Raw genomic sequence first — 116,447 nt, 5'->3', positions numbered from 1 at the left:
CTGAAGTAGATGGGTGAGAAAAACATTGGAAGGCTGGAGTCCTCAGCTGAGCCAAGGTTTATTAGGTGTGAGTAAAAAAACATGTTTCGACACCGAATGTGTCAGAGATGGGCGTGGCTTATCAGTAAGCACTGCAGAGACAAGCAATTCAGTGATGCTGATTGGCCAAAGATTCTCCAGTTGTCTAGCAACAAAATGTGATCAACTGTTTAGTGTCATGACGTGCGGGTGTGGTGCGCGGAGGTGACGATCCAATTGCAGGGGAAGAAGCAGGCAGGCAGGAACGAGGATTTAATAAGGAAACCGCTGGTCAATGAAACAATGAACCGACGAGACACACATAACTGAGAGGGTTTAAACACACGAGGAGCTGGGACCATGGGTGATCGGGAGATGAGAGGCAGGTGGGAGCAATTAACATGGACACATGACTGAACAGAATGGGGAGACAGGACAGGGCGTGACATCTGGCAGAAGTACTGGGGTGCTTTTTCCAGCACCCCTGTACTGACAATAGTGAGTTTGTTGGATGAAATGTAATGTTTAATGAAAGACAGCTGGTGAAAATTATGTGTAATAATTCAGATTGCATGAAATACACACACACACAGACACATCAATTTCCCTCTGGGATTAATAAAGTATTTTTGAATTTGAATGTGAATAGCCAGCACCAAGGGAGCAAGGCTCAACCGCATGGAGGCAGATATAAAGACGAGCATCAGCACCAACCACACAGAAACGACCACATTAAGGCAAAGAACCCCAACTTTGACACCACATGCACAAGTGAACTTCGAGAAGAGGAAATGTATGAAAAACAGTTTTACTCAGTTACGATTAGTGAAGTGTGTCTGCACAGTGTTGAAACCAAACAGCCCAGGGAAGAAGCATACACAGTGCTAAATGTAAAGCCACCGGGTTTGCTTGATAATGGACACACACTCTGTCTAAGGATTGACACGGGAGCATCAGGCAACACCCTTCCACTGCGCACATTCAAACAAATGAACGGGAACAGCTGCCAGGCTATGAACAGGCTACAAGAGAGCAACACAAAACTGCTTACAGTGGCCATATAATTCAATGCTTTGGAAAAATAGACATCCCATGTCAGTGGAAGGATTCAGAGTGGATCAGAGCCATATTTTATGTTGTGGATGCACCTGGACCAGCGATTGTAGGACTGCCTACATGTGAATTGCTGAAGCTTGTCACAGTGAATGTGGACTCAATAAGCAGCCAAAACGACTCTGAGAAGCCAAAGATGAGAAGCCAAAGAGATTTAATTCACCAATACAAATATCCACAATAAAGGATCTGAAGCAAACATACCCTGACCAGTTTGACAAAATTGGTAGTTTCAGTGGAACCGCCAGACTCATACTGAAAGAAGATGCTGAACCGTTCCAAGACCCACCACGTGAATGCAGCATCCACATTAAAGACAAGCTTCAAAAGGAACTGAATGATCTCGTGGAGCAGGGTGTGTTACGCAAAGTGGAAGGACCCACGGATTGGTGCTCCAGCTTAGCGTAGAGCACAAAAAAGGACGGTACACTCCGGGTGTGCCTAGACCCCCAAAAGCTCAACAACAGCCTGAAAAGATGCCCACACAAGATTCCAACAGTAGAGGAACTCAACCCAAATTTTGCTAATGCTACAATATTCAGCAAACTGGATGCTAAGGCAGGATATTGGTCAGTCCACCTGGACCCAGAATCACAACTCCTAACCACGTTTTGCACCTCATTTGGTAGGTACTGCTGGACACGCCTACCTTTTGGATTAAGTGTGTCTCAAGATATCTTTCAGGCCAGGATGGACCAAATCCTCGAGAGGCTGGAGGGTGCAGTCAGCATAGCTGATGATATCGCTGTCTGTGGGAAGTCAGAGGAATAACACGACAAGAACCTGATCAAACTGATGGAACGTGCTGCAAAGACAGGGTTTGTGTTCAACAGTGGTAAATGCACCATAAAAGAAACTCAGATCTCATTCTTTGGAAATCAGTACACAGCTAACGGCATCAGACCAGATCCAGCAAAAACCCGGGACATTCAAGAAATGCCAAATCCAAAGATCCAAAGAACAAAGATGAGCTACACAGATTTATAGGGATGCTGACGTACCTGTCGCCCTACATTTCCAAGTTTACCGACAAAGTGCACACACTGAGGTGTCTTCTAAGAAAAGATGCAATATGGTGTTGGGACCACAACTACCTACCCAAAATGCTTTGATGAGCTAAAGGCTATGATCACAGAGAATGCATGTCTAAAATACGACGATCCCAAAGTGACCCTGACACTGGAAGTAGATGCATCACTGAAAGGCTTAGGCGTGGCCCTAGTGCAAAACAACCAGCCTATAGCTTTTGGATCCAAAACACTCACAGAAACGCAATCGAGATACAGCAACATTGAACGAGAGATGCTAGCCATTGTGTATGGCATACAGCGTTATCACACCTATTTATATGGGAAGTCATTTGTAGTGATAACGGCTCACAAGCCGCTTGTTACTATATGCAGAAAACCTCTACATGCTGTGCCACCCAGACTACAATGCATGCTAGTGCAAATACAGGGGTACGACTTTGAGATTATGTATAGGCCGGGACCACAGATGATCCTAGCAGATACAGTCAGCAGGATGCCAAACCCCGAAAACAGGAAGGAAATAGAGCTAGATGAACGCATAGATGGAATAGCCCTAGAAAAAGAAGATCCTGAGATGCACACTGTGGTACTTATAAACTTCTCACCAGAAAAACTGAGCATCCTACGTGAGGAAACCAACAAAGACCTCAAATTAAATGCTCTAATGGATGCTGTGGCGCCGAGGCACTTGTCAGAATGACCCTCATGCGCTCCGGAGGAAAAGTATTACTCAGGAGGCCGTTGTCCAGTGCAGACCCAAGTGTATTTTATTTACATTGTACAAAATTAAAATCTAGGCAGCACAAATCCATGCCTGCCGCTCCATCCATCACTCAACCCTCAACTCCAACAAACACAGAGCTGCATTTATAACAGGTGTGCCTAATTGGATTAATCCTAAAACTCAGACACAGGTAAATACAAAAATACAATCTTTCAATACTCTTAAATTATACTTAAATCATCATCTCTAAGATCTCATTAAATAATTACAATAGAAAAATAGAAACATCCTTAATCAATCCTAAAAACATTCAGTGAAACTAATCTGCATTCCTGGAGCAATTTCACAGGTCACCCCTCCGATTCCTACTGAATGGAATGCTCCGGAACCTTCTTTAGGTGCTCCAGCTCCCGGGGACTCTTAGCTGGAACACTTCCAGAAGCACAAGGGAAACAGGTGAGTACAAACATTCAATCATTTATTTACCACTTTAAATCCTCTATATTCATACCAACTCTTCTTACAGGTCCAAACGCTTCACCCCTTTCAAATAAACATTAAAACAATCATTGAGCCTGGTTTCATTTATCCTTCAATCATAGAAAAAACCTGTGTAATGGACTTGCTACATTACAGATGCGATCTACCAGGGTTGGCCAGAGAAAATGACCGATCTGCCCAAAGATCTGCGTGCCTTCTGGCCTTTCAGAGATGAACTTGCACTGGAGGCAGGAGTAATATTCAAAGACAGACAGATTATTATTCCAGACTCTATGACCAAGAACATCCTGGAACAGCTACATGCAAGTCACCAAGGGATAGAGAAAACACGCAAACTTGCAAGAGAGAGAGTGTCTACTGGATGAGAATCAATGAGGACATAGAGAAAACATGCAGATCCTGTAGAGTATGTGCAGAACACCAAGATGCACCTCCAAAAGAACCTCTGCACCCACACAAAGTACCAACAAAGGTGGCATCACTAGCATCAGATATGTTTGAAGTAAATGGCCGCCAGTTTTTACTGACTGTGGACCGATATTCCAAATTCCCTGTGCTTGATGAAATACACACAGCATCTAGTAGAGCTATCGCACAAAAAATGGAAACATACATGTGAATGTTAGGGAGTCCTGATGAGATCCTGACAGACAACGGTCCACAGTACACAGGACAGCCATTTCAGGCCTTTACAAAAAGCTGGGGAAAAAAGCCCATCACAAGTTCACCACACTACGCGAAAAGTAATGGATTTGCGGAGAGACATGTGAGGCACATTAAATCCACAGTGAAGAAGGTACTAGAATCCGGTGGAAACCTACAGATTGCATTATTGCAGATTAGAGCGACAACTGCCATCACCTGCAGAGCTACTCTTCGGAAGACCTGTCACCACCTTGCTGCCAAGTCGATCTGAGCCTGAGAAGGAGGAACACGGGTTGCAACCGGAACAAAGATTCACAAACATGAAAGAACAGCATGACAAAACCAGCGGCAGGGAACTTCCACCACTCCATCCTGGACAACACGTGACTGTACTACACCCAGAAAGGAAAACATGGTACCCAGCGACCATTGTAAAGAAGTGTAGCGAGCCAAGGAGTTACATAGTACAAACTCCAAATGGAAATCAGGTCAGACGCTGCAGGAGGCATCTGCGGGAGCTGTTCAGACCACACCAAGGGACTGACATGGAGATAACACCACAGAGACCAACCCAGGGGAGCGACAGCATTTGGCCGTATCAGTTAAACACAAAACTGGCCAAGTACCAGACACCATTCCCCAACTTGAAGAAGAAAAAAACCTCGAAGCAGACAAAAGTATGTTACAAACACGCACCAGATGTGGCAGAGTCATAAGCAGACCAGCCCACTATAATGACTTTGTTTGAAATGCTCTAGCCAGCTAATCTTGTTCATCACTAGGAGATGTTTTCCAATCTCAGTTTCAGCAGATTGTATCTACTTATTTCTTTCACTCTATTATACAGACAATTCAAATAAAATGTGAATATATATTTCTTTGCTGATGGGGGGCATGTTGTGATAGGGTCTATTTTACAATAGGAAGCGCACAGTGCGGAGTGATACATAAGGAGAGGGGTTGCTGGGCAACATCTGTCGCTGTGGTATGTGTGTTGCTGGCTGAATAAGTAAACGTTGAAAACTCCAACCACAAGTGTCCTTATTTAAAATACCAAATAACACTTCAGGACAGTGGCGGTGCCGGAGGGCGCTATATGACAAATGACCCGCACTTGTATAGCACCTCTCAGAGTAAGGACTCCAAAGCGCTTTACACTACAGTGTATCATTCATCCATTCACACACACATTCACACACTGATGGTGATGAGCTACGATGTAGCCACAGCTGCCCTGGGACGCACTGACAGAGGCGAGGCTGCCGAGCACAGGCGCCACCGGTCCCTCCGACCACCACCAGCAGGCAAGGTGGGTTAAGTGTCTTGCCCAAGGACACAACAGCAGAATTCTCTGTCCAGAGCCGGGATCGAACCTGCAACCTTCCGATTACTGGACAACCCGCTCAACCTGTTGAGCTACTGCTACCCCTGGATTAGTCATTGCACCCCCAAGTAAATATTACAATTGAATTTTAATTTAACGTGTGGATGTGATAATATTTAACATACAAAACAAAAATAATCAGTAAATTATCATATAGATAGTAAAAACTTAAACCAAAACAGGAAATTGATGTTAACCTTTGACCTCAAGTTCCCACCTGCGAACGAGTGAAAGGTAGAGCTAGTGGTAAAATGGATCGGTTTTAGTTGCCCACATTTCCACGGGTTCAGTCAGAATCGAATGAATCTTTGGAAGTGATCTCAGACCCACAAAAACCTACAAATCTGGATGAAGAGTCAACCCTCAACCGCCGCAGCAGTCCAGGGTTTTGCCGCTGGAAACGCTAACGCTAACGTTAGCTAACCTTGCAACACTATAGACGGTTTTCTGTGTGGCTGTATGCGTTTATGATTTCATGGAAAAGTCAGCGATTGTTCATATGTTTATGATGTATATTAATGATTGTTTCAGGTGTTGTTGAGGTGTTGTGCACGCATGTGTATCTGCTAGTGTTGAAGGTGTTTTAGAGAACAATAGGTACGCATGACCACTTCCTTCATAGCAACCTCAATAAAAAGACTGGCTCCTTCATAGCACCTGCAGAAAAACATTTCTGGCACCGCCACTGCTTCAGGAAAAACATATGAAAATACTTTAATGCGCACGTGTACACGGTCCTGATAAAATCGTTAAAATGTTTCTGTCAGGAAACTGAAACAATGTGGAAGAAACCAAAACACAACGCTAACCACAAGCTTTCAGTTTGAAAGGTTACAACAAAAAGATAAGTTCATCTGACGCACCCACAGCATTCACCATTCACCCAAAATGACTGAAAATGAAACGTTTGAGGTCTGCAGTTTGAGGGTTTGTCTAAACCAGTGCTACCTAACCCCGGCTGACCTGCAGGTTCTCCATGTTGCCCTTTCAAACACCAGTGTTTCCCTGCTGCCACACACCTCAAACCGACAAACGAGTGATTAACAGGCATCTGCAGCTCTTGATGTCCTCCTGAGGAGCCAGTGGAAGTCAGGTGACATGGAAAACATGCAGGACAGTGTGTCCTGAGGACCAGGGTTGGGGAACAGTTTGAGTGCTTGAAGAATCAAAATGTGATAAAAGAGGTTTTTTTTTCTGTAATCGTCATCATTTTAGATGGGATGCACAAACTTCTTGGACAGCAATGAAAAAAGTCATCTTGTTTCCCTTCTGTTGCAAAATAACAAATTCAGTCACATCAAAACAATCCAGCAATTATTCTGATCCAGCTTTTACTTTTAAGACATTTATTTAAGCGTTTTAATAACTTTATTTTTTTTAATTACATCTATTCCCTTCCCTGACAAGTATGTAGAGAAAAGTTTTTCTTCTTCGTTCGTCTCTGAGAGCTCCAGCAGAGGCAGGAAATAGCTGTTTGTAATAACTGATACAGTAAGCTGTTATAGCCGATAGAATCAGGAAAAATAAACAGAATTTCCAAGAGACTTGGAAAATTTCTATTATTTGAAGTGTGACATCATGCACCCTGGCTACTTGGCCAAGGGGACGTCCTCTTGGCTGACTGGTTAGCATGTGCGATCTTCACCGGGAGTCTGAGGATCAAATCCTGCCCAGGCCCTTGTTTCTCCATCTTGCCACAGAAGGAAGAACATATTTATCTTGTGAATTTTAGATTACGTAAAATCACGCAATCTTTATTTCTTTATCATGATTTCTTCATGCTTCCTGCAGTTTTTCTTGACTTTCTGTAGGGAGCATCATCCGTGGCTCAGTCAGTGATTCATTACATCCGGGGTAGGCAATCCCTATGGCTGCATGTTTTAGCTCCAACACACCTAGCTGAAGGGTTAACTCACCTGTTAACTATGTTATCAATCTCTGCAGAAGCCTGTTATTCAACTACTGACTAAAATCAGGTGTGTTGGAGCAGGGAAAAAACTAAAACATGCTGGATAGCGGCACTCAAGGAACCGCGTTGCCTACCCCTGCATTATACAGATACAGCAAAAGAAAATGCTTTTTCCTTTGTGATGTTACACCATGTGACTTTCAGGACTCCTAATCAGGACTTAATGGAAACAACGTTGACAGCCGATCAGAATTCTGGAATAAGTCGAGAGAATCCACTCGTTCCATATTTTAAGGGAGTTTTCTTTACGATGGGAAAATGTTTTATTCTGTTTCTTTAAGTTTCCCAAGACGAATGATAAATGTTTTTTTATGATAAATCTGTTAATACTCTTAGCTAAATTCTTTATTCACAAATGTAAGTTTACCAACAAAACACCATATTTCTGTCATTTTTTTAAGGATGTGGAATTGTACATAAAATCAATATCAGAATCCACCAACAAAAAGGCTCTCAAAACAATATATATATGTGAATTTTTGCGTGTATTCTTATAATTGTTACTTTTTGCTTTTACCCCTGGCTTTGTGTGTTCATATTATGTTGTTTTGTATACTTCATTCGTTTCTATGTTGTATACTCATTGTTTGTTAAATAAAGTCTATTAAAAAAAATAAATAAAAAGAATCCACTCGTATTAATACAGCTGACGGCCCAGGGCGTACCCAGATCCTGACGGCTGGACTGCAAACTCAAAAATTGTTACAATACTGATAAAATACAGAAAGCTGGGTTCAGTTTCAGCTATAAAACGTGTTAAAAACAGAAGTGAACATTTCTTATTTGATGGTTGCATGTGATCATGTTTTCTGGTCGGCTGTGGTCTTCCTGCAGACTGGTGTCAGCATTACTGCAGCAGAAAACTCCTCTCTACTCGGCTCAGAGCAGCTTAACCTGGGTAAGTTGTTGTTTCATAAAGATTCTTGAACATTTTTCATTAAGAGAAAAAATGTCATCGCAACTAATAGGTAGTAGGGTTTGCAGTTTTTTCTGCACAGGCTGAAAATCATCATGCACAATGAAAGCTGAAGCAGTTACACAAGTTTGGTTGTGCTTGTGGTGTTAGTGGCCTCAGGACTCAGACTTTAGATTCCACTGTGGGTCAACAAAACCAGTCCGGGCCAGAATGACGGCTCCTGTTGTGAATAGACAGGCCTTGTGGACATGAAGGCTGCTCAAAGGTATATATATGCACAAAACAGTCAGTCATTCTCTGGCAAGCAAAAGATCAGTAAAAGTTTATGAAAAGATTTTTAAGAACTAATCAAAATAGCCTTAAAGGGATACTAGGCTGTTTTGATTCATTTTAGCACCCCCTAGTGTCCGTGACGTGAAAGCACATGCGAAACTTTTCTCTTCACTGTGTGTTTGTCTTTTTAACACCTTCATCTAACAGCTGAAATGTCTCCTCAGCCTTCGTTAGCGTCTACAGGAGGGATTCATCACTAAAGCAAACAAATCAGCTGTGTTCATGATCTAAAACATGCAGGAAATGTGCTGGAAGCAGACTGAAACTCCACCATCCAACTGCCCCCCACCAGCAGGGACCAGACCCACGGATGTAGTTTTAGATGGGGGGGGGGGGGGGGGGGGGGGGGGGGGGGGGACGACATGTCCCCCTGACTTTTTTCAAAGTCAATTTTTGTCCCCTGCACTTTTTACCGTTCAAAAACAACATTACACTATATTAAATAGACACTGGTCGAGCACCGGGACCAAGCGGAAAACAACCACTTGCATTGAAGCCCTTTCCCCATTAGTACCGCCCATTGGCTCATCTATTGGCTCTGCTGATACTTGCTAACTTGTGATTGGCTGTTCCTACCTCCTGTGTACTTGACAGTTCTGCATTCCTGACATTGCATAAAAGAGCCTCTAAGTTGTAGTTTTATGCTGTAGTTGTATACTTACTGGGAAGAGTAAGGGTGGGGTCTGATCCTTTCACATAGTGTGTTTTTGATGGAGACGCCTTCAGCTCTACATTAGCTGGACCATCTGAGGGAAAGAAAGCAGCAAATTAAAATATCATTTGGACCCACATGGAAGAATCAACTGTTGTGAGCGTACTTTACTCTAATATTTCCACCATATTACATTAAAATACCAGAGTAAAATACATTTTGGTTCTCAAATAGTATGTCCCAGGTCTCCTACCCTACTGCACTCTCTCTTATGCTCGCACTTACTCTGCATTTTAGATATTTTCCCAGCAACCCCTTTGCAAGATGCTTTTATGACCATTAGCCCATGCATTCACTATAATAACTACCTCACCAGCTACAGGCCAATGTCCACATTACTTGAAGAATACTGTTGTTAATCCCGTGCTGCTAAAGTCCAACCTAGACACTTCACTCCTAAACAATCACAGACCTATTAACATTTCTCAAGAAACTTCTGGAGAATCTGTGGCAAAACAAGTAAAATCTGCTTTAGACAAGCATTTATTATCAAACAGCTTTAGTTTAGTCTTCGTGGAGACGGCTCTTTTACATTCTGACTTGAAAGTTACTTAAAGAGCAAGTCACTCCCAAATGAACTTGTCTTTTTCTGATAAACTATATAAATGTGTGTCTAATCATGCTTTGCACTTTAGTGCATTTTGGTTAAAATTTTTATTTTCTGCCTAAAACTGTCAGCGTTGTGCCGTTGTCAGGTAAAAACTCTGCACTGCATTTGAATTTAAATCTGCCATCGCTATTGGCTAAGAGGTACCCTAGAACGTTAGCTGGTACCATATGATGTCACAATGTTGTTGTGAGCCTGCGTGCGTGTATTTGTTAGCGGCTCCGCCCTCTCGGTCTGCTAGGCAACAGCATTTGTTGCATTTTTCAAACAGGAAGTGGGAGTTGAGTAAGAATCTGGTAGGGGGTGACTTGCTCTTTAAAAAGATGTGTCGTGACATGCAAACCAACTTGCTGCTGTTTCTGTGGAAATCATGTACACGGTTACAGGAAACAGAAAAAAAGTGACAACAAGCAGAGCGGCATTTGCAGCTGGAAGGTGCTATGAGACATGAAAAGTTCAGAGCAACATGCATCACACTGTTAACACCAAAACCCACAGCACGTCTCCCTGGTACCTGCCTGATGTACTATAAACGAAAGAATTTGGTTTACAGGATGGAGCAGAAAGTGCTTTGGTAAACAAGGCAACTGATATTATTCTCCATTTGTTGCCAAAGTTTCCCTTTTTGTTTTCATTTAAATTTACGTGAATCAGAAAAAGTTTAGAAAAAGTCCTATACCAACATTTACTTCCCAATTTTACAGTTTCAGTGCACGTTTATGTGACTGACGTCACACGATGATGGTAGTTTCAGTGTTTGTCATCCAAACAGAGCTCAGCTTGCTGCGCGTGACCTTCGGTTTGTGGAGTTGTAAAATGAAACTCAGGATGTTGTCGTGTCCGAGACCTCAACAACAAAAGGCTTCGGGTCTTAAAAGATTCAAACGCGAGACCACAAATCTCATCACGGTTAGCTTTATGCTCTCAGGCTCAGGTTCAAACATGTCATCACAGGTTGGACGCTTTTAATTTGAAGGTTTATGTGTGGCTACATTCATTTCTGGATCCATTTTTAAAGATTTGTGACTTAAGTTTTCGCTTTCCTTCCCAGATGAGCTTCGATTTGTTCACGCTGTGATTCTGCTGACTAATAATCACCTGAACATGACGTCGGTCTGGTAACCAGCAGGTGAAATCATCAGACCTAACCACTAAAGTGAAGTCACAAAAAAAAAGGAAGCTTAATCAAATGACTGGACTTTTTTTTGGGCCTTTCTCTGAAGCCACATGTCTGGCCATTATCAGGCGGGTGTTGCCTTGTGAGGAATGTGAGGACAGAAAAAAAAAAGATTTTCTTATTCAGCATGTGTACTTTTGACCCGTCTAACCGATTCTGTCTCCTTTCTGGTGTCTGCCAACTCCCCGGTGGATCCCTCCTATAAAACCCACCAGTTTCAAAAGCTCCATTGTGACACGGCTGCAGCTTGTTTTTGGTTTCTCTCTCTCACCTGGCATATACATGAGTGTGTGCATTCTCCTGTGTCACCGTACACACCCCGGTGTTGCAACACTGAACGCAAAAAGACCCCAGGAAGTGCCCGGAGAAAAGTTCCTCCACATCTAACGCTCGTGTTTGAGCACGGAGCAGTTCCTCCCACGCATTCTTGGAAATCCCACTTTCTGTAATTGGTTTTCAGAGAGGAAACAGAGGGAATCCAGTAAAAGTTCTTGTGAAATACTTTATTACAAGTTAATTGTCATCGTCTGTCCTTATGTTGTGAAAGGTTAAACAAGAATTAAACTAATGCAAGCAAGAAAACAGCTTATATCAGAAATGTATGACACGATAGCTTTAAAACAACTGGTAAGTATTTAAAACAATAGAAAAACAGTTTAATTTCATAAAAAATAAGCAACACAACACAAAAAATATCAAGTTCTGTGTACTTCACGTGCTTCTAGAGAATCTGAGTCACATCGGTTGTCTTCATCCTACACGTCTTTTCTGAACGCCGTGAAGCCGGGTCCAGACTGGAGACCTCGGCGGCGCAACATCGCTGCTTCAACTACAATCCATGATAATCTATGGGGTTGATCCGAAATGGCCGCAGCGCGGCACATTTCAGCTGCTAAAGATAGGATTAGGTTCTAGTTTTGCTGCAGCGACGCCATTTCTTATCCGTGTGGATTACGTCAACACACGTGACCTAACAGCTTAAAGGGGCATTATGGAAGTTTGACAGCCAAAACATGTGTAGAAATAATAAATGTCTTCTTCATACATTCTCCTGCAATGCCCTGGTCCTGTAGAATGAGCCCTGGCATTTTTACTGTGATTGCCTGTTTTTCTGTAAAATCACAGAAAAAGAGAGCTGCTCGGGTCGAGCAGGCTGCTTCATGCGGGTTCACGCTCAGGCATAGCCCGTAGCATTTGCTATCCGTAGCTTTAGCAGCAGAGAGAGAGGCAGTGCCACTTTGTCGCTGTTCCTAACGCCTAGTGATGAAGCTAGCTACATTTCTGAGGACCCTTAGCTACTTTCTGTAGAACTTTCTTCTAGATATTTCCTGCAAATTAGCAACAAAATAGCCATTTTCTCTCCGAACCGTTCTTTCAGCTGTCATCAAGGATATAAATGTTACAGATACAAAGAACGTCACTGGTGCTTTAGCTCACCTAGTAAGACGTCGGACTCCTGTGCTGAAGACCTGGGTTTGATTCTGGATGTGAACATAGTTCATTTAGAGTTTCTTTTTTACATTAATGGTATATTTTTTACAGTAAAATGCCCAAATTTTTATTTGAGACTCGCCGAACGGCATTGAATTCACAGATAAAAAAGATGTGGGTTCAACTTTCATTTTGGAACAATTTTTCAAGCAAGGGAAGGGAATGATCTGAGCATGCAGGAGGACTGACCCATCATAAACCTTTGTCGGCTGTGCTGAAGAGAAAGGTACAGAACCAAATTATTTAATTAATTAGCTGCACGTTCTCCTGTCCTCTGTCCTCCGGGCCACACACACACACACACACACACACACACACACACACACACACACACACACACACACACACACACACAGAAGGGACTGCCTCAGTTGTTATTTTCGTTAAGGAGTGTGCACGTACAGCATGCGCGCCTCGTGCACGAGCCTGCTATTGAAGCTGCCGTTAAGCTTTTGGCCTGAGGGGGCGATCATGAACATAAAATTTAGAAACTCCGTAAAGTCCCTTTAATTCCACCCAGCATCCTTCAAGGAGTGCAGCGGTGTTTTTCACGGCTTCAGTCCTGGCAGTGGAGAGGGACAACATCATACAGAACATCAAACAAGATCTCCGTCTTCTTTTTGGTTCAATGGTGGATGACACAAACAAACCCTGACCTTTGAAGTCCCGTGAGATTTTGTGATCTCACAAGTCTGGCGAGGACGACGGCGGAAGAGCGGCCGAGACTCCGCCGGTGTGGACCGCCGCACCGTGATGCACGCGAGTAAACCGTTCTGCTGCCGATCCACACCTCCAGCGTGGACCCGGCGTAAGTCCACTAAAGCTCCCCCCAGGGTTAAGTCACCGCGTCAGTACATCTAAGCTGCCTCCTGCCGTTGCTGAAGCATCTCCAGCTGCTTCTGTCGCTCCTCTGAATGTTCCTCGTCGTTCTGGCTCACGCCCAGCTCCCACAGAGAGTTCATGCGTTGAGGCGAACTGCACCTGAGCACGCTCAACACACTTTTTCTGAAGTTTGGGCGAAAAAGAAAATACAACAGAGGCCTGAGGCAGGCGTGAACACTGCCCATGGCTGAGGTGACCGTAAGCGCTGTTTTCAGAGAAGCCTCTGGATCAATGGGGACTTTCTTAAGAAAATGCGATGATCCATAATAGATGGTGTCCAGAATGAGGGTGATGTTGTACGGTATCCAGCAGACCAGGAAAACCGTCACCAGAGCCAAGATGGCGGACGTTTTGTTCTGACGGCGTTGTAGAAAAGTGTGGGTGCACCAGATGATCAGGATGAGCAGAGGCACCAAAAATCCAATTAGGAGGTGGATGAGACGTAAAGCGAGCAGCTTGTCAAATCCAACCCCAGAGTGCTCGTGGACGTAGATGGACATCTCTTTAGAGGAGTTGGAAGGAAACAAACACCAGTCGAGAACTGCTAAAATAGCAGAGAGGAGCCACGTCAAAGAGTAGCATGTCACTGAAAAACCGGCCCCGTGCTGGGAAAACCAATCAGAACGGACTTTGACCAGTAGGTTCTCCAAACAGATGCAAACCAGCAGAAACATCCCGACATAGAAGTTGATCTGGAAGAAAAAAGCAAAGAAGATCCAGCCATTTTAGATTTTTGTGTCAATTCATTCCGATCCCACAAATACCAAACGTCTCAGAGCAACGTTAAAGAGCAAGTCACCCCCTACCAGATTCTTACTCAACTCCCACTTCCTGTTTGAAAAATGCAACAAATACTGTTGCCTACCAGACCGAGAGGGCGGAGCTGCCAACAAATACACACACACACAGGCTCACAACGACATTGTGACATCATATGGAAGAAGAAGATATCATTTCTATAGCGTCTCTCAAGATAAAAATCACGAGGCGCTTCACAAAAACAAAAATGTAAAGATATAAAAAAGAATTTGGAAAATGGTTAAAAATATATTTAAAATGAGCAAAATGTTAAGAAAGAGAGAGAGAGTGAGTAGGAACGAGGGAAATCAGTGGATCCTGAGGAAGGTTCACTTTCGGAAAATAAAGTTGATTTGGGGGTGACTTGCTCTTTAAAGAAGAGATCAAAGTAAACAGGAAGTCATTTACAGCCAAACGCTTCTGCTGAGAAAGCTCCACTTTTCACTTTCATTTTGATTTCAACACACTCACATTCCAAACTGCTCTGCATATCTTGAAGAGGGTCACGGAGCAGTGGACACATTTCTGATTAGCTCGTATGGTCCAGATGATCAGCGTCACCAGCAGCAGGATGTCCACGACCCCCAGCTGCAGCACGAAGGTGTCCGACGGGCGCCAGAATCGCCTCCTCCTAATCAGAACCAGCAGCAGGAGACCGTTCCCCAGCAGACCGACAATCACCACCACAGAGTAGACGAGAGGGATCCACACCGCCTCGCTTGGTGTTTCTTCTCTTAGATCCACAGTCTCATAGTCTGTATAATCATAGTAGTCAGACTCATTCAGCAATCCACCTCCGATCACGTTCATGTCCCGCTGGAGCAGATGCACAAAAACAGAGAAATCAAAAAGTGTTTGGAGATACTGTAACCCAAAAGCCTTTATACACACACGCTCCTCCCCTGGGAGTCCAACAGCCTCTGTGATGGTGACATCATGACAGTAAAATCTCTCCTTTTGGGAACTCCAGCTGCTTTTTAAAACAAGTTCAGTGAACTCACATGATGCTTTGTCAGTAAGGTGATGCAAGAGTGGAGAGGGCAAAAAGAAAAGCAAATTCCCCCTTAGTCATGCTCACAAATACCTTTTCAAGTAAGGTTCGTGTATAAAAAGGTAATCCGTTACTATAATAAATAGTAAAACAGCAGAGAAGGCGTACAGACGAAGGTGGCTGACTTTTGCTCATTTGCATTAAAGTATGTGCATCAGGAAGCTGAAAGATCAACAAAAATAATCAACACAGACCTTTTTAATAGTCTGAGACCCATTATAGCTCACCGGTTTCCTGTAAAGGCTCCCAGACGCTGAATCTTCCATCTTCGCTTGTGAACAGAAAGTAACACAACTCGGCTCTTCAGTCAGGAGATGAAACGATCACCGTCATCGTGCTGGCTTGACTTCTGACAGCTGTCAGCGCTCGTCACGTCACGTCACGGCCTAACACCGTAGCGCGCGCTATCTCGGTGCTGCCGCTTAGAGTTTAACAAGTAAGGTCGTTTCGAACACGGCTGGCGGCTTTGTTAAGAGGGTGACGCTACATAAAAACACATCGATGGTAATAAAAATGTTTCTGGACGGTAAACTAGCGCGCGCTCACCGGCAGAAAGTTCCACGTCTCGAACGAAATGCAACCGTCGCGACAGGGACTGAATCACGTAGAGTTTTACAGCTTTCTCGGTTTGTTGTTATTGACAAGAGAATTTTACGCGAAGCGAACGTGCCTTTTGTTGCCAAATGTGTTATTTACAACGAAATGTGGTCATTTCCGTTTTTAGGTTTTCAAAATAAACCTCTTTGTTGAAATGATAGGGGGGAAATAGGCTTTTATCGTTGTGTACAGTTTTAAAATATTAATTTGTGACTACAAATTCTAAAATAAAATACAATATTTTTAATGAAATCGATCAATCTTATTGACTGAAGCTAATATTTTCAAGTACAAGACTTTTGTTTTGAAGATAGGTGTTTTCGATCTGTTTTACGTGAACGTAAACTTGACGCACAGACGGCTGCGTAGCAGAGACAGGTAAAATAGTTTCATCGTTACTGAAGCTTGACCGAGGGGTGAAGTTTCCCGGGTCATAAAAGGGCCAGGGCCAGCCCTGACACGACCCCAGCCGCCCTGAATCTGACCCAGTCACCCACCCCAGAGGAGCGGTGAGATGCGTTCAGCGCTCAGGGAGAAGCGTCCAGGGTTCAGCCAGCCCTTCTGATGCCTGCTGGATTAAATCACTCATCTTCAGTGGCTGGACATCTACACCCCATTCAGCAGCCACGGTGAAATACGATTTGAACACATTTCCAAACTTAAGGGAGTCAAAAATATCTACTTTTAAATGCCATGACAGTAACTCTACTACAGAAGTTAGTTTTAGAGGTCGTTTGGTTTATTTTGAGGTTTTGTGTTTTAAATCAGTTTCAGGTTTTTAAAATAACAAACATTATTTATTGGTTTCATGTGAGCATTCTGTTGCATCCATGCTGGCTGTATTTATGTGAAACACTTTATCTCACAGACCGCCTTGCTGCACAAACCGCTGCTGTCCACCAGAGGGAGACATTTCATTTTAAAATGAAAACCGAGGCCAACGTTTTGAAGACATTTTGTTTTATTAATCGAATTTAAAGCCTTCGAGTTTCATTGGAAGCATTTTCCCCAGACAGCCAGTTTGAAAGACACACCTCCCAGTATAATTTCTAATGATTGAAGTAGTTAGCTTAAAATCAATCAATCAATCAATCAATCAATCAATCAATCAATCAATCAATCAATCAATCAATCAATCAATCAATCAATCACATTGTATTTATAAAGTGCTTTCCAAGCAAAGTGCTACTCAAAGTGCTTTACAAAATGACCCCAAATTCCCATAGCAGTTTAAAAACATTAACACACACACACACACACACACACACACACACACACACACACACACACACACTCCCCCCCCCCCCCCCCTCTCTCTCAGTAAACATTTATATTCGGCGGAGTCCAGACGAGCCAAGTAATGTAAGGCAAGGAAACGCCATCAGAGGAGCCATCTGAACACATTTGTTATTTCTATAGACATCAAACGTTTTGAAAATAAAAATATAAATTAGCTTTCATTTTTTACTTGCATGATACTAGAAAATGAATTGGGAAATAAAACATTTTATATTTAAAATGAATAACCGAGCTTTTGGGTTGTATTTTTTCTCCTAAAAGCGGTTAGAAAACTATGTTGCCCTCTAGTGGACAATCTAGGTACTGCACGCAGAACGTTCTCATTTTCTTTTGCCAAATAAAACAATATAAAAATATTTTCCAGTTTATTATATATATATATATATATATATATATATATATATATATATATATATAAATATGGGAGGGGCCAAAGGGGTCGGGTGCAGTGTGTGACGGGTGGTAGTCGAGGGCGGGGACCTTGGCGGTCTGATCCTCGGCTACAGAAGCTGGCTCTTGGCACATGGAATGTCACCTCTCTGGAGGGAAGGAGCCTGAGTTGGTGTGTGAGGTTGAGAGGTTCCGACTAGATGTAGTCGGACTCACCTCAATGCATGGCTCTGGCTCTGGAACCAGTTTCCTTGAGAGGGGTTGGACTTTCTACCACTCTGGAGTTGCTCCCACTGAGAGGCACCGAGCAGGGGTGGGCATACTAGTTGCCCCCCCATCTTGGTGCCTGTACGTTGGGGTTTACCCCAGTGGATGAGAGGGTAGCCTCCCTCCGCCTACGTGTTGGGGGACGGGTTCTGACTGTGGTCTGTGCTTATGCACCAAACTACAGTTCAGACTACCCACCCTTTTTGGAGACCTTGGAGGGGGTGCTGGAGAGCGCTCCTTCCGGTGACTCCCTCGTTCTGCTGGGGGACTTTAACGCTCACGTGGGCAACCACAGTGAGACCTGGAGAGGTGTGGTTGGGAGGAACGGCCCACAGGATCTGAATTCGTGTGATGTTTTATTATTGGACTTCTGTGCCAGTCATGGATTGTCCATAATGAACACCATGTTCAGACATAAAGGTGTCCATATGTGCTCTTGGCACCAGGATACCTTAGGCCGCAGCTCGATAATCGACTTTGATGTTGTTTCATCTGACCTGCGGCCGCATGTCTTGGACACTCAGGTGAAGAGAGGGCGGAGCTGTCAACTGACCACTACCTGGTGGTGAGTTGGCTCAGATGGTGGGGGAGGATGCTGGTCAGACCAGGCAGAGCCAAACGTATCACAAGGGTCTGCTGGGAACGTCTGGCAGAGTCTCCTGTCAGAAGGAGCCGAGTGTGAAGCAGCTGGGATGAGAATCAGCTCCTCTGAAATCTGGGACCATGGTCTTGATTCAGAAAAGGGTAGAATGCCTTCTCCGGGTCAGGGATGAGGTCCTGCCCCAAGTGGAGGAGTTTAAGTATCTCGGGGTCTTGTTCACGAGTGAGGGAAAACTGGAGCGTGAGATCGATAGGCGGATTGGTGCTGCATCTGCAGTGATGCGGGCGTTGTACCGATCTGTCGTGGTGAAGAGAGAGCTGAGTCAGAAGGCGAAGCTCTCGATTTACCGGTCGATCTACGTTCCTACCCTCACCTATGGTCACGAGCTTTGGGTAGTGACCGAAAGAACGAGATCGCGGATACAAGCGGCCGAAATGAGTTTTCTCCGAAGAGTGGCTGGGCTCTCCCTTAGAGATAGGGTGAGAAGCTCGGTAGCTCGGCCATTCGGGAGGGGCTCGAAGTAGACCAGCTGCTCCTCCACATCGAGAGGAGCCAGTTGAGGTGGCTCGGGCATCTGGTCAGGATGCCTCCTGGACGCCTCCCTGGTGAGGTTTTCCGGGCACGTCCTACCGGGAGGAGACCTAAAGGTAGACCCAGGACACGGTGGAGGGACTATGTCTCTCACCTGGCCAGGGAACACCTTGGGATTCCCCCGGAGGAGCTGGCCCAAGTGGCTGGGGAGAGGGAAGTCTGGGCCTCTCGCCTTAGGCCACTGCGACTCGACTCCGGATAAGCGGACGAAAATGGATGGATGGACTTTCAATTCAAGAATTTCCTTTTAGTCACTGCCCCCCCCCCCCCCCCCAGATTTTATCGTGCGCATGCCTTAATAAGAAATAGAAAGTAAAATGAGTTCTATCAAGTGGCAGATCTCCTGAAGTGTTGAAACAGTAGTAGTAATAGTATGGTGATAGCACATATAGCAGATCTACACTACTAAGTACTCACTAATCTGTAGGTGATGCCATCAAAATGTCTAGAATAAAAAAAGACTTGAAGGAAAATGTGCCAGTGCTTTGTTGTTATTATTAAATATACTCTTTTCTATTGAAATTGTCTGACCAAAAGCACAAAGCACAGCCAGACTTAAAGAAGATGTTTAGTTAATACAAATCTATCAAGTCTGTACTTTTTAACCAGTTTTTGTCCCGTTGGTATCTGATGTTGCGCTGGAACAGAGTGAGAGGAACCACATCACACATCCTGCTCATGCACAACATTCTGTGTTGTTGGGATCTGTGTGTTAAACTCAAGTTCTCCAGAATAAGGAAAATGGGTTCGGTGTGAATCTGATGCAGAACAGACGTTAATGCTTTTTATACAAATTGTTTATTGTGAAACACGTTTTTACATCAAAACGAGGATAGCATTTTTTTTATATCATTTTAATTTTTACACAGCAGTATTTGATTTCAACAGAGTTAACAGAAAATGACTGTCTGGTATAAAAAATGGGTAAGTGAGCCACGAGGCGTACGTTTTAATACACACATCTGTTAAAAGAAACTTTCATTACTTTCTGATGGCAATAGAGACAACGAGCCGAGCCCAGAGTTGGTCTTTAAACTGCTGAACAGGCTTTTAAGCAGGTATGAAGAAATCGAGACGTTTTGCAAGATTGGACCAATGGAGAAATAAAATGTCTTCGTGAAATACTTTAGTTTCACACTCCACCCCCATCGCATGATTGTGCAACGCACAAAGCAATACCAAATAAGCTGCACTGAATAAAAGCACCTTTGCAGGACGTGCACGCACGCACGCACGCACGCAACTCAGAGAACATTTGTCCTTTCTTCTCCAAAGATGTGTAATTAGAAAACTTGCTCTCGCACACAAAACCACGTGTTCTTTCTAAGCTCTACCCAGGTGTCACACCATGACCGAGTACGAGGTGATTTCACTTTCAGAGCTGCACGATGTTAGTTTCTTTGGCTTCTTCTCCTTCCAGTCGTTCATTCTGAGGAGGCCTCTCCTCCCCGGAGCTTCCGTAAACATCTTCAGCAGTTCCTTCCTGAACCTCACCCCAACAAAGCCGTACAGCAGAGGGTTCAGGGCGCAGTGCGACAGCCCCACGCTTTCAGTGATCAAGGTCCCCAAGTCCAGCACACGGCCAAACTGGCAACCTCCTGCCACCACACCCAGCTTCTCCAGACTGTCCGCCAGCCGGAAGCAGTTATACGGCGCCCAGCAGATGACAAACACAGACACCAAGGAGATGATGAGGCGGAGAGACTTGCGCTTTTGGCGACGGGAGGCGTTGCACAGAGACTTGAAGATATGGATGTAGCAGTAGAGCATGATCAGCAGAGGCACACCAAACCCTAAAATCAGACTGATGAGCTGCAGCCCCACCTGCCACTGATCGGGGTTCCTAACGAACCACGTCTGGCACAAGCTCATCTTCTGGCCCTCACCAGTTCCGACCTCAGAGACCTGTTTGAAAGCAATGTCCACGCCGCTCAGGCCGAGGCACACCACCCAGATGACGGCGCATGCGACCTGAGCGTGGCAGGTGTTGCGTTTCCAGCCGGAGCCGACGGCGTGGACGATGGCCAGGTAACGGTCAAAGCTGATGCAGGCCAGGAAGAGGATGCCGCTGTAGCGGTTCAGGGAGAAGAGGGCACCGGAGATCTTGCAAAGGGCCGTGCCAAACACCCACTCGTGAGTCCACTGCACGGCAAAGAGGGGGAGGGTGAAGGCCAGCAGGAGGTCTGATACGGCCAGGTGAAGGAGGAAGGTGTCCGTCAGGGAGAAGGCACAGATTCCACCCCTCTGAGAGATTTTGTAGCGCGTGATCACACACAATACCAGCACGTTGCCCAGGACAGCCAAGATGAAAATCAGGCTGTACACAACAGGGGGGTACATCTTTGCAAAGCTGTAGACGTCATCCTGCAGACACGGGCGTGCAACGACACCCGCCACAGAAGCAGAGCTCTCTTCGTACGTCTGACAGGAGACACAAACACAGACAATTCACAAAACCGATTGTTTCTGCACATCATTTAAAGTGCTCCTTAATTTTAAGTGTGGAGAAATAACGTTTTGCAGGATCCACTTACCCAGTAGTCTTCCGTTGGCGTGGCTGATTCCATTTCTGCTAAACGAAAAACAAGGAGGCAGAACCACCGAAACTCTCCAGGAGAGAAGAAAGCCGAGAGACACACCTACTGAACGTTGTTGTTCACACACGTCCAGATGATGAAGGATCAGAAAGAAGAAGTTAGAATTTAGGGAACCGAATCTTTGCACACTTTAGACAGATGTGCAAAAAAAAAAAAAACCTATGGGATTGGTGACTGTGTGAAGGAAATTTTGACGTGTATTTTTTATCAGTCTGCCGCCAGAAAGAAACTTCTGCAGAATACGCTGAGAGCCGTGCCGTGCATGGAAGAATACTCTCCTATCAAGATGTTGCACCAAAAATCTGTTTCTGTCACGTTTATTCAACGATTCACTAAACCAAAGGTGGAAATCCAACCAGAGACGAGAATATTGTTCCTAGAGAAATGAAAGTGCTTACTGGGCATAAATTCCCCGTCCACTTAGTTTTTCACGTTCAGCACGTTTTTAACGTCCGTCAGTAAAATCAGCCGACTTCATCTTATTTGTTTTTAAAAGCTTTTTAAAAAGGGATGAAAGTGAAACTTTAAAACATAAGACTTACCCTCTGCGACCTTGCAAAGAAGACAGGATGTAGATAAATGAGCTGCTGATGCGGGACAAACTCAGCTCAACAGTTCATTAGAAAGGCTAGAGGCGAGCACAACAGGAAGTGAAGTGTGGGGTTAAAGAAATGTGCCACGAAGGGTAAATATGAACACACAGGGACAAACCTGACGAAGTAATCATTTATACAGTTTTACAGATATTCTCAAAAAACAAAAAATGTCTGTTAAAGACAAGAATTCAGGCTAAAATCTTTAGTTTCACCGTGAATTCAGCAAATTCAGCAAATTCAGCACTGGAGCTGGTTTTGCGTTTGAATGAAAAATGTAAATAAAACAGGAGCTAAACTTTCATTTCAGCTGGAGGCAAAAAGGGGTTGAAGAGCACGCTGGTGCACGCAGGCTTAGTTCAGGAGCATTTACCAGAAGGTTTAGAGAACAAGTTCAGGAATGAGTCACCAACCAGACCACAGACGGTGACTGATGGACAAAAAAAATCTAACACATTTATTTCTGTTTAAGCATGTGATCTTTTAAAATAACGAATCCTCTGAATATCTGAGGAACTGACGACTCTCGTGGTCATGTTTGTCCGGATTTTAGACACGGGCTGGAAGGGTCTTCTGGTAGCGAGTTGTGTAACACCTAAAATGTGGTTTTCTTCCTTGAGAAGTATTTTTCATAAAAACAGGAAACTCGTCGTCGTCTTCCTCCGCTTATCCGGGTCCGGGTCGCCGGGGGCAGCATCCCAACTAGGGAGCTCCAGACCGTCCTCTCCCCGGCCACCTCCACCAGCTCCTCCGGCAGGACCCCAAGGCGTTCCCGGACCAGATTGGAGATGTAACCTCTCCAACGTGTCCTGGGTCGACCCGGGGGCCTCCTGCCGGCAGGACATGCCCGAAACACCTCCCCAGGGAGGCGTCCAGGAGGCATCCTGATCAGATGCCCAAACTACCTCAACGGACTCCTTTCAATCTGGAAGAGCAGCGGTTCTACTCCGAGTCCCTCCCGAATGTCCGAGCTCCTCACCCTATCTCTAAGGCTGAGCCCGGCCACCCTACGGAGGAAACTCATTTCGGCCGCTTGTATCCGCGATCTCGTTCTTTCGGTCATTACCCAAAGCTCATGACCATAGGTGAGGATTGGGACGTAGATGGACCGGTAAATCGAGAGCCTGGCTTTCTGGCTCAGCTCCCTCTTCACCACGACAGATCGGCTCAGCGTCCGCATCACTGCAGATGCCGAACCAATCCGCCTGTCGATCTCCCGATCCCTCCTACCCTCACTCGTGAACAAGACCCCGAGATACTTAAACTCCTCCACTTGAGGTAGGACCTCTTTCCCGACCTGGAGTTGGCAAGCCACCCTTTCCCGGTCGAGAACTGTGGTCTCAGATTTGGAGGTGCTGATCCATGTGTGTGACGTCTTCTGACATTGACCCACTCTAGTTTATTATCCCTTCTTACCATGAAGGACGAAAACCGAGATCAGCGTAAAAAACGGTGTAGTGCACTCAAGCGCGTCCTTTCATTTTTTCCATCTATGAAGGAATGCAGCTTGCACCTTTCCTCCTCGAGTTTTAGATTAAGATCACAGGACGTTGATTTGTGATGGAGTTACGCTCGATCTCATGCAACATTGTTGTTTTGTGTGACTTGTTTCAGCACTTAAATTTGGGTTGGGAATGACGCTCAGCCACATCACATTTTAGCTTAATCACTTTAAATTTGATGATGTTTTAATTATGGTGCTTTTATTCTTAAAGAGCAAGTCACCCCCTACCAGATTCTTACTCAACTCCCATTTTCTGTTTGAAAAATGCAACAAATGCTGTTGCCTAGCAGCTCGAGAGGGCGGAGCCACTAACAAATACACACACACAGGCTCACAATGACATTGTGACATCATATGGTACCAGCTAACGCTCTAGGGTACCTCTTAGCCAGTAGCAATGGCAGATTTAAATTCAAATGCAGTGCAGAGTTTTTACCCGACAACAACACAACGCTGACAGTTTTAGGCAGAAAATTTAAATTTTAACTAAAATGCACTAAAGTGCAAAACTATTGACTACACGTGTCTGCAGCACGATTAGACACATATTAATATAGTTTATCAGAAAAAAAAGTAGATTTGAGGGTGACTTGCTCTTTAAAGGTGCGTTATATAAGAATGACGTATTGAAATCCTGTGGTCAAATGTAGGTACTGCAGCCCATTTTCAAAACACACCACTCACTTTCTCACTCCTGTTCCTGGAGTTTCATGGCTGCTGCCAGTTACAAATCCGTGCCATGAGATTCTAGATGATGAGCAAAGACGCATCTCTCACATTAAGTTGATCAGTAGATGAATACTTTTCAGCATAATATCGAGGTTTGGTGATTGAAAAAGTAGCTTGTGATGTGTTTTAGTTACAATTTTTTCCAATTCACCATTAGCATTCTTAGCTCAATGTTAGCCTCTAGCCTTCTCCACTCGATATTAGAGTGAAACAAGAAGATATGGATTATTAGGGGATTAAGAAATAACTTCTGGGTCACTCCTGTTATTGGCTTAGGATCTTTACAAAACACCGCCTGGTGTTGCTGGTTGGTGTTCAATTAAAATGCCAGCGCTCCAGCGCTGACGCTACAACCTCGAGGGCTCACAGATTGTAAACAAAGACTACATCCCTCTTTGGCCACATTTAAAGAAGAAAAACTGAAAACCCTCCAGCCGGCTGAGAAGGAAATCTGCTTTAATGTAACCTTCCTTTACACACGATTGAGACATTAGACTATTTTATGGTTATTTCAATGTAGAATTCCTACATATTGTACCTTTAATGTCAGTCATCTATGGTAACCATCTGGATTAACTCTGAAAGTTAGTCAGTTATAAATGCACACCCACTACTGACTTATTTTGTTATTGTGGAAACACACACACACACACACACACACACACACACACACACACACACACACACACACACACACACACACACACACACACACACAGCAAAAATGTTATATATGAATCACTGATTTGATTAAAAAGAAGAAAGAAAACAAAAACAAATCAGAGGAAAACAATTAACAGTTGAGTAAAAGACATGCTGCTGGTCTTTGGTGGATGTGTGTATCAAAGAAAACTCATTTGTGTTGCAATATGAAATCTCTGATTTATGCTTGAGTAATCACAGGTAAATATTTGAAGACATTAGACTGGGTCCTACAGATGTTAACTCTAACTCATGGAGTTTAGAAAGCATTCATAGAGATGTAGATGAAATTGTTGGCAGCCTTTTTGTAATGACTAAAGAAGACAACAACAACAACAACATTAAAACAAAACCTGGAGACTGAAATAACCAGATTTTTTTCTCATGATCAAACTGCTCCAGCTGTCTGAAGTCTAATGTTTCAGCTTCTTTTGAATTCAATTCAATTCAATTCAATTCAAAATTACTTTATTAATCCCAGAGGGAAATTGATTGCTGTAGTAGCTCAGAATAATAATAATAATAATAATAATCAAGTCATCAAAGAGTTATTGTATATTACAACGGCTGTTGGCAGGAAGGATCTCCAGTAGCGGTCGGTGTTGCAGCCAAACTGAAGAAGCCTCTGACTGAAGACACTCTTCCTTTGTCGGACAGTCTAATGAAGACAATACTCAGGGTTGTCCAACATTTTCTTGATTCTCTGGAGAATCCTTCTTTGCATTATCTCCTCCATTGGTTCCACAGTCGTCCCCAGAACAGAACCAGCCTTTTTTATTAGGCTGTTGAGCCTTTTCAGGTCCCTGCTTCTGATGCTACTACCCCAACAGACGATGGCTGAAGAGATTACACTCTCAACAACAGACTTGTAGAAGATCTGCAGCATCTTGCTACACACATTGAAGGACCTAAGCGTCCTCAAGAAGTGCAGTCTGCTGTGTCCCTTCTTGTAAACGGCTTCGCTGTTCTTTCTCCAGTCTAGTCTGTTTTCCAGGTGAATTCCAAGGTATTTGTATTCCTCAACCACCTCCACTTCTTCTCCCATGATGGAAACAGTGTTTGACTCCACCCTGTTTCTTCTGAAGTCTAAAATCATCTCCTTTGTTTTGTTCACATTCAAGGTCAGATGATTGTTTCCACACCATGCCACAAAGCGCTCCACCAGCTCTGTACTCAGCTTCCTGTCCATCTCTGATACACCCGACAACTGCAGAGTCATCTGAGTATTTCTGTAGATGACAGGTCTCTGGTTTGTACTGGAAGGCTGAGGTGTACAGGGTGAAAAAGAATGGTGAGAGTACAGTCCCCTGTGGTGCTCCAATGTTACTGAACTCTTGTTTCCAGATGTTCACCGGTTCACCACAGTCCGGTCTTTGGTTCTGATCCATTTTTCGATGTTTTTATCTGTGTGCACTAAAACTTATGGTGTCTACAGGGCCTTAAAATCAGTACACTGATTTAAATTAAATCGATTTAGATTGGATTGAGACACTTTAAAGGTATAAAAAAAAGTAAACTCGAGTAATGTATGTACATACATATATATATATACATATATATATACACATATATATATGTATATATATATATATATATATATATATATATATATATATACATATATATATATATATACATCCATACATACATATATGTATATATATATATATATATATATATATATGTATATATATATATATATATATATATATATATATATATACATATATATATATATATATACATCCATACATACATATATGTATATATATATATATATATATATATATATATATATATATATATATATATATATATATATATATATATATCCCATATATACCCATGTCTTTTCAGGGACTTTAAGTTCTGCCTGCATAATATAATACAATATTCACGCCCTCATGTAAAGAGATGGATTGTTGCAAAACCCTTTTTACGCGTCAGTGATTGAGCATCGGCTCATTTTTATCACGCTTCTTTTTAACGCACCCACCTGGGTGTGTACACACAGCACTCCTTAGCAAAGTGGCTAAAATATAAATATGCACTATAGTCCTGCTTTGTTCTGAAGTTACTCACTGCTGATAAAGACCGTCTTGTGCTAGGTGCATCCTCTCGACAGGCGCAATACGCCCCAAAACTAAATACATTTTCTTTACGTGATGTTTGCACTTGGCTCAAGGGTCAAATAGGTTACTATGAAAACTGGGCTTTGGCCTCTTGATGTAGTCACCCTAGGTATAAGAGCTGTGGGTATGCCTTTTTCCTTCAGAACTGAGTTAGACCAGGATCATCCCCAGCATCACCAGAAGGTAAACCACGTATTTACTTTTTTCTTTTGTCATGCTGGTGCCCTCTCGCTGAATAAAGTATTTTTTTTTTGTTTTAATGATGTGCACAAACTCTAATGAGGCATTCATTCCAGATGGAGTTTAGTGTTAAACAGAAAGAAAAAGCTAACTTCTGTTTGCAGCCATGGAGTTCCATTCAAACGTGGTCAGTTCGCAGCCCGTCACCGTAACACAGTTCAGCGTGTCCCCCGGACTGTCGGACTGGAGCACAAACGTATGCGACTGCTGCGACGACTGTGGCATTTGTACGTGTTTTATTTCGTTTTAACCGACAACAAAAGGGATTTTGTTTAACCCAAACATCTCACTCCTACAGGTCTTTGTGCAACATTTATTCCTTGTATCCTGGGCTGTAAGGTGGCTCAAGACAACGGAGACAGCTGCTGTATACCTTTCCTCCCAGGCGCCATGATCGCTTTGAGGACAAGCATTCGAGGCAAATACAATATTGAAGTAAGTGAGCTAAAATCTTTTTTGAACCAAAACAAACTATCTCTAAATGTGATGTAATTTTATTACCAGGGGTGCCCCAGAAAAGTCATAGGGGTGGCAATGGGGCTAGATAAAACTTTGGGGTGGCACACCAAATTGATTCTCGTGGTAAATCTGGGAAAGTTTAGCCTGTAGTGATGCAATAAATGCTCCTTTATTCATTTTTATAAAAAAAAACCCAACATTAATTCATTCACTGCCAATGACGACTAAAGTTGTCATTTGCATATTTTTACTGTGTGGGCATTGGAATGAGCCCCCGCACCGTGAGAACAAACATCTCAGCTCGAAAGCCGATCTTCATCCGCCTGCGTCACACGTCACGTGATCAGGAAGCAGAACATCTATGTGTTAGGAGATCGTTTTGGGCCGCTGCTGTAAAAAAAGTGCGGCGCGAACCGGAAAAGTGTCTGCCGATCACAATTCAACAACGGATTATGAAAGAACGGATAACGCTCGAAACGCCAAATTCTTCCTGATGTAAGAGGTGAGGCTCCTCTTTGTTTGGTTGTTTTGGCGTTGACATCATCCTAGCGTGCAACGTTCTGTGACTCTTAAAAAAACGGTTAGAAACGCTGGCAGCGAAGGGCTTTACCCATCAGGAAACGGCTGGCAGCGAATGAGTTAATATGACTTCTTGAAAAACACTGGTCTTCCCTGGGTATGGATAGAGGGATGGTCAGCAATTTTCCAGGGGTGGTCATGGCACCCCGTGGCCACCCCTTGGGGGCTCCACTGTTTATTACTGAAACTAATAAGTAAAGATATGTTCTATCTTGTGTTGAAGATGGTTTAGTGTGTTTTTCTGTTTTCTTGCAGGGATCAGTGTGTGACGACTGGGTTATCATGGCCTGCCTGCCTTTATGTGGACTGTGTCAGTTGGCTCGAGAGCAAAAGATGAGAAAATAGTTAAACAGCAAGTCACCCCCCTACCCGAGTCTTACTCCACTACCACTTCCTGTTTGAAAAATGCAACAAATGATGTTGAGCTGCTAACAAATACACACAAACACAGGCTCACAATGACACTGTGACGTCATAATGTACCAGCTAACATCACAGTGTACCTTATAGCCAATAGCGATGGCAGATTTAAATTTCAAATGTAGTGCAGAGTTTTTACCTGAACACTGACAGTTTTAGGCAGAATATTTAAATATTAACTAAGATGCATTAAAGTGCCAAATTATTGTGTACACATGAGTTCAACACGATTAGACACTTTAGTTTATTAGCAGAAAAAAGTGGATTTGGGGATGACTTGCTCTTTAACAAAAAATAAATAAAACATTCATGTTCTGTGGTCTGAGTTTGACATTTACTGGAATGACTTTGTTTAGGCAAACAAAGCTGTGGGGACATTTGGTTATTACCTGGGCGGAACTGAACTTACTTGTCTTTGTGAAATCTAAACAAACTAACCTGACCAATGAGGTTTTATTGTTTTTATTGTTAATTTAACTTTCCTCAACTTTGACAAATATCCACATCAAATAAAGTGTTAAAATAAATTAGGAGGAACTGATTTGTACAATACTGAAAATAATTCCCAAAATAAATGTTCTTTTTTTTGACAGAACGAAAATTTAAATCTTTATTTAGCGATGTTGGAAAAATATAAGGAAAACTGCCAAGTATATGCAGAACAAATGAACAATGTTTAAACGTGCATAAAGCACATTTTCTATTCTATATGTGTCCAATACTGTATTTGTACTTTTCCTTTAAAAACAGTTTTAAATAAAACAAAAGATGTGGAATATTGTTGGGTTATTTTTTTAAAGCCACTTACTGCAACTCACCCAAGAATGAAAACAGTGGGTTGGACCCATCTTCCTCTATCAATCACAACCACAAAGGTTAGACACGAGAAGACACGAAGAGCCAAGGGCTGCCCTTTTGAGCAGGTCAAGAGAATAATGTTAGAGTTGGTTTAAGTTTACAAAAGGAGAAAAGGATTGCTTAAAGCTGCTGTTATTGTTCATCTCGTTTGTGAGTCACATGACAAAATTGTTCAAATAAAAGGGCGGGGCATGAGGTGGCTGCACAGACATCACATAGATGCCCCACGGACTGGCGTTGTCTACCAGAGCTGATGTAGCAGCGGGCCACCATCTTGGATGGGTCTCCATTCGCCCCCAGTACATTTATTTCTACAAAGGAATGTGCTAACTCAACTAAAAACACATTCTATTGTCAGACATATGGTATAGCTAAACTATAATATCATAAAATGCATTTAAATATGAAATCCCAACAGTTAGGCTATAAAAGTCAACTGCAACGTCACCTGACCTTGTGACTGTGGATCACTGCCACACCTAAATACTTGACAGATCTGCTGATCTTGTACTTATAATTGGAATGAGACACATTCATGAGGTATTGAAGTGAATTTATTTGTATATTGATTAGCAGATGGCCCTGTTAAGTGGAAAGTAAGGTATTTATTGATCTGAAGAACTGAACAAGGAATTGGCTGTGGAACAAACATTTGTATTTGTATTGTGGGCGTGTACTTACCTTTCCTGTGGATCTGGCATGTGGATCTTTCATAGGTTCCAGTGGGATATACCAAGAGGAGGATTGGAAGATTGATTGGTTTATTTTAATATGGTGGGAAGTATTGATGTATGTTAAGCACTGCTTATTTATAGAGATGAATGTGGAGTGTAATCAGAATCTGGCGTCCTTGAGCCTGTAAGGCTTTAACGAAAACTCCCCCCTCAGAAGATATGTGGAATGTGCCGTCGCTAAGGCAACTCAACTCTGTGTCCTTTCCCAGCCTGGGCGGGACTGCGGGAAGGCCGCTGAAGCGTCCAGGGTCACTGCAACCCTCCAACCCTCAATGCCCCCCCCCCCCCCCCCCCTATCCACACTGAGGTGACATGCACTGTTTCATCGTGGCTGCAGGAACTGAAGTTGGGATAGTCCCAACCCACCACCCCACCTAGTGGACACTTATGTTGTGTTGTCTGAAGTCTGTAGCATATCTCTGTCTGAGGTGTTTTTGTGCAGAGCAAAGCTGCCCTCCTGGTGGGAGGGTAACTTTAAAGTGCCTTTTTTCCCTCCACCTGAACCAATCCTCATGTAACCCCTTTTATCTCTATTAAGGTAGCACGACTCAGGGTTGCGAATGACCACAGTCACCAATTCTTGTCATATGTCTTGCCCATGTATGTCTGATCTCTTAATTGTGTGTACTGAAACTCTAATTTCCCTCTGGGATTAATAAAGTATCTTTGATTTGATTGAAATATTTTAAAGTAACCATGAATGTATATATTTATTAGCTTTTTTTATTTAGTGTTGAGGTTTTAGGTGATGGTTTAATCCAATTAGGGAGATGAATAAAAGCTGTTTTCACTGTGAAAAAGAGAGGTGTGTGGGATGTAGAAATCTGTGCAGCAAAAATAAGAAAAGAACACCATTTTCCTGTCCTCTGGTTTGTGATGTTACTCTGCTAAACGGATTGCTTCCAAGGACTGGTCGGCCAAGCTAACAGACCTGTTTTCAGCCATAGGCTGCACAAAAAAACGGGCAGCTGCTCACCCTGCGTTGACTCCAGTTGGGTTTGGAGAGTGAGGAGACCCATCCAATATGGTGGCAATGCTGTTACACTCTGCCAATGGGGCATCCACGCATATATGCGGATACAAAAAAATTACAAAAGAGGAGACATGTTTTTTTTAACAATGTTCCAGTTTCTCAATTAAATGCCAACTCATGTGTGGAGATCCCATAAGGTTTATCCTGTTTGGTTTAGACTCTCGTCTTTTATTTTTATTTTTTTAAATTGACAGCATTTTCAACAGTTTTAAAACTTTGCTCACTTCTCCAAGGAGGCAGATTTTATAGTAATCTAGTAAAGAGGTCTCCGTCGAAAGATTTTCAAGTCTTTCTGGATGTCTTTCATAGTTTTTCTTCAGATTTTATCTGCTTTTCTTACATTGTCTTCTGTTCAGTTGCTTGTATCTAATCATGGCAGCATGTTGTGCATTTTCAGCAAAAAAAAAAAGAGGAAAGTGGACATGTGACAAAGAAAACTAGTGTCTGTAAAATATAAATACACGATCATCTATAGTTCCCCTCAGGACTAACGCTGTTGCTAAAGTCTGACAAACCGACATCTTTTTAAATTCTTTGCTAAGTTTTCCAGTTACTGCAGGTGTCGACCCAACTGAGTCTTCTCAGTCTGAATGAGTCCGAGTTGAAACATTCTCCTGAAGGTAAGTATTTAAATATTAACATATTTGAGATGTAACCGTTCGGCTGAGATAAACAGGCTTTTTTAAGAGGAAGTGTGAGACATTTCCTTCAATTTGATTAGAAAACTGTTCTATCCTCAGATATTTGCACCAAGTTCATCTGATCTACAACCTGAGGCGTTATCAGAGGCTAAACTGAACCTCCATACTGAACATCCACAACCAAACTGATGAAAGGTGACTAAAGTCTGTTTTCCCGGACTTCAACAACAAAATGGAGTTTGCAACCCGTCAGATGTGGCTGCTGACGTTTGTTCTGGCTGGGGTTAACCTCATCAGCGGATACAGCTTTCAGTACTGTGTTGCAGATCCCTCCTCGAACTGGACAGGTTTCAGATGCTGCGAGAACCGAATAGTCAAAAACTTGTCTGTGACACTGACAAGTGACCTGCCGAAATCTGCCATCAGCCTCCTAGTCAATTTCAGAAACATGTCATGGATGTTAAACAACAGCTTGGCTCATCTACCAAACCTGCAAAACCTCAGATTAGATGAAAATAAACTGTCACGGATTGATCCTTTGGCTTTCCAGAATTTGCATCAGCTTAAGTCTCTGAATTTGTCCCGTAACAACTTATCGAAGCTCAGTCCTCTTGTGTTTGAGAACCTACATAACCTGACCTTCCTCTCCCTGTCGTACAACAAGCTAAAAGAGTTCCCTGACGGTATTTTCTCCGGCGTTCCCAATCTAAGCGCTTTACATCTGAGGGAAAACTCTCTGAAAGGTTTCTCAGACATTGTGAAATCCGTAGCTCATCTAAAGAATCTGACGACGCTGGACCTTTGCTCCAACCAGCTGACTTCTCTCAGCCACTCTAATGCGTCTCTGCCCCGATCCCTCAACGTGTTGTATCTGTGCAACAATAATCTGCGTACTTTAGGGTGCAAGTCATCCTTTTTCAAGTTTATCGAGGTCCTTGATTTGTCAAACAACAATTTGCTTCCTACGGAAGCTTTTCAGGGACTGAATTTGAGCCACGTAAATAGTCTGCGTTTGAACTCAACACGCGTCAAAATAGTGGAGTTTTTAAATGCAAGCAACATCTATGCAGGTCACGTTGACTTTTCTGGTACTCGTCTAAACAAAAACAGTCGCATCACGCAGCTGTGCGAAAAGCTACAAAGAAAACTAAATACGATCAAAAAATTTCTGTTGTCTTATAACGGAATCAAGACGGTAAGACATCTTAATCTGTCCCACTGTCCTGAAATGACCGGAGTTCTGGATTTATCCCACAACGACCTGAAAACCATAAAAGACCTGAGCTTTCTCGGTAATCAAACACACATTACTACGTTCATTGCTGAGCACAACCACCTGTCCTCTCTTCCAGACTCTAAGAAGGACGCTGTTCAATTCGAAAGTTTGGAAGAGCTCAGCTATCGTTACAATCGCATCCTCTCAGTCGACCGCGGTGCGTTCCAACAGATGCCAAATCTTAAAAGCCTGAAACTCAACATCAATAATTTAGCTTTCCTTCATCAACAAGCTCTTAAAGGTCTCAGACAACTTCAGACCCTCCGACTGGACAACAACCTTCTGACCGATCTATTTAATGTGACATTTGAAGATAACGTCAGCCTGCAAGTCCTGAATCTGCGCAACAATCGCATTTCTGTTATATTTAATGGAACTTTTTTTAACCTCAGGAACTTAACTACATTGGACCTTGGGGGCAATAAGATCAGCTATTTTCAGCCCTCTGGCTTTGACGGGCTCACACGCCTGTCTAACCTCTACCTGGATCTAAACAACCTCAAAAAGATCGACTTATCACACCAAGTGTTCAAACATACGCTCACGGTGCTGGATTTAAGCTCCAACAACATTCGCTTCTTAAAAGATGAAACCATTTCACCATTTGCGAATCTCAGCCGGCTCAGAGATCTGAAACTTTCCGGGCAGAGGAATTATGGCCTCACTATTTTACCTCGCACGTTATTCCGAGGCCTCCGCTCGCTGGAGTCTTTGTATCTCACCGACAACCAAATCTCTCATCTTTTTCCTGATGCCTTTGATGATCTGACAGCCTTGCGCTTCATGACCCTGGATAACTGCTGCGTCGGGGTGACCCAGTTACAACCAGGAGTCTTCAAAAATCTAAGAAACTTGACCAGATTAGTTCTAGAAAATATGGGAATCCAGAACATTTCCAAGGGGGTGTTTGGGAATCTCACCCAGCTGCGTGTACTTCAGCTCAATCATAATGTGATGCAGAACATTCCCACTGATGCGTTGGAGAGTTTACCTAGCCTCCAGTACCTGGACATTCGGGACATCCCTCTAAGCTGCACCTGCAGGAACAGCCTTCTGCAGGATTACACTGTCAACAACCCGGACGTTCAGGTTGTTCATCTCTACGCGCTGAAATGCCAACAGAATAAAATGATCCATTTTTACAACTTTGACACCAAAGTGTGTTATATCGATCTGGGAAAGTACTTGTTCTTAAGCACTGCTGCCGCCATCTTCCTGTTTACTGTCACTCCTTTATTTTACGTCAAACTCTACTGGAAAATCAAATACAGCTACTACGTCTTCCGATCCTGGTTCGGAGAGCGCTGGAATAGGCTCAGAGAAAATGAGGAAAACTGCAAATACGACGCGTTTATCTCCTACAACTTTTCCGATGAAGAGTGGGTGATGCGTCAGTTGCTGCCCAACCTGGAGGGAAATGGCTCCGGATTGAAACTCTGCCTGCATCACCGGGACTTCGAGTTGGGCCGCAACATCGTAGACAACATTGTCGCGGCGGTGTACAGCAGCCGCAAAACCGTCTGTGTGGTGAGCCGGAGCTTCCTACAGAGTGAGTGGTGCTCTCTGGAAATTCAGCTCGCCAGTTACCGACTCTTTGATGAGCACAGAGACGTTCTTCTGCTCGTGTTTCTGGAGCCCGTCTCTGAGAGGCAGCTGTCGTCCTATCACCGCATGAGGAAGGTGATGCTGAAAAAGACGTACCTGCAGTGGCCCGGCTCAGACGGCACGAGTCCCCCGCAGGCCCAGGAGCTGTTCTGGAATCAGCTACGCAGGGCGATTAAAGCAGGGAGCAAAGTGGAAACGGAAGACAACAGAAGTGAGGACTTTGCTCCAGTAAGCAAAAACGTGAACATTTAGAAATAAACTGTTATTTGTAACCTTAAAAAAATACGGTTTCTGTTTGTTGTTTTGTGATACTTTTATTTTGAAATCCTTAGTTTTAATCACATGTTTTAAGACACTTTAACACAATTCATAAGTGTGCTTTTTAAAAAAACTTAGTATGCAGAATAAGAATGAAATCATTTTCTAACTAGCACCACTTCAACTAAAACTCCTGCTTTACAGATTCCGTTTTAATTCTAACATGTGAGTCTAATGTGGAGTTCTGCAGAATAAACATCCTTTAAAGATGCAAACAGCGCATAATTGGGTGTTTTTTTCCTTCATCTCAAATGAAACAACAAAGTGAAGGCTTTCTTTTGTTTTTCACCGATGTTCCTACTAAAACAAAACAGGACCTGGCACAGGAACATCAAGTCTTGAAGGACAAAATCAGGAAAAGAAAAGGTGTTCATAGGCCTCGTGTTAGTACAGCCGCATGGGAGGGAAGGACCAGTGCTCCGGGCTTGGTAAAACAGAGGGGGCAGGTGCTGGACTCAGCTCAAGCATGTGGGATGGGGGGTAACGCATCATGTAAGATGCTGGGTGAGTTGAAAGTCGGTCAAACGGCTGAGGGTGGTGCTGAATTTGGTTGGAGAAGGAGTGAGGAAATGAGAACTGGCGAGGCTCAAATGGGTCTTCTTCCTGCGGGGATTGTATGAGATCTTCAGGATGTCTGTCTTGTTGAAGAAAAAATGGCTGATTGTTGGTACGATGCTGCTGCTGTCTGCAGCTTATGTCTGTAGCATCCTGGGTCATAAAGCTGCTTGAAAATGATTCAAATGGAGCCGATTGTTCTTCTTCAGGCCCGAACTCTTCCCAGGACTTCCAGAAGGATTTATCTTCTTGAAATAAGTTGGAAGAACTCACAAAAACGTCATTTGCTGTAGTCCAAGATGGCTCACAGTTCAAGTTGAAGGGATGAGAGGAGCAAGGTCTGATGATTTTATCCAAGAAATTAAGTGATGTGTCCTCTGGGTTTGACTCCTCGGCAGTCTTTAACACAAGAAACCACATTTTTAACACAGGGGAATTATTATTTATCTGTCAGAGAAATAAAATGTTTGATTAAGGTTTAAATTAATTTCAGGGAAAAGGCTAAAAATGGGAAATCCATGAAAACAAGAGACACCAAAAGAGGAAGAAACTGGAAGAAGACGCTGAATTAGCCCTTTATTATTTAAAACTGGTGAGTAATAATTAGTTTCATGGCTCCTTAATCATGGCAGCATATTTATTACTGAAGGAAAGTGGAATTCAAATAGTCCTAATGGCTAATATATACCGGTATTTATATTTTTAACCAGATGAGAAAATGCCATGCACTAACGTACCTGCTGCATATGTAGCTGTGGACTGGCGTCCCAGCTAAAAGGTCCACTTCCTGTTCTTTCCTCTAAAAGATAAAAGTCAACAGAAATGAAAGAAAATGTTTGTTAAATAAAATATCATAAAGACACACCATTTAGTTGTATATCTGCTTATAACTGCATTAGAAACCAGTATGAAAAATATTTTACCAAAATATAAATAATATGTTTTAGCACATTTTAACACAATAATAAATTATTTTCCATTGAGAATGTTTTTTTTTGTTTTTATTCAGAAAAACATATAAAACTTGATCTGATCAAGAGAACGAAGGCCTTGCATTTGCAGCTGTAATTGGACCAATCAGATAACAGGAAAGACAAAAGTCTCTCTCTTTGCTTAACGCTAGGACGTTTTTAAAAGTTGGGCTTTGTTTAGCCTATAATGGCTTCGTAAGAAACACAAGATAGTGGGGATGTGCAATAAATCAAATATGTGATTTAATTTAAACTTTAGCTCTGAATCCCTAAAGCACTGGAATCGGCACAAAACAAGTAACACCATTTAGTTAAATTTCTGCTTGCAAGTGTGCTCTTTTTGTCAAGTTTTTGTATGATGTGGACTTCCTAAAGTCACATGCAATGGTGCTTTAAAATGTTAATACAAGATGGCAGAATGATGGCAAAACACAAGGGTAGAGTCAAAAGTCCTTATGTTTAAGTATGATGGTTGTGGCACACAGAGCTATTTTAGTCAAATACTTCTATTTCCAAGCATCACTGCTCTGAATATTCCTTCCCAACACCAATTAATACTTTTAAAGACACAGTTCTCTCATTTTTTAATATATTTCCAGTGGTCTCTAGTATACATGAATGACTTGCGAGTCCTTATCTGTGGAATAGAAGGCTCTGACGCTCCTGTTTCAGGAAGTAGAAGTTAGCTGGAAGGAAGGGGGCAGACCCTACCACTGACTCAGTTTGCTTTGCAACGTTGATATTTTATGTACCCAAATAACAAAAGCCTGAAGGAGTTCTGCTGTGTGGTGGAGTTAGGGCTGGGTGATATATAGATATTTGTAAAATATCGGTATAATTTTAAACAAGATACAAGATGACTTTCTATCTTTATATAGATGTAACTGGTCAAACTGCAATGCTAGCAATTAGCCGCTATGCAAGCAACATGTTGCTCCGTCTCTAAGCGTATTACATGTATTCTCACAAGTTAGCTCAATCTGAGAGCCTCTGGGTAAATGTGCTGCTCTAAACTTTGCATTTGTCCTGGTTTTTAATTATTTGGGGACAACGGACTTTTCCATCCTGCCTGTGTGGAGCCGAAGAGACGAGCCAAACCCCTCCCTCCCCTGTGTAATCGGGAAACATCTACAGATAGCCGGAGTGGCCAAATTACCTCAAACGTATTGTATGGATTTGAATAGTAAACTATAGGGTTAACGTTTGATTTTGAAGAGCTCAACGGGTGAGAAATGTTGTTCCGTTTTTTTTTCCCGCTGTGGTTTGCTATGCTAGTAAATAATCCGTTAAGAGCGATTCTGTTGAAAAAGTTAAGTTTGTAAGGCGTGAGTTACGGCGACAGTAGCCCGAAAATAATCCTCATAAAAGGGCAACCAGAGACTCTGAGTCATTACAGTATAATCGCTGATATGAGCCAATACTGTTAGATTCCAGCCATGTTTGCCTTGATAACTAATAACTCCACGGTGCATGACCCATGTGACCTTCAGTAGATGCAATTACATCATCATACATTTAGCTTAACATGATAGATGTTTTTTCTCTGGACAAGAAATATACAATATGGGCCACCTCTATATTAACTTTACATTAATTATAAATATATAATTAAACAGTGCCTGTGGGACATTTGAAACACCTCTAGCTCTCAACTGTGTGTGTGTGTGTGTGTGTGTGTGTGTGTGTGTGTGTGAGAGTTTTGGTCCATGTCGCCCAGCCCTAGGTGGAGTTGCTAATGCTAATAGTTAGCTTCTACTAGCACAGATGTGCTCTGCTCTCTCCTGGTCGCTAAATCAACAACCGCCTTCCCTGTTGTGAGCCAATATTTGTGAGTCCATGAATGCTAATTTCCACTGTGACGTAAATTTATGTGGCTTTTTCTGACTCGAGGGGTTTTCTGCCTATTTTCTACTCGCAGCTAATGCAGGAAATAGGGCTAGAATACTATTTTCATGTTTAACCTGAATGTGAAACTCAGAATGAAAGATCATATTTCAGAAAATAGAAGTGAAAAATGGTTTCTCAGTGAACTTGTTCTTCAAATATTCTAATCAAGCAGCCAAATATGGTGTAATATTCACATTAAAAGGTATCTGACTGAATATTTAAGAGTTAAATATCACACAAAGTTTTATTTCACAAATATTCTGTGATTCTGTTACACAACTTTGGTGGTAAAATCCATCCATTTTCATCCACTTATCCGGAGTCGGGTTGCGGGAGCAGTAGCCCAAGTCGAGAAGCCCAGACTTCCCTCTCCCCGGCCACTTGGGCCAGCTCCTCCGGGGGAATCCCAAGGTGTTCCCTAGTCCCTCCAAAGTGTCCTGGGTCTACCTTTAGGCCTCCTCCCGGTCGGACGTGCCCGGAAAACCTCACCAGGGAGGCGTCCAGGAGGCATCCTGACCAAATGCCTGAGTCACCTCAAGTGGCTCCTCTCGATGTGGAGGAGCAGCGGGTCTACTCCAAGACCCTCCCGGATGACTGAGCTTCTCACCTTATCTCTAAGGGAAAGCCCAGCCACTCTGAGGAGAAAACTCATTTCGGCCGCTTGTATCAGCGATCTTGTTCTTTCGGTCACTACCCAAAGCTCAGGACCATAGGTGTGGGTAGGAACGTAGATCGACCGGTAAATCGAGAGCTTCGCCTTCTGACTCAGCTCTCTCTTCACCACAACAGACCGGTACAACGCCTGCATCACTGCAGATGCAGCACCAATCCGCCTATCGATCTCACTCTCCAGTTTTCCCTCACTCGTGAACAAGACCCCGAGATACTTAAACTCCTCCACTTGGAGCAGGACCTCATCCCTGACCCGGAGAAGGCATTCTACCCTTTTCTGAATCAAGACAATGGTCTCAGATTTAGAGGAGCTGATTCTCATCCCAGCTGCTTCACACTCGGATGCAAACCGCTCCAGCGAAAGCTGAAGATCACGTTCTGATGAAGCCAACAGGACCACTTCATCTGCAAAAAGCAGAGACCTGATCCTCAGGCCACCAAAACGGATGCCCTCCACACCTTGGCTGCGCCTAGAAATCCTGTCCATAAAGGTTATGAACAGAATCGGTGACAAAGGGCAGCCTTGGCGGAGTCCAACTCTCACTGGGAACGAGCCCGACTTACTGCCAGAAATGCGGACCAAGCTCTGACACCGGTCATACAGGGACAGCCTGTATCAGAGGGCCTGGTACCCCATACTCCCCGAGTACCCCCCACAGGGCCCCCCAAGGGACGCGGTCAAACGCCTTCTCCAAATCCACAAAACATGTCTAGACTGGTTGGGCAAATTCCCACGCACCCTCCAGGATCCCCCTAAGGGTATAGAGATGGTCCAGTGTTCCACGGCCAGGATGAAAACCACATTGCTCCTCCTGAATCTGAGGTTCAACAATCCGACGGACCCTCCTCTCCAGAAACCCTGAATAGACCTTACCAGGAAGGCTCAGGAGTGTGATCCCCCTGTAGTTGGAACACACCCTGCGGTCCCCCTTTTTAAATAAAGGGACCACCACCCCGGTCTGCCAGGCCAGTGGGACTGCCCCCGATGTCCACGCGATATTGCAGAGCCGCATCAGCCAACACAGCCCCACAACATCCAGATCCTTAAGGAACTCCGGGCGCCCCCGGAGCCTTGCCACAGAGGAGCTTTTTAACCACCTCAGTGACCTCAGCACCAGAGATTTGAGAGGCCAACCCAAAGTCCCCAGACTCTGCTTCCTCACTGGAAGACGTGTCGGTGGGATTGAGGAGGTCTTCAAAGTATTCTGCCCACCGATCTACAACGTCCTGAGTAGAGGTCAGCAGCACACCGTCCCCACTATAGATAGTGTTGGTAGTGCACTGCTTTCTCCCCATGAGGCGCCGGATGGTGGACCAGAATCTCCTCAAAGCCGTACAGAAGTTTTGCTCCATGGTCTCACCAAACTCCTCCCACGCCCGGGTTTTTGCCACGGCGACCACCCGAGCCGCGTTCCGCTTGGACTGCCAGTACCCGTCAGCTGCCTCTGGAGTCCCACAGGCCAAGAAGACCTGATAGGACTCTTTCTTCAGCTTGACAGCATCCCTAACCGCCGGTGTCCACCAGCGGGTTCGGGGGTTGCCACCACGACAGGCACCGACAATCCTGTGGTAAAAATCTAAACGAAAACACTTCTATACCTAAAAAATAAAACATTCAATCCTTTAAACAACAATTACCTAAAATAAATCTTATTTACCTGTAGGCAGACGTTCGTCTTGTTTCATCACAGGGTCCAAAGCAGTCTGTGAGGGATTGGTATCACATTTCTGAATCTCCAGGAGGTTTGCCTGAAGCCTGGGTCCATGCCGGCTCAGGAGGGCTTTCTGCAACTCGCTCCTCCTTTTTGACAACAGATCGTGTCTCTCGTCTCTAAAAAGACACAGAGACCCACACAAACGTGCCGCCACTGCAGTGACGAGCTTGTCTACATATTTAGGATCGTGCTCTTTGGGCTTTGTGTCAGCACTCCCAGAAGTGGGCGAGCTGGAGGGGAGAGGTGGGCTTGATTTGAGACCATCTGCTTGATTCTGGTGGCTCTTTTTCTCACGAGGCTCCTCAACATCAGAAAGCACACGTCTAGTTACGCTATTGTTTGATGTCTTCACGTGTTCTCCGTCAGCCGGAGGACTGACACACGTTTTTCTCCTCTTCGTTTTTGTTTCTGCACTTGCAGGGCAGAGTTTAGACGAGCTGATGCTTTTACAACTTCCGGATGAAACAGCTTGCTGCTGCAGTCTTTGTCCTGGGGTGATGTCTGACTGCTGGGGGTTTCTGTCTTCTGTTTCTTGGGGATTATCTCGAGTATTTGCCTCAGATTCGGCTTTTTCGCGAGCTGCCACGGCGTCACCGGAGAGCAGAACTGGGATGTGAGAAGCTGAGGAGTTGTTGCTCTCTTCTGTCACCTGTTCTTCCTTTTTCTCATGTTTGCTTCGCTCGCTTAGTAAGCGTTCAATATCAATGGACTTCACTTCGTGGTTGAACAGGCGGTGGGGCCCGGTCAGGCGACTCTCTGTGATGACACTGGGCTCCTGTGCAGCAGGAACAACACTTGAAATTGTTGTACTTCTCCTGGAAGTCTGATGAACTCCATTGTGACAGAAATTCTGTAAAAATGCATTTTCTTTCCAGCTTTTGCAGTGGCAGTGATGATGAGATTTGGTCCTTGAGGTCTCTTTCCAGTCGCCTCTCATCTGGCTCCGCTCCTTGCGAGTCTTTAAACGTTTCACTTTCAGCTGCTCATTGGCGTTTTTACAGTGGTTGAAATATTTAGCCGGCGCCACCAGTGTGGTCACGGAGCAACACCTTTTATCGGTGGGTTTTGGCTGCTTGCTGAAAATACAGAATGTCTTCTCAGATGAGGCCTTGCCACATACATGGCTCATGCTGGCGTGGGTTCTGTAGAAAGATAACAGCAAACCCGTGAATACAGATATGGAGTTATTTATAACCTCTAAAGGACATTGCTTTAACCAGGGAAACCTTCAGATGATTAAATCATAAAGAAGAGGCAATAAGACGCTCAACTAACAGTTTTCTACCGCACATTGTTTCGGTAAACAAGCGACGTTTAAGTTGGCAGCAGTTTTGTGCAAATGCACAAAACCTTCTGTTTTAAAGCTGTCATAATACCTACCAAAACACTCAGATACCAACACATAAACCACATGACGACACATTCAGAATAACAGCCCTGTGCATTTATGCAGAGGTGTTTTCACAGGAAACGTAGCGTTGACTGAAGAGGGCTCAGATGTGGTGCTAATCCTTCTGTTTCTAGACGGTTTTTATAACAGATTTCCCAACAGAATCATTTCAAAAGGTTTATAGAAAAATATCGTTTCAGGTAGAGTATAGAACACTAAATTAACAGATTTTAAGATAAATCTGATTGTTTTTAGAAGAAGAAGAAACAATATTTTATACAGCGCCTCTCAAGATAAAAATCACAAGGTGCTTCACAAGAGCAAAAATAAAAAAAAACTAGATTAAATAAAAAAAACAGATACTGTGAGAAACAGAATAATGTTTTCATAAGCATCAGAGAAACTGTAGCAATAGCAGTAGATTTAGCTCTGCAGGTCGGTCAAGCCACGCTCCATTGTAGCCTCAGCAGGTCGACCATTGAACTGAACAAGTTCATCACAGCGCTCTGTTTTTGTGGATGGTAAAGGGACTGTTTTTATTTAGTGCCTTCAAGGGTTCTGCAAATCCCTCAAGGCACTTTACAGCTGACAAAGTCGTTCACTCATTCATACGCTGGTGATGTGTCCTGGGCATACTGACCGAGGCCAGGCTGTTAGGACGGTCGCTTGTTCTGTCCCTCCTCCTTACCCCGTCTTTGCCTGCTCTGGGTCCTGTCAGTCTACCTGGAGCATCTCTGATTTTCTCACTGGATTTTTCTTGTTTTTCAACCACGGATCTGGTCAGCTGGACTCTAAATGCAAGTGATCAAATTTTCTCTAACTAAAGAATAGTGAAGGGTAGTGATGCACCGATATGACATCTTTGGGCCGATACCGATATCTGATATTAAGATCACTGTTATGGCCGATAACCGATATACTGACATTAATGCTTCTAACATCAGCAGATTTTGTATAGAATGAAAATTATTAAAGCTGAATTGACGTTATTATGTACACACAACACACACATTTACACTTCTGAGATGATTACAATCACAATCACATGACTAAACAATTACACATCACCCCCCTCACCCTCTGAAACAAATGGAGACAAGATGGAAAAAATATCGGTTGTTAATATCGGCCCGATTTTATTTATCGGACCAATACCGTCCATCCATCCATTTCCTGAACCCGCTTGTCCACGCCATCGACATTAATAAGAGTACTGGGAGAGAACCCAAGCATGCATAGGGAGTACATGCCAACTCCATGCAGAAAAAGCCCAGGCTGGGATTCAGACCTTCTTACTGCAAGGCAATGGTGCAAACAACTGTACCACTGTGCAACCTGGAACAAGAAATTCCAATTATGGATGTGCAGCCAACACATTTGATGAAATTGTGTGATGATGCAATGTTAAAATGGACCGAAAATCTCAGGAATGTTTTCAACACTTTGTTGGACCTGTCACGAAGAAAGGTATGAATGCAAAATGGGTTGAATCTAAGTCCAGAATGTTACAGTCACTGTAAAAAGTAATTACTTTAAATAGTCAATATTTGTGGCAGACAAATAAGTTCCTAACAAAACCAGAAGCAAGGCGTCAACTGAAATGAATCATAGTATGACTTATGGCACACGAGGAAATTTAAAGATCCAAAATTAAACTAGAACTGCAAGCAGTTATCAACGGGTTCCAAGCCCCCAGCGCCAGTCGCCCACCCGCCCCGCCCTCAACTTCGCCAGTCCTCACGCGGTCCCGCCCCAAAAACACATTCTCCCGCCGGCGTCCCGTCAGCTCACTTCAACCGGCGCAATGAAAGTAACACTCAGGATACGTCATTAAACCTGCAAAGCCTATACACATATCTTTCAGAGGCATGGCTGACTTCTCAATCGTGATTACAATGGAATTCCACTGTTTCCTTATTAAAGAACGTGAAGATTTAATGAGTGAGATTATCAAACAATCATCTATACATCAACAGAATATTACAAATAACATAAAGACTTGATAATGTCTTTAGATTTAATAGATTTTCAACAAAAACAATGAGTTTCATTTTGTGACTTACTGATCAATTGTTTTAAAAAATCATGAAAAATACATAAATCATCATAAAATTACCAAAATATTCTCACATGGCAGTGTTAACATGCGGAATAATATGATGTTGTTTTTAAATCAGTTGACTCAAAGCTTTTTTGAAGAAAAATTAGGAAATATAACTATAAAGGTCACAACAAAAATTTAAATATTCATAAAAAAATAGTGCTACTTTCTATAATTAGGAGAAAAATCTCAGATCACCATAGGTACGTGTGGAATGTTGTAAATGGCTTATATTTACTGTATACCTAAAAAGTTTTCTAACAAAAATTAATTACGTTGTTGTCCAACTATACAGAAAAACTGGTAAAAAGTTAAAAATTCATTAAAAATCTATGCTTTTGTACAGAAATCTCAAAATATTCCCAGGTTGCCTCTGTGATGTGAGAATTCTTCTTATATTTTTGTTGGGGTCATAAATGTAAAACTGTACTTACAATAAAATAATATTTGCATTAGTGGCTGTAGACAAAAATTAGTCCTATAATTAAACACAAGGGGGAGCTCAAATCAAGACGACATTTTTTTTATTTCATAACCCACCTAAGAGTGAACTTTGTGCCAAATTACAAGAAGATTGTGAAAACAGAATTTGCGCTACAATTGCTAGCCTAAAAATGTATTTTCATAAATATAAAGCGCAATCCTCTTCGTGGAGCTGCGGGTTTCGTGACATAAGATCTAGCCTATCCAGATAACTCAATCTGGAAATCTTAGCCTCTTAAATGCAAATAATGATTTTTAGGAAATTTTTCAAATTAGAAATTTTAAATGATCATAAACCACGCCCACTTTGATCAATCATTACCATATTGATATTGTAGTCTTAAGACTCTATAGTGATGACAACCACTAAGTTTCGTGCAGATCCATTTAGCCGGTTCAGCAGTATAATTTCTTCCCAGTTATAGCGCCCCCTATTGTTTAATCAAGATGAAAACCAGGACATCCACTTGTATTGACCTTAGCTATGACTGTTATGAACAGCTTTGAAAAATGTCAAAATCTTTTGAAGTTACCCTAAAAAAACTTTTTCATTCCCAAAAAATTATTTTAAAAAATCATATTAAAAAAAATAAGCAAATTATCCAAAATCCCTTCACATCTTTTGGTCAGCCGCTCCTCCTCTCTTGTCAGGGAAAGTTGTGATGTGATTGAGTTTGACGGCCGGGAGGAGTTAACGAAAGTACGTTGGACATACTATGCAAATTTCTACTAATTTGCAAAAGTTTAAAACATTTTTTAAAATACTCATCTAAATTTGACTGACTCAATGAACATACTGGATGAGATCATTTGTTTTTTTACGAAAGAAATGGGGAGAAACATGCCAAAAATATTTTTGGGGTACCACAGCGCCACCTATTGGACAAAATTCAAAAAAATTTCTATGATTGTAGATGTCACTATGACTGATATGAATTGTAATTTTCTGTATAGATTATGTATTTTTCATGAGTAAATGGGCGAAAGCTTTTAAAGCCTATTTATAGCCTATAAGCCACGCCCACTTTTTAATCATTTTCAAAATATAGCTTAAGGGTCCGATGATTAACATATGTGCCAAGTTCTGTGGAAATCCATCAAGCCGTTTAGCTGAAACAAACTTTTTGACTCTTTAGCGCCCCCTATTGGTGAATCCACACAAAATGGGGTAGATAGGGCTTACCGCTCACACTTCATAAGGGTCTAGAGTCTCATCAATTTATGTTGAGAAATGGTGAAGAAATCATCAATTACCACATGTGCTAGCTAGCACACTGATTTTGACATGGTGTCATTAGCCCAATTTTCAATATTTCTGCATTTTTCTTCATCACAACAACTTACCTTAGTCCATAGATCACATGTACGAAGTTTGAAGTTGATTCGACGAAAAATGACGAATAGGTGATTAAAAGTAAGTTTTGCGTTTTTTGCGATCTAGCAAAAAATCTAGTTAGGCGGAAATGGGCGTGGCCAATACAAAAAAGATGGAGAATCATCCAAGGATCATGTACATATAAAGTTTTTGACTGTAGGACCTGCGGTTTGGGAGCTAGTAGCTGAAACGTGTTGACGTCCGCTATAGCGCCACCTAGGTGACACGGGGTCCAAATTTTCGAATCTGAGTAGCGGTCAGGATTTTCTATCAGACTGCCATGTCAGATTTTCCCTGGCAATTTCAGGCTCTTGCGCCCATATAGTTTTAGCGGAGAAGAATAATAAATAATAATAAATAATAAATAATAAATAATAATGAAAAATCCGTAGAAAAACAATAGGGTTCCCTGCCCTTTGGGCTTGGAACCCTAATAAAGTAGGGAGCTCCCCAACACACTTTTAGAACTGAGTAATATCCAGTGACTTTTCATGTCACTAATAGGAATGACACGGCACACGTGCGCCCCCTTGCGGTGACAGAAATGTCACACTTTACATTATCTCACTTAGCTAGCTGTTTAGCATCCAGGTAACGTTAATCAGGTGTAAGCAGCAACCTTGCACACGTTGTGTTCTAGGTTATGACTGTATGTACCGATGTATTTAAACTAAGTTATTGCACATGTAAATCGTGACACACTTTACACATAAATAAAAAATTGGACATTTCAAGACGCTTACGGTAAATGAATCTCAGTGATGGATGATTTCGTCGCAGGTGAGATCGTTGCTAGACAACAAACTGCAGCTGCGTTCTGTAGCGCCGTGTTGACTCTCCTGAACGGTAGGAGCAGGGCTAAACCATTCTTAGACAGACCGGGGGAAGCATAGTCTATTTCTTCATATTTAATATAGTGTATTAAGCGTTTGTTTTGTATACAATTAAACAGTTATGTATGAAATTATTATTGGAACAAAAAGAAGCAGTTTTATTAATTGATATTAAAATAGTTGCGAAAATGTTTTTATCGTGGTACATTTAGAGAAATGGTTCAGTCGCTTACTGTAAAAATCAACTTCCTGCAACGGAATGGTGGAAAACGGGTGTTTTGATCCAATGAGAGGCTTTATATATTTAAATATCTTTTTGTAGCAACATTTTAAAGCTTTTGCTTCATTATTTTCCCACATACATGCCTTTTAAACTATTGTGTGCCTGGCCTTTTATCGTCTAAGCTGCATATATTCTCTGTACCACCAAACAGGCTAGCTTGTGTGGCTAACTCTGTCAACCCCCCAGGTCTTGCTAACAGCTAGGGCGTTAGGCAGTGGAGTAATTGGATTGGTTTATTTTTGTCCGACAAGAATTATTATATTCCTTTAAAGAAAAGGGTGTAGGCGAACGCTTTCTAAGACTCGGAAAAGCTAAACAATGAGTGCAGAAAGCTCAAATCCAGCCGCCACACCCACTCCCTGTGAAGACACCCAGGGAGATGGACGATGGATGTCTCTGGTATGTGAAATTAAACCCATCCCGAGTGTTGTGTTACATGTTCTCAGGGCTTCACAATGCCCCAGCCTTGGGTAGTGGGTTTTCTGTTGGCTGTACGCTTTGATTTTTCACGATGAAACAGGAACCTAATATTTAGGAAATGAGAGTAATTAATGTGTTCTGATTTCACACTTCACTACCTTATTACTATTAAGAAACCATGCTTTTATTTGAAATGTTTGCGTGTAAAACAGTTGTTTGTGGTCTAATCTGATCATTTTTGTATCTTTTTATCTCCTTGTAGCACAATGGCTTTGTATCATACAGCAAGGACAAAGAACCTGATGTTCTGTTTGTGGGGGACTCTCTTGTTCAGCTCATGCATCAGTTTGGGGTAAAATACTACACACACACACACACACACACACACACACACACACACACACACACACACACACACACACACACACACATATATATATAATTATATATTTTTTATTTTGTTATTTGCACACATTTTTAACATGGGCTAATGCATACTGTAGGCTAAAGTAGTGTTCAGCATCAATTTAAAGCTATTTATGTTTAAATAGAAATAATACTTTATTTTTAGGGACTGACATCCTGTTAGACATCTAAGCTGTTTATGCAAGTAAATAGGGTCATGTTTTCTTGTCGAAAAGCAAAACAAAAGGCCATTAGGACTGGCCTAAACACCTTGTGAGAACATTTTTAAAAATTGCAAGTAAGCTCAGGAGCATTAATGTCCTTCCTGCAGCACAGGATCACAAATATTTATTGATTTGATAAAGTTAAGTAGAGAAATAAGTCTCTTTATTCAAAAAATGTCAATAAAGTCAAATGATAAAACATCAGAGGGCAGATGAGTTGTGATTAAAGCAAAGGAAGAGAAATGTTTTATGCAGACGTGCTATTTTCCACAGTGGCTGAACCAGTCACCTGACCTCTACCAGACATAGCTCCTCTTCTGTTACTGAAGACAAACTAAAGATAGAAAAAGCAACAAACAGACACGCACACGGCCGGTGAAAACACCACAATGTTGGTTCCAGACTTCATGCTATCTTTGTTCTTAAACCTTCATTACTAATAAAAAATGAAATGTTTTTATTTCCTATCTACACATAGCTCTCAGAAAAGGTTAAAGAAAAGGCTGTATTTAAAAATGTTTTCTAAATTTCGATAGATTTGTTCAAGTAGCTCCTTTCATATGTTTTATGAAAATACTGAAATATCCAGTAGGATTATTATTTAGCTGTAAATGGACCTTAATGTCTGATTTGGATGTTCAGATTTTATGTGTGAATTTGTGCTCCTTGTTTTACCTGCAGATATGGAGGCAGCTGTTCTCTCCTCTCCATTGCCTTAACTTTGGGGTGGGCGGGGATGCAACACAACACGTGCTGTGGAGACTGAGCAACGGTGAACTGGATAACATCAGCCCAAAGGTAAAAAAATAGAGTCAATCGGCAATATTTCCAGAACATGAGCACGCTTGTTTGTGCACACAAAAGGACTCATTCTGTTCACCTTAAAGCTAAAATCTAAGTTTCAGGTACACTGACGCCAGGCCATCTCGGGTTTTGTTTCCTGTCTCTTTCTGTTGCTGCAGGTCGTAGTGCTGTGGGTTGGCACGAACAATCACGGTCACACAGCTGAACAGATCTGCGGTGGCATCATGGCTATCGTCCAAGTCATTCACAACAAGCTCCCTCATGCTCAAACACTCGTGCTTGTAAGTTGTTTTTTTTTGTGTTTGGTTATTGCAACAAAGCTGCCCTGCATGGTGGGTGAAAATTAATAATATATTAATAAATATATAATGATAATAAATGACGTTAATAAAGCCAAGTGATATGCCTCTTTAGCTGCATCTTATCTTTTTGGAAGAAGACGGATTGCTGGACGAATCTCTGCAGTTTTGTGCTTTTTAAGGATTTGCCAACGTGTTTTTGAAAAAAGTGGAAAACTTTTGGAAAGAAACGAGTTGAAATATGTGCAACTGAACCTAGAAATCTAGACTAACCGTAGTAGTAGCAGGTTGGTCTAGCCACGCTCCACTGTAGCCTCAGCAGGTCTACAATGAGCTAGGGGTGGGCAATATAAACGATATAAGGTAGAAACGATATAAAAGTGGGTAATGGTAGAGTTTTTGGCTATATCGCAATACAGTCACCCCAGCCATAAACTGTTCAGACTACAGACTACTTCCATCAGGAAGGAGGTTCTGCAGCATCCGGTCCAGAACCAGCAGACTGAGAGACAGCTTTTTCCATCAGGCCATCAGACTGCTGAACACTTCACAGACACCTCACCCTCACTACTGAAACTCCAACATTACACACTCCATACTGTACATTAATGCCACAGTTTTGCACATACCAGCCTCTGTGTATTTTACATCTCTTATCTTATTGTTTACTTTATTCGTTTGTAAAACATGAATATACACACTCACACGCACACACGTAGAAAACAAGGTACATACATACATATTATTACTTAGATTAGCCATTTTTTTATTTTATATTTTGCTTGTTTTTACGTTACTGTATTTTTCACAGCTCTGTTGCTGTGAAGCTTGCACACAAGAATTTCACTCGCATGTACTGTACCAGTGTACTTGCACATGTGACGTGACAATAAAAGTGATTTGATTTGATTTGATACCGCAATATCGCGATAACACATGACGTCCCTAAGATGTGCACCCTGCTGACATTGGGACAACAGAATGGCGGTGACTGCAAGCATGGTGTGGGTGGAGGAGGGCCTATATGCCTCAAGTGGCATATATTTGCCACATGAGGATATTTAAAAGCATGTCATTTTGACATATATAAACAGAGGAAAAAATATATCGCAATATATATCGTTACCGCACATGCTTCAGATTATATCTCAATATAGATTTGAGGCCATATCGCCCAGCCCTACAATGAGCCTTAGCAGTTTTATGTCTAGCCAATCAGAGCGCTCTACATTTGTTGGTTGGGCTTATCACCAGAGCTGTGATGGAGAAAAAAACTTCAAAGATGGTGTTAGCTCAGGATCGGCGCTCGTTTGAAATGACTTTGGCATCAACTTTGGACGATTTAGACTTGGGACATGAGCAGATAGAGGTACTTAAAGGTGCGGTTCACTGAAAAACAATTTTTCTAATGATTGTTTCTGAGTTTAATCAGCCGCTCTTGAGTTTTACATGCAGGCTGAACATGAAAATAGTCTCCTACACCTATCTCCTGCATTCGCTGCTGATAGAAAATAGACGGTGAAACTCTAGGATTAGAAGAGCCTGACAGATCTACGTCACACTGTCTCCTAACTCACCCATCTGGACTCATGACGGGGAAGGCTGTTGTTGGTTTAGCGTCCAAGAAACAGCAGAGAACATCTCAGCTAGCTAACCGTTAGCATTAGCAACTCTACCACATGGCAGAACTCCTCCAGGCTTGTTATTAGTGGAGATAAAACATCAACATTGCAGAGCAAACAGTCAGTGTTGGAGTCATGTTGCTGTTAGCCAATCAGAGGAGAGATGTCCACATATCAGGAAATAAGACTCCAAATACTGCCGTGTTCTGCTACTCTCTGCTCCAGCAGACTTCTCCGTGCTGATCCAGGAGGCGTTTCTGGGTCCCTCTCTCTCAAGTAACCCCGGGTTTCCACGGGAGCCGTCAGCAGCACGTTACTGCAGCAGCACGTCTTGCTCGCGTAAGCTGCTGCTTGGCCCTTCCCACGAGACGCGAAGCAGCAGGGGAGCAGCTGTCACCGACCGAGCACGAAGTCACACGAGTGACTTCGTCAGTAAACACAACAACAAGCAGGAGAAAATTACAACATGGTTTGTGTTTTATGTTCTGTCCGTTTTATAATCGCCAATACGGACCTGAAAAACAAAGGAGACCGCTAGCTAGGTGATAACTTCTCACGGGGCCGCACAGTTAGTAACCTTTTTTAAAGATAAAGCAACCGGAAGGCAGTACGTTCTTTATTCTGAAAATCTCGGGAGCTTCACTCCATTTCCGCGTCCGATTTCCTGTCTTTCCTTCCCCAAAAATGTCGAACTTGACCCGCTTCAGAGGCGTCGCGCATAGAAAATAGAACCGGCGCGTAAAGGCCGCGACATGCCGCTCCTGAGACGAGGCCGACTCGCGCTGCTGACGGCTCCGGTGGAAAAGGTTCTGTTGACCACAGCGGTTCCTATCAGCAGCTATGACGTGCTGCTACAGTAACGTGGTGCTGACGGCTCCGGTGGAAAGCCGGGGTAAGACTTGCAGGGCATTCCTTCCTAATAAAGACCACTGCAAGGGATTAAACAATTGTCCCACACTTTTAAGTCCTTTATCTTGAAAAAAGGATGTATTTGCTTCTTCTTCTTCAACGGTGTATGGTGGACTGCCCAGTTGACTGATTTCTGTAGTGATTAATTCGTCACGTTGTTCGTTGGTCGCAGCGCTGTCCAACCGATAGCCAAGCAAAGACTGGGTTCTTTCAATGGCTAGACTATATATTTACATAGCAGGAAGGCCATCCAGGCTATGTAACTGATGCATGCTTGAGAAGATATTAGGCATTCAGTTTTATGAACACTTTTCTTTTTTTGAGCTGGATCATCTGTTTTCCAGGGTTTACTGCCCAGGGGTAAAATGCCGAACCCCCTTCGAGAACGAAACGCCAACGTGAACAAGCTCGTCGAGGACGCCCTGTCATCTCTTCCCTACGCCCACTTCCTCAACGTGGACCCTGGTTTTGTCTCCTCTGATGGTAGCATCTCCTACCAGGACATGTACGACTACCTTCACCTGACCGCGCACGGCTACCAGGCCGTGTGCGAACCCCTGCATGCTTTTATTAAATCTCTGTTAGACAAACCTGCTGAGAACTAAAGAGCCAGGTTAAGGATTCACACTACAGCCGTGGTCCTCGTCCCTGCTGCCAGAGATCATTGCTTTAAGGCTTTTAAGACTTCGCATTATCACATGAGTAGTTTTTAGGTGCTGAGGGCAGCACTTGAATTATGCAAGTCTTCTCAATGACCCGGGTTGGTGACCACTGTTGCTCATAACAGGACCACGACATATTTTGTGTTTACGATAGTAAAAAAAAATTTTTTTAAAAAGAAACGTGTTGTGCTTTAGTGAGAGACGAGGTCCTTCTTGAATATTCTGGCTAATTTCCTCCAAACGTTCTTTTTTGTAACACTTATAATTTTATTTTGCTGTCACTTAATATTTTAATGCATGGGATAATTCTGATGAGGGCTTGTCTGGTGCGCAGCACAGTTAAAGAAAACAGTTTTAGAAATATGCACAGTCTTTTATTTTGGCGATTACACTCTATAGGCCTAAACATCACATGCTAAACTACAATAAAAGCTTTGTTTATAACCACATGCTGCACATAGTTCAGTTTAAACTCATGAAATATCACAGGGATGTTGACTCCCAGAAGGCCAGATCAAAGAAACCCGATAGTGCACGGTCTTTCTGACACAAGAACAGGAAGTCGTTGGAAAACAGTTTGTGATGTGACAGATTTGTGCCAGAGTCAGTATTCAGGCTTGATTAAACCTGCCTTTGTCATTTTTCTGTTTTTATCTAATCTTTGTTCATTTCTACGACTCACATTTATTTGGTATTACACCTTTTTATTCGTAGCCGTTTTTGCTTTGTTTACAGGAAGACTGTGACTGTGAAGGCTAATGCTAGCCGTGTTTTGTTGTAGCCCAGAAATCTTCTAGTAAAGCAAACACAAATCATCCTGGGATCTGACCAGCTAAGCTGGAATACAACCATCTAAATCCATTATTGTGCTGTTCTCTGATAAAGGTTTCTGTTGTGATTTTGTTTTCTTCTTGTATTATTTTATTGACCAAAGCTTTTGATTTGTTTACATCACCTGTATACGTGCTCTTCACCATGTTACCGTATTGCCTTGGTATATTTTCCCTTCACTTGCTGTAACATCTATAGAATTCCCTGTTAGACATTTTTTTTGTCATCATAGATGTATGTGATTAGAATGTGCTCATCTATTTGCCCGTTAGATCTTCTCTGCAGCGTAACGGCTCATTCAGCGATTTAAAAGGCTTTATTCGCGCTAACATGCTTGAGAGCCTCTTGGATTGTGCCACGGGAGCTTGAAATGGTCCAGGGTGAGTAATTGTGTAAGTGATGATAGAAATGTATTAAAATCAAAATCAAACCAGCTTTAGTGTCCTTTGATTGATTTATCAGAACAATCCGTTGAAACCCTTTCCCTTTGACTCCCACTGAAGCAGAGCTGTTGCACGCTACCCCGTCTTCAAGATTGATTATTAACAATTGAGTTCAGCACAAGTGCACAGATTATGTCCACAGGATAGTAGCTGCACTGTGATTAATGCTTCTTGTCTTGTGTGCGACTGAAAGAGCCAGATTTCTCATGTCTGAGGAGAAGAAATCACTTACATCAATGTTTCTAAAAGAAAAACAAGTTTCCTTACAGCCCGCATGGTTTTAAGGATACTAAGATAAATAAAGCAGCTTGATGACACATTCAACTCAGGCCTAGTCCACACGTAGCCGGGGTTTTTTAAAAACAAATATCCGCCCCTCCAAAAACTTGCATCCACACCACCGCGTTTTAAAAACAAACTCTGTCCACACGTACCCGGATAAATACGTTGTTAAGGACATGCCAGACCTGTAGGTGGCAGTACATTCCCCGTTCTTAACCTCGTCCTTCGTCTGTGGTCTTCCGCAAGGAGCAGTAATTCCGCTTGCAAAAACAAACAAGCAGAAAGCGCTTGGACAATTGATGGATCGGGTAGTGACAGAGCGCAGCTCTGAGGGCTTCCATGATGCCGGCTAGTGTAAACACAGGTCGCACACGTGATGTCAGCATTTTTTGTCGCGGAAAGTGACGTTGCAGACCTTAAAACTCCGGTTTTGTCCGTCCACACGCAGACACCCAAAACGGAGAAAACGCAGATCTTCACTTTGGCCGGAGTTTTTAAAAAGATCCGTTTTCGTGTGAAAAAACTCTGTTTTCGTGTGGATGACAGGCCAAAACGTAGAAAATATCTACGTTTTGGCAGATCCCCGGCTACGTGTGGACAGGGCCTCAGTATTGATGAATGGTGGATGAATAACAGAATCATTTGCAGTGGTCTCTAGTGGGAATGAATGCCTTGAAAGTCGTGCTCAAGGGGAAAAAAGCCCCGGTGCACCATTTTCAGGAACTTTAAGTGAGCTAAATCAGAGCTGAGCTTCAGACGACGGGATCTGGAGTCTTATTTCCTGATATTTGGACATCTCACGTCTGATTGGATAACAGTGACACAACTCTACAACTGACTGTTTGTTCTGCAGTGTTGATGTTTAATTTCCACAAATACACAAGCCTGAAGGAGTTCTGCTGAGTGGTGGAGTTCCTGATGCTAACTGTTAGCTTCTACTAGCCGAGACGTTCTCTGCTGTTTCCTGGACGCTAAACCAACAACAGCCTTCCCCGTCGTGAGTCAAGATGGGTGAGTCCATGATTGTTAAGTGAAAGTGTGACGTAGATGTGTCAGGATTTTCTAATCCTAGAGTTTCACCGTCTGTTTTCCATCAGAAGCTAATGCAGGAGATAGGTGTAGGAGACTATTTTCATGTTCAGCCTGCATGAAAAAGTGACTGATTATAATCATTACAAATGTTTTTTCAGTGTTCCACACCTTTAAAGTTACATTTAAATGCGTGTATAGCTGAAGTGATCCAACAGAATACTGGCCATGAATCAGTCAGGTGTCTTTTGAAGCTTTAGCTATTCTCTTTCTTCTCACTTTCCTCTTCAATCAACTCCATTAAAACTATAAATGAAGAACACTTGGCTCAGATCTGGCACAGTGAAACTCTGTTAGAGCCAGCTACACTCTAAGAAATGATTAATTTACTTAACCAAGGTAAGAGAACCACGTGACCCAGTTTCTTAAATGTAAAGAGTAATATACGTTGTTATGTCAAAAATAAATGTACACACATTTATGCATCTAGGTTTAGTGGAACCAGACGACATAACTTGGTTAAGTAAATTCAGCATTTCATTTTTTGGAGTGTACGCTGGAACAGTCCCAGATAGAATGAAAAGAAAAAAGATCACAAGAATAAAAGAAATAAAACTCTATAAATGAACAGTTACTGTGTGCACCTCTTGACCCTCCTGCAGAACAAGGTCTCCGTCAGCATCTTTTAGTCTTTTCTCTCTGTGCGTACATCGGGATCAAACATTTATAACGTGACTATGATGCGTTTAAGTGCACAGTTAACAATGGGAAATCACACATGAACCATTCTAAACTGCATATTCCTTCACATGTAATTTCTGCAGTTTCACGACGTTGAATATTTTAATTATATTTTTCTATAATATTTTAATTCTTTATTCATTAGTTTTGCACGCACAGTAATACATTTTAAATAAATGTCTCTTTGACAGTCGCTGCATGATTGAAACAAACCTTATTTTACTTTAACGGATACCTCTACAGCATCTAACTTCTCCAAATCTTACTGAGAAATGTAACTAATGGGGCAAAATATAATCCCAATTTGGATTAAAAGAAGATTTATAATGTTCATTAGGGATGATAAACAGTTTAAAGTAAATGGATCCATTCAAAATAAGGTTTTTGGTAGACGTAGTTCAGGTCAGGGGCAGGATGAAGCCTTTTTTTTTCCAAATTTTATCAAAATCCTGATCAGATTTCTTGGCTTGCGTTCATTTTCTTGTACAAAGCGGGGCGGTTGAGGAACGGGTCACTTCACAGGAAGGGAGTGACTGTGTCACGGATATGATTTCAGTCATCAACACCAACCTTTATAAAGAGACAGGTTGGTGATGATAATTGTTTCTTTCACTGGATCTGAAGTTGGTGGACAAGCAGGAGAGCTGAGACGTGACTTCTCCACAACATGGAGCCAAAGCAGATTCTCTTCTCTCTTCTCGTGCTGACTTTAGTGATGGACTGCATCCACGGTAGGAAATGATCTTTTTCAGATTTGGTGGCATTTAACGATTAAAAAGGTTTTCTTCTGAGTTTGAGCTACACAAACAGTCCCAGAGCATTTGCAAATCTTCTGATAGATTGATTTTATTTAACCAGATTCAATAAACATCCCACGATTTATCATTTAGTTAAAAAAATATAATCAGCCATTTATAAGTTTGGTCTAAATGTTGTTCCAGCTTCTTCTGCTGGACAATATCCAGAAACGTCTCACCATAAGCTCAAGGGAAGGAAACACTGTAAAGGTAAGATGATAACTACTGAAGATCTACTCTAAAACAGTATTTATCTAAGAGACTTGTGTTATCACTTATCCTTTAATATCTTGCATCCATGTAACCTGTAATTATTAAATCAGCCATTTTATATTTGGTTGTCTTGAACATTATTTTAACAGTTTTAAACATTTTTACAGGATCTCATTTCTGCTTTGCAAATTGTTTAGCAAGTTTGTCACTCAGTGGTGGTTTTACCATTAGGCATACTGCCTGGGGCCCCCCTTATGCCTGGGGCCCCCTTATGTTGGGGCACCCCTTATGCCTGGGGCCCCCTTATGTTGGGGGGGGGGGCCCTAGCCCTGATTTCTGGCACCCCTCTGTTAATGCCACAATGGACTATTCCTTTAAGACACCGATGCACAAACAGGAAGTGATTGGTAGTCATTCCACTCCAATCCAGCTGGTGGCGGTAATGCACCAAATTGTTGTTTGCCAAGTGCCATAAGACCACAAATAATAAGAAGAGAGGCGAGAGCGTTCGTAACAAACTCGAAGCGGTAGTCAAAACATTAAATCACTCACTGCCAGCCGTTTCCTGATCAGTAAAGCCCTTCGCTGCCAGCGTTTCTTACCGTTTTTAGTGTTTTTTTAAGAGTCACAGAACGTTACGTGCTAGGATGATGTCGACGCCAAAACCTCTTACATAAGGAAGAATCCGCGCGTTTCGAGCGTTATCCGTTCTTACATAATCCGTTGTTAAATTGTGATCGGCAGAAGCTTTTCCGGTTCGCGCCTCACTTTTTTTTTACAGCAGCGGCCCAAAATGATCTCCTGACACATGGATTTTCTGATTCCTGATCACATGATGTGTGACGATCGGCTGTAGAGCTGAGATAATTGTCGTCATGGTGCGGGGGCTCGTTCCGATGCTCAAACAGTAAAAAAAATGCAAATGACAACTTAAGTCGTCATTGGCAGTGAATGAGTAAAATATAAGATTGTTGAAAATTTAGTGTAAGGGGGCCCCATGTCTGTGTTCGCTTTGGGCCCCCAAATTGCTAAATCCGCCACTGATGTCACTCAAACCATTTCATTTTCTTATTTTAATTGGAAATGTGCGTCCTCTCGGGATAGAAAATGAGACGATCACCATTTGCTGGTCTGCACAGTTGCTAGAATCGTCCTAGGAAATTTAAAACATTGATCAAAGTTTAAAATGAAGCAGAAAAAAGTTTGTTCTTGTGCAGATTTTAGACATGAATTAACTTTTGTCCTTTTTTCGTTTCTTTGTTAATTTCTTAAATTGTCTGGAAATATTCAACAACAAGGGAAATCAGCATGCAGCAAGGACAGATGTAAGCATCTGAGGAAGTGCAGACCTGCCAATGATCCACTTGGCTTTATCCACGGCCCGATCTGAGCAACGTGCAAGCCGAGGATCTCTCCTTGCTCACAGTTAACAATTATATATATTTTCTAATGATCACCAACATATATTTTATTATATTGTGTATACAAGCTTTATCTTTGTACATTATACATTGTTTACAAACCATTTCTGCTGAAAGAAAATGACTGAATCAAAACAAAAACTTAAAATAACCTTCTGAAATAAAGTCTCTACATATTCAACATTGTTTCTTTCTTCCATAAATACATGTTACAAATGCATTTGCATGTAACTTTAATAATATCCTTATCGACCAGGAAAAAGACACCCAGGTGTGAAAATGGAAAATTGTATTAAATAATTATGAACACATTTTTCATTGTGTAATTGAGTACTTTGACTATATTTTATCAGCCAATAATTAAAACAAAAACAGAACTGGAATCATTTTTTAGAGTGAAGGATGTGGAGCATCACTGCTGGAGTTAGACACCTCCTTCCTGCAACCCAGCAATTAAACAGGTATAGAAAATGTGTGTGTGTGTGTGTGTGTGTGTGTGTGTGTGTGTGTGTTTGGATGGGTCGGTGGATGGATGGATGGATTCAGGGCTGAAGGAAATGAGCTGAGAGAGCACACAGACCCATGAAAATCAGACCTCCTTTGGTGGTTAAATGGGCTGCAGAAGCACCTGATGACAAAAATAACAAATATAAGCGGAAAGGATAAAAATCACACCCACAACCTAAAAAAATACGACACTATCTGAAACTAAGCTTTGCATTGAGAAATAAATCGGAGACATCCAAAACAACCAAAGAGGAGTTTTAAGGTCCACTCACCTGCAACTGCAAAGGTTTTACTTTGGCTGATAGTGATATTAGTCACGTCGTTCTTTGCCTGACAGGTGTAACTCCCCTCGCTCTCTTTTGATGCAATGAAATAGAAAACGGATCCATTTCCCCGAGGCGTTGACTCATTATTGAAGAACCAGTAGAAATGACACGCTGGCTGAGAATCAGCAGAACATGTCAGGGACACAGAAACACCAGCCTTCTCTGAATTTGGACCAGATATGGATACATTCAGGGGGCCGTCTGCAAGCAGGAAAACATTAGTAAAAATCATCATCATCATCATCATCATCATCATCATCATCATTTCATTAAATCTTCACATTTATGTGTCTAAATTCACTTTTATTTAAACGTCATTAGTAAATCGTCTGAATGTAAAATGCCGTTTTGTGGAATTTCTTCTGCTTTACTAAAAAATATTAGAAAAAGTGCAGAATCAGCTTCCAACTGTACTCACAGTTCACGAGGAGCGTATACTGGGGGCTCCAATGATGAGCGGCCTTATTGGTAGCAACACACTGATACGATCCTTGACTCTGAATTGATAAAGGAGTGAAATGCAGCATGTTCTTTTCAAAGTAAAACATTGGTGAACTGGTGTTGGAGGCATCCTGTGTGAGGAGGGTGTTATTTTTCAGCCAGTAGATCGTGTCATAAGGCTCGAGGACCTGACATGTGAGCGTGAAGTTTTGCTGGTCTATTGGAGTTGAGTTACTGCTGATCATCACCAACCCTTTTGCCTCTGTAAACACAGGAAACACAAAGAAATGGAGATATTTATAAGCATTTGTATTGCTACAATGCAGATTTGGAGTGATTTCAGATTTCTGTGATTTCTGTCAGCAGCATGAGGGCAAAAACACGTGACTCATGCAAGGAATTTTAGCACCCTTGCAAGTTTCCAAAGAATTTTGCAAATATCAGTTTCGTAAAATGTCACAAACTGTAAGAGATTAGCTCAAGCATTTTTTATGCAAACATGAATACCTATGACTGTAAGCATGGTGGAGCTGGTGCTGTTCTCTCCGGTCACGTTATTGAAGGCCATACAAGTGTACTCCCCACTCATGTTGAAAGACAAAGGACCGATGATTAGCTCTGACGTATTAGACACGATGGATCCGTCGAAAAACCAACAGTAAGAACTGGGAGGTATGGACATGGCGGAACAGTTGAAAGAGACAGAACTTCCTGTTTCACCATAAGATGGTCCATGGATGACAGGCGTAGTGGGTCCGACTGCAAAAGGAGGTGGAAAGTAAAACGTTTTATTAAGACTTGTTATTTAGATGAAGGCCCTTAAGGTTGTGATTCCTGCGACTTCTATTGTTTTCTTAACCATCAAGCTAATTATGTGAGGTTCATGCCTTTAGAAGAGACAACTCAACTTTAAGAAACTGAGGTCACCTTTAAAATTGGCAGTTGCATGTGAGTGGCCTCAATAATCATTCATAATCTCTGTAAATCTATCACCCATTTCTTAGGTCTGTAGTCTGAGTATTTTCTGAGCTGCATTGCTTAATTTTGTTGGGCTTGTATCAGAAATAAATCTGTTTTTATTTTAGGAAGCAAGGCAAAACTTTACGATAAGGATCCCTTTATTAACGTCACCATTATTGCTAGCTATTAGCTGTCCTTAAGGTTAAGATAAAGGGCTGGGGGGTGTCTGCTGAGTAATGCATTACATAATTTGGCTAATCAGTTGTTAATACTTCATTTAATAGTTTATTAAAGCTTAATAATGCACTGAGTAATGGTAATAAAGGGACCCTTATTGTAAAGTGTTATAGAAAGTAACCTGCAGCAGTCAACCATGATGGCTAAAGGAAAGTTAGGAGGAATTATCAAGTTAAAAACATTTCCAAACAGTCAGCATCAGTGAAGTGTTAGTATTATGGAGTATTTGTGTATATTTTTTGCATAAATGTATAGATTTGACCTTTTTTTTTTAACAATCTACTTTTATGGAAGGTTTAAATGAACTTGCATTTTTTACCTTTTGGCCTCACAAATACACATGCATGATGAATGCACATTAACATATGGGTATCTACTCTCTTTTTTTCCGGAACTGCGCTGCTCTGGGCGGCTGCATGTTGGAGTAGCTCTGTTGACTATATGTAAGTTCTTCACGTTCTTTAATAAGGAAACAGTGGAATTGGATTGTAATCACGATCGAGAAGTCAGCCATGCCTGTGAAAGATATGTGTATAGGCTTTGCAAGAGGTTTAATGACGTATCCTGAGTGTTACTTTCATTTCGCCGGTTGAAGTGAGCTGATAGGACGCCAGTGGGAGAACGTGTTTTTGGGGCAGGACAGCGTGAGGAATGGCGAAGGTGAGGGCGGGGCCGGGTGGGGGACTGGCGCTGGTTGGCTTGGAACGCTTTGATAACTGCTTGCAGTTATTATTATTCTGAGCTACTACAGCAATCAATTTCCCTCTGGGATTGATAAAGTATTTTTGAATCGAATTGAATTGTACAAACAACTAATAAATAATTTCTCCACAATTGTACACTAATAAAAAAAACAACTGTAAGAATTGCAATCCTCTCAACACAAAAAAAACGACACCGTCCTCTGCTGCCCACGGCTAAACGGAGTAGGAAGTGATGCCACTGTTAGCGGCTAGCTCCGAAGAAATCTGCAGGAGTGGTCGAAACTGTCAGCAATCAAAGGTAAAACAACCCTTTCCTTTGTTAATAAAAGAACCAAAAATGCTATCAGAAGAAACACACAGAATGAAGACACAACAGACACTACTAACTAACACGGACGTCTTATGGTGAATTTAAGAATGCATGGTAGCAGAAATGTGTTTTTTTATGAGAGAGGGACATGTATCAGTATCGGTTTATATCGGTATTACGTTTTAAGAGTCAGTCGATATCAGTCTATCAGATATCGGTTAAAAAAGCCAACAGGGTCACTTCCGCACCACGGGTCCCCGGATGAACAAAAAACGAATGCAAGTCAATGGGGCTAAAAATGCTATTTTCTAAATCTGCTTGTTATGTGCCATGGATTTCACACATGATGTCCGTGAATTTTAAAGACACATGTTGATACCAAGAACGCGCTCATTTTCGAACAGGGGGAAATTCTATTTTAGGTTTTGTGTGAAAATAACTCCAGGACTTCAAACGCGCTTCACGAAAGTGACGTCATCGAACCAGAAACGGAGAAAACTGATGAAAAAGGGCTGTAAGCTCAGTAAACTTCCCACAGGAGGAAAGAACCACCATAAATCTGGTCATGTGGTAAGTAGCGGCTACGTTAGGGGAGAGGAGATTATGTGGTGACGTCACATATGCGACGTGCCGATTTCTAGTTTGTAGTCATGCTAATTACGAACTTTTACACGCTAATGAATCTCAAAGTACGTGACTGGCATGGTCGAAACACCCATCGTTGGTTTTCATTTAAATTGCAGTACAACATATGTGCGATTCAGGGCGTAAGGCAAAGCTGGTTAGAAAACAATGTTTTTAGCCCCGTTGACTTGCATTCATTTTTTCGTTCTTCTGGGAACTCATGGTGCGGAAGTGATTTAGACTATCTATATCCACCATCCATTGTCTAAATTCACTTTTATTTAAACATTATTATAGGAGTAAATTGGCAGAATATTAAACATTGTCGTTTGGAATTTCTTCCGTCACATAAAAGACAAAAGTTAGCCAGCTTGATCTTGTTCTGCTTTACTAAAAAATACTTGAAAAATGCAGAATCAGCTTCCAACTGTACTCACAGTTCACGAGGAGCGTATACTGGGGGCTCCAATGATGAGCGGCCTTATTGGTAGCAACACACTGATACGATCCTTGACTCTGAATTGATAAAGGAGTGAAATGCAGCATGTTCTTTTCAAAGTAAAACATTGGTGAACTGGTGTTGGAGGCATCCTGTCTGAGGAGGGTGTTATTTTTCAGCCAGTAGATCGTGTCATAAGGCTCGAGGACCTGACATGTGAGCGTGAAGTTTTGCTGGTCTATTGGAGTTGAGTTACTGCTGATCATCACCACCAACTCTTTTGCCTCTGTAAACACAGGAAACACAAAGAAATGGAGATATTTATGAGCATTTGTATTGCTACAACAGACAGATTTGGAGTGATTTCAGATTTCTATGATTTCTGTCAGCAGCATGAGGGCAAAAACACGTGACTCATGCAAGGAATTTTAGCACCCTTGCAAGTTTCCAAAGAACTTTGCAAATATCAGTTTCGTAAAATGTCACAAACTGTAAGAGATTAGCTCAAGCATTTTTTATGCAAACATGAATACCTATGACAGTAAGCATGGTGGAGCTGGTGCTGTTCTCTCCGGTCACGTTATTGAAGGCCATACAAGTGTACTCCCCACTCATGTTGAAAGACAAAGGACCGATGATTAGCTCTGACGTATTAGACACGATGGATCCGTCGAAAAACCAACAGTAAGAACTGGGAGGTATGGACATGGCGGAACAGTTGAAAGAGACAGAACTTCCTGTTTCACCATAAGACGGTCCATGGATGACAGGCGTAGTGGGTCCGACTGCAAAAGGAGGTGGAAAGTAAAACGTTTTATTAAGACTTGTTATTTAGATGAAGGCCCTTAAGGTTGTGATTCCTGCTACTTCTATTTTTTTTGTCAACCATCAAGCTAATTATGTGAGGTTCATGCCTTTAGAAGAGACAACTCAACTTTAAGAAACTGAGGTCAACTTTAAAATTGGCAGTTGCATGTGAGTAGCCTCAATAATCATTCATAATCTCTGTAAATCTATCAACCATTTCTTAGGTCTGTAGTCTGAGTATTTTCTGAGCTGCATTGCTTAATTTTGTTGGGCTTGTATCAGAAAAAAAATCTGTTTTTATTTTAGGAAGCAAGGCAAAACTTTACGATAAGGGTCCCTTTATTAACGTCACCATTATTGCTAGCTATTAGCTGTCCTTAAGGTTAAGATAAAGGGCTGGGGGGTGTCTGCTAAGTAATGCATTACATAATTTGGCTAATCAGTTGTTAATACTTCATTTAATAGTTTATTAAAGCTTAATAATGCACTGAGTAATGGTAATAAAGGGACCCTTGTTGTAAAGTGTTATAGAAAGTAACCTGCAGCAGTCAACCATGATGGCTAAAGGAAAGTTAGGAGGAATTATCAAGTTAAAAACATTTCCAAACAGTCAGCATCAGTGAAGTGTTAGTATTATGGAGTATTTGTGTATATTTTTTGCGTAAATGTATAGATTTGACCTTTTTTTAACAATCTACTTTTATGGAAGGTTTAAATGAACTTGAAGTTTTTACCTTTTGGCCTCATCAATACACATGCATGATGAATGCACATTAACATATGGCAGAAAATTTTATCTACTCTCTTCTACAAACAACTAATAAATAATTTCCCCACAATTGTACACTAATAAAAAAACAACTGTAAGAATTTCAATCCACTCAGAAAAAAAATGACACCGTCCTCTGCTGCCCGCGGCTAAATGGAGAAGGAAGTGATGCCGCTATTAGCGGCTAGCTCCGAAGAAATCTGCAGGAGTGGTCGAAACTGTCAGCAATCAAAGGTAAAAAAACCCTTTCCTTTGTTAATTAAAAAACCAAAAATGCTATCAGTGCACACAGAATGAAGACACAACAGACACTACTAACTAACACAGACGCCTTATGGTGAATTTAAGAACGCTTGGTAGCAGAAATGTGATGTTAGTAAGCTAACATTTTCTTCTTCCGGCTCTTGGCGGGTGCATACGCTTTTTTCCTCCTCTCCTCCATATCTTATCCTCAAGGCCTTTGTCTGTCTCTGTGTGTTGGGTGCATGGCTGCTTCTGGTCTCTCAATGCGATTGATAAAGTTTTTTCAACGATGAGAATGGGAGAAGGGGCTCACGGATGTCCTGCCAGTACAGACCCAGGTGGACACATCATGGACTTCTGGAAACTTTGGAACTTGATTTGTTTATCTCAGCTGTCCGTGGAGGACTCTGAAGATGTGTGGATATTCGTGGTGGTGGTGTCAGGTTTCCTGCTCATTGGCCTTTGAGGCTACCTGGCTTACTGGAAAATTAACGAGCTGTCGAGGAATATTGGACTGATCCCGGAGCTCAGAGATGGTTTGCACCGCGCTGTGAATTCACAGACTCACATAATTGTCGAGATGAATCGTAAGCTTGGGACTTTGGCGGAGATTCATTCTTTGGCACAAAAGATGGATGCCATCAAGGAGAGAGTGGACGAATCAGCACAGATTGGGATAGATTAACGTCCATTATTGGGATTCTGAGAGGTTGAGGACCAACAAACTGTAAGACAGAGATGAAATTATCTCTGTCTGGCCCCAAAACAATTTCTAAACGGAATCTGGCGTCCTTGAGCCTGCAAGGCTACAACGAAAACTCCCCCCTCAGAAGATATGTGGAATATGCCTTCGCTATGGCAACTCAACTCTGCCTCCTTTCCCAGCCTGGGTGGGACTGCAGGAAGGCCGCTGAAGCGTCCAGGGTCACTGCAACCCTCCAACCCTCAATGCTCCCCCCCTATCCACACTGAGGTGACATGCACTGCTTATCGTGGCTGCAGGAACTGAAGTGGGGATAGTCCCAACCCACCACCCCACCTAGTGGACATTTATGTTGTGTTGTCTGAACTCTGTTGCATATCTGTCTGAGGGTTTTTTTTGCAGAGCAAAGCTGTCCTCCCGGTGGAGGGTAACTCTGAAGTGCCTCTTTTTTTCTCTCCACCTGAACCAATCCTCATGTAACCCTCTTATATCTATTAAGGTAGCGCGACTCAGGGTTGCGAATGACCACAGTCACCAATCCTTGTCATGTGTCTTGTCCATGTATGTCTGATCTCTGAATTGTGTGTACTGAAACTCTAATTTCCCTCTGGGATTAATAAAGTATCTTTGAGTGATTGATTGATCAAAATGTTTTAGTTTTTCTTTTTTATGAGAGAGGGACATGTATCAGTATCGGTTTATATCCAGTGTTGGGAGTAACGCCGTTTAAGTATAACGGCGTTTCTAACGGCGTTCTTTTATAGGTAACGGAATAATCTAATTAATTACTTTTCCCGCCGTTGCAACGCCGTTACCGTTACTGGGGACGGAACGCTGTGCGTTACTATGTGCTTGTCGAACGTTGAGCAACAGTGTGAGGCTTTCCGACCGCCACACTTCAGCTGCAGCCAGGGAGCTAGGTGTCGGTAACGCACTTACAAACACGATGATGATTGGCCGGGTGGGCGGAGACCCTCACGGTCTCAGTCACTGCATTCTGTAGACACAACGGGAATAACTCCGTTTAAAATAACCGCGTTAATAAAAAATATGTCTTTCTGTAACAAGCAAACTAATTAATTACCGTCTTCTTTTATCAAAACGTTGTTCCTGTTACTGGTAAGGAAATGCGTGCGTTAAGCAGTGCGGTGTGTTGAAGCTGACATCATCAGCTGATCAGGAGCTAAAGAGGCAGATGTTTAAGAGCATCATGGCCCGTGAAGAACGAGGAAGACGTGATGAATAGTCTACGGCTGCAGACCCGCAGATTTGTTGCTGCAGCAGCGAATCTGCGGGTCTGCAGCCGTGCCCTTAGCGTGACAGCGGGACGTCCCGAAGGTCCGCTCACCTGTTCACCGCTCAGACGTCCTGATCTTCCACCTTCCTAGATCATCCAGCTGTAACCTGTTTCTGATCATGTCTTCAGTCCCGCTGTAACACTGATGCATCAGTCTCAGACGTCATGGAGCTCAGGTGTTATTAGAACTACCTGTGTGTGTTCACCACCCAGCTTCAGCTCTTCTGTGGTTGGGTCTGACCCATGTTAGTACATTTAAGTCCTAGGCCTGTGCCTCTTCTAGTGTCATTTTAAAGGATATTTATTTATTTATTTAACCGATACTAGATTAGTAGCAACAGAAATGCTACTAAAAAGACACAATTATGTGAAGCTGTAAAAATTAGAATGCTGTGCAAAATTACATTTATTTCAGCAATTTAACTAGACTGAGAGACCATTTAAAGGCTCGGGAACCTTTACAGGTGATTCTATTTGCAATTTTAAATTTTAGCTGATTGGGTTTTTGTTAAATATCACACAGTGACCTTTTAATAGTCTAGATTAGTGTAATGTTCCTATTAGTAGTTCCTCCTGTTAAGTGCTTATTTGTTTAAATTATTCAGGTTTATATAAAACATTTGGACATACATTTTATTATGTTCAGTCATTAGTCATTTATATTTTACTATTGTAGTAATTCTTGCATGCTTTAATGAATAAGTAACTAAGTAGTTACTTTTGTTGGTAATTAGTTACTTTTATGATCTTGTAACTCAGTTAGTAACTGAGTTACTTTTTTGACAAAGTAATCAGTAACTATAACTAATTACTTTTTTAAAGTAACGTTCCCAACACTGTTTATATCGGTATTAAATTTTAAGAGTCAGACGATATCAGTCTATCAGATATCGGTTAAAAAAGCCAGCAGGGTCACTTCTGCACCACGAGTCCCAGGAAGAACAAAAAACGAATGCAAGTCAATGGGGCTAAAAATGCTTTTTTCAAAATCTGCTTGTTATGTGCCATGGATTTCACACATGATGTCCGTGAATTTTAAAGACACATGTTGATACCAAGACCGTGCTTATTTTTGAACAGGGGGAAATTCTATTTTAGGTTTTGTGTGAAAATAACTCCAGGACTTCAAAAGCGCTTCACGAAAGTGACGTCATCGAACCAGACATGGAGAAAACTGATGGAAAAGGGCTGTAAGCTCAGTAAACTTCCCACAGGAGGAAAGAACCACCATAAATCTGGTCATATGGTAAGTAGCAGCTACGTTAGGGGAGAGGAGATTATGTGGTGACGTCACATATGCAACGTGCCAATTTCTAGTTTGTAGTCATGCTAATTACGAACTTTTACAAGCTAATAAATGTCAAAGTACGTGACTGGCGTGTCACGATACAATGTTGGTAGGACCCAAAATGCAGTAACCAGGATGACACGATGCAGAGATGATGAATAACAAAAATCCTTTATTTTAAGGAGAACAAAAATAAGTCCAAAGACTGGGAGCCAAAATCCAAAATCCAGATAACGATCTGGAAATCCAAAGCCCTAGAGAACACGAGAAGACTAAAAACCCTAATAATCAAAGACTGACAGAATACAAACAATGGACCGACACAAGACAGGGCTTATATACACAGGGAGGAGCAATCAGGGAAATTGGCAGCAGGTGTGTGGAGTGAGGGCTGGAGGGAAGACAGGTGAATATAATAATCTAACTGGGAAAACTGAAACAGAGGAGGGTAAATACCTAACCACAAAACTAAACAACAACTATCTAAAGACAGAGGGAAGGGCTCACACAAACTAGCTGGAGGAGGACATAACACACACACACACACACACACACACACACACACACACACACACACACACACACACACACACACACACACACTGAGCTGGGGACAAGAGGCTGGAGCTGACCTGGGAGGAATCATTTAAAAGGGTAACAACATAAGACACTTAACTGAGACGCAGACAAAAGACACACGAAGGCGCTATGAGACACGAAGGAAGACACAGACACAGACCATGACATGGCATGGTCGAAACACCCATCATTACTTTTCTTTTAAATTGCAGTACAACATATGTGCGATTCAGGGCGTAAGGCAAAGCTGGTTACAAAACAATGTTTTTAGCCCCGTTGACTTGCATTCATTTTTTCGTTCTTCTGGGAACTCATGGTGCGGAAGTGATTTAGACTCCCTATATCCACCATCCATTGTCTAAATTCACTTTTATTTAAACATTATTATAGGAGTAAATTGGCTGAATATTAAACATTGTCGTTTGGAATTTCTTCCATCACATAAAAGACAAAAGTTAGCCATCTTGTTCTGCTTTACTAAAAAATATTTGAAAAATGAAGAATCAGCTTCCAACTGTACTCACAGTTCACGAGGAGCGTATACTGGGGGCTCCAATGATGAGCGGCCTTATTGGTAGCAACACACTGATATGATCCTTGACTCTGAATTGATAAAGGAGTGAAATGCAGCATGTTCTTTTCAAAGTAAAACATCGGTGAACTGGTGTTGGAGGCATCCTGTCTGAGGAGGGTGTTATTTTTCAGCCAGTAGATCGTGTCATAAGGCCCGAGGACCTGACATGTGAGCGTGAAGTTTTGCTGGTCTATTGGAGTTGAGTTACTGCTGATCATCACCAACTCTATTGCCTCTGTAAACACAGGAAACTTGAAGAATTCAATATATACACACATACGTATATATAAACATTTGGATTTCTACAATACAACAGACAGATTTGGAGTGATTTCAGATTTCTGTGATTTCTGTCATCAGCATGAGAGCAAAAACCTTTGACTCCTGCAAGGAAACTGAGCACTCTTGCAAGTTTTTAAGAAATTTAACAAATATAATTTTGACTAAATTAAACAATTACTTGCAGCCCTGGAAGATGAGGACTGAAGCATTTTTTATGCAAACATGAATACCTATGACTGTAAGCATGGTGGAGCTGGTGCTGTTCTCTCCGGTCACGTTATTGAAGGCCGTACAAGTGTACTCCCCACTCATGTTGAAAGACAAAGGACCGATGATTAGCTGTGATGTATTAGACACGATGGATCCGTCGAAAAACCAACAGTAAGAACTGGGAGGTATGGACATGGCGGAACAGTTGAAAGAGACAGAACTTCCTGTTTCACCATAAGATGGTCCATGGATGACAGGAGTAGTGGGTCCGACTGCAAAAGGAGGTGCAAAATAAACTGATTGTACCAATCTTTCGTGTGTAATTATTTGCATTTACATAAAACTCCTAATAAAGTTACATGCTTCATCTATGTTACCACAGGTCGGTTTATACTCGTTCTTCCTGTCCCCACCATGAGTGGACTTTTAAAACACCACGGATCAAACTTTGCCAGCTTACATCTACTAACATTTTTTCTCTTCCTTTGCATATTTTTATCTAAACTTTCCCTTTCCCCTGTTTTTATTACATATTTTTTTGTCCCTAGCACCTCAGGATTTTTATCTTGAGAGGCTACGGGTGAGCCGTATCCGGTACGGATAAAGCATTTTTGACGAGTACGGGCATGAAATGAGTAAAACTTGTAAATATCTGTAATCGTGCTGAAGGAAATTCCTCATTGGGTAACTGACTGTCTTCACGCTCTGTGATTGGCCAGTCAAATAGAGTGCCCGCCCCTCCCGACACACAAAATTCTGCAGCCGAGAGCTCTGTCCTCGTCCGGTCCATCCACGCACACACACAGACAGTAATCTCTGTGCTTACTTCACTGTTGCTCACGCTTCTTCAGTACTCCCTAGGTTTTCTTCAGTCCGCCTCTTTTTAAAGTAACTTTAAAGTTATTTAAAGTAACTTTTTTTGTAACGCATTTGACAAGACAGAGCTGAAAACGGCTCGTGCTGCGTCAGTCACTGCCTCCGTTTTTTTTCACTCTCTCTCTCTCTCCTCTTCCTCAGGATCCACTCCCTTTCCTATTCACTCTCTCTCTTTCTTAATTTTTTTTATCACAATTGTCTATTTTTTGCTCATTTTAAATGTATTTTAATCATTTTCTAAATTCTTTTTTCATATTTTACATGTTTTGTTTTTGTGAAGCGCCCCGTGATTTTTATCTTGAGAGGCGCTATAGAAAAGATCTTTTCTTCTCTCTCTCTTAATTCATGCACTTACATTTTAATGTTCTGATTTTTTTGAAAAACTTGTTCTGTAATCGTTCCTTTACTATTGTGATCAAAAACATTCAATCTCAACTCTGAGGCTGCTCTGTAAATAATTTTCAAATAAACAATACACATAGCAACTTCTGATCAGACTTAAAATAACGTATTGATGTAAACCACACCCACTTCCGGTTGAACTACACCCACTTCCGGGTTAGGCCACGCCCACTCCGAGTACAGATACAGATAGTGGTGTACTCGCTCATCCTAGGCGCTATGTGTGTAACTTTCTTCTTCTTCTTCTTCAAACTCCTGCTGTTTCTGTACTTTCTAACTTGTCCACCTCACTCAGCTTGGTGCTATTAAATACCCACTCCATTAACAGTTCAACCACATCAACCAATGTTTGTTTCAATCCTGTTTTTGTTACTGAATATAAATCGAATAAAAAAATATTTCTTACAATTAATCACGACTGTGTAGAAGCTGCTGGTCGTGTTGCTCACAGCATTGGAAGCCTGGCACTGATATTTTCCTCCATCAGAGTGTTGAACCAGGCTGAGAGTGAGAGTCTTGTTGCCAGGGCCAAATACTGTTGAATTGCCAGCAGACATGAGATCTCCATCCTTCCACCACTGAATGGTGTCAACTGGTCCATCTACTTCACAGTCCAAAGTGAATGACTTGTTGAGTATTGCCGGGACTCCGATTTGTTTGACAACGGCTGTTATAGGATCTGCCGGAACAGACAACGATGGGTAAAGTTAAATATTATGAATTATAAATTAATAAGTATGTCTCAGTAATGAAATTATGCAATCTTCTTTGTAATTAAATAAGGAACTAAATAAATGAAAGCCTGGAGATCTAACTCAACATTATGCCATTTGGATTTTTCCCATTTTAAGTCTCAATAAGTCAAAGTGCAAAAAGCAATGTCGGCTTCCCAGAAGACATTTCAGAAATACGTATGAGCGTAAATGGCTTTAATTCTTTTAGCTAGATCAAACTTGTTTAATTTCTATTTTGTTTATTAGTAAAGAACCATTTTACCAACAAGAGCTTCTCAGAATAATAAAAAGAAAAAACCTTATTAAACAAACAAAAAACATCTTACCCAAAATTTGAATCACCATGCTTGCATTGCTCTGCCTCATTGTGACCGCATTGTCGAATACGCATGTGTAACTTCCTGATTGGTTTGCTTTAATGTTGCTCAGATTAAGATGAGGGCCAAATTCGTTCAGGTACACATTATTAACCATCCAGTGGATCGTTGCTGGGGGACTGGAATCAGCTGAGCACGACAGTGTGATGTCAGACCCAGATTTGTAGATGTGCTTCATGGACATGGCTGCTATTTTGGTGTTATCTGGACCATCTGATGACACAATGAGAGAAAAAATGTACGTTGCAGTGTTTTAAGCAGATGAGCATGTGTACATTCATTTAGACAAAAACTCACAACTGATGTTGAGTTGCACGGAGGGGCTAACTTCAAACCCGAGTCCGTTGGACACATTGCATCTGAAAGGACCTTGATTAAGGCGCGTCACATTCATGATGGTGAGAGTTGCGTTTCCATTGCTGAGCTGTACACCTCCTCCACCTGAGATTGCAGAGTTTCCCTCCAACCACCAAAAGGTCAAAGACGTGCCAGCGGAAATGGAGCATGTCAGCACCGCTGAGTCTTTGAATTCCACAAGATTTGTACTTTTTGCTGACAAAGTCACATTCGAGATGAGTTCTGCAGAGAGAAAATTTAATCTTTCGTCAGGTTTTGCTAATTGCAATGGAGAGCTAAAACGTGCTTTTCAACGACATTGTTGTTTTAATCTGGCCTGCATGTACCTTTGGGTATGCACGTGATTCAGAATATATTCAAATATATTTGATGTTGTTTTGACATCAACCTCACCTGCCTGTATATGTTTTTTTCTATTCTGTTCTAGATTGTTCTCTAAACAGCGGAGGTGTGATCAAGTCACTGCTTTGCAAGTCACAAGTCTTTCCAGTAAAGTCCAAGTCAAAGACAATCAAGTCCAAGTCGAGTCCAAAGTCAATGATGTGGAAGTCCAAGTCAAGTCCAAGTCCTTAACTTTGAATATTCAAGTCACATTCAAGTCATCTGTCCAACTTCAATTTATTGACAATGATAATAAACAAATTCCAGAAATAAAGCTTCTTAAAGCTTCGTTTATTTGCTCAAACGAGCAGAAAGTGCAGCGGAAACTGATTCTAAACAAAGTGCTGCTGCATTTAGCAGAACTACATCTAACCAGAACCAAGAATGATTTTTGTCCATGTCGTGCCACTTTTGTGCTAAAATATCAAATATGCTCAAGTCATCATCAAGTCAAGTCAATTCAACTCGCAAGTCATTGGCGTTCAAGTCCGAGTCAAGTCGTAAGTCTTTATAGATTTTATCAAGTCAAGTCAGAAGTCATCTGACTCGAGTCCAAGTCATGTGTCTCGCGTCCACACCTTTGCTATCAGGAAAGTAATGTTTCCCCATAAACACTAATTAATTAGAAAATTATTTGGAAGCACATTCATAGTTGTGACAATGTCATGATTTATATTAAATATTTTAACTCTATCCATATTTTTTCTCTGAACGTATAAAAATATGATCTTTTTTATGTTGAAGGCTCTGCTTGTGAGGGCAACCGCCACTTCTCAATTTCAATGAAAGAAGATAAATTAAAGACGTACGATTAACTCTTCACATTAACACATCAGGATGAGACGGCCATAAGTCAGTTGTCAAAGCTGAAAGTTGAGAAGGAGCCACTCAGTTAAGCAGAGGTGGGGACTCGAGTCACATGACTTGGACTCGAGTCAGACTCGAGTAATGACTTCTGACTTGACTTGATAAAATTTTTAAAGATGCCTGATGGTAATGAACAGGTCAGGTGTTTCACACATTTCCCCTAAAAATGTTGCTTTTACTTGGGGAAGCATTTCTGGGGGGGGGGGGCGTCGATACGATTTTGAATTAACAATGAAAAAACATTTGGACATTACTTCAATCCAGATAAATAGTTTTATTTATTGTTGTGTGCAAAATAAACACATATACATATGTAAAGAGAAATCGGCTCATTGATAATGGATAATGCCATTATTATATGATCTATTTTGAAACAATACTTGGCCTTAAGATTTACTTGTGTAAAGAAACCTGATTTGAACTCGAAGCCATGCTTTACTAAAATATTCAAATATAGTTTAAAATTGTTTAAGACAATCGACAGTAGAATAAAAAACGATGTGTTTCTCTTAGGAAAACCCTCTAAAATCAGCGTGGATGCTGTTGAGAGTCCCACTTTAAGATGTTTCTTGCCTTGATAACGCAAACTCAAAACTGAGCGTGTTTCCGACACACTTATTGAATGACCACGATGACAAAAGGCTTACCTTGAACTGACAGATCCAATTGAACATTCAAACCATTAAATCGCTGTAATTTGTAGATCCCAGAGTCTTGAAGCCTTGTTGAGGTAATTTCCAGAGACGACGTTGTTTTATCATATATTAGCCGGTCGGTCCAACCGTAACTAGTGTAATTTTCTCCTGAGAAAATGTACATGATGACATCCCCGTTGAATAGCCAGGCCCCAATTGGAACAGGAGTATCGCTGTGAATCGTCAAATGGCCGCCCACTGCGATGGGGTTTTCAGAGGCATATATCCTTTGGCCGTGCACATGACCTGGAAAAAGACAGAAACATCCACTTTATGAGCCCCGCATAAACGACCCTGAGTTTACCATTTGAGTGAAATATCTTTAAACCACAGAATTATTTCAAAACAGTTAAAATAAAAATAAATGTATACCTTCAAATGTTATTGCAGTCAGAATGAGGAAAAGTAGTGGTGTCTTCATTCTGCCCTTCACTTCTTTTGCATCTGAGAACTTGTTTGATAAATGTCCCGCACTCTGGTTTTGATCGAGTCGAATCAGGAGATATCGTTTGACCTCGCCACTCCAATCAGCAAATATTGGCACAACGCTGTCAGTTCTCTTGATGCAAATGTTTCACCGGCCTCTCGTCACCATGAAATACCAGAGCCGCTGCCACTCCCTGTTTCACCCTGATGCACCGAGGCTATACTGATGCACACCTAGGAGTGCCAGCATTTACTGTAAACTTATAAACGTCATTTTAAAAATGTGACCAACCAGAACGTGACATGGCCGGAGCTAGGATCAAAGTTGAAAGTGATGCACTTACAAAATCAGAGAAAACGATGAATGCAGCGAGAAAACGATGAATGCGGCCAAGTACAGGGATATCCTGGACAGGAACCTTCTCCAGAGTGCTCAGGACCTCAGACTGACCCGAAGGTTTACCCTCCAACATGACCATGACCCTAAGCACACAGCTAAAATATTGAAGTAGTGGCTTCACGTTTTTTATGTTTTATATGATTATATTTTTAAAAAATCATATAGTTATGTTTCGGCACAGTTTCATTATTTAATATTATAATTTTACTGTCTAAATGAATTCATTTATTATTGATTTTCTTACTTTTGTCATTTATATGAGCTTTTTTATTTTCATATTTTTACTCATTTTAATCCAGTGTTTTCTCTGTAGGGGCCCTCTGCCCCGGGGGCGGGGGTCGACTGTTGCTTCCTGGGCACTCTACAGGTAGTGTTTAAGTGGAGGTGGGGGTCTATGCTCCCCCTCCTCTGAGCGCCCTGACTTAGTGTGAAAGTCCTGATGCTGCCGGGGCAGACGGCTCCTCTGATGGCGCTTCCATGCCTTACCTTACTTTGCTCATCTGGACTCAGCCGAATATAAATTTTTACTGGTGTGTGTGTGCATGTGTGTACGTGTGTGTGTGTGTGTGTGTGTGTGTGTGTGTGTGTGTGTGTGTGTGTGTGTGTGTGTGTGTGTGTGTGTGTGTGTGTGTGCTCTGTCTTCTCGATCCCCAGTGAGTCGTGGAGGATGGCTGCTTATACTGAGCCAGGATCCTCTGGAGGTTTCTTCCTGTTAAAAGGGAGTTTTCCTCTCCACTGTCGCTGCATGCTTGCTTAGTATGAGGATTGCTGTATAGTCACTGACACTAGTCAGTGACTTGATGCAATTTGCTGGGTTCCTTATATAGGAAACACTTTTTCTGATTGGCTTAATGAACTGACCTGAATTGGAATGTTTATTATGTGAAGTGCCTTGAGACGACTCTTGTCGTGATTTGACACTTTATAAATAAAATTGAATTGAATTGAATTGAATTTTCTCTGAAAAGCAGTTTTTAAAATCAGGCTGAAAACCTACTTTTACGATCTGGCTTTTAATTCTGTGGGTTAGCAATTGCTAATGTTTTATATTTTGTAATTCTTATTTGTGGTTTAAATTATGTGTGTGGCGCTATATGTTTCATTGTTTTATTCTTCTGTTGTACAGCACCTTGGTGGCATGTTCAAGCCTGTAAGGTTCTTTATAAATAAAGGCTGATTGATTGACTGATTGATTTTTAACGAGAACTTTCAATAAAGAGCGAGCCCCTGGATTCAGAATAAAACATTTAGGGAAATAACTTCCTTGTGTGCGTGGCTTTCTGCCAAAAACATTTGTGACAACAACGCAGAAAAATATCAACTTGAATGAATCAGCTGTGTTTATCTACCTGGAAAATGTTTTGCGGTCTTTTCTGCTCATTGTCAGTGTTTTCCATCAGATGCTTTGTGTTGTTTGGTGAGTAAATACGGCAAAGAATGAGCTTCTAAAGGTTTGGTCGTTAAATGAGATAATCAGACGGGGAATAAATGTACACAGGGTTACGTGACACATTCGTTTGCTACTGCTGACACACAACACACAGAAGTACACCTCGGGCATTAGGTCATTGCATCTCTCCTAATATAGCACAATATTTGTATTTCAAACACTTTATGTGACTTCTCAGAAACTAAGAACAGATAGAAATGCATATTTAGGAACTTTCTGATTTGTGAGGCCATCCGTGCCGATGAGGGTAGACTTTTCAGCGGATGCGTCTAGCAGCAGAGATAAAGGAGAATCACATTCTGAAACCAGGATTGCGTTAAAACATGTGAGCACATAAGTGGGAAGTTTTCTTTCCCCTTTATTTCATAAGATTGAAAGTAAATAAATTTTCACAATATTCATCAGTTAATTTTCTCATTTTCACACAGAAATCCACGGCAGGTTTCAGACATTTTAAAGATTCAGCCCTTCATTTTGAAATGAGAGGAGAAAAACAACAATACGTTTATTAACCCTTTATGAATTAAACATAATTAAAAATGAACTGGGATTTAAAAAAATTGTTTGTAATTCATTTTTGAGAATGAAAAATAACTAAATGAAAATTTCAAAAAATTATTTTTAAAGAGCAAGTCATCCCCTACCAGAGTATTACTCCACTCCCACTTCCTGTTTGAAATATGCAACAAATGCTGTTGCCTAGCAGACAGAGAGGACGGAGCCGCTAACAAACACACACACACACACACACACACACACACCCACACACACACCCACACACACACACACACACACACACGCACGCACGCATGCACGCACGCGCGCACGCACGCACGCACACACACACACAACGACATTGTGACATCATATGGTACCAGCTAACATTCTAAGGTACCTCTTAGCCAATAGCGATGGCAGATTTAAATTCAAATGCAGTGCAGAGTTTTTACCTGACAACGGCACAACACTGACAGTTTTAGGCAGAAAATTTAAACTTTAACTAAAATGCACTAAAGTGCAAAACTATTGACTACACGTGTCTGCAGCACGATTAGACACGCATTTATATAGTTTATCAGAAAAAAAGTTGATTTGGTGGTGACTTGCTCTTTAATGTGAGGCAACTGAACATGTGGACTCTTACGGAAATTAAGAAAACAAAACAAAACAACTTATCAACGTTGTGTAACATTTTTGATTTTCAGTTATTAAGAAAAAAAATTGTTTTTTTTGTGTAAAAACAGAGAATCACTTTATTGAAAGATTGTATATTTTCCCCTGTGAAATGCAGATCAGCAGAAGGAAATGTGTTGTTTATAGAGCAAGTCACCCCCAAATCAACTTTTTTTTGCTGATAAACTAAATAAACGAGTGTCTAATCGTGCTGCAGACACATGTAGTCAATAATTTGGCACTTCAGTGCATTTTAGTTAAAATTTAAATATTCTGCCTAAAACTGGCAGTGTTGTGCCGTTGTCAGGTAAAAACTCTGCACTGTATTTTAATTTAAATCTGCCACCGCTATTGGCTAAGAGGTATGCTATGATGTAAACTGGTACGTTATGATGTCACAATGCTGTTGTGAGCCTGTGTGTGTGTGTATTTGTTAGCAGCTCCGCCTTCTTGGTCTGCCAGGCAACAGCATTTGTTGCCTTTTTCAAACAGGAAGTGAGAGTGGAGTTAGACTCTGGTAGGGGTTGACTTGCTCTTTAAGTTTGTGTTTATTATATAGATCAGAATTTAAATTCCAAACACCTTTGTGTTTCTGTGATTCTGGTTTAACTCCGTTTGGTCAGTGGTTAAAAAACGGACTAAATATGGGCCCAACATTTCCTCCCAGGTTCCTGAATCATAAATAAACTATTTTAATATTGCGCAATAATAAAAAATGTGAACATTTTTATGTGAAACCTGGTTAATGCGGGTAGCCTGAAACCCTAAAAGTTAGTTATTTAATGTTACATGTTACAGAAATCTGGGTCAAACTAAAAATCGTGGCACATTTCAATCCAAACTTCTAAAAATAAAATTATTGAAGATTTCTTCACTGCAACAACGTTGTCCAGGGCCTGTGTGAGCATCATTAATCTGGAAAATGAAGAACATTTGGAAGTTAATCATTATATTAATCCCAGCTGCCGGCGATGATGTTTGAATTTAGGTTTTTATAATATTTCTAAGTTCTCGACCTAAACTGAACAATTGTTCAAAAGCTAGCTTGTCTGAACTGCTAGATATTATTCAAGATGAAGATAGTTTTGTATATTTCTGACAGAAAAGTACAGAATTCCCATTGTGCATTTCTAGTTTTCTTCTGTTTAACAACTTACCTTAACAAAACTTTGCCAGCAAAAGCAGAAAGAGGAGCAACAAATTCACTCCTTGTTGTTCAGACTCTGTAGAGACCAAAGCATAACGATGAAACAGTGGCCAGAATGATCAAACACACCAAAAGAAAAAGTCGCCACCAAAAAAAAAGGTCACACTATTATTTCATTGGACTGCCTTTAGCTTTCACCAGGACACACATTTGCAGTGGCGTTGTTTCGATCAGCTTCTGCAGCGTCACCAGATTTATTTCCATCCAGTGTTGCATTAATGCTCCACCAAGACCTCGCATTGATGATCGTAGAGTCTGACCGCTGAACAAAGCCTTCTCCAGCACATCCCAAAGATTCTCAGTGGAGTCAAGGTCTGGACTCTGTGGTGGCCGATCCGTGTGTGAAAATGGTGCCTCATGCTCCCTGAACCACTCTTTCACTTTTTGAGCCTGATGAATCCTGGCTTTGTCATCTTGAAATATGGCCGTGCCATCAGGGAAGATGGAATAACCTGGTCATTCAGGTAGTCAGCTGACCTCATTCTTGGAGCAAGTCTTGTTGATGAACCTAGACCTGACCAACTGTAGCAAGCCCAGATCATAGCACTGCCCCCACAGGCTTGTACAGTAGGCACTAGGCATGATGGGTGCATCACTTCATCTGCCTCTCTTCTCACCCTGATGCAACATCACTACGGAACAGGGTCCATCTGGACTCTTCAGACCAGGTTTTAATAATGCATTGGACAGTTTTAAACCCGGTTTAAGTCGTTTCTGCATCTCCTTAGATGTTTCCTCTGCTTGATGCCAATGATCTGAACCTCTCACACACACTAACATCTTTTCCACGCCCACCAGATGTGTCTTTCCACATGGTTGTTTAAGAAATGAGAAGCAACTCATTGCACCAACTGGGGTTAAAGGTAAACTATGTAACTTTAAAAAATATTTTTTATCGTTTTCTTGAGCCGGCATGTGCTAAAATGACCCTTTACATGGTTAATGAAAAGTCACTCAGACTAGAGCCCTGCACGGGCCTAAAATCTGAGCCTGTGTCCGGCCCGGCCCGAGGGGGTGGAGCCCCAGCTTGACCCGGTCCGAAAAGGTTTTCAGGATTCTCTGGCCCGACCCGAGCCCGACTTTTTTTAACTTTTCATAATGTTTTAGCGTGATAGAATGCTCAGCCTTCTAATTATCTGTGAGAAGCGTTCTGCAGTAAAAAAAAGAAAAAAAAGAAGGAAAAACAGCATCAATGCAACTTCTTTTTCTAACAGAGCGTATTTTTCGAGCGACAGATGAAATTTACGAACACTATATTAATTGGATGTGTTTGTAAATTTAATCTGCTCTGAAAATGCGCTCTTGTGCAATTAGAAAAAAAAGCAGCGTTCTAATTTTCTAACTGCAGAGCGCATTTTCAGAGCGGCAGATTAAATAAACGCCCCAATTAATAAAGCGTTTGTAAATTTCATCTGCCGCTCTGAAAATTCGCTCTCCAGTTAGAAAAAACCCAACTATGAATGCTGTATTTTTTTAACTGCAGAGCGAATTTATTCACAGAAAAACAGAATGCTGCTGTTTTCATGAGAATAAACGAATGTTTTCTGACATCAAAGTGGACATAAAATGGCGTATTAGAATAGGGGCACATGTTTCAATCAGCAGTTTGAGAATTCGTTTATACAGGCGCATTTATAAACCACGCAGACCTTCACTGAGCTAACGGGTGCCGGTGCGTGAGAAGCAGGCAGGTGCTGCTGCGTTTAAGTGTTTCAGTTTTTTTTTATGAATTTGATTGAAAATAAAGGCGCCCGGCCCGGCCTGTGTCCGAGGTAATTACACAGTCGTTGGCCAGAAGCCCAGCCCTTGGGCCGGGCCGACCCGAGGGTTTGGGCTTCAGTGCAGGGCTCTAACTCAGACCCCCCAACGCCCCCTGTGGCCAGAATATCACACTTGCAACTTCAGACTGTCGGACCACCTCCTGTGGGTGTTTTTGAGCTGACATGCCTGGCACTGCAGTCTGGTTCCAGCATGGTTCTTGCATGTTTTGGATCATGAACACAGCTGATTTGTTTATTGTAGTGATAGATCAGTCCTGTAGACACAAAGGACGGTCGAGGAGAACTTTCAGCAGCTAGATTAAGGCAGCGAGGAGATAAGTTTAGCTTTTGGTTCTACTAAACAGACACTAGGGGGTGCTAAAGGCAAGCCAAAACTTCCACGTGTGCCTTTAAATAACTTGTTGCCAGCTGAAAGATAATCTCCCATGCCATAATTGTCCAATAGGAGGCTCCTACCTGTTTGCTTAGTTAAATCTAGGAGGCGACTTTGTTTCAGCCGGGCAGTATTTAATATTAATAACCAACCATAAACATAAAACTCACTAGAGATGGTGATGTATCTGGTTATGCTGCTGTACATGTTGGTCTGGTTGTTAAAGGCCACGCAGGAATAAGAACCACTTTGTTGGACTTGAAAATTAAAGACCTCAAACATCCTTCCTGTGGTGTTCAGCGGGTTTCCGCCGAAGGTCCACTGGAGCTGAGCCGGAGGACTGGACTGAGCGGAGCAGAGCAGGGTGAGGTTGGATCCAGCTGAGAAGGAAGTCCCACTCTGTCCATTTACCATCAGGGCCATGTTATCTGGGCCATCTGGAGACACAAGCAGAACAAACGTATACGTTAGAGCTCCGTAATCAAGAATGGTGGTTTAGATTACAGCTTTTACTCACAGCTGATGGTGAAGTTTACTGGATCACTGGTCCCATTACTGACCAGATTGACCACATAACACCTGAAAGGTCCCGAGTCGTAGCGGGTCACGTTGTTTATAGTCAGTGTAAAGTTTCCATCAGTGATCTGAACTCTGCTGCTGGTTTGAACCGCAGAGCTGCCGTTCATCCAGACAACAGAGACAGAGGATCCAGAGGAGGAGCACCGGATGATCGCTGAAGTCGTGAACTCCATCAGGTCCGTTTGATTCACGCTGAGCATCACATTGGAAACGGGTTCTGTACAAGACCAAAGAGCTTACTGGGCTTTTTAAAATCACAATGAATGAATAGATGCATTAATCTTTCAGGGATCTACAGTAATGTAGTCCCACAGTGGAGCGATAGGGCCACTGAGAAGAAAACACAGAAAATAAAAAGTATTATTTTTAGCACATCTACATTTTTTGCAGTAAAGTTGGGATTATCTGAAAGAGTTCTAGAAGAAGTCTAAAATAACTAGAAGAACAACCCTCTGAGCTCCTGATTGCATTAGTTCTATTTTTGTTATTGTAACTGAGGAATCTGGGTGTGTTTCTTATGAGAAACGCAGGTGCAGCCTCTCAGCAACGTCTGCAGCAACATTCACAGAACATCCTTCACAATAAGAGTCTGATAACAAACACTTACATCAAAACACACAATCGTAATGATGTTTGTTTCTTTCAGTTTCTTAAAATAGCTTAATCTGAACTGTTTCTCAAAAAGTTAACTTTTATGTCAACAAAATACTTTTATTTTTTTGTTTTCCTTGTGTCCAATTCTTTAAACTAGCCAGATGTGTCAGATCCAGATGTGGACAAATTTGTTGGTACCCTTTGATCAATGAAAGAAAAACTCACAATGGTCACAGAATTAACTTGAATCTGACAAAATGTATAATAAATAAAAGTTATGTAAAATTTAACCAGTGAAAGTCAGATGTTGCTGTTCAATCGAGCTTCAACGGAATTATTTAAAATAAATAAACTCATGGAACAGGCGTGGAGAAAAGTGATGGTACCCCTAACTTAACTATTTGTTCTGTACCTCTCAGCAGGTATTTTGGCCCACTCCTCATGAGCTAAACATTTTATTTCTTTGTTTGGTCCAAAAGTGGTTGAAGGGGAACCAACATTAAATTTTCTTACTGGACATTACAGTCGAAGTGGATTTGATCCTTAAGTTGATCCAAATGTAGCTATGAGCATTATCAGTATTTGTAAAAAGTATGTTCTTCTTCCGGCTCTCGGAGGGTGCAGACACTTTTTCCCCTCCTCTCCTCCATATCTTATCCTCAAGGCCCTTTGTCTGTATGTGTGTGCTGGGTGTACGGCTGCTTCTGCATTTTTTCTGGAAACTGAATTCACTAAAATGGATCTCGTCAGTTGGTCACTCAAGGCGATTGATAAAATTTTTTCAACGATGAGAACGGGAGAAGGGGCTCCCGGATGCCCCTCCAGGACAGACCCAGTTGGACACGTCATGGACTCCTGGAAACAGTGGAACTTGATTTGTTTATCTCAGCTGTCTGTGGAGGACTCTAAAGACATGTGGATATTTGTGGTGTTGGTGTCAGGTTTCCTGCTCATTGGCCTTGGAGGCTACCTGGCTTACCGGAAAATTAACGAGCTGTCGAGGAATATTGGACTGATCCTGGAGCTCAGAGATGGTTTGCACCGCACTGTGAATTCACAGACTCAAATAATTGTCGAGATGAATCGTAAGCTTGGGACTTTGGTGGAGATTCATTCTTTGGCACAAAAGATGGATGCCATCAAGGAGAGAGTGGACGAATCAGCACGGATTGGTATAAATTAATGTCCATTATTGGGATTTTGAGAGTTTGAGGACCAAGGAACTTTAAGACCGAGAGGAAATGATCTCTATCTGGCCCCAAAACAATTTCTAATCGGAATCTGGCGTCCTTGAGCCAGCAAGGCTCCAACGAAAACTCCCCCCTCAGAAGATATGTGGAATGTGCCGTCGCTATGGCGACTCAACTCTGTCTCCTATCCCAGCCTGGGCGGGACTTCGGGAAGGCCGCCGAATCGTTCCAGGGTCACTGCGACCCTCCAACCCTCAATGCTCCTCCCCCTGTTCAGATTGAGGTGACATGCGCTGCTTGTAGTGGCTGCAGGAACCGAAGTGTGGATAGTCCCAAACCCACCACCCCATCTAGTGGACACTTATGTTGTGTGTTGTCTGAAGTCTGTTGCATATCTGTCTGTCTGAGGTGTTTTCTTCCAGAGCAAAGCTGCCCTCCCGGTGGGAGGATAGCTCTGAAGTGCTATTTTTCCCTCCACCTGAACCAATCCTCGTAACCCTCTTATCTCTATTAAGGTAGCGCGACTCAGGGTTGTGAATGACCACAGTCACCAATTCTTATCATGTGTCTTGCCCATGTATGTCTGATCTCTGAATTGTGTGTATTGAAACTCTAATTTCCCTCTGGGATTAATAAAGTATCTTTAAAGTGAATTGAATTGAATGTAAAATGCTAATATTTTCTCTCCTTGCCGCAGTTAACTTAGTTTAAAAAAAAAAGATCCGTGATGAAGTTAATGTTGGTCTAAACTTCAAGCCTTTTTTTCCTGAGGACTTTTTCCTGAGAAAAATCCTAATGAACAAAGAAGCATCACAGGTCAGAAACCAAATCAAAATGAACTATAAGTTATAACTATGACAAAGGATTCTCTGTGAGGCAAATTTAAACTCAGTCTAACCCATTTCCAAGCCACACACCTGCTCTTTTCAGCCTCACGGGCAACCTGCAGGTTTGATTATCACCTGTAAGCCGTTTTGGACAAAAGCGTCTGCTAAATGCACAAACATAAACATACAATATTGAACTTTTCCACTACAAATGGGTTTGTTTCTGACTGGAGAAACAGGACACTAGACAGTTCCCGCTGATGGGACGGGTTCTGGGAAACCAAAGCATCACGTACACAGAGACACAAAAGGACAAAGGTGTGTGTCGGCAGAGAAACTAGCTGGAGGACACTGTGACATCACCAGAGGGGCAGCAGAACAAAAATACGTGCTCTTCATCGGTGTTTTATTAGTCTGTTGATCACAAGTTCATCTAACCCTTCTGTCACTATCACGTCCAGATTCTGCTTCGCTGTGAAGCAGCTCGAAGCCTTGGTGTAAACAACTCGTCAGCACATTTTTCCCCCATCCTCTCTGACTTTCATCGCAGAGGATGAAGTATCAGTTCGTGTGCTTTCACCTATATTTACCATAGTTTACATATAAACATCTGTCTTTGCTGTGAAATGTTTTGGATAGAGATATGAACGAGTCCTTCTAGTTATGTATAGAGATCCTTCTCACCCAAAACAGTGACGGAAACACTGGCCTTCAGAACGGGGTCGTTGCTCTGGACTGAGAAGACTCCAGAGTCGGCCAGCGTCAGAAGGCTGAGTGTGAGAGCCCCGGTGGTGACGTTAGCAGAAGCCCTGCTGGTGTAACCAGGAAAAACTGCTTGGGTTTCCTCAACAAAGATGAGAACAGGAGATGCTCCAAATGTCCAATTTCCATTTTTTATGGCCACAGGTGGAGACAACGAGAGCGTCACAGAGCCTCCAACCACCGCAGGGTTCATGGAAGGCTCTACCACCACACCTGAGGCCAGGAAGCCTACAGAAGGAGAAAAATCCGCTTTACACACTCATCACACAACCACTTTATCGTTAGGGTCAGAACATATCAGGACCTACCTTGTGTCAAAGCTAGAAGCAAAACTGCCGAAGTTTTCTTCTCCATTTGGTTTTTGATGGTCTGAAGGGACTTTTGTAGTTTCAGCTGGGTCGTGTTTGTCCGTTGGGTGTCCAGACCCCCAACATATAAGGCAGCAACATCAGATCTTATCAGCAGGTGTTTCTGAGAATTTTCGCATTAATCTTGATAAATTCACAAAAGGCGACGATGCTTGTGTTTGCCCTTCTGGGCGAAGTTGGGTTAAATGACAAATTATGACAGAAGGCATGTTGTACACAATGAGGGGAGTAGACGCCATCTGTGCTGTTAGGTCAGACGTGTTTTCCAGTTTTTATTTATTTATTGGGTAATTATTGAAAAGCAGTGGATGTGTTGCTGCTGTCTGCACACTAGTGCCTTTTTTTTTAGCTCTGAATGTTTGTGTTCCAGACAGATTTCTGTCATCAGCGTTGCAATTTTCAAACTCAAAACCTTCAATCGATTCGTTTTCTACTTTTTACTGTTGTTTGATGTACTCTCAGATCTCACAATCAATTTCTTTTTACAATCTTTAAACAAGTTAATTGTTCACTAAAGTGCATTTTATTATCACAGTTGAAACTAGTAGTTGCTTATCTGTGTCTGACGTTTAACAGAGTTTCATGTTAAATAACTAAAGGCCAACAGCATACGTGGGTAATATTATTTCAGCTAGAGCGAAGCAAAGTCCAGCTCCTGAGCACACCTGTGCCGTGTGCGTACGGCACCCAGAAGGAGTGATGGATGTTTAAGCGGTTAGTAAAACATTAAGTGTGACTAAAAGGGCAAAAATGCAGATATTTTGGTTTAGAAACACTCGTTTCTATCATCCATCAATGCTTTTTTTGTTGTGTGGAGCTTTACAGAAACAAGTGCAGACTGGAGTGTTTACCAGCTCATTTCAGAAAACGGAGACACAAACGATCTCATTTACACCTGCGGATAACCCAGAATCACCAGGTTTTTGGTTTGTGGGAGAAAGTCAGAACAACATGTAGAGTCAGTCCACACAGGAAGCCGAAGCCACAGCGTGGTAAATGCAAACCAACATGACATCATGAGTGCTGTGCTGAAATCTACACAGCAGTAGCTTAGGAGCTAATGGGACTTGTTCAGCGAGCGGAGGTTTGCAGGATAAATCCCAACTCCCTCCAGGGAGCTGCGGCTACAATGTAGCTCATCACCACCAGTGTGTGAATGACTGGATGTGTTGCAAAGTGCCCTGGGGGTTGTGAAGCACTACAATGTGCTATATCAAATACAGCATATTTAACATTTTAACAGCTGCTACCCACCCAATAAAAAGTCTGCAGGACCTTAAGAACACAAGAAGCCACCTGAAGAGTTCACCTGGCAGCAAGATCATCCTGATATCATCTGATGTGAATAAAGCTAGCTCGATCAGACTCACCAATGTCTAAAAAGTTCAACCAGTTGATTTCTAAAATAATAAAATCCTCTAAGAAACTCAGATCATTTGTAATCCTTGTTGGCAGCTGGAAGGGACAGCTGGCCCCACGGCAGCTGTGACTACATAGTAGCCCACCATCACTGGCAGTGTGTGAAAGTGAGTGTGCATGAATAATGGAAAGCGCTTTGGGTGTCTTGAAAAGTAATATACAAATCCAAACCATTACTATTATTATTATTATTATTACTACACAATATTAAAGAGCAAGTCACCCCCAAATCATATTTTTTTTGCTGATAAACTATATAAAGTAGTGTCTAATCGTGCTACAGACACGTGTCGTCAATAATTTGGCACTTCAGTGCATCTTGGTAAAAATTTTAATCTTCTGCCTAAAACTGGCAGTGTTGTGCCGTCGTCAGGTAAAAACTCTGCACTGTATTTTAATTTAAATCTGCCACCGCTATTGGCTAAGCGGTATGCTATGATGTAAACTGGTACATTATGATGTCACGATGCTGTCGTGAGCCTGTGTGTGTGTGTGTGTGTGTGTGTGTATTTGTTAGCAGCTCCGCCCTCTCGGTCTGCCAGGCAACATCATTTGTTGCATTTTTCAAACATGAAGTGGGAGTGGAGTTAGACTCTGGTAGGGGGTGACTTGCTCTTTAAGAAGATGGTCATAAGGCCATGGCTGTGGTAACAAACAGCTTTTCAATTATTCACCATAAACTCTATAAAATACCAACAGAAAATGTGTAAAACGTGTAAAAATGAGAAATGATGAAATCATTTGAACAAACCAGTTATAATGACGTTAGTATTTAGGAAGCAAGAAGAAGCAGAAGGTAACGGGTTAATGCGACCCTAACCCTAACCAACCCAAAACTTGTTTCCTGCCTGAATCAGAGGATTTGTGTCATTCTGCATTTGTGAGGTGTGAGTCTGAACAGTACCTAGAGACCTCCCAGCCAGTGGACCCCATATGGAACCTATGGGCAAGCTATGGGTACCACCAGGGTTTGCCCACAGTTTCCATGGTGGCCCCACGAGGGTTTGCCCAGAGAGATGTTTGCCCACATAGATTTTAATGGGCCCTACATGGGTTTACAGAGGGGTTTAGATTGTTTGTGGGCAAACCGCTGTGGGGTCACCGAGGGAACTGCAGACAAACCCTGGTGGGACCCATGTGGCTTGCCCATATAGGTTCCATATGAGGCCCAATATGTGTGCTGGCTATGAGTTGCCTGTGTCTCTTCTGACAAATTTCCTGATTTTTTTTCCACCAAAAGTGCAAAAAATGTCTAAATCTGCTTTCATCTACACCAACATCTCCCATTTCAGCTGAAAATAAAACCTTCAGAAACATGTTCAGACTTAAGCAAACGTAACAAGGTGAGGTTTATTATTTTGAGAACATAGCATCTCCTACTGGCAAACCAACAGCATTACACCAACAACTCACCTATTCAATAGAGTCAAGTTAAAGTCCCATAGTCATCATCACACACTGGTGAAATCCATCTCCGCCTCTGATCCATCCCCATGGAGTGGAACGGTGAGCTGCAGCAGCGGCTGCGCTCGGGAACTATTTGAAGGTGTAGAAACCTCTGAAAGCAGGTTTTTTAATTGGGAATTTTTCTCCATAAAAGGATTTAATGTTAATATAATCAGATCATAAAAACGTTTAAATGCATAATTTTACATCAATAAGCTTTTTAAGAATGCAGTTTCACTAACTGCAAATAGATATTTTTAATGAGGCTGCCATCTTGGACAGGTCTCTCATATAAAGAGTTTTTCTGCTTTTGCAGTTTAATTTTGATCTAAAACAGTTTGATCTGAGGTTCTGCAGTTTCTACTGACAAGATAGAACATTTGTACTGTTTCATTTGCTACGTTTAAAATGCTGAGATACAAAAGCCAGGCTTTTTGTGTAAAAATGGTCAGAAATGTGTCTAATTTAGATGATTAATGCTTTAAAATAAAGCAAACAGGTGAGATAACGGATCAGAGTTTTTCCACATGAGACCACAGAAAACCCAAGTGCAACAAAAGCTCCAGTTTCCTCCAGTTTGCTCAGTGCGACGCTCTTATCTGTTTTATTTGTTCAGCTTCAAAGAGACCAGGAAGTCAGGAACAGATGTGCTGTTCAACTAATTCCCATTTTTCATGGTTAGCTTCCCATTTAGGTTTTGATTTAGCTTGTGTGTGTAAATTAGTTACACGTCCAGATCTGTGAGGTCAAATAAGGCTTTATGATACTGATTTTTTATAGTGAGGAGGAAATGGGACTCGTGTCTCAACAGTTTCCCTTAAATGTTGCAGTCATTTGTCAATTTGTTTCATAAAAAGCAGAAAAAAACTGTCCTGTGCAACACTGGAAAACACCGACTTTGTGTTCAAGAACAAACCAGCTTTATTTTCATAATGAGAAAATCACACCACATCAGTAATTTCTGTAACACAAAAACTGACAAAACGTAAAAAAGAAGCATAATTAAAGGTGCAGTATGTAAGAATATAGCTGGAATTTCATAGTGAGAAAATCCCCAAAAGACTGCAATGTTTCCATCATGTTGGAAGAAAGGTTATGAAACATATTTCATGTCCAGCTGGCTGCTGGGTTGTCAGATTTTCTCCTCTTAACATCAGTGAGCGCGGGGGGGGGGGGGGGGGGGTGTCACCATGTCTGCTGCGAGCTAATACTGCAGCGCCAACGATTGTAATTTGACGATGGCCACATTTTACCACATGATGTCATTTTTAAGGGATGCAACGATACCGATACAATACCGATACTTGGATCACACAACACCACACAAAAAAATCCAATGAATTGGAATACAGGTTTTATTTTCTTCTCTGCAATCAACAGGAAAAAGACTGTAAGGTAAAGCGTAAAACATATAAACAGAAATCATCACAAAACTAAAATATTAGGTGAACAGAAATGACAAGTTACAGTGAAGCCACTTTCAAGCAACTGCATTGGTATCCGTTCCTGGTATCAGTTAACTTTTACTGATACCGATACTGAAATCGGTATCCAGGGGAGGATTAAGGTGTACAGGGGCCCATAGGCTACACCTGTTCAGAACCAAACATGCTTGATTGTATTCTTATCCTATATTCTTATCTGCAGATGTTTATGTTAATTAGGGCTGTCAAACAACTAAAAATGTTAATCTAATTAATCATAGGGTAGTTGTGAATTAACCATGATTTACCAATATTTTCTGGCATTTTCATCCATTTCACCCCGGCAGCCAGGATCCGGGTTTAAGTTAGCATCCACCATCAGCGTCACCTGGCTAGGACCTTCTGCCGGGCTCCCATCAGAAACTACTTGAAGCAGGTCTGCCTCTGCCCCCAAGTGGACAATATCAGCTTCTCTGTGACTGCCCGTTCCCTCCTTTGAGCTAGCATCTTGAACCTCAGCCGCTCCAGCTAGCATAGCTCCGTTGCCTTCATCGTGAACGTGTTGCTTTTCTATAACCTGCTGTTGGCTCCAGCAGCAGGTTTAAAATCTCCTGACAATTTTGGGATTTTCTGCAGAAGATTTTGGTGCTTTTCTTCTTTGATTCTCTCCGTTTTTCTTTTCTGAGCGCCGCTCTCATATTTTCTTTCTGACATTTTTTTCATTTTCCCTCGTTACGTGCAGCAGCCTACGATACACGAACATGACGGGTCACGTGACACGTTACTTAACTCAAGACCGCCACCATGTTTACCCAATCAGTGTCGCTTATGATTTTGTCGGCCAATACAGCTGAAGAACATTCTTGCATGTAAATTTAAATAAAATCATATATTTTTAGCTGGCCAATGGGGGCCGCAGAACGCACGTGGGCCCCTAGGCTTAAGTCACATCAAGCATTAATCCGGGCCTGTCGGTATCGGTGCATCCCTATCATTTTTACTTTTTTTCTACATAATGCACCTTTAAAGGTTGTATTCGCTAAATGCTATTCCCTTTTTAAAAAGAGAAATCTAACCAGATCATTTTTTTTCTTTGAAGACATATTTTAATAAAATAAAACAGAAGAGAAAAATAAATTAAAGCATCACAAAGCTGACGGCTCTGTAGATCATTAAGGAGCAACAGACCAACACCGACAGTCCACTGAGCTTCATCGCCTCTGATCCAGAGACCGGAACGTCTGTTTAAACAGGAAAAAACAAACAAAAAGGTTATTAAAGTGCATGGTTTGCTGCATATTTACAGACAAAAAAGGGACGAAGAGGTCAGTACCTATAACTGCCACCATCTTGGTGTGTTCTGCAGATTGTCCACTTGCTTTATTTTCTGCGATGCACGTGAAGTTTTGAAAAGTCCCGGGAAGAGAAGGAACCCATTTGATATGGTTCCCATTGATAGAAAAGGAATGTCCGACGGGGAAGCCTCCTCTGAACTGCCACTTGATGGTACATTCCACGTTTAAGGTGCAGCTGGTCAGGCAGAAGAACTCGCTCAGCTCTCCAGTGTAGATGACATCAGGTCCACTAATGCTGACGTTCCACGGAACAACTACCAAAATAAAATATGTAAAAGTTTAAAGCATTAAACGCAATACTTACTGATGCTGTACCTCTAATGAAATACTTACAGCTCAGCTGAAATCCCAGGCTGAAAACTTTGACTTGCCGAGTTGGCAGACGTGTTTGACAGCGGTAGAAACCAGCATCAGAGGGCAGCGCTGACTCAAAATGAAGAGTCTGGTTGTTTCTTAGGAGCTGCATGTTTTCTCTCAGAGTCACTTTCTGTCCATCTTTGTACCAAACAAGGTCTGATGGACCCTCGGGGTCACTGGAGGGCAAACCACCACAGACCAGATTAAGAGGCTGGTCGGGGGATGGGATTGTGTCCTGTGGATGAATCTGTACAAACATCTCATCTGCAACGCAAGACACAACAACGGAAAGTTACACGATTTTTACCACATTAATGGTATTTTAGCACATTTTTACATTTTTACAAATAGATAGAAGATAGATTTATGTTTGGATAGATAAAAGTACAGAAAACTGCCCTAAAATGTTGGAAACGTCTCCATCGTCGTAGTTCTGGAGTACTTAATTTGGTTTCTGGAGTTGGTCATTTAATTTAAATTTGTGTTTTTTAGACTTCGTAAATATAATTTTTACTGTATTCACTCGGAAATGTTCAAAAATAGATATTATTTGTTTATTTCTCTTCTCATAAGAAGAAATCTATTTTCTGATGACAGAACTCTGAAACGTCCATGCTGACTCCCCATGTGGCAAAAAAAAAAAAACACCCGAGTTCACCTCATATTACATTTCAGAAAGGAAATTATTATTTTTCTCATGCCCTCTCAAAGTTTACATCACTCCTTGATAACATAAGTAATTTTCCTCAGATATTAACAGTTTATTAGTGACAAAATCAAGATTAAGTGATAAAGACTTAAGGGGGAAAATCGTCTGTTGTTTCTAGAGCTCAAAATAAATGTATGTGTGAAAAAACTGTTTTCAAACACCAAATATGCACAAGAACTTTCTTCTTGACACCTACTTTTAACTTCTATAATGGCAGTTGTACTGCCGGAGGTATCTGGATCTGGACTGTTGACGTTACATTTCAGCTTCACGGTGAAATCCTGTCCATCTGGGGTCCAGGTCAGCGAGGTCCCTTTGAACGTTTCTCCTCTGAAGGACATGGTGTAGATGCAGTTTGAAATACACGAAGAATCGCAAGTGAACGTGGTGGGGTAACCAGCTGTCACCTCACCGGGCCAGGAGATCAGCACAGTAGTACCCCCTCCTGGTGCACCTGACATGAGGAAAGAGTCAGAAAGAGCGTCACATCTCTAAGTCTGATCCGATCATTCATTTGTTCGTCCAGTTTTAGTCTGATTACAGAAAGAATTAAGTTTCGGTGAATGATCTGTTCTCACCCATCGATGCCACCAGCACCACACAGCAAAGGGTCCAGGAGCGGATCATAGTGGTGCTCATCAGTGCTGCTTTCAAAGACAGTGGGCTATCTTCTGAATCTGCTTCTTTTAGCTCTGAAACTTTATAACTTTGTCACACCCATTTTTCCCAGCACTAGAATGAACCTGATTATGACATCAATGTGAATTACAGAAACGTGTGTCAAGGTGTGTCAAGATTGGGGAAATCAGCTGTGTTGCAACTGAGGAAGTGCTTTGAAGAGACATCTGTGAAGTGATAAGACCATCTACTGGAAGGCATGAGGAAGCTGGGGGTGTGATAGGTAGAGGAAGATGAGTTTTTGTGGTGGCAATTGGAGATGCTCGTGAATAAAGAAGCTCTACAGGAAGGAACATTAACATGTCTTTACCACAAGATGGCGATGCATCTCAGGAGTTACTCACAACTCCTCCGTCACAGACTCCATAAAACCTTCCAGTAAATGACCTGAATAGTTGAAACACCATAAAACACCTATCTGCTGTCAGAGACCGATGACAGGATGACAAAGCAGCATCTTTGAGCCTAATCTGCCGAGGTGAGGACTCGAGTCACATGACTTGGACTCAAATCAGACTCAAGTCACTATTTAAATGACTTCTGACTTGACTTGATAAAATCTATGAAGACTTACGACTTGACTCGGACTTGAACGCCAATGACTTGCGACTTGGATCGACTTGCATCTGTTGACTTGATGATGACTTGAGCATATTTGATATTTTAGCACAAAAGCGGCACGACATGGACAAAAACCATGAATCATTCTTCATTCCGGGTTTGATTTACTGTTAAATGCAGCAACACTTGGTTTATAATCAGTCTCAGCTGCACTTTCTGCTCGTTTGAGCAAATAAACGAAGCTTTAAGAAGCTTTATTTCTGGAATTTATTTATTATCATCGTCATTAAACTGAAGTTGGACAGATGACTTGATTATGACTTGAAAATTCAAAGTTGAGGACTTGAACTTGACTTGGACTTCCACATCACTGACTTTGGACTCGACTTGGACTTGGTTTTCTTTGACTTGGACTTGACTCGAGACTTGACTGGAAAGACTTGTGACTTTCAAAGCAGTGACGTGGTCACACCTCTGCTGATCTGAGTTTTAAACCTAATCATCTGTTACTTGTTTATCACACTGAAGTTCACCAGGAAATGAAAGCACATCCAGTAAGATCACATAAAGCTTACAGTAACAATCATAACTTTTTATTGTGTTTGAAGTTCAACGCGCCTCTTCTCCCTTTTTGAAATAGGTGGAGCCTTTCCTAGATACCTGGATGAGCTTAAGGGCAGTAAATATATGAGGCATGACCAGTTCCATCCATTTTCTGAACCCGCTTGTCCACGTAGGGTCGCGGGGGGAGCTGGTGCCCATCTCCAGCGGTCAGTGGGCAATCAGGCGGGGTACACCATGGACAGAGAGCCAGTCCGTCGCAGACGACCAGTTTCTGATATAGTTTATTTATCGACAGCCCAGATAAAAGGAATTATGTTGTTCTGATGCTATTTAGCTTCTTCTCTCAGTGAACTTCAGTTTTATTGCAGGATTTTTATGAGAATCAAACTCCTCTTCCTCCTTTAGATTTACACGCTTCCTGAATTCTGTTTAGATGTTCTTCAACAGTAGCCGCCATCGTGAGAAAATACTTGAAAAGAAGATATTAAACAATTGAATGTGTATATATATTTTTATAATAAAACCTGTATTGTTTTATTGAAATATCCATCAGCAAACAGGCAATACATCTATTTAACTAAACATTTCTAACATCTAAAGTTTTACATTTATTAAAATTCACGTCACCAAAACCACAAATTGCTGTAGCGAGGACTGCTGCTGACTGCAATGAGCTGAAAAAAATGCACAGAAGCAGGGGTGGTTCTCGGGGTGGGCCAGGTTGGGCCAGTGCCACCCTCACAGCAACCTTGGACCCCCCCCTGTGGACCCCCTGCTGAGGGCAGAGCCTAAGCATTAATACGTGTTGATTTTTATGTAATAATTTAGCCTGATGTCAGATGTGGAGCCAAAGCATGAGAATGAATGTATATGAAGTTGAAAAGAGGTGCTGACGGTTACTGATAAATAACTCAGATATCTATGTATTTTTATTGTTATGTAATGCTAATAAACAGTATGTTGGGTTATATAAATTGCTTTAAGAGCTATTTATATTATTAACACCACTTGAGACCAATAAGCTGTGAAACTCTAAATACAGAATATCTCCTAGCCTGGTCTTTATTTGTTTTAGTCAGAAGAGTCTAGGATTCTTTATTCATTAGGGAAATGTACACACTTCGTTTTGATTCAAGAAACAGTCAGGTTTATAAAAGTAAGAATTTATTTTTTAACAATTAAAACTTGACAAATTGGTTACACTATTATTTACTGTGAGTGGATGGAACTAAAAGGTGATGTCTGGGACCTAAGTGTGAATATAATATAGTCAGAATCTCCGTATCTCAGAGAGCTGAGTTCTGGATGAAAACGACTTTGGTTTGAGTTAAGCTATAAATAGATTATTATCAAAACCACATTCAGATGCAATCTCACTGTGCTCTACGTAAGCAAGCGGAGACAGCCTTTGGATCCGAGATGTCAGGAGGGGGTCGGAGCCCCCGGTACCGGAGTCCGTAAACTAACTCCTCGTACGACCAGGTCAGTCCAGGGTCATCTTCCAGGTGACAACAGTTGGAACTAGTTTGTGTCTCAGTAATAACTCTTAAGGAGTTGTAACAATATCTGCTTGTTTTGCAGGAAACTATCTTGTTGTTTCAGCTTCGCAGGTGCAAAAAAGGTTTAAAAAGGTTTTGACGACGTGTCAAAATCTTTGCTGGTTAAAGTGGTTTTGCTCAGATGGCCGGTCTGAAGCTTGCTCTCAAACTCCAGAAAACCCAGAGTGATCTAGTTTTAATGGAACGATATTATGATTGAATAGCCAACCAAAAGTTGACAAGTTTGAGGAATATTACCAAGAATCTCAGGGACACACCCTCTTTGATCTGGAGTCTCTGAACTGGGCAAAAGGTTAACTATGTGTCATGCGTTCACTTAACTTTACTTTGTTTTTGTGTGAGTGCAGATGGTGATGACCTCGTCAAGTAAACATGCTAAACATATATCATTAAGCACAGATGAAACATTTCATTGTTTTATAATTATTATAAGTAGCAATAAACAAACGTTTATTTAATGGTTATCTTTAATTTTAAAATCTTCTTTCTTCTGTGAATCGAGGAGTTCATTTAAGGAGTTCCTCTGTAAAGGGACCTTGCTAGAAGAGAATGTTGTTTGATTTTATTATCTCTTTCAGGGCGTCAGGCTGTCAGTCTCCTGTGAGGAAAAATATTCTAGGTTGGAGTTGTAGCCAGGGCAAAAGGACCTGGCTGTGGACTTGACCTGTGGGCCTCAAAATCTGGCCATTTTATGAAATTACAATTATTTATGTTTATGTTTATTTATTTGGCAGACGCTTTTATCCAAAGCGACTTACAATTTATAACCTATAGGGCACGTTGTGATCTGTGGGGGAAACCGGAGAACCCGGAGGAAACCCACGCATGCATGGGGAGATACGCAACTCCACGCAGAAAGGCCGCAGCCGAGTTTCGAACCTGCGACCTTCGTGCTGCGAGGCAACAGTGCTAACAACTATGGTAAACATTGTTTGGTTTCCACTCAAACTTTGGGATTTATGAAAGAAAATTTAGCGGGAAAATGTGCGCAACTTTAAGTTGACTAAGGACCTGGCTTATGCACGTTTTGGACATGGAGAGCACCTGCAGTGCTGCTGCTGAGAAGATACAATTATGAATTCCTGCAGCATTATCACTTGTACTGTTTCGTTTTCACACAGAACAAGACCCCCCACATGCACACGCACACGCGCACGCACACTCACACACACACACACACACACACAGCCTGAAGCACAGAATACGGAATGCAGAACATCAGCAGGGGGACAGATTGAGTCAGAATGTTATGCGTCTGTGACAGTGAGCGTCCTGTCACTGTGACCCAATTGATCATGTGCCCTGGCTACTTGCACAGGGGAGAGTTCTGTTTGGCTGACTGGTTAGTGCATGTGACTTTCACCTGGGAGTCTGGGGATCAAATCCTGATTGGACCATTTTTTTTATACCTACCACAGATCTCTCTGAAGAATTCACAACATTGATGGCTTCAGTAACGCTGTGCCACTCCGTGGATTTTCTCTTATTTGTTTTGCAAAAGCACTTCCTTTCATTTCTCCACCTCACCCACAGGTACCTCAAATTCTGCTTCTGTGAAATTGCGCTTCCTTGATCTGCCTTGATCTACGGTCGCCATGTCATTGGCGGAGCGCTGCAACAGCCGGCTTATGTATATGCATGAGATCCACGAGGCACTTTGCATTGACTATTTATGGCAGTAAGTGGGCGTGGTGAGGGCGGGATGTGACTAAAATGCAGCTGAGAAACATTCTCGTCAGTCTCTGATTTAAGAAGCGGAGATTGCGTGCAGCTGTGCGTACTCCATGTTTGATAGATCACAAACCTACTTGGCGTGAGTACATTTATTTTGCTGAGCTTAAGTACGGTTTTAGTAAGGATTTTGCGCAATGTTTGATAAATGAGACTCCTGCTCCCGTAGCCTCGTGTGTCTCGTCCCCCCTTGTTTGTGTTGATTGAGCTCACCTGCCCATTGCTACCCTACCCACCTGGTTCCCTGATTGTTCTCATGAATTTAAACCCTCAGTTTGCTTGTCTTTGTCACATCATTGTCTTGTCTTTATTTTTATTCAAAGAAATCAGTTCGTTTTTTAAAACCTGCATCCCATTCCTGCATTTGGGTCCAAACAACAACTGCACTTCATGACAAAAGCAGCCGTGACTGAAATCTTCATATACTGATATTATTACACACCAAAATATAAAATAGCCTTTTTAGAGCTGCAATAGAAAATCCGGAAAACAAATGAGCTCAAAACAAAATTTTCGAACTAACATAGTATAACTATAAATGATAAATGATAAATGACCCGCACTTGTATAGCGCCTCTCAGAGTAAGGACTCCAAAGCGCTTTACACTACAGTGTATCATTCATATCATATCATTCATAACTATACACATAGTGTAAAGTAAAAAAATAAATAAATAAAAAGTGGTTCTCTTAAAACCTCCACCATTAGCACGGCTCGGTCCAAAAACATCAACTGGACCATCCGGCTGTCGGTCTCGCCAAACCACCGTGCATTAGCATTTACCCGGGTCCTCTAGCCCTTACGCATTTAGCACCAGAACACCACTGGTGTGACTCTACTCAGTAACATCAGAGAAGGAGAAACAGCCAGCTGCTACCACTTCAGCTTTAGGACAAACTACCAGAGTCTAAAAAAACAAACACCATCTGACGTCACGGACAACAAAAGATGAGTGGACCTAGAAAACGACGACTGGTGTTTAGCATTATCTCGTATCCTCCGGCAATGCAGGTAAAGACATGCAGGTGGGCAAGCTAGACTTTTGTTTGTTTGCAGATTAGTTATTGCAGCTTTACTGTTTTGAGTGTTTTCTTCCACAAGTGCCTCCCTAATAGACAAGCCCCCACATTGCGGGACAGAAATTGAGGCCAATGCGGAAGTGAAATAAATGGTAATTCCACCCTCATCCACTAGGGGCTGGTGTCAGAAGCGAGCAAATCCTCATTGACTCCCATGTTAAAAATACTAATTTCACAGCAGAAATAAACATGTTTACAGCCTGGTTCCAAAACATGTTTTTGGTTTAAATGATCTAGTTTACACTCATGACAACTCTGAGGAGGGTGAATTTTTTTCTCACTCTTCTCTTTAAGTGTATTAAAAGCCTAAAATTCTGTATAATTAATGAGCATCAGACCCACGTGACCACAGAGCTAGCTCCGTGGAAAGGCCTCAGTAGAGCCTCGGCCTTGCCTGAAAACTGTTCTGTGAGTTACAGTCTCTCAACTTAGACCATTAGTTGTAGCGTTTGTGTATTCTTTTTTGGATATTATTTGTGCAATTGTTGGACAAAACGACTTGCTGTGGAATTAATTGCACTAATAGAGCGTCCAAGGAGTCTCCACTTCATTTTTTTCGGTAAGTAAAATTATATTTATGTATTTTAGGTCACTGCCGAGCTGAGCTTAGATTTTAACATGTACTGTTTAACCATGAAATTTAAATGTAATAGGGTAAAACCCAGTGCATTTAACATAATGCTGCACTTTAGAAAATGGGTTGAAATATAACATGTTGGTGGAGTTGGGTTCAGACTATCGGCATGTGGAGCTCTCAGGAGACCGATGTTTTCCACCCGGTTCTCCCCTCCCCGCAGCTCGGCGCATCTCTGTCTGATTGCGGCTCCTGTCTGCTGCGCGGGCTGCCAGCTTGTGGAGCTCTGGATGAAAACCGATGTTTTCCACCCGGTTCTCCTCAGCAGCAGCTCTGCGCATCTCAGATCGCAGCGGCGCTTGTCTGCTACGCGGGCTGCCGGCTTGTGGAGGTCTCGGAGACCTCTGTGTTCCACCCGGTTTTACCCAGCGGTCAGCCCGGCGTATCTCTGACTCAGAAGCTCTGGTGTTGTGCACAGTTAACTCCGGTTGTAGCTAGGTTGCTACCTCTGTTAGCTTAGCTCCCACCTCCGCATTAGCTTTGGGTTAGCTTCAGGTTAGCTTGTAGCTAGTTCGACCGGGTGTCGTCAGTTGATCCCAGCCTTACAGCCCCACCCTCAGCTCCACCTCTCTTCCCTTTTGTGGAATTGTCTGGGCTTGACGGAACCTGTGTCAAAATGGCGGTGGTGGCCACCTCCCATTTCCCCTCAAAACGTGTTATTGGAGCCTATGGAAACCCATTGTCAATATATGTATATGTCTATGCTAATAGAGTGGCTGGCACGGCAGCCCCTCCCCCATGGTAGTCTACAACCCCCCCTGCACAGGAGCAGGAATTAGTCAAAAAAATGTTTATTTATGAAAATAGTTCATCATATTACAACATAAATCAGCTTCCTGAGAGATAAATTATAGCAGCGAGTCAAAAGTCGGTCATACATTCATGCTGAATGAAAATGGTCTGAATGGCTGCACAAAGAATTACAGAAAGAGATCACACGTGACATTTACTGGCAACACACACCAGTTTCAGTTCAGGAAAAGCAAACTTGAGTTACTTAGTTCAGTCTAGGTGCTAATGATTAATTTGAGTAGGAGGAAATATCTGGACAAAAAAGCCAGAAACATGATTTTGGGCTGGGAACGCAGCAAAAGCACAACACAGAAATAATTAACAGATGATCTCCGTCACTTAGCAACAGCCTGGCAAAAGGCCGTGAGACAGATCTGTTCACTTCACTTTACAGCTGGATAATAAAGATCTGGAAAAGGATTTAAAAAACATTACAAAGGTGAAAATGTTGCAACACTTTTTCTGGTTCTTCATAGAGACCGTGCTAGACCTGCTAACAAAAATACAAAATACCTAAAAAGTGACTTTCTTCATAAACATTTAATCTTTTGTTGAATTCCTTTAAACTTCAACTTCAACCCTCTGGAGGCAGGCGTTGCTGGTTAAAACCTACCTACCTGCTTACTCCACGTACGTATTTCATGAGCATTTTTGTACCTCAGAAGTACCCCTGAAGGACTTAGTTGTTCGTCCTTTTATCAGAACGTATTTTGAGCCTGAGAGGGTTAAAATGAAGTACAAAATTAGCACAAGAGACTTTAATTACAGGTATAACAAAAACAAAGTCCTTTTTTAACATTGTGTTAACATATTAGAGCTCTAAACATGTATAGACAACATGAAAGCATGATTATAAATTAACAGCGGAGTTACACATTGCACGATACAAAATCTGTTCTTTAGTTGCACTTTGGACACATAAGGAAGACCGTTTATCAGAAAGCTTTGTTGTAAACTGAATCTGAACTCAGGTTCCTCTTTCCTGCTGGACAACCAATTTTATCTTATCAAATAAAAAAACTGAAATCCGGTTAACTATGAACTATAACTTTGATGTCTGGCTCATTTTGACATGCAGACAATAGATTTTTTTATTAATTATAGTCCAAGACATGTTCAATGGCAGGAAATACATCACACACACGTGTGCACCAGTGCAATTGGGATCCATTCACCCGTCCATGCTTATCCGGGGTCGCGTCGTGAGGGCAGCAGCTTAAGCAGAGAGGCCCAGGTTTTCCTCTCCCCAGCCTCCTGGGCCGGCTCCTCCCTAGGTGTTCCCTGGCCAGCTGAGGAACATAGTCCCTCCATCGGTCTTCCCTTGGGTCATCGTCTGGTTGGATGTGCCCAGAAAACCTCACAAGGGAGGCATCCAGGAGCCACTTCAACTGACTCCTCTCGATGTGGAGGAGCAGCCAATCTACCTCTGAGCCCCTCCCGGATGACTGAGCTTCTCACCCTATCTCTAAGGGAGAGCCCAGCCACCCTGCGGAGAAAACTCATTTTGATTGCTTATATCCGCGATCTCATTCTTTCGGTCACTACCCAAAGCTCATGACCATAGGTGAGGGTAGGAACGTAGATCGGCCGGTAAATCGAGAGCTTTGCCTTCTGGCTCAGCTCTCTCTTCACTACGACAGACCGGTACAACACCCGCATCACTGCGGACGCAGCACCAATCTGCCTATCGATCTCGCGCTCCAGTTTTCCCTCACTCGTGAACAAGACCCCGAGATACTTGAAGTCCTCCACTTGAGGCAGGACCTCATCCCTGACCCGGAGAAGGCGATCTACCCTTTTCTGACTCAGGACCACGGTCTCAGATTTAGAGGAGCTGATTCTCATCCCAGCTGCTTCACACTCGGCTGCGAACCACTCCAGCGACAGCTGGAGATCACGTTCTGATGAGGCCAACAGGACCACATCATCTGATTCTCAGACCACCAAAACGGCTCTCCTCAGCACCTTGGCTGCACCTAGAAATCCTGCCCATAAAAATTATGAACAAAATCGGTGACAACGTGTCGCCTCGGCGGTGTCTAACTCTGACTGGGAATGAGCCGGACTTACTGACAGCAATCCGCACCAAACTCTGGATTGGTTGGGTTAATTCCCACGCACCCCCCAGGACCCCCCCTAAGGGTATAGAGCTGGTCCAGTGTTCCACCGCCAGGATGAAATCCACATTGCTCAGGAGTATGGTCCCCCTTTAAAATGTATTGTTGTTTTTCTATCTTTAACACACAAACATCAAGTAATATCCAGGAGTATCCGTAATACACAGACATTTATTAAAATGTTTAAACTTTAAATATAACGATTATTTCTTTGTTGACGATTTACAAACCTGAATGTTAATTATTCTGCATGGAGTCCAATTTACTGCAGCAGAAAACTGAGAAACTGAATCAAAACAAGGATTTTACGGCTCACTGGCTGCATCAGCGCCGTGGGTTTTTATTTACCTGAGCATAAATCTGACTGTTACCGGGCGGAGGAGCTGCCCTGTGTTTTTGCTGCATGTGTGTTTTGTAGGTGGGAGGAGCAGGCAGAGGAGGCTTTTTGCTGTTCACTCGGATTTGAGCGTAGTTTGTTGGAGTGTTCTCTAACTCGATCTGATCTGTCCTTCCATCACCGCTCCTGGGCAACTTGGCATCTCCGTAATTCTGCTCCTGTTGAAGAAAAAGAATGAAGAAAAAAGTTTTTTTATGTTAAAGATTTTACATATTTGTTAAAGGTCAAATGGCCTGCATTTGATTATGGAACCCCCCAAGGCGCTTTACAACACAATCAGTCATTCACCCATTCACACACACATTCACACACTGGTGGGGATGAGCTACGATGTAGCCACAGCTGCCCTGGGGGGCACTGACAGAGGCGAGGCTGCCGAGCGCTGGCGCCACCGGTCCCTCCGACCACCACCAGCAGGCAACGTGGGTTAAGTGTCTTGCCCAAGGACACAACGACAGCGACAGACTGAGCGGGGCTCGAACCTGCAACCTTCCGATGGCGAGCACTTAACTCCTGTGCCACCGTCGCCCCATATAGATTTGATTTTGTATCATTTAAAGAGCAAGTCACCCCCTACCAGGGTCTAACTCCACTCCCACTCATGTTTGAAAAATGCAACAAATGCTGTTGCCTGGCAGACCGAGAGGGCGGAGCTACTAACAAATACACACACACACAGGCTCACGGCAGCATTGTGACATCATAATGTACCAGTTTACATGATAGCATACCTCTTAGCCAATAGCGGTGGCAGATTTAAATTCAAATACAGTGCAGAGTTTTCACAACACTGCCAGTTTTAGGCAGAATATTTAACTTTTAACTAAGATGCACTGAAGTGCCAAATTATTGACTACACGTGTCTGCAGCACCATCAGACACTCGTTTATTTAGGTTATCAGCAAAAAAAGTTCAGTTGGGGGTGACTTGCTCTTTAACTTGCCTAAAATGTGCTTTCCTGTCATCGTCACCCTAAGCTTTAACCACCATTTAATACGTTGAATTATAATCTTCAGCTGAGAAAAGCAACTAGCTCATTTTCTTTACGGTTGGAGAGGTCAGCCATTACTTATTTAAGAATTTCACCCTCAGGTAAAAGTAAAAGTAAAATTTGTCGACAATAAAAAACAGAAATGGACATTCAGGCTCATTTATTTTGGAGCTCAGATTGATCTGCATCCATTGGATTTAATGTATTTATTGTTTTTTGTTTACCTGAGCGTAAGTTTGTGCTCTGGGAGCAGGAAGTGGTCTGGACGCGCTCTGCGTGTGGAGACCGTAGGTGGGAGGAGGAGGTGCTGGACGTCTGCTGCTGTCCACTCTAATCTGAGCGTAATCTGATGGAACATTCTCTAACTCCACCAGAACTGATCTCCTTCCAGAGTCGTTGTTAGCAGGTCTGACGTTTGTGTTGTTAGACTCCTGCAGGAAAACAAGACGTAGTTTTTGTTAGGAGATAATAAAAATGATTTCTGAATGAATCAAGCTCTAGTATAATCACTAGAGCCGAAATAAAGTTAGATGGTAAAGAAGATTTCAGCATTTTTCAGGTTAATTGTCATAATTCTTTCAAGTTTTACGTATTGTCAGTGTCTGGTTACAAAAGAACCAGGATCATAGTATCCGTTACCTGAAAGTTCGATTTCAGTATCTAATACTTTAAGATCGAGTTCACTCAGTTTTTTTTTTCAGTACGTTTACAGTTTACAGTTACGTTTTCAGTCTCTTGTTTTGCCTTGTGAGTCGATGTCTGGGGGAAAAAAAGCTCTAGCGCTCTTGTTTCAAGAACTCGATAGCCTCTTCTATAAGACACACCATGCCGCGGCAAATCCCGTTTTGCAAACACTAAGGTCCTGTAAAAATCGCTAAAGTGACCAGCAGAGGGCAGGATTTGGAGTCTTATTTCCTGAGATTCTGACATCTCTCCTCCGATTTGCTAATCCTCTACCACTGACTACGTTTTGTTCTGCAATGTTGTTGTTTTATCTCCACAACAAACACAAGCTTGAAGGAGTTCTGGTGTGTGGTGGAGCTGCTAATGCTAACAGTTAGCTTCTCCTAGTCAAGACACACTCTACTCTCTCCTGGACGCGAAACCAACACGGCCTTCCCTGTTGTGAGTCTAGATGAGTCCATGAATGCTGATTTTCAGAGTGACGTGTAATTGACAGGCTTTTCTAATTCGAGCATCTTCCTGTCTAGTATCCCGCTGACGGGAAATGGGGGTGGAAGATTATTTTGATGTTTAGCCTGCATGTTACACTCAGTGTAACCGATTATATTTCAAAAACAACAAGTAAAACACGGTTTCTCAGTGAACTCTGTCTTTAAAATCGAATATCTGAGATATTTTGGCTCAAACTGACCTGCATCAATCTTAAAAGGCCTTTTTAAAATGTTCTTTACCTGATTAGTGCTAGGAGGTGAGGATGCAGCAGGCCCGTTGTTCACTTTGATTTGAGCGTATTCTGTGAAAGTACTCTCTTTCTGTTCTCTCACATTCTTTCCTTTTTTGTTCTTGAGAAACTTGAGATCTGCATAATGCAGCCCCTGCAAGAAAATACGAAGAAGGAAAATAATAACTTTTGTTAAAGTTCAAAAAATAACTTCATATTTGCACCAAAAAATCTTTTTAAAGTTTTTAGGAACATATATTCAAAAGAAAATCAAACACCTGAAGCACATGTTGACCCTCTTAGACATCCACATCATTGAATTGCACAGTTCAAAGTTCACTAATGAATTTTGTGCTAAACTCTAATGGTATGAATTGTGTGTGTGTGTGAGTGAGTGTGTGTGCATGCGAGTGTGTGTGTGTTCTACTCGTGAAACAGCCCAGACAAACAGTGGGGAAAAGAAGTATTTAATTAGCCTCCAACTGTGCAAGTTCTCCTACTCAAAAAGATGAGACGTAATTTTCATCATAGTAAACTTCTATTATGAAAGACACAATGAGAATGTTTTTTAGAAAATCACATTTTCTGATGTTAAAGAGCAAGTCACCCCCTACCAGATTCTTACTCAACTCCCACTTCCTGTTTGAAAAATGCAACAAATGCTGTTGCCTAACAGACCGAGAGGGCAGAGCCGCTAACAAATACACACACACATACACACACACACACACACACACACACACACACACACACACACACACACACACACACACACACACACACACACACACACACACACACACACACAGAGAGGCTCACAACAACATTGTGACATCATATGGTACCAGCTAACATTCTAGGGTACCTCTTAGCCAATAGCGATGGCAGATTTAAATTAAACTGCAGTGCAGAGTTTTTACCTGACAACGGCACAACACTGACAGTTTTAGGCAGAATATTTAAATTTTAACTAAAATGCACTAACATGCTAAACTGTTGACTACGTGTGTCTGCGGCACGATTAGACACTCATTTATATAGTTTATCAGAAAAAAAGTTGTTTTGGGGGTGACTTGCTCTTTAATAACATATTGGTTAATTTATCACATGAAAATGTTATTATTCAAAAATGATATTTTTTATCTTTTATTTCATGAGAACATGATCAGTCTTCATGATGTAATAACGTGAACACGTTTTGTTTTTAATGTAAAAAATGTAAAAATATGAAAATGTTATCATTTATTATGAAGGGATATTCTTTTCTAAGGATGGCAGCACTTTGCTTCTGTAATAATTTGGAAAAAGCAATAAATTTTCTATTGAATAAATGAATGGAATATTTATTTTCAAACATTTGTGTATGAGATTTCAATTTTTCAGGCTCTGAAAGAAACCTGCCTGTCCGATATTAATACGGCTGATATGACTTAAATCACCATCACGATTTATCCAGACTCTGAGTGAGTTCCCACATATATCGTGTTCTTTTTTACAGTGTAACGGTAGCAATGCCTTACCTCACTGTTCGCTGTGTGATCCTTCCTGCCGCCACCTTTAAAAAATGCACAAACGATAAGAAATAAACCAAAAGTGTAAATGCTGAATTAAAAATAAATTCAAGAAAAGCACACCTGTTATGGTGAAGATGCCTCCACTGGTGGGCTTTTGTCTCACCTTTCTGTAGATAAACATCCGTCTTTACAATCCACACTTTTCACTTCTTTTAGCCTTTGTCCACATAAAAGTTCAACGTGTGTTTGTAAAACTTATTTTTTTTTAATACTTTTAGTTTGACACGCAGAGACCTAAAACCTGGCTAATAACTAGAATAGGGGTGTAAGAAAATATCGATATGGCAATATATCGTGATATTTTTTCCAGCAATATTATATCGATATTCAAAAGCCGTGTATCGGAAATATCGATATGGCAATATATCGTGATGTTTTTTCCTGCGATTATTACATCGATATTCAAAAGCTGTGTATCTAATTCTTGAAAGAATTTACATGCAAACTTTTGTGTATTTTCTTTTCGTTTTGTGCAATTCAATCGCCACCCGCTAGTTGGCAGCAGTGTGCAACGTGTTTTGATTCCACCATTGAAATGTAAATCCCTCCATCATGGTTCAGATACCTCATGTTAAACATGTTACAAATCAGTTTGGACTGTTTATTGAACATTCTTACAATAAATTCAGTAAAAAAAAATTGCTTGTGACGTCTGACTGAATGTATCACAATATATCGTGATATGTATCGTATCGCCAGAATTTCAAAAATACACTTCCCTGAACTAGAAGTACAGATCCATTTTATTGGGTGTAGAACTGACTTCCTGTTTACATTCTCAGAGCCTCTTTTTTACTTACTTTTTTCTAATGATCCAGAACCCAACACCAACACCTGCAACAATCACTAAACACACGATCACTATTGCAGCGATGATGCCATCAGGTAATCCAGAGCTTCCTCCTAAACAGAATTAACAGAAACAGTAGTTTAAAACTAATTCATCATTAAAACCAAATGTTAAAGCAGCAAAGCAGCTAGTTAATGACTGCAACTAAACAACCTATTTTGTTTGTGTTGTGTTTAAAAAGGGAGCAAAAGGCAATTATTATTCAAGTAATAATGAGGCAAAACTAAGAAATGAAGTATAACGTGTTTTAAAACATAAATGTTCAATAAATATAAATGTGGCTGGAGGATAGTTGGTTTGTCACAGTGATGTTTGCAGTCCATAAAATTCAATCTAACCAAAAGGTTAATCTTGCGTCATTTTGGGGAAAAGGGAAAAGCTCAGAATATTCTAGGAATTATACGGCTGTTTTATAATTAATCCAGAAAAATACTTTTTCAGACTCACCAATCACAGAAAGAGCTAAAGGCTGAGATGTTTCATATCTCAGAGTTTTGCTGTTGAAGGTCTGACAGCTGTAGCTTCCACTCTGATGTGTCTGAACACTCATCAGCCTGAGTTCTGGTCCAGTATCAGGTAGTGGGTTTTCATTCACAAACCACTGAAATGAGGCATCAGGACTGGAAACAGCTGAGCAGAACATCTGGACGTCGGATCCTTTCACGTGTTCGTGTTTGGATGGAGATATTGTCAACAGAGTGTTTTCTGGACCATCTGCCACGAGGAACACCAACAAGAATGATGTTAGCAGCTGCATCAGGTCAGTGTGAGGAATCGGACACATGATGTCCAGATCTAAACTCACAGCTGATGGAGAGACTGGTGCTGATGCTGGCGACAGAACTGACAGGATTAGACACGTGACAGCTGTATGGTCCCAGGTCATATCGGGTCACGGTGACTAGAGTCAGAGTGGATCCTCCATCAGAGCTGCTGATCTGAACTCTGTCACTGGCTGTAACCTCAGAGCTGCTGTTCATCCAGAGGAAGGAGGGAGAAGATCCAGAGGAGGAGCAGGACAGACGGACAGAACTGTTGAACTCAACTAGATCTGTGCTGCTGGTGGTTAGCAACACACCAGACACTGGATCTGGGGATAAAAGTATATAATGTTATATATAATTATATTTGCCTGGCTCTCATGCGAGGCTGAAGTCCTGCTGGTTCCCAGTGAAGCTCTCTGAGGGACACCACAGGAACACAGCAGCTCTTTCAGTTGTTGCGGCTTCACTTTTGAGTCGCTCAACCACATATTTCTGGCTAAAAGCGCCCAAAAACCTCTGCTAGCTTCAGGTTAGCTCTGGGTTTGCTTGTAATCCGTAGCTAGCCTTGTTGGCTCCTGGGACGTAATTTTGGGGGGGGGGACGGGTGGGACATGTCCCCCCCACTTTTTCAAAAGGCAGTTTTGGTCCCCTGCACTTTTTTCCGTCCAAAAACAATGTTACGCTCCATTAAATGGATTTGGTTGAGCACTAGGACCGAAACGGAAACCGCTTTACTATTAGACCCGCCCAAAAGCTAATCTATTGGCTCTGCTGATACTTGCTAACGTATTATTGGCTGTTGCTGCTGTCACTCAAGTTGTAAACAGTCAGAACGTGCTCACGTTGTTTTGCTAGTTTGGAGCCGCTAGGGAACACCGGTACTGAGTCACATCGTCAACTAGACGCTGTGTAATATCAGAGCTCAGCTCAGCTTCCATTACATAACATTTGAATAAGTGTTCATTTGTGACTCTTTGGTAGTTAGGCACAGCCAGGAGGCAGCATGTCAAGAAAACAAAAAGTGGATATAAGAGACTTCTTTCAAAGTCAAAACGTAAGTTGGAACATGTGACAGACCTGCATTAAGCTCAGACGCACCTCCTCCTTCACAAACATACTCAAAACTAACTTTTACAAACTCATCTCCTCCACATAACTGACTCCTCAGACACAATTTATTCGTATTATTATAATAATTATTTTTTTTATTATTACTATTATCATCATAATTATTATTACTAGTAGTAGTAGTAGTAGAAGTGTAACTTCAAAACTTTTATCATTTAACTTTATTGTAAACTTATCTATTGCAATGTATATGTTCACATTAAAAAGCTCTGAAAAATGAACAGTATCATCGTCAACAGATTTTTTTAAGCTTAATGTCAAAGATGTACACTTTTCATTAGATTTATCTTATTTTTTCCATTTATTTTTTGTGTGTTGAAATGCAACAACTGTTTAAACACTTTTAAGGGGAAAAACATATTTAATATGTTTTTATACACTCAAATGTTAGGGTGATGATCATGTGTAAAACATTAGTTCAGCATGTCCTCTAACACAGCAAATGAACAAACGGCCAGATCTCAGGAGGACCGTTTATGTATAAATAATTTTTATACTTTTGAGTAGGCCTGGGAATGTAACAAATTTTGCTGGACGATATTTTTTCCAACAAATTGTTGATGATAAACGATATCATTGTCAACATTATCTAGACCAAAATAACCACTAATATAATGTTAATATATCATAATAATGCAAGTACACCCTTTAAAATGCAACAAAGAAACCTTCATTTAACATTGAAATGTCCAGAACCAGAACTTCTAAATGAATAAAAATAACAAACAAAAATTAAATAAAAAAGGAATATCACTCCCTGTTAGAAAATGTTGCACCAAAAACAATAAAAAAAGACCCAAAATAATAAATACAATGGCCTATCCATTGTCAACAGCCAAAACTGCACTCCAATAATGATAATAAATAAAAATAATAATAGAGTTGTACATTTTTTAACTTTGATATATATATATATATATATATATATATATATATATATATATATATATATATATATATATATATATATTGAGGATGGAAAAATTATTGAGATGGGCACGTGACGTGTCAAGGGGTCTTTACATAACACCCCCCACCCCAAATCCGCACAAGCCTGCTGTGTCCCCCCCACTTCTGAAATCAAAATTTCGTCCCTGGTTGGCTCCAAGCTTCGAGTTAGCTTTTACCGACATCTGTTCAGAGTTTCTGGGTGTCAGTCACTTGCTCCCACTCTCATCGCCACCATGTTTCCCATTTTTGGATTATCTGCGCGTGACGAGACGAGTGACACGACCGAGATGGCGGTGATGGGAACCGCCCATTTGGGCTCATTTAGAAAGCAACGAGTGGGGTTTGTCCAGTATTTATACGTGTCTATAGTTTAAACCTTAATGAATCCCAGAGGTAAAACTGGAGTTTAATCATTTAAATAAGAGACAAAATGTTACTAATAACTTAATTAATTGGATATTCAGGTGATCTAATCACCACAGTTCTTGATAAAAACCAAAGATACCATCCGAATCTTAATGATTTGAATTTATGTTATTTTATTCCAAAGCGACTTTTAAATAGTTTATTTTGTTTATTTAGATGAAACACATCAGTGAATTTGAGTGAAGTAAACAAACAGTTGGGACTCTTTTAATTTAAATGTTTTAGTTACATTTTGGATTTGATGTCATTTAAGCTTGCCAACTCCGGGTTGGGGGAGAGGTCCTACCTCAAGTGGAGGAGTTTAAGTATCTCAGGGTCTTGTTCACGAGTGAGGGTAGGAGGGATCGGGAGATCGACAGGCGGATTGGTTCGGCGTCTGCAGTGATGCGGACGCTGAGCCGATCTGTCGTGGTGAAGAGGGAGCTGAGCCAGAAAGCCAGGCTCTCGATTTACCGGTCGATCCACGTCCCAATCCTCACCTATGGTCATGAGCTTTGGGTAATGACCGAAAGAACGAGATCACGGATACAAGCGGCCGAAATGAGTTTCCTCCGTAGGGTGGCCGGGCTCAGCCTTAGAGATACGGTGAGGAGCTCGGACATTCGGGAGGGACTCGGAGTAGAACCGCTGCTCCTCCGGATCGAAAGGAGTCAGTTGAGGTGGTTTGGGCATCTGGTCAGGATGCCTCCTGGACGCCTCCCTGGGGAGGTGTTTCGGGCATGTCCTGCCGGCAGGAGGCCCCCGGGTCGACCCAGGACACGTTGGAGAGGTTACATCTCCAATCTGGTCCGGGAACGCCTTGGGGTCCTGCCGGAGGAGCTGGTGGAGGTGGCCGGGGAGAGGACAGTCTGGAGCTCCCTAGTTGGGATGCTGCCCCCGCGACCCGGACCCGGATAAGCGGAGGAAGACAACGACGACGACATTTAAGCACCTTAATCACATTTATTCAATCTTAATTTCTATAATAGAAAAATATTGTCAGACTCACCAAGAACAGAAAGAGCTGAAGGCTGAGATGTTTGATATCTCAGAGTTTTGCTGTTGAAGGCCTGACAGCTGTAGCTTCCACTCTGATGTGTCTGAACACTCATCAGCCTGAGTTCTGGTCCAGTATCAGGTAGTGGGTTTCCATTCACAAACCACTGAAATGAGGCATCAGGACTGGAAACAGCTGAGCAGAACATCTGGACGTCTGATCCTGTTTTATGGTGTTCTTTTGATGGAGAAACCTGCAGTTGTACAGTTTCTGGTCCATCTGAGAAAACAGGAAACAGAAAATAAAAATCATGTCAGAATCAAAACCAATACAAGGTTCACTTTTTTGTTTCAGGGCCTCTCTACCTTTAAGTGGACACAAAGATATCAGGAGAAAAACCTCTGATTCATCCAAAGTAAAAGATCGCTGCTTTCTAATTACACCTAGCATGGGTGTTATGGTGGGTCGGAGATGGAGTGAACTTCTGTGCTACATAAACATAAAACTATGTAATAAATATTAGTTATTAAAGCCTGTTTGCATGCAGATGCCATAAAAATGCATAATTAATTCACTCACAGCTGACTGAGAGCGTTACTGCTTCACTGGTGACAGAACTGAAATCATTGAACACGTGACAGCTGTATGGTCCCAGGTCATATCGGGTCACGTTGACTAGAGTCAGAGTGGATCCTCCATCAGAGATCTGAACTCTGTCACTGGCTGTAACCTCAGAGCTGCTGTTCATCCAGAGGAAGCTGAGAGGAAATCCGTAGGAGGAGCAGGACAGACGGGCAGAACTGTTGAATTCAATCAGGTCTGCACTTGGTGGAGTTACTGTCGCGTCTCTGACTGGGGCTGTGGGCACAAAACAAAATAGTTTCATCAGTTCCTGGTGACTTTATTCTATATAATCTTTTAATCACAAAGGCCAGAATAAAAACATAAAAACCACAACAAAACCATCATAATACATTTAATAAAGTTTATTGTAGGTCAGCTGGGGCGTCGCCTCAGATTTGATGCTTAATTGAGTTTCAGCAGTTATTTTATGCAAAAACGGAGTCCTACTGCTTATTTACATTCATGCTTATTACCTTTAAAACCTTTTAATGAAGCTACACTTTTATTTACATTTTTTAATTTTAATTCGTTTTTTGTTCATTTCAGGAACCCAAACTTAGTGTCTCAGAGTGGTGCTACATAATAATAATAATAATAATAATAATAATAATAATAACAACAATAATAATAATAATATAATTTTATTAATAATAACAATATTATTAGTATTATTATATTAATAATAATGATATAATAATAATAGTAATAATAATACTAATAATAAAAACAAAGTTAATTATAAATGTAATAATCATAATAATAATTATAACATAATAATAATAATAATAATAGTAATAATAATAATGTAATAATAATAATAATAATAATAACATTATTATTATTATTATATTAATAATAATGGTATAATAATAATAGTAAAATAATAATAATTGTAATAATAATAATAATAATGAAAACAAAAATTCTTATAATAATTTTAATAATCATAATAATAATTGTAACAATAATGATGATAATAATAATAATAATAATAATAATAATAATAATAATAATAATAATAATAATAATAATAATAATTATTATTATTATTATTATTTTATAAAGCATTTCTCAAAATGCTGTACAACTAGACAGACAACAGACAAATGAACAAAAAGAGGACAGGTTAGTGTTATTTGAACGCTTGGTTGAATAGGTGAGTTTTTACAACTTTTTAGAGTTTCTGCTGTGAGTCGGCAGCACGGATGTGTTGTGGGACAGAATTCCATAAGGTTAGGGCAGCAACGGAAAAAGCTCTGCCTCCGATGGTGCGGTGCTTTGATGTGACTAACTGAGAGAGCCGGTTGGAGGCAGAAGATCTGAGATGGTGGGAAGGTTGCTGATGACATCAGAGAGGTATGATGGGGCAAAGTTATTAGGAGCTTTGTAAGTGATCAGTAATATCGTACTGAGTACGCTGTTGAACCGGAAGCCAGTGATGTTTTTTTTAAAATCCAGGGTTTTGTGTGTGAAAGAAGCCTGGCAGCTGAGTTTTGAACATGTCGAAGTTTCTGTAGATGTGCACGAGGGAGACCGTGTAGTAGACCATTACATTAGTCGATTCTGGACGAGATGAAGGCGTGGATGAGTGTTTCTGCAGCATTGAAGGATAGAACAGGGTGAAGATGGGCAATATTACATAGGTGAAAGTAGGCTATCTTAGTGACATTGCAGATGTGTGGCTGGAAGGAAAGGCTAGGGTCAAAGGTCACACCAAGGTTTCTGATATGAGAAGATGGCGTTACAATATGACCATCAATACTGAGGGAGATGTCTTTAATGGAAGGCAGGAGTGTTTTTGGTCCGGTAATTCTGTTTTATGAAACTGGCAGACATCCAGCACTTTATGTCATTAAGGCAGTTAGTTAAGACAGAAACTGTGGGAGTAACGGGAGCTGCAGACAGGAAAAGTTGAATGTCGTCGGCGTAGCAGTGAAACTCCGTGGTGACAAATGATGTGCCCAACCACTGATGTGTTGGATGTACACATTTGGATGAAGTTAACATGTGCACCTAAGATACAAAACCACATCTAATGTGTTAGATTATAAAAACATCTGACTCAGTTGAGTAGTATCACATTTACTCCAGTATTGTTTTCAGATGCTGCAGAATCTTGTTATCTGACCCACAGCGTGTGTTTTCTAACAAAATACATCGGTGTCTCGTAATCATTACAGCCACAGAGCAAATATAAAAACATGAAATAAATGTTGATAAAATAAGGATTTATTTGGACCTACCATAAACAGTCACTGCTAAAGGCTGAGATGTTTGGTATCTGAGGGTTTTGCTGTTGAAGGCCTGACAGCTGTAGTTTCCAGTCTGACTCAGCTGAATGTTCATCAGTCTGAGTTCTGGTCCAGAATCAGGCAGCATGTTCTCATTTAGGAACCAGGAGATATCTGCTGAAGGTCTAGACTCAGCTGAGCAGCTCAGAGACACGTTTGATCCCTCCATATAGTGCTCTTCTGATGGAGAAGCAGCCAAGTGTGTATTTTCTGGACCATCTGAGTTTTTGATGAAACAAATAAAAACATGTTGGTCAGAGAAGTTATTATTAAAATCAGGAAAAATATATTTGCGTTAATATAAATTACTTTTAAATAAAACTCTTTTTTACTAAGTTCAAACAGAAACTGAGGATTGTAGTCAGACGGAGGTTCATCACAGAATCAGATGTTTAAAAGTTTGTTCAGTAACTTTATGATGTTTAAACAGAGCTGAACTCACAGCTGACTGAGAGCTTTACTGCTTCACTGACGGCAGAACTGACAGGATTAGACACGTTACAGCTGAATGGTCCCAGGTCATATCGGGTCACGGTGACTAGAGTCAGAGTGGATCCTCCATCAGAGCTGCTGATCTGAACTCTGTCACTGGCTGTAACCTCAGAGCTGCTGTTCATCCAGAGGAAGGAGAGAGAAGATCCAGAGGAGGAGCAGGACAGACGGACAGAACTGTTGAACTCAACTAGATCTGTGCTGCTGGCGGTTAGCAACACACCAGACACTGGATCTGGGGATGAAATTATACATGTTTATTAGTGATATGTAGTTATTTGACATGATGGCGTTAAAAATTAAATCAGTTTTTGACACCCGTGTTCTCCACCAGACAGACAAACTGTACATATGACTGAAATGGCAGATTTGTGATGAAGGTACTAATCCTAATTCAAATCTAGATTATTGATGCTTCAAAAGTCAGAAATGCATTTATGTAAACAATCTGCAGGAGCTTAATATAATTGGAAAGCCTGAGAAAAAAATAATTAAGTTTTTTGTGTGTTTTGGTGTAAAATACAATATTATCAAAGGAGAGAAACTATTAACTAAAATAATGTTTCTAACCTTTTATTGAGGGAAACTTGTTACTTGAATAATCTGTTATTAAAGCTGATTTTACGTAGGATTTGGTTTTCACCCACTTCAGCAGCGTGGTAATAAAAAGGATGCATGAACACAAACAGTTCATGTTTGCTGTAGGGAGTTCAGAGAGATTCCAAGGAAGCAACTCTGGCTTTTCCAGCAGCGGCGTGGATTTAACAATGGAATAAACAACAATCATTACTAATAACCTAGATAAACAATGACAATCTCACATTTGTTTCTTCAATATTGTCTTGTTTTCATTTCTTTTAACAATTACAGCTAAAACCATCTGTTGGAACAATTAGAATAAAAGTATCGTATAAATACCAGATATCATTTACTGATGAAGGAGACGAGAACAGCAGCTAAGTGGGTTTGGGTTTCTAATACTCAGCTAGTCGTTAATATATGAACATAACTGTTTGTCATTGTTATAATAAAGAGTGTTAAAACAAACAGCTTACCGTATACAACCAGTCTGGTTGTTCCAATCTTTTGGAAATCATCAGCTGGTTGAATGATAACGTCGTATTCTCCATTGTCATTGAGTCCCAGATT

The 116,447-nt window shown here is 41.6% G+C and overlaps 9 protein-coding genes across 10 annotated transcripts in view; 3 read left to right on the top strand and 6 right to left on the bottom strand.

Annotated features, from left to right (window-relative positions):
• Positions 1 to 13,241: 13,241 nt before the first annotated feature.
• LOC107379530 (C-X-C chemokine receptor type 3) lies at positions 13,242 to 15,847 on the bottom strand. Its single transcript, XM_015950321.3, has 3 exons — positions 15,580 to 15,847; positions 14,773 to 15,117; positions 13,242 to 14,195 (listed from the first exon to the last, which is right to left on the bottom strand). The coding sequence occupies exons 1-3, from the start codon at positions 15,616 to 15,618 to the stop codon at positions 13,479 to 13,481; spliced, it is 1,101 nt and encodes a 366-aa protein (XP_015805807.1). The 5' UTR covers positions 15,619 to 15,847; the 3' UTR covers positions 13,242 to 13,478.
• Positions 15,848 to 19,876: 4,029 nt separating this feature from the next.
• On the bottom strand, positions 19,877 to 22,253 carry cxcr3.2 (chemokine (C-X-C motif) receptor 3, tandem duplicate 2). Of its 2 annotated transcripts, XM_015950318.3 has the most exons (3): positions 22,237 to 22,253; positions 21,632 to 21,739; positions 19,877 to 21,518 (listed from the first exon to the last, which is right to left on the bottom strand). In XM_015950318.3, the coding sequence occupies exons 2-3, from the start codon at positions 21,662 to 21,664 to the stop codon at positions 20,439 to 20,441; spliced, it is 1,113 nt and encodes a 370-aa protein (XP_015805804.1). In that variant the 5' UTR covers positions 21,665 to 21,739; positions 22,237 to 22,253; the 3' UTR covers positions 19,877 to 20,438. The 2 variants fall into 2 exon arrangements, with proteins under 2 accessions (XP_015805804.1, XP_070407229.1); XM_070551128.1 differs by lacking the exon at positions 22,237 to 22,253 and having other exon boundaries at positions 21,632 to 21,771.
• A 5,086-nt stretch (positions 22,254 to 27,339) lies between these two features.
• On the top strand, positions 27,340 to 29,828 carry cnfn (cornifelin). The gene is made up of 4 exons (XM_015950317.3): positions 27,340 to 27,537; positions 27,699 to 27,821; positions 27,893 to 28,029; positions 28,888 to 29,828. Exons 2-4 carry the CDS (start codon positions 27,701 to 27,703, stop codon positions 28,975 to 28,977), a joined length of 348 nt encoding a protein of 115 aa, XP_015805803.1. The 5' UTR covers positions 27,340 to 27,537; positions 27,699 to 27,700; the 3' UTR covers positions 28,978 to 29,828.
• A 2,236-nt stretch (positions 29,829 to 32,064) lies between these two features.
• On the top strand, positions 32,065 to 35,506 carry tlr21 (toll-like receptor 21). The gene is made up of 2 exons (XM_015950314.3): positions 32,065 to 32,297; positions 32,418 to 35,506. Exon 2 carries the CDS (start codon positions 32,551 to 32,553, stop codon positions 35,449 to 35,451), a length of 2,901 nt encoding a protein of 966 aa, XP_015805800.1. The 5' UTR covers positions 32,065 to 32,297; positions 32,418 to 32,550; the 3' UTR covers positions 35,452 to 35,506.
• prr19 (proline rich 19) lies at positions 35,499 to 47,520 on the bottom strand. The gene is made up of 4 exons (XM_015950315.3): positions 47,410 to 47,520; positions 41,261 to 42,459; positions 36,810 to 36,871; positions 35,499 to 36,471 (listed from the first exon to the last, which is right to left on the bottom strand). The coding sequence occupies exons 2-4, from the start codon at positions 42,444 to 42,446 to the stop codon at positions 35,902 to 35,904; spliced, it is 1,818 nt and encodes a 605-aa protein (XP_015805801.1). The 5' UTR covers positions 42,447 to 42,459; positions 47,410 to 47,520; the 3' UTR covers positions 35,499 to 35,901.
• Positions 47,521 to 47,723: 203 nt separating this feature from the next.
• On the top strand, positions 47,724 to 54,391 carry pafah1b3 (platelet-activating factor acetylhydrolase, isoform Ib, gamma subunit). Its single transcript, XM_015950316.3, has 5 exons — positions 47,724 to 48,181; positions 48,465 to 48,554; positions 49,513 to 49,629; positions 49,794 to 49,916; positions 52,810 to 54,391. Exons 1-5 carry the CDS (start codon positions 48,101 to 48,103, stop codon positions 53,068 to 53,070), a joined length of 672 nt encoding a protein of 223 aa, XP_015805802.1. The 5' UTR covers positions 47,724 to 48,100; the 3' UTR covers positions 53,071 to 54,391.
• Positions 54,392 to 58,911: 4,520 nt separating this feature from the next.
• LOC107379520 (hemicentin-1) lies at positions 58,912 to 86,279 on the bottom strand. Its single transcript, XM_070551944.1, has 20 exons — positions 85,944 to 86,279; positions 85,558 to 85,863; positions 82,201 to 82,479; positions 81,854 to 82,120; positions 79,486 to 79,545; positions 76,824 to 76,926; positions 75,644 to 75,782; positions 75,246 to 75,444; positions 74,826 to 75,119; positions 72,871 to 73,152; positions 72,523 to 72,786; positions 71,869 to 72,141; positions 70,205 to 70,456; positions 69,643 to 69,927; positions 63,966 to 64,217; positions 63,431 to 63,718; positions 60,666 to 60,917; positions 60,136 to 60,420; positions 59,664 to 59,918; positions 58,912 to 59,512 (listed from the first exon to the last, which is right to left on the bottom strand). Exons 1-20 carry the CDS (start codon positions 85,987 to 85,989, stop codon positions 59,427 to 59,429), a joined length of 4,467 nt encoding a protein of 1,488 aa, XP_070408045.1. The 5' UTR covers positions 85,990 to 86,279; the 3' UTR covers positions 58,912 to 59,426.
• A 3,926-nt stretch (positions 86,280 to 90,205) lies between these two features.
• LOC107379522 (uncharacterized) lies at positions 90,206 to 93,443 on the bottom strand. Its single transcript, XM_015950313.2, has 5 exons — positions 93,292 to 93,443; positions 92,910 to 93,167; positions 91,981 to 92,268; positions 91,626 to 91,901; positions 90,206 to 91,533 (listed from the first exon to the last, which is right to left on the bottom strand). Exons 1-5 carry the CDS (start codon positions 93,350 to 93,352, stop codon positions 91,430 to 91,432), a joined length of 987 nt encoding a protein of 328 aa, XP_015805799.1. The 5' UTR covers positions 93,353 to 93,443; the 3' UTR covers positions 90,206 to 91,429.
• A 7,612-nt stretch (positions 93,444 to 101,055) lies between these two features.
• The window catches only part of LOC107379521 (cell adhesion molecule CEACAM5), a 15,958-nt gene continuing 566 nt past the window's right edge, over positions 101,056 to 116,447 (bottom strand). Inside the window, exons 2-14 of the mRNA XM_015950310.2 lie at positions 116,354 to 116,447; positions 115,249 to 115,533; positions 114,759 to 115,025; positions 112,471 to 112,749; positions 111,904 to 112,170; positions 108,452 to 108,736; positions 108,094 to 108,360; positions 107,597 to 107,699; positions 106,857 to 106,903; positions 106,743 to 106,777; positions 105,233 to 105,376; positions 104,042 to 104,248; positions 101,056 to 102,984 (exon numbers count right to left, since the gene is read on the bottom strand). The exon at positions 116,354 to 116,447 is cut by the window's right edge and continues 230 nt beyond it. Of these exons, the coding sequence (XP_015805796.2) occupies positions 102,754 to 102,984; positions 104,042 to 104,248; positions 105,233 to 105,376; positions 106,743 to 106,777; positions 106,857 to 106,903; positions 107,597 to 107,699; positions 108,094 to 108,360; positions 108,452 to 108,736; positions 111,904 to 112,170; positions 112,471 to 112,749; positions 114,759 to 115,025; positions 115,249 to 115,533; positions 116,354 to 116,447 (2,511 nt within the window). The 3' untranslated portion in view covers positions 101,056 to 102,753. The remainder of the gene's footprint in view (positions 102,985 to 104,041; positions 104,249 to 105,232; positions 105,377 to 106,742; positions 106,778 to 106,856; positions 106,904 to 107,596; positions 107,700 to 108,093; positions 108,361 to 108,451; positions 108,737 to 111,903; positions 112,171 to 112,470; positions 112,750 to 114,758; positions 115,026 to 115,248; positions 115,534 to 116,353) is intronic.

This window comes from Nothobranchius furzeri, chromosome 5 (genome assembly GCF_043380555.1).
Source record: "Nothobranchius furzeri strain GRZ-AD chromosome 5, NfurGRZ-RIMD1, whole genome shotgun sequence".
Classification (NCBI taxonomy): Eukaryota; Metazoa; Chordata; class Actinopteri; order Cyprinodontiformes; family Nothobranchiidae; genus Nothobranchius; species Nothobranchius furzeri.
Note: the sequence above shows the minus strand (reverse complement) of the source record. Positions and strands in the feature narration are given on the sequence as shown.

Coding starts and splice junctions, on each gene's coding strand:
- LOC107379530 (XM_015950321.3), bottom strand. CDS start 15,618: ATGGAAGATTCAGCGTCTGGGAGCCTTTACAGGAAACCG. Junction 15,118..15,579: donor GGAGCCTTTACAGGAAACCG/GTGAGCTATAAT, acceptor CATCTGCTCCAG/CGGGACATGAACGTGATCGG. Junction 14,196..14,772: donor TATGCAGAGCAGTTTGGAAT/GTGAGTGTGTTG, acceptor TTTTTCTTCCAG/ATCAACTTCTATGTCGGGAT.
- cxcr3.2 (XM_015950318.3), bottom strand. CDS start 21,664: ATGGAATCAGCCACGCCAACGGAAGACTACTGG. Junction 21,519..21,631: donor CGCCAACGGAAGACTACTGG/GTAAGTGGATCC, acceptor GTCTCCTGTCAG/ACGTACGAAGAGAGCTCTGC.
- cnfn (XM_015950317.3), top strand. CDS start 27,701: ATGGAGTTCCATTCAAACGTGGTCAGTTCGCAGCCCGTCACCGTAACA. Junction 27,822..27,892: donor CTGCGACGACTGTGGCATTT/GTACGTGTTTTA, acceptor TCACTCCTACAG/GTCTTTGTGCAACATTTATT. Junction 28,030..28,887: donor GAGGCAAATACAATATTGAA/GTAAGTGAGCTA, acceptor GTTTTCTTGCAG/GGATCAGTGTGTGACGACTG.
- tlr21 (XM_015950314.3), top strand. CDS start 32,551: ATGGAGTTTGCAACCCGTCAGATGTGGCTGCTGACGTTTGTTCTGGCT.
- prr19 (XM_015950315.3), bottom strand. CDS start 42,446: ATGAGCCATGTATGTGGCAAGGCCTCATCTGAGAAGACATTCTGTATT. Junction 36,872..41,260: donor AGACGAACGTCTGCCTACAG/GTAAATAAGATT, acceptor TTTATCTTTTAG/AGGAAAGAACAGGAAGTGGA. Junction 36,472..36,809: donor CACAGCTACATATGCAGCAG/GTACGTTAGTGC, acceptor CTTGTGTTAAAG/ACTGCCGAGGAGTCAAACCC.
- pafah1b3 (XM_015950316.3), top strand. CDS start 48,101: ATGAGTGCAGAAAGCTCAAATCCAGCCGCCACACCCACTCCCTGTGAA. Junction 48,182..48,464: donor ATGGACGATGGATGTCTCTG/GTATGTGAAATT, acceptor ATCTCCTTGTAG/CACAATGGCTTTGTATCATA. Junction 49,630..49,793: donor TGGATAACATCAGCCCAAAG/GTAAAAAAATAG, acceptor CTGTTGCTGCAG/GTCGTAGTGCTGTGGGTTGG.
- LOC107379520 (XM_070551944.1), bottom strand. CDS start 85,989: ATGGAGAAGAAAACTTCGGCAGTTTTGCTTCTAGCTTTGACACAAG. Junction 75,445..75,643: donor TCATCGTTTTCTCTGATTTT/GTAAGTGCATCA, acceptor GGCCGGTGAAAC/ATTTGCATCAAGAGAACTGA. Junction 64,218..69,642: donor GTATACGCTCCTCGTGAACT/GTGAGTACAGTT, acceptor CTCCTTTTGCAG/TCGGACCCACTACGCCTGTC.
- LOC107379522 (XM_015950313.2), bottom strand. CDS start 93,352: ATGAGCACCACTATGATCCGCTCCTGGACCCTTTGCTGTGTGGTGCTG. Junction 92,269..92,909: donor TGCCATTATAGAAGTTAAAA/GTAGGTGTCAAG, acceptor CTTGCGTTGCAG/ATGAGATGTTTGTACAGATT. Junction 91,902..91,980: donor CCTGGGATTTCAGCTGAGCT/GTAAGTATTTCA, acceptor TTATTTTGGTAG/TTGTTCCGTGGAACGTCAGC.